General features: G+C 39.9%; 8 protein-coding genes across 12 annotated transcripts in view; 1 reads left to right on the top strand and 7 right to left on the bottom strand.

The window, feature by feature from the left end:
- Positions 1-17,580, bottom strand: part of arhgef19 (Rho guanine nucleotide exchange factor (GEF) 19) — a 25,205-nt gene extending 7,625 nt beyond the window's left edge. Inside the window, exons 1-3 of the mRNA XM_074682406.1 lie at positions 17,209-17,580; positions 1,250-1,961; positions 660-1,148 (exon numbers count right to left, since the gene is read on the bottom strand). Of these exons, the coding sequence (XP_074538507.1) occupies positions 660-1,148; positions 1,250-1,940 (1,180 nt within the window). The 5' untranslated portion in view covers positions 1,941-1,961; positions 17,209-17,580. The remainder of the gene's footprint in view (positions 1-659; positions 1,149-1,249; positions 1,962-17,208) is intronic.
- Positions 17,581-20,886: 3,306 nt separating this feature from the next.
- Positions 20,887-40,996, bottom strand: ano11 (anoctamin 11). Of its 3 annotated transcripts, XM_074681882.1 has the most exons (25): positions 40,860-40,996; positions 40,571-40,722; positions 39,989-40,112; positions 39,711-39,904; positions 39,503-39,610; positions 38,881-39,017; positions 38,738-38,795; positions 38,546-38,656; positions 38,287-38,452; positions 36,961-37,051; positions 35,775-35,871; positions 35,521-35,664; positions 34,790-34,927; positions 33,662-33,760; positions 33,392-33,494; positions 32,213-32,324; positions 32,053-32,107; positions 31,852-31,949; positions 29,089-29,225; positions 28,778-28,983; positions 28,545-28,681; positions 28,226-28,316; positions 27,760-27,943; positions 25,656-25,696; positions 20,887-24,561 (listed from the first exon to the last, which is right to left on the bottom strand). In XM_074681882.1, the coding sequence occupies exons 2-24, from the start codon at positions 40,700-40,702 to the stop codon at positions 25,680-25,682; spliced, it is 2,739 nt and encodes a 912-aa protein (XP_074537983.1). In that variant the 5' UTR covers positions 40,703-40,722; positions 40,860-40,996; the 3' UTR covers positions 20,887-24,561; positions 25,656-25,679. The 3 variants fall into 3 exon arrangements, with proteins under 3 accessions (XP_074537983.1, XP_074537984.1, XP_074537982.1); XM_074681883.1 differs by lacking the exon at positions 25,656-25,696 and having other exon boundaries at positions 20,888-24,561; positions 27,812-27,943; XM_074681881.1 differs by lacking the exon at positions 25,656-25,696 and having other exon boundaries at positions 20,889-24,561.
- Positions 40,997-45,796: 4,800 nt separating this feature from the next.
- plekhm2 (pleckstrin homology domain containing, family M (with RUN domain) member 2) lies at positions 45,797-65,003 on the bottom strand. 2 transcript variants are annotated; one of them, XM_074681401.1, is made up of 20 exons: positions 64,481-65,003; positions 61,113-61,219; positions 60,407-60,516; positions 60,208-60,307; positions 60,000-60,087; positions 59,736-59,910; positions 58,290-58,349; positions 56,210-56,504; positions 55,209-56,000; positions 55,055-55,124; positions 54,461-54,551; positions 53,889-53,953; positions 53,645-53,733; positions 53,353-53,485; positions 52,908-53,098; positions 51,715-51,780; positions 50,945-51,104; positions 50,123-50,302; positions 48,853-48,969; positions 45,797-48,502 (listed from the first exon to the last, which is right to left on the bottom strand). In XM_074681401.1, the coding sequence occupies exons 1-20, from the start codon at positions 64,538-64,540 to the stop codon at positions 48,365-48,367; spliced, it is 3,087 nt and encodes a 1,028-aa protein (XP_074537502.1). In that variant the 5' UTR covers positions 64,541-65,003; the 3' UTR covers positions 45,797-48,364. The 2 variants fall into 2 exon arrangements, with proteins under 2 accessions (XP_074537502.1, XP_074537503.1); XM_074681402.1 differs by lacking the exon at positions 58,290-58,349.
- A 511-nt stretch (positions 65,004-65,514) lies between these two features.
- Positions 65,515-70,545, bottom strand: ddost (dolichyl-diphosphooligosaccharide--protein glycosyltransferase subunit (non-catalytic)). Its single transcript, XM_074680584.1, has 11 exons — positions 70,281-70,545; positions 69,301-69,411; positions 69,124-69,210; positions 68,932-69,035; positions 68,751-68,845; positions 68,425-68,518; positions 67,924-68,072; positions 67,417-67,564; positions 67,191-67,311; positions 67,003-67,109; positions 65,515-66,699 (listed from the first exon to the last, which is right to left on the bottom strand). Exons 1-11 carry the CDS (start codon positions 70,513-70,515, stop codon positions 66,550-66,552), a joined length of 1,401 nt encoding a protein of 466 aa, XP_074536685.1. The 5' UTR covers positions 70,516-70,545; the 3' UTR covers positions 65,515-66,549.
- Positions 70,546-71,105: 560 nt separating this feature from the next.
- zbtb17 (zinc finger and BTB domain containing 17) lies at positions 71,106-78,497 on the bottom strand. 2 transcript variants are annotated; one of them, XM_074682313.1, is made up of 15 exons: positions 78,408-78,497; positions 76,696-76,959; positions 76,385-76,564; positions 75,894-76,229; positions 75,710-75,799; positions 75,198-75,475; positions 74,955-75,097; positions 74,564-74,864; positions 74,301-74,388; positions 73,932-74,048; positions 73,698-73,818; positions 73,314-73,444; positions 72,911-73,174; positions 72,706-72,795; positions 71,106-72,340 (listed from the first exon to the last, which is right to left on the bottom strand). In XM_074682313.1, the coding sequence occupies exons 2-15, from the start codon at positions 76,898-76,900 to the stop codon at positions 72,045-72,047; spliced, it is 2,640 nt and encodes an 879-aa protein (XP_074538414.1). In that variant the 5' UTR covers positions 76,901-76,959; positions 78,408-78,497; the 3' UTR covers positions 71,106-72,044. The 2 variants fall into 2 exon arrangements, with proteins under 2 accessions (XP_074538414.1, XP_074538413.1); XM_074682312.1 differs by having other exon boundaries at positions 78,336-78,496.
- Positions 78,498-80,318: 1,821 nt separating this feature from the next.
- hspb7 (heat shock protein family, member 7 (cardiovascular)) lies at positions 80,319-83,725 on the bottom strand. The gene is made up of 3 exons (XM_074682038.1): positions 83,390-83,725; positions 81,214-81,338; positions 80,319-80,890 (listed from the first exon to the last, which is right to left on the bottom strand). The coding sequence occupies exons 1-3, from the start codon at positions 83,559-83,561 to the stop codon at positions 80,711-80,713; spliced, it is 477 nt and encodes a 158-aa protein (XP_074538139.1). The 5' UTR covers positions 83,562-83,725; the 3' UTR covers positions 80,319-80,710.
- A 9,641-nt stretch (positions 83,726-93,366) lies between these two features.
- clcnk (chloride channel K) lies at positions 93,367-117,571 on the top strand. The gene is made up of 19 exons (XM_074680679.1): positions 93,367-93,529; positions 93,865-93,996; positions 94,089-94,217; positions 97,488-97,627; positions 97,721-97,801; positions 99,356-99,431; positions 99,814-99,939; positions 102,309-102,393; positions 102,675-102,776; positions 103,175-103,259; positions 105,722-105,868; positions 106,554-106,623; positions 106,782-106,892; positions 108,942-109,158; positions 112,727-112,860; positions 113,299-113,369; positions 113,785-113,865; positions 116,619-116,705; positions 116,920-117,571. Exons 1-19 carry the CDS (start codon positions 93,367-93,369, stop codon positions 116,956-116,958), a joined length of 2,076 nt encoding a protein of 691 aa, XP_074536780.1. The 3' UTR covers positions 116,959-117,571.
- Positions 117,572-120,470: 2,899 nt separating this feature from the next.
- fam131c (family with sequence similarity 131 member C) overlaps positions 120,471-142,071 on the bottom strand; it is a 25,492-nt gene continuing 3,891 nt past the window's right edge. The window contains exons 3-6 of the mRNA XM_074681950.1: positions 137,698-137,782; positions 128,197-128,424; positions 127,809-127,898; positions 120,471-121,090 (exon numbers count right to left, since the gene is read on the bottom strand). Of these exons, the coding sequence (XP_074538051.1) occupies positions 120,819-121,090; positions 127,809-127,898; positions 128,197-128,424; positions 137,698-137,782 (675 nt within the window). The 3' untranslated portion in view covers positions 120,471-120,818. The remainder of the gene's footprint in view (positions 121,091-127,808; positions 127,899-128,196; positions 128,425-137,697; positions 137,783-142,071) is intronic.

Below are 142,071 nucleotides of genomic sequence, written 5' to 3'. Positions count from 1 at the left end.
TATTTCTATTTCCTATAAATGATCCTTAAGCCAGGGGTACTGTTTTGTAATTACCTCCACCAAAGAGGTTATGTTTTTGGGAGAATTTGTGTGTTTGTCTGTGAAGAACATAACTCATAAAAGAACAAACAGATCTTGATGAAATTTTCAGGAAATGTTCAAAATGGGATAAGAAAGAACTGACTAAATTTTGGAGGTGATTCGGATCACCGTCTCGATCAAGGACCTTTTTAAAGGATTCTTTATCATTGTGAGATAGGGCCTTTTTCGCCATATGTGTATATAACTCTACAATAAATGGTTGGATTGCTTTGAAAAACAATACAAGACAAGGTCACCATAATTTCTGATAGATGTAAAAGTACGATCCAGATCCTGGAAATATTCTGGATACTAAGATCAGGAATATGAAATATGTTCTGGGTCATCATAAATTTCAATGCTGTCAGGAAACAAATTATCGTACAAACCTGCAACTAACACCAAATTGTGGCAGACAGTCTGCTGAAAGGGAGTATAACATTAAAGTAAGATATGCTTGGCAGAGGTCTGTGCTCTGAGTTGTTTTTAGGCTGTTGTGATTTGTTGTAACTTTGTAAGTTTCCTGAACTTTCTTCTCACTTCATGTCAACACAAAGTCGGTTCAACTGTTCACTCACAGTCCATGCTGGGGCTGAAGCAGGAGCTCTGCCTGTCCCGTGAGGCTACCCGAGCAGACAGCGACTTCCCCAGCTTTAAAGTGAAGGAGTTCTTCCTCTGAGAGAGCTGCAGTCTTGATATCAGTTCTGAAGCTGAGAAGCGTCGTCGTTCCTGATCCCCTTGGCGAGTGCGTGGTAGAAAGCTCCCCCCTGTGGCGCATAATGCCTCTACTGTCCCACTGTCTTCCCCAACACATGGAAGTGAGTCCTCTATAATCTGCAGGGGCTCCTCAGGTAGATTAAAAATATCATCATGACTGAGGTTTGAGAGATCTGTAACACCGTCTGTGGATGATGCACTGGACATGGCCTCTAGAGAAGATAATCCACTGAGGTCCTCCTCCAGGAAAGATGCAAAGGGTCCTGGGAAGATGTAGTCTGGGTCTAGGATTGGGCTGCTGAGAGATTCATCACTGAGGCTGTCTGGAGAGTAGACCTGCATCTTCCGCCCTGAAAAAAAAGAAAAACAGCTCTTTTAGATAAAAAAGGGTAACTCGAGCCAGATTTATTATATAACTATTATCATCACATGAGCGGAGCTCCTCACTTACGTATAGACTTCTCCTTCAGTGAACCCTGTGAGGTCCTCCTCTGAGGCTGGTAGGAGTCTGGGCTCTGACATCTTGGAGCTTCAGGAGAGGTCGGAGAACAAGGAACCTGAGAATCCCAGGAGTCTCTGTTTGTGTATAGAGAGGAGAGAGGGAACGACAGGGGGAGGCTAAGAGCTGAATGCAGGGGTCGACACACTGTTGTGACACATCGTGGCTTCTCACTTTGCTCCTGCAAAGAAGTCCTGATGCCATTATGAAATTCAAGCTCACTGTCACTCACAGGTGTATGAGAGTCCAAATTCAGAGTTGTTTCATGCTCATTGTCTGTCCTGTGACAGCTCCTCTGCATGTCATTCAGTTCATTTAGAGTGTGCCTAAATCCATTCAGAGGCCGGGATTGCGTCGTGCATTGTGCGTCTGGAATAACTGTTTGTCTTGAAGAGCCGAGTCTGTTTATTTTTGGTGTCACTGGTGGTTGTATCTCAATAAAAGCCAAAGTTTCCTGCTGGCACACAGCCACATGCTTATGGTGACAGGGGTGAATGAGAGGCCGGTCCTCCTGAGCCTCGCTCAGAGTCTGGGACTCTCCTGAGCCGGGGATCCACATGCTGGGACTCTCTCCTCTGCAGTGAAAAGCGTGACGGTGGGGTTGGAAATCAGGAAAAGGTGAGAATCCATAACCAGGGAGCATGGCTGGATGAACACATGAGCGCTGCAAAAGAGGAGAGGGAAAATGTCCATTTTTAAAATTCATGAAAAAAACTTTTGTCTGCTGTTTTTTTTTTAAGCAAATATTCTGACATCACAAGCAACAACAGACAATCGGGCAGAAGGTGAGGCTTACCCAAGTCCACAAAACCATTTGAATCACGAGACTCTCTCGAAAAAGATGAAAAAAAAAAAAAATTGTCACCCAGCTCCACTCAGATTCTCCCAGAATCCCTCACAGTCTCTGGCGCAGACTCTGGCTGCAAACTGCTACAATGGTGGCACCTGTGACGGGGGGAATTTTGGCTTCAAAACCGTATAGTGATAAATGGCGGAGCCACGCTGTCCACTCTATATACAGTCTGTGACTGCTACAGGTTTTTAGGTGATAGCTCAGTCCGTAAGAGACTTTGGTGAAGAACCAGACCCAGTTCAGCCCATGTCAAGTTTGGAAATTGGGCTGTAAGCTGGAAAGATGCCACTTCCTGAGTACCACCAAGGTGGCCTTTCCCTTGAGCACAGTACCAAGCGTTTGGGATACCTGACCTTTCGAAGCCCCTGTGCTCTGAATCTTTTTTAAATGCATGTTCAGAGGGTCCTTTGTGTGTGTGTGTGTATGCTATAGAATATGTGTTAGTCCCATGTTTAAACAAAGGGGCACAAGTTCTGTTCTGAAACCTCTGGGATTAATAACATGAGAATCATTTGATAATAATGCCACAGAACTATTTTAATAAACAATTTTTTCTTTCGTTTTCATCGCTTGGCTCACACATACTGACATATCAAGGCACTATGTCAATACCTGCTACACCTTGTCTGTGATGTGCAGCACATGGAGATAAAATATTGGAGCAAAGTCCCTCACCTCTGAACCTCTCTCTGAAGTAGTCACAGAGGTGAAATTAGAAAAAGACAGGTGTGATGTGTGTATGGGGAGGGCCTATGTGGTTATACAACTCAAAATCAAACACCTGGACATGAATATTACACCGTTACAGGGTTGATTGTGAAGGATAAAGGTGCAGTGACAGCAGGACTTTAATGTGTAAAGACAAGACTTTAAGGTGTCAAAAAGAAACCTGACAAAAAAGGCTTATCAGCAGGACTAATACACAAACAGACCACTTATCCTTCTACCAAATAAGGTTATGGTTGGCTGCTTGGCTTAGTGTCGCCTCAGGATTCCACAGACTCGACTGAGTGTTACATCGTCTGTTGAGTTACAGTGAGCAGAAAGCAGTGATGTTAAGGTTTCATACAGTGTTCAGTCTGTTGATGTGGAGTTTATGGAGCTACTTTCTGAAATGGGTCCTGTATGAATTCACACTGCCTTAATTAGGATGTACAACACACACATGGACACACACACATACACATTTGCGTTAAGCAGATACTCCTGGAATTAGCCCGATGGATGCTGAAACTACTGACGCGTGCAGGATGTTTCCCAGTCACACCTCAGACATACACATACACACACACACACACACACACACACACACACACACACACACACACACACACACACACACACACACACACACACACACACACACACACACTTAAGTCTAGGTTAGTGTGTCTCCTGAGCCGTGTCTTCCTGCGTTAATTAAAGACCTCTCTGCACGCAGCATTGAGCCCCTGTACTTAACATCTTTACACACACACACTCACCTACACACACACATATAACACAACACACCAGTTCCAGACAGGATACCACAGGAGACAGACAGACAGAGGAAGAGAGTCTCAGCACTCTCACCTTTCACCTGAGGTCTTTTCTCATCCATCATTCTGGCTCTTCGTCCCTGTCAGCTCGAGTTAGCTGAGGAACTTTTTCTGATCGACTATTAACAGTGAGTGCGGGTTAGAGCATCAGCCGTCTCTCTCTGCTGATGCTCTCTCGAGCTGAATGACAGGTGAGACAAAGAGCTATGTGTAGAGCAAGCAGAGGGACATTAGGCTGTAGATTCAGTTTGTTTTCTAACATCTTAAACTCACAGTTCTTCTCAAATTGTAAAAAGCAGAACCTCATTGCTAATGAAGTTACTGAAGACCTCCCAATGGTGGTTTGGAATGAAAAAACAAACAAACCAATATTTCAGATCGAAGCAAAAACTTCTTGTGCGTCTTCTACCAGGTCGTATCACTCTGACCTTTGTGGTTTGAAGCTGTTTACTGTAGCATTCAGCCCGTCAAATAGCTTTAGCAACAACCTGCAGACCATATCACTGGTGTTAATTTCAGCCATACTTAGGGATCTTACAGGGTGGGCCAGAAAGATTTACCCATCGTATATCTCTATTTTGTTTGCTTTGCTTTTGTCCTAGAAACTTAAAATTTTGGATAATTTCTCTTAAAAGGCATAGCTTTTGATGTACCTGAGTTCATTTGTTTACTCCTAATGACTGTCGAGTATGGCATCGAAGGGTAAGCGCGACCAGATTGTAGCCTTGAAGGAGGCTGGACTGACAACAATGCAAATCATGAAAAAGGTGAATGTTTGTCGTAAGACTGTCTACAATGTCATGAAAAAACAAGATACAAGACTGGCAATACCACCAGCAAACCAATCTCTGGAACAAAACGTTCGGTCCGCACCGAAAGGGTTGTTGAGACAGTGAGGAAGAGAATCCAAAGGAATCCTTGCAAGAGCATGAGGGCAACAGCAAAGGAAGTGAACATCTCAAGACCTTCGCTGAGAAGAATCGTCAAACAGGATCTCCAACTGAAAGCACTAAAAAAGACTGTAACTGTCCCCAAATTATAGCCAGTGGTTACCAGGTGGTTACCAGCGCAGCACCACGGTTGACTGGTTTTACTTCCCAGCTAGATTAAATTCTTGATTCTGATTGGGCAAAAACTTGTAACAATGGTGATTAATTCTTAAGTTAGGACTTAATTGCATTATACTTATTCATCATGCAGGAAGGAAACGGCACGTTCCACCTCTGCCTGTTGACACTGTGGCAAAAAGCATCAGCTTCTGTATCAGGATGCTCTTTGTCCCAAAGTGAAGACAGCTGGAACAGATGTGAGAGCAGCCTGTGAAGTTACTGAGCCCCAAACACCTCTGATAGGAAAAGTGCAGCCTCCCATCCATCCATCCAATTCCTGCAACGGCAGTAGAGCTGGTGAGAGCAGCTCTAAGTTGTCCCTGGCTACACATATCCCTGATTTAACACATATTAGCCTGCTTCACAGTATAATAACCCTTAAGTGCTCAACACACATCTCTTTGCACTTGACTTTACCTGATAAATATGACATTCTGTTGTTTTATTTGCTCACATTTATTGTGGCTACCCTAAATTTTCATTTTGTATTTAATGTTATTTTTTTTGTTACTACTTTCTTTTTTTTGGCTTTTATCAATAATGTGTTTGCTTGTTGCGGTTGTTTTTAAAATGTGCCACTAACTACAAATACACTCTGACTTGACTAAGAGTCTGCTAAGAGTTATATTTTAGTTCAAAATCGTATTTCCCTGAGCACTTCTGACTTCAGTTTGTTGGTTATTCTAACATTACCACCATGGTTTAGATACATTTTTTGTGACACTTCAACTCCTAACTCTGCTACTTCTGCTTTTTCTACTACTACTTCTATTACTTCTAACTTTTCTACCAATACCTCTGCCACTTCTTCTAGTACATCTACTACTTTTTTCTACACTTTCCAATTTTTTCAGCCTTGTTTCACTGCTTTTAGCAAAATTACTTCACATTTTCTCATTCCTGCCTTTGGTCTCTGCATTTGCTGTGTTGGTAAATCTAATTTTTATGTTTTTAATGAAACTAGACTTGGCCAGTGCTGCTGAATTTGAAACATTTTTCAGTTTGTGACTCCTCGGCTGCATACTCTGAAAACACACAGCACCTTATGGTGTATAATTTGGAGCATAGAAAAGGTCACATTCTGTGAATGTTAATTGTTAACTATCTTATCTCTTTTCTCTGTTTGTGAAAAAAAGAAAAAAAAAAGCACATCCAACCATTGGATAATGGTAAGTAAAAACATCCTCCAATAATGCATTGAGTGAGTTAATTATCACACTGTCACACTACATCCCTATGAGGTATGCATTTTTTAGATTGTAGTAAAATAGAGCATCAAATTAAACTGCACAGCTGTAATTTCCATGAGCAAAAGGGACTCTCTTAGAAAGAATTACAGTTTAAATTAATGCTTTTTCCTCAAGTATCATTTGTTTATAAAGATGTTTGTTTGCCCAGAGAACAACAGACCTGAGATCATAGTTTCCTGTATATTTTTCAGGTGTGCACATGTGCTGTGAATATGAAGCTGTTGAAAAGCCACACCTGTTCTTCAGGCAACGGTAGACGGCCGAGTCAATCCTCTCTCTCTCTGTTTCTCTTATACACACACTCACACTCACACACACACACGTAGACAAAAACACACTGAGTAATGCAGGCACAAATGGTTACCTGTTCCCTGGTGCAGACAAAGGAAGCCTTTATGTGTGTGCCTGGGCCAGGCTGCCCTGAGCACAGGACACCTGAGAGGGTGTGGGAACTGTTTATACTGATCAGCTCATATAGTGCAGCCACTGAGCCATATAAACACATCCAGAACACTTCTGCTTAATAACACCAGCTCTGCTGGTGTCTGCATGTGATTACTGTCTGGTTATAATGTAATCCTGCTGCAGATGTGCGGCATTAAACTAACTCTATCTGCTGTCTGTCATGTGTGATTAGAGATGAATTATTTCCTTTTACATTGTATAATTTAAGAACACTGTATTTTATGACCATATAATCCCAAAAGATAATCCAGATGATTGAAAGTTCACATAATCCTCAACAAACAGCCAAGTCTCCATAAATCAGCATACTCTTTGTTGAAAATTAGCTTTCTGCTGTTAGATAAGAAACCTCAGAGATCCCAAAAACTGAAGATAAGCCTCAGCGCCAAATTTATCAAAACATGAACGCATCCGATTACACGTACGGCACATTCCTCATACCGGGACAATTATATAACGCTATTGAAATTTCAATTCCAAAGACGTGTAATTTCCCTTGTCATAGCAGGGTGTTATTTGTGACTGTTATGGACTTTGCTGCCAGTTTTCTCCCCTGTAATTTCACTAGGCTGCTTTAAGACGCCATGTCTGCATACAGAACTTAATGAACAGCACAGTGGCATGCCTTTAATGCCAGCGGCCACAGACTTTTAATTGTGACATTTTTTTATCTTAAAGGTCTGAGAATAATCCTTTAATGGAGTGTATCACATAAACATGAACATAAATCCATAGCTGATTCAGCTTCGTTCAGAGCCAAATGTTGTGTAATCACATAATTAAAGTTAGTTTGATGTTTGCCCGGGGGAGACGAGGGTGTTAAACAAATGGATCCACTGTTTAAGCTGTTTGTGGTCACAAAGGTGAAGAAATACTTCTCCTCAAAACAGACTTTGATGATCTTAGAGGGGTTTTTATCATGCAGTCCAAGTTATAAAATATAATACCTTAGGATTAGGTTAGAGTTACACTGGACCTTTCTGGACCTAACTACTAGCCAGTAGTTAGTGGTGAATGACTTTGAAATGAGACATTTATATTCTGCACTGTTTACAGTCCATTTAGCAGCTATAGCCTCTGCATGCACACCAAAAGTCAAGCAAAATTCACACCTATAGATATGTTTACTAAATGAACACTAACATTTCATTATTCACCTCTCACAGGCTGGCAACCTGTCCGGAGGGTATCCTGCCTTTCATCCCATTTGTCTGTTTGGTGAGTCTCAGTTTTATAGTAAATCACAAATCACACTGAGACTACACTGGATTATTTCCATGGTATGATTCCCAAAAGGAAAAAAAAAAACTCAGCGACTCATTTGCAAGTCACTGGGTTGTGTCACAAACATGCAGATTTGTCAAAAGTGAAAGCTTTGTCAGGTCTGTCCTCGAGATAAGAAGTCAACTATCACGTGAAAGTTTGTTCTTCATTTCGTTCATTCCAGGAAGTTAGAATGACAGATCCCTTCATGACTTTAAAGCAGAGTATCAGATTAATGTAACGCTGAATTTCCAATTTCAGTTCTTGAAATTTTTTTATGAGCTGGCAAGTACTATCTTTTTTCAAGGTACTCGATACTCGCGCCAAGGCAAAGCAATATTTTATGTTGAGTTAGTCCTCCTCGCCAGTAGTTGCCGCCACTTTTTACAGTTTGACAGAATGACAAATACGCGTCAGGTCCTGTTCGGACAAAATGAACAAACCAGGAAGAGTTAACAGTTAAACTGTTTTATCTTGCGCTTCATTTCATTTTAAAAACGACTTTAACTCTGATGGTTATTAGTTTTCTTTTTTTTCTTTTTTTTAATTTATTTAAAAAAAAAGAACAAAGAAAAAAAATTAAACTCATAGAGAGCTGTCAGTGTTTTATTTTTACTTATTGGCGGACTGACTGTGCCGTCATTGATCAAAATTTGATCTGTCATTGTGAAGTTAAATTTCATGTATCACAAGTACTAGTAGTATTAATACTCGGTATCGATGAGTACCCAAGAGGGAGTACTTGTCCTGGTATTGGTCTGATTTTGGATTTTGGTTTGGAGCTGCTTTTTTTTCCCTTCCTTCTGCCAGTGTACGATGACTTGAAAAACACCCAAAGCCAACAATGAATGACAACAACTCTGAACACAGTAGCTTCGGAGTTGTTCAGCTCATTTTGGAGAAAATCTTCTTGATTCAAAGCCACTGTTCGTGTCTCAATCTGAAGCTAAAAAAGTCCCCTTGTAAAAAAGCTTATTTAACTGCTGTACTGATAACATTTACAAAGCTGTCCAGCTCCAAGATTATTTCATCTTTACCCAGTAAATTAAGAAACCTCAGAGTTTAGGGCTAAAAGTTACGGACTTAAAAGATAAGTCAGTAAGTTATGAGAGATAGTGAAGCAGCCTAACAACATTAGTATTGTAGAACCCATCATATTTTATGCTAATTTAATTCAATTTGATTAAAAAAGTTATTTGGAAATTTAAAAAATGATGCATGACCAGTAGAGGTTCTCTGTAGTATCACCATTTCTTTGAACATAATTCTATTTCATGTTATTCTATTTATTTGCCTATGATGATTTATTTTCAGGCATTTTATTCTTTTTTGTTTTTGTCTTTCATTATTTCATCCTTTTTTGGGCCTTGATTTTCTGTTTCACTGCTCTGTGTGAAGCACTCTGTACTGCATGCTTGCAAGTCTAAAAGGTGCTCTCTAAATAAAGTTGAGCTGAGTTCAGAGTTGAGTTGGTGTGCCCACTGGAAAACACTTTTTCTACAGAGTTTTAAAGGTACGTTGGTTTCTTTTGTAGGCACCCTGGCCTGCAGAGGAGTTGGATCCCTTGCAACAGAAAGGTAAGCATGTTAAAATACAAAGCACAGCTCTGTTAAAAATTGGCTAAATGTTATTTTGAGCTTTAAGTATGATATATATTAAAAATTTGTATTCACTTTCTTTGCATCTTGCTTTGTGGTCCACACTAAGAGATTATTTTACAGTTATTTTCACTGAGGAGAAAGATAATGAAACTGTTTGTATTTTTCAAATCTAACACCACACTCCCTCTGCCTGTCCCCTCCCCCTCACGGGTCTCTCCCTGAGCTTAAGTCCGCTGTGTTTGGTCAGACAGACTGAAGTGTCCTTACAGTGTGGTGTGAGCAGCTCATGTGTGTGTGTGAGATCGCAGTTTAACCTGGTCACATCAGACCACTAATTGCCAAGCAGTAGACTGAAGATCCCAGCACTGTCTGCCGAGACAAGACATGACATCATAGTGCGTCACTTTTAGGAAAACCAGCCTCCTGCTTTCTGTGTGTTTAGCAAAAACAGCTTTTAGAACATTTTCTGTTGATGCACTGCTGGTAAAGATGAGACTGTTAATTTGCAGACAAGAACCAAAAATTACTGAAACTATAATTGGAAAGATGCAACAGTGTTAAATCAAAGAAGGTGTCCATTTTACGTGTGTAAAGTGTAAATTGTAGAGAAAAAAACAACAACAACGACCTGATCACACAGCTTCCAATAGCCTCTGTAAACAACATTAACGCCACTGTGGATATTTTCAATCAACTGGACATACAAAACTTTAGATCAACAATTCATGGCTGACCAGTCACCAACAGAGAAGAGAAGAACAGAGAGAAAAACTTAACAACGCAAGACTTTGAGTGAAAGAAACATTGGTCAAATTTAAGAAAAAAACACAAAGCGACCACAAACGGAGAAATGGTGCGGGGACAGGCAGTGATACAGGACTGAATGAGTGAGAAGAGAGTGCAAACACAGGAGTTTTGGTGAGAAGATGTCAAATAGGGAATGATGTTTTCTGCTTTAGTCAAAAACCTGGGACAGCTTTTTGTCTCACTGTTGGGATTTTATTTTACACGTCTATCCACCTGCAATACATTACTTTTTTTTATTTGTATCCTGTTCTACTCTCTTGAATCTAAGAGCTGATGGAGCAGACAGTGTAGCTGAGTGAGTCTTAAACACATCTTCAGATTTTCTCAGGTTGACGTAAACAACAGAAACTGACACTTAAAAAAAAAAACAATTAGAAATGTAGTTGGAGGACCAGCCACTGGCAAGAAATGCTAGTTGGAGGTAGCATAACATCTCAAGTGTTTGTTCAAAGTAACTGGATGGCAAGCCAAGCAGCACCCTTTGGTATTTTAATGGTCTGTATCTGAATCTCTCTATCACCACAAACTGTTGAGCAAGACTCATATCCCAATCAGAAAAAACAAACCAGATGTCAAAGTGAAGCACTCAGTGCATTTTTTCGTAGGATCAGACACCTGAATGGTGTGCGAATGGTTGAGTGAATTCAGGTCAGGGAGTTTCTCGGTATTCATTCCTCTTCTAGCCTCCACCCACTGAGACAGGTGAGCACCCCAGAGGCTACAGGAGGCGGGGAGTCACCCAAATGTTTAAACATGGTGTGGGTCCTCCTAATCCTCCTCTGCAGCCTCAGGCAACTTACCCACGACCTCCGGAGACACTACGAAGATGCATACTGACAACCTGGCTTATAATCACACAGAGCTCTGTCAGACACAAGGCACACCTGAATGTGTGCGTGTGTTTGAGACGCAATCTGTCTTTGATTGAAAGTGACAAAACATGGAGAAGCTTCCCTGACCTTGTCTCACCCAGTGGGATCCCTGCTGACAGAGACAGACAAACAGTAATCACTCATTTGGAGGGCTGGGAAATGGCGACCATCTCACACGTCCACGTCAAAACTTTTGGACCTTTAGCCTTCTTTTCTCTGCCACCAGAACAAGTGTAGTCAACCGGGGATGCACAGTAAGGAGAGTACAGCACAAAGGAGCTATTGACAAACTTATGGAAATAACCTGCTCTAATTATGGTGCTTTGTCACGAGTCGCAAAAGCTACCGAGTGGATGGAGGGCCAGGGATCCAACACGCAGTAAACCCAGAAAATCTCTTAATCATTACCTTCTGACAGACAACAGTTATCTGTATGTGAGCCGAGACGCTAAGAAAAGGAGTGCTGATTTAGGATGTTTTGGCAGGTTACACGCTCATATGAAAGTGCAGTTCAGCACTTTAGGAATAAATCTGTCTTAATCAGTTTGCTCAGAAACTATTCTGAATCTACTGACAAAAAGCTTTTTATACAAACTGCTTAACTTTTAGTTTAAAAAGGTTTTCTGGTGAAAGCTGAGCCTTTATATGAAACATAGTTAGAACAAAATTGGTATAATAGCTCTTGTTTGTCAGTGTCATTGTTGAATACCTTAAGACATTATATTTTCAGTATTTTAATTCCCTGTATTTCTGTTACTTCTCTGTATCTCTATAACTTCTCTGTTTTTGCTGCTGACTGTCTTGGCAAGGTCTCTCTTTAACAAGGCATTTTCAATATCGGTGAGATCAGTCTGGTTCAATAATAAAAATGTTAAAGAGATACATAACTAAATAATTTGCAAATCTACTAAAAAGGGCGCTGGTTTGGTGTAGAAGTTTCAGTGTCTGTTTCCTTAAAGGTAGAGTCTGCAGGGTTTTCCAAAAAATAAAATGTCAACTTTTACAAAAATGTTCAGTCATTACTTCTGAGCCTCTATCCATGTGTGTCAGTGTCAGTGTCTGCCTCAACCCTCGGATGCATCAGGACATTTCTACCCAAGTGACTCTGCGTGTTGATTAGCGAGTGGAAGAAGCTATCCGGAATAGCTACAATAGTGGACATAGCACAGAACATGAAAAACACAAGCAAAGTGAAACGAAAAGCTTTTTCTTAAATAAGGGTGAAGCTTGGCTCAACTTACACTCGACTTTGGTAAATTGGGAGAGCAGCACAGGATTAAGAGCAACATGAGTTAGCTTTCTACTGAGCAGGTATGTGTCAAAGAACCTGGGATTAGCTTGTGCTAACACGCTAAGTCAGGTGCACGGCTCTTGAGTCTCTCCTATGTAGAAACGGGATGATGCAGGTGGTTGCTGGGCTAGTGAGTGTGTCACCTAGCCTCGGTTGGAGGCTGTGGGTGTGTGCTGCTGCTGGCACTGATCCAAAAAGGAGGAGCCCAGTTTAAATTTTTGTTTACTTACAAGTAATGAAAATTCCTGCAGACACTACCCTTAATTTTTTTTGCTTCTCTTTAGCTGTCCTCCCCAACAAAAGTGAAAAAGCTTGAAAATGAATTAAATGAATTAATAAATTAACAATATCTACAAAACAAAATGGATATTAAGTAATAAACTATTAACACTGACAGGAGAGGGATGAGCAAGTCAATCTTCTTTTTTCCCTCCTTCTCTTGTTGGGGAAAAAAAGGTATAGATCAGAATTATTTAACTCTCATTGGTAAACCACACTGCTGCACTGGGTGAAATGTGCCTCAATGATCATAACACACTTTTCCTGATAACTCATTGGAAAACCTACCATGTGTCACTCCACAGCTGGAAAAAAAAATCTCGAATAAAAAACTTTTTTTTGAGTCAGGTTTGTTAAAAATTAGTCTCAGATCTCATGTACTGATGATGCTTTGCGATGATTGCCCCCAGGTATGTTGTTCCAGCGCAATGACGCATTAGCATGAACGTCAAGACTTCTTATTTTTTGAGTGGCATTTATGTCTGCAAGGTAAATGCTGTCATTTCTTGGTCCATTACACCTACTGAAGAAGTGCCTGTCCGTGTGTTTTAAGTAGGTGTCAGTTAAACAGTTGACAGTAAGTTACACAAGAGCTCTACTTTGGGTTTCTTAAGCTGAATGAGACCAAATAGAAAATCTTTTTAATTGTAATCAACTCACAGTTTGAGGGTTTTAAGTTTGCACAGCAAAGGTTGGACAGATCATCACTGAAGAAATCCAAACTAGTTCTTGAAAAACAAAGCTAATTAGCTCTCCTAATGTGTCACCCAAACTTTGATCTGTAACAGGCTGTTAGCTCAACTTGCTGGAAGAAATACGTTTTATGGAGATAAATAAATCATAACCAGATCACAACCAATGGGAGCTGATGTTACGAGGCTGTGCATTCAGCCTGATTTTGCTCTCCATGGGCTGGTTTTATTCATCAAAGCCTGCTGATACATGAGTGCTTATAACTACTTCGTCCCTTGTTTACAGATTCAACTTTTCTATCAATAATAGAATATATTACTCCCATTATTGATGTTATTTGATATGTATTATATTAAAATAGAATATTATATTTTATATTAAAAAGCTTTCACAGGAATGTCTTCAGTGAAAAAAGTTGATACATGAAAGTGAATCCCGGTTGGATTCTTTCTTTTCATCAGTAATATTACGTTTCACTGACCTTATCCTTTAATGCCAATTAAAACATTCTGAGCCACATCTTTTGATTAACTTTCATGGTTACTGATGAGTACCCTGCTGCTGTTTACAACGCTAAAACAACGTTTGCCATTCATGACTCTGCTGCAGTTTCATTTCAGATTTTCCTTTTCATCTTTGAATTCACTGAAAGGAGAAGGCAGAGTTTTCTGTGCTCAAACTGTCAATCAGAGCTCTTTGATTCCAATCTCATCCTCTGCCACTGAGCTCTCAAGAGGCTGACCTACTTTACAACAAATTGCTGATGCATCTCCCCGCATTCATCTGCTGCTGTGTTTACTCATGCTCTCTTCATCTTTGTGTTTCGCAGCTCTCCTTCCTCAGCTGAGCACGAGCAGATACTCAAAGCCTCCCCTCCCCAGCCTGCTTCTCCCTCTATTATCTGGACAGGTATGGACAAGCCGTCCACCGGGGTGATGGTTGTTTTGAAACATGATCGTGTTAAAATGGGACACACATTTTAACAAGCTAACAATCCACAATTACACTTTAGCCAAAGAAATCTCATAACGTCAGCAGTTTTATAGGTGAAAGGGAAGGAAGTGTAATAAAGTGAGCTTTCCTGGAGCAGAAACTAGAATTGCTGATGAGCACAACAACTACTTTGTGATTTACTTTCTGTGAAGCAGAACCTTTTTCAGAAAGATAAGCATTAGCTTCTAAAACTGGAACAGATCATTTCGCTTCAGATACTTTACAAATATGAAACGCACCCGCATGCTATTAGCTGGGTCAAAATGTGAAATAACCTGAGGGCTACAGTGCTAGACAGGTGTGCCACATAGACAAACATGGCCTCTGGGCTCAAGTTTTAACCTTCATGCGTGAGCCAAGTTTTCTCCAACTCCCACATTAACTGAAGGACAGATTTTGTGCATTCCTGCAGGTTCGCAACAAGTCATAGCCGCTGCTGCTGCATTATAACTGTGTGAATGCGCAGGTAAATGACTCAGTAGGTGGTCCGCTTTATTGTCCAGGTTTGTCCAAGTTCATGGCCAACTTTGGAGGCACCCAGCCCCCCCAGATGAGACCCTTTGACACAAAGAGACACTTGCCCACATTCCCTGGATGACTCAGCAGGCTCATTCCTCTAAAATTGACCACTAAAGCACGGCAGGAGACAAACAAAGAAACTCAGCTATACACGTGAAGGAGAAAGCACTGTTATTATGGGCTATTAAGACTGCTGCTATGTAGGCCACGAGCCAGAAGGCAACAAAAAGTGACAGGCTCTCCTGAAAATATCACTGCACCTCATGTTTTTTGGTCTGGTCAGTCAATAATGTCTAATGACTTTAGCCTAGTTTCAAGAAAAACAGGTCAGTGTAAACAAAACAGAGGCGGTCACGTTCAGGTTAGCAGCCGAGTGCAAGTGTGCACGTGAGAGTAAATACCACAAGGAGCGCAGGTAACATTTGCATGCAAGATTGGGGAGCAGGAGGGTAAGGTGTGGCATCCTGGATCGCTTCCCCACACACACACACACACACACACACACACACACACACACACACATACACACACACGTTCAGACAGCCTCTGTCTGAGTGGCAGGTGATGGGGCAGGTGCTCTCCAGACAGACGCACGGTTGTTGAAGGGGAGGGGGGAAGTGAGGAAGAGGGAAGGGTGGGATGAGTTATAAATCAGTGTGTGATATGAGCAAGCACGCAGGGGAAAATTAGATTCAAAGTAAGGTGCTCAAAGGCAGAAATTCAATCACAGCTTAAATAAAATCCTGAATTCTAAATCTCCCTGATGTGATGGATTTTCATCAGAAGGCTATCAGAAGTTAGCCACCATGGCTGTGATCTCCAGCCTGTCATAAAACGCAGTAAAACAGTTCAAGGTCCGGCTTTACGCTTTGTGCAGAGTACAAATCCATCCAATGTGCAGGTGGTGCATTCAGGGCAGACATACTGTAGTAAATCAGATAATCCAGAAACACCCACAGCTATCTAATTGTGCTTCAGTCAAAATACGGACCTCTAGACTATCCACACACACAGAGACATGAGAATACACTTAGTCATCGAGAGACAGCAGACGGAAAAGGCATCACCCCAGGCCGACCTCTCACTGATGGTGTTTGATAAACACTCACAGAAGGCTGTCTCCATTTAGAGAGATTTTTTTAAAATCAGGCCTTCATTTTAAAGTAGTACAAAAAAAAACTGAGTTATTGTCATTTTTTGTCCCTGAAATTTATTTTCTTCCATTTTCCTGGTTGACTGACTTTTCTTTATTGAGTCCATGCAATTTGTTTGTGCAAACTCCAATTCTTGCTTTGCTGTCTGTGATCTTCAATGTTTCTGAATATTGCATGGCAAACAAGTTGAGTAGCTTCACACATACACAATAAGTTGAAAAAGGGAACAACAAGAATTTCATTCAAACTCCTGACCCTGCTGATTCATTCAGTCATTACAACGCTTGCTGATTATCCTTAATGAAGCAGAGTAAACAGCTCTGCCCAGTCCTAGGCTCCACATGAGTAAACAACAAACAAACAGTGAGAGAAAGGGACACTGAGCCAAAGCCTCATGTGTGCATGAATGCATGAACTTCAGTTCACACAGATCCATGCACACTGTGAACCCGAGGCTCTCACCCTGCAGACACCGAGCCTAGTTTTATGCTAAAATGTTCTGTGAAAGCCAAAAAGAGAAGTGTGTGTAGCGGCGCCAAGTTTCAGCCATGTACAGTTTTTAACAACCCCTCATCCAACATACTCAAGACATGCACTTACCTGCCCTGCTCTGCAACAACTCACTGCTGCACTGTAACCATCACATTCAAAGCTCACCTCGCTGAGCTCTGCCAGGGGAACAGCTAAAGACATTATAGATTCAAGCAGCGATGCCTTCAAAGAGAAGAAACAAGAAGTGAAAGCTAATGATCCTACTTGTAAGACTTCTCCATCATCTTGTGCTTGTGATTTGGCTTTCAGCAAGTGTCAGTTTATAACCCATGTACCAGTGCAGTGCATTCATGAAACGCTGATTTAAACAGCTGCTTTTGTCAGCAGAAGCACATCATCCAGGCAAACAAGAGTCCTGTGTTTGCCACCTGATACTTCATCACAGTCGTGTTGTTTCCCGAATCCCATATGAAGACAATGTCTGCCTTTGTTTTCAGAGTATATATACTGTCATATAAATGTAATGCACCTGACCAGCTGCACTATTTCCTCCAGCACACAAAGCAGAGTCTGCACTCTGAGGCAACAAACACAACTCAACTTTCTCTCCCAGAAGCTAAATTTACCAACTTGGCAAAAGTTGGCATGATACTGACAGGAATGTGAATGTTTTCTTCACTTTTCTGTGTGAAAGACTCCTTGTGTTTTTTTTTTTAAAAAGTACTTTACCTCATCTGTGTTAGCAGCCTAGTGTGTGTGCTGGACTGTGGCCAGCAGCAGTGTGTGAATCCAGGCCATCTCAGGGTCAGACTGAGCCACTCTGCTATCCATTGCTGCCTTGTGTTCCTCCCGGCTTCTTTTCCTCCTTCACCTCCTTCAGGTTCTTCTTCCCTTTATTTTAAATGTAGCTCTCGCATTCCAAATCTTTGCTCTTCTGCCTGCTTGTTCTCCTTCTTCTTCTTCTTTGTGTTCTCCGCCTCCTCTGGAAAACAAAAACAGGCTGAAAAACAGCCACCACTTGCTGCTCTCAGAGCTACTTACAATGCAGATCCCCTCTCTACGCTCCTCTGCTCTCCCTTCCCTCCCTGCTCCTTCCCCTCCCTCTTTCTCTCTCTTTCTGCTACTGTTGGGGAAAGCTCATTTTCTCTCATTCTCCTCCCCCTCTCTTGCCCTTCCTCTAACTCTAATAGTTTAGTGTCTCATTTCAGCACCTGCTTTGACACATAAACAGACGCAGAGAGGAGGAAGTGGAGGGACAAAGTGTTGCTCCTTGATAAGAGTGTGTGCGTAATAAAAAAGTGTGTCATTAAGGTGGTGGGGGTGCATGTTCCCAGTGAGTGTTTATTGTGTGATCTGAATTTGTTTTGTGTTCAGTAACACATTCAAATCCAAAACAAGCCCAACGACCTGCATGCTAAAGTGCACATTAAGTCTGGTCCTCATTCAGTGTGTCTGCAGATTCATGCTAGAACTGCCTGCGGGTGTGTTTTTGTGTGTGAGCCTGCGTGCAGCTTTCACTAAACGTCAAACTGGGAGTTGGTGACAGAGAGAAGCTGCTATGACATGCTTGAACTCACTCGTCTCCTTTCTCCGCGTGCTGCTGTATCAACTATGTTCACTAATCAAACATGAAAGGAATGGTGGTGGGTGGTGGGGGAAGGTTACCTCGGGACACTAGTTTACTCAGCAACACTGGGCGTCTAATTGTCCCTCATTTGAGTTAGTCTAAAATAGGTCAGTTAGGCCTGAGTCCTTGTGAGTTTACTTTTGTATCAGTTGTACTTAATAATAAACTGCAGAGGGAAACTGACAACTTTAAGCACTTTGGATGACTAAAGTTTAAGATGTGCAATAAAATTGTAATTTTGAATATAACTGAGTTTGTTAAATGAAGAAGAACTCTGAAAAAATGCAAAATTTAATGTTTTTGTTTTTAATGTTGTTGCTTTGTCAGCTTTCCTAAATTTTGGTGCAATCTTTATTTTTGAAAACAACAGGGAAATCAGGGTGCCACTTTGGTTTGGCAACAAGCGTTTACCATATACAGAGGCTAAAGTATTGTCGCAGTGGTGGCAAGCTCAACTCCCAGCTATGACCTTTTGGCTCTGCATCTTTCTCCATTCTCCATTCTCTACTCCCAATGTTTCCAGCCTCTCCTCAGCTGTGCAATCAAGTGAAGGCCAAAAAGCCCCCCAAAATTAACCTAAAAAACAAACAAAACAAAGCCTAATGTTGGAAAAACATTTCTTTACTTTTATTTATTTTTATTTATTTATTTATTTATTTATTTTTTATTATAATTTATTGTCACATGTTGTTCAGAGCATGCTAAACTTCCCCCAGAAGTATTTGTTCTCTTCAGAAATCCGGACATTACAACTGTAACTAGGGGTTTGACATTAACAATTTTTATGCTACTTTCAGTTTTATACAGTTACATTTTGTTTGCTGTTAAGTATTTCTCTTAATCTGCACTTCTGCTGGTATAAACTCATCAGTTGTAATGTCATTAATGATTAAAGTTAACATGTTATCTGTATGTCCTGCTTTTTTGTCCCTTACTACACTCGGTAGTCAAGCTGCTGCAGCATCTTCTTGCTTCCTGCTGTCACCATGACAGAAGGTAACCACAGTGTTGTGTTTTTGAATGATGCATTTCATTACAAAAATAACTCCCAGAGTCGTCAGTTGACAAATCAAATTCACACTTTGTGTCAAGTAGAATACACCGTCAGACAATTTTTTAAAGTTTGTGTTTCCACATGTTAAGTAAACACACAGGTGCTGCAAACAAGGTTATAATAGTTAACTAAAACAAATCTAAAAACAAAAACTAAAATATAAAATACATTGCAATTAACTCAAACTAATAAAAACTAAAAAAGAAAAAAACGATAAGTAAACTAAAATTGTATCTCGTGTTCACTAAACTAACTGAAACTAACTAAAATTAAAGACAAAATGTCCTTAGTTATAGTTTTTGACAACATTAATAGCCTTTAGGATTTAAATTAATCCAACACATTTTCCCAACCAATTTTACCACAGTTTTCAGTAGTTGTCAGGCGGCACCATCACAGCGACGTACTGGGATGCACTTGTTTACTGCATTGACTGGCTGTGCTCTGTGCTGCGACGAAACGTAGTGGAGCAATGAATCAAAGCATCTGTGATAGTTTAATTTCATGTGAGTCTGACTTTATTTGTTACAGAGTCCAAGTTTCTAATTATCAAAGCTCATATTATATTGTTTTATATAATGTATGTTTATACTATTTTTATGTAATTTATGTTGACATTATTTTTATTTCATTTATGTTTTTATATTTTTATGTTAAGTTTATATATTTTCTTGTGTTTAAGGCAGCAGCCAAAATTTCAGTATCAGCATTGACTGAGCAGTGAGCACTATGTTGGACTGGAAAATAAACAGTATTACAAAATATTTATTCTGACCTTTTTGAATCCTGCACCTGGTTTATAAAGTATGAAAAACTAAAACTAAACTGAAACTAAGTCTTATTGCAAAAATCAAAACTAAATAAAAACTAGAATGCCTGCTCTAAAACAAATCAAAACTAAACTGTAATGACAAATCCAAAACTATTATAACCTTGGCTGCAAATCAGGCTGCTTGCTCACCGTCACATGTAAATATGTACATATGGACTCATGTATCATACTCAGTCAGCTGAGACAACCTGGGTAAATATACAACAAATTATTTCAACATCTATCTTATTGAACAACTTTCAATGTAACGTCTATGCTTTAATTTTAAAATCTGTTTTACTAAATTTTAACTATTTTTTCCCTGAACTTAAATCTACTGCTTACATTGTCCTGCTTTAGGTCAACAATACTGATCCACAATTTGGAATTTAAGGAAATTAAATGAGTCTGAAGGGAAATTAAAGAATCGCACTGAATATTTTCACAACACTGGCAAGAATCATTTTGCATAGTTAAACTGGACTTCGAAGCTGTTTAAAACACTAAGTAAACAAAATTCTAAAGAAGTAATTAAGGATATAATTGAATATTGAAACTGAATAATTTATGTTAATGAAAAAGGAGACAGATTATGCCTACTGTATTTCTTTAGAGTTTACTTTGAAAGAACATAATGACGTTATAAAGAACGTTGTCATTAAATTTAAAATTTTTCTTATTATTTTATTCTTTATTTGATTAAAAACGTGCATAGGTACGTTTTAAAGATAATTCCTCATCATTACTCACCATGATTGTGCCCTGGTAAGATGATCATACTGCACAATAACAGTATGATTACAATTTATCTCATATTGTACACAGCATAGCAATTCTGAAAACATTCTTATTAATATCAATTCACCAGGAGTGTTAATGTCAATCACATCACATCAATCAGAAATAAATAAGTCGCACCCAAAATGTAAAACAAACATGTTTTGTCTCAAAGGTGTGTTATTATTTTGTTACCCAGATGAGTGTCTTTACCACATTGTGTTGCAGCATGTTGTTTGCATCGTTACCTTGTGGCTTATGTGGAGTGCATACTTCTCCTTTCCCACTCCAGTAGTGGTTGAGTGAGCCAGCCGGTGTCCACAGCGCATACCTGTGCTCGCTGACATGTACTAACTCACTCCTCCTGCAGGCCATGGCAGAGGAACGCACAGCAATCATAACAATCAGCAGATGAATGCAGCCAAGAGAGAGACGCGTGAGGGAGAGGAAGAGAGAGTGTATATTTAAAATAAGAATATTGAAGGTGAAATATGAGAAACAGAAGGGAGGAGAGCACTAAGAACTGTGAAGAATGAGTGAGGAGGAAGATTGGAAACTAAAACTTTAGTCAGGAGTAGCCCACGGCCACACAGTTTGTAAGGGGAGGAGGAGGAAGGAAAAAATCATCAGTGCACACCTGTCTGTTTCTGACTCCTAATAAATCAGCTTCTTCTGTACCTGTCTGAAGGTCCCTGCTGTTTGGAGAAGGTTACATCCTGAAGGGGGAGGGGAGAGAGAAGAAATGGGGAGGATAAATTGAACAACAAAAAAACAAAAACATAATGTCTAACTGTGCAACAAAGACGGAGTACAATTCCACAGGACACGTTATATCCCATGCCAGGGAGGCTTCTGCATTCATCAAACTAAATTTATTTTGCTCTAAAAGTCTAAAACAGCTCAAACACAAAATATATTCTATATTAGGACATTGTTTCACTTCTGTTGACATCACAGTACAGCAGAATTACATCACGTGAGTCTGCTGAGCATTTTAGTATAAAACACTGACATTCACATCTTTCATCAACACCAAACATAAACAGTATATATATATTTGTATTAACAGATAATACAGTGCAGACAGAAGTACATGTTTGAACGTATCCGTCAGCAAATCAAAACAATTCAAACACAAGGTTCAGTTGTTAGGTGGAGAAAATACTTCACAGCCTGAAACAGGCTGTTAAACGTCATCTGCTGCCTGAGCCTGAGAAAATGACCCTGATGATGATGACATCAGGCTGCGGATGCTTTAACAGAAAACTCTGGTTTGTAAATTTAAAGTGCACATGGGAACACAGAAACTTTCACTTCGTCCCAAAAATTTGCCAAATGGCTTTCCTCTCTCAATATCAAAATTTGTATTTCACATTTGTATATATTCCAAACTTTCATCAGCTTGAATACACATTACATTAAGAAGCTTCATCTTACATTATTTCACTTTAATTTCAATATGTCATCTAGCTGCCAAAGGAAGCACATTATTTTGGGATTAAGGGGAATTTCTTTAAAGATGCTCTGAGGAGGATCTGTTTTAAATGGACTGCCTTGCCACCTTCTGGCCCACACTATCGTAAATTTCTTTTAGCAAGGTGTGTGTTTGTTTTGGAAGTAAATGGAGATTAGATCACAACATTTTTTTTTTCTTTTTTTGTTCAAGACAACTTTTTACTGAATACAATGTGCCAGAGTAAGGTATTATTATCAGTACAGTTACATAGTGATACAGTTTGAAATGTGTCAACAAGCAAACATTGTAGTAGCCGGCTACATGTAGTGCTATCGGCAGTCCATGTCTGTAATGTCTAATGTTAGTAAATCCTGGTTATGTCCTGCCAGTCATCTACGAGGCAGAGCTAACGTAACTTCACTCTTCATTTTATTGATAGACTCTCAAGTTTGAACAGACCACTGCAGAATAACTGCTGACTGTGGGTTGGAATGAACATAATCACAAACAGTTTAGCCTGTGTTAACCTTTAGCTTGTGTCTTAGCCTTTAGCTTGTGCACTCATAACCCTTCCTTTAAGCTTTCTGCTGCTCTTCTGTCCTTTTTGCATTCGACAGTTACACTCCAGTGTCCACCATCACTACAAAAAGAATCACAGAAATCGTCTTCAGCAGAGAGAAACACAGATCTCTCTTCTCACTTCTAATCTTTGTCAGCTGGCATGGTGTTGTCATAGAGACCTGGACATGCCATAAATCAATACATATAATATAATTTAGTTATAAATATTGTGTGTGCTACACTCAAATTTACAATCTCTGCTTAATTTAACATCCGTAAGAATGCAAAAACAATCTATTTTTATGATTGTTAATCAATTCAGTGCAGAGGCAGTATTTTAGGGAAAACACTGATGTTACTCACAATTTTTTTACCGATGAGGTTTAATTTCCAGTCCTGGACACTATGAAGTACTTTCTCCACCTTTAAAGCTTTTAAACTACAGGATCAAGCATTAAGGTTCGACAATGGACTCATGTAAAGCACAACAGCTACCTCAAGTGAAGCCAGAACCTTTAGAGCTCCCCCTGGTGAATGGCTGCTGAATAAAAGCATATCTCTCCATTATAACAAATGTAACATGGGACAAACTAGAATATGAAGATGCTTGTCAAATGAATGCATCTCAAACATGCTTTCTGTTGTACCAGTAAGGCCGTATCATGCTGTTTTATGAGCAAGTGTTCAGTTTTCAAAGGAGCTGAGTTTTGACCAGTTATTTGATTTTAAAAAGAGGGGGTGTGACATCATGATTGACAGCTCTGACTCAGTAAAGCCACAAGTGTCGGCTTCAAACTATCATAGAATTATGTTTTGTTGTTGTTTGAAGAGTTAACCAATAGCAGACTAAATAACAGTATCATTTAGGGTTTCCCTCTTGCACCACACCTTCACCTGATGGGTGTGGTTGTGTGCTGTCAGAAGTGAACCCTGCGGTGAAAACACACCCAAAAAACACACTCACGGGATCCTGGAGTAAAACTGTATGCCGCATTAAAACGAGTACATGAAGACCTGTAGGGCTTTAAAACCGGACTCTTTTCAGGGATCAAGTTCCTCACCTGTGTCCTTAAAACAAACAACATTAATCTAACAGCACTGACTCTGTGTTCATATTAAATCAGATTTAGGCAGGTCAGACACACTGCTTCACACATCAGGTTTGTTATAATCTCCACCAAAACCAGTTAGCCTGTCCACTTTGTAGTATAGATGTGCTTTAATCTTTTTTTTATTGTGCTTTTTTGTTGCAGTTGGGCCAGTGCTTTTCAAAATTTTCCCTCAAATTTAATTTTCAACTGTAAAACGTTTGGAGCTGGGTGGTTTGATAGAGATGTCACCTACATGCAGACTTATGAAGCATACTTTTGGTGCTAGTTTGGCATTGATAAGTTCAAACTTAGGTCAAGCTGCTATTGTGTGCTAAACTTTCAGAGGTATGAAAATGTCCAAGTGCAAACTGAAGTCTCTGTCCTTTTAATGCATCAGCCTGCAGATACTCAGAAACCATGCGTTCCAGACAACAGAGTAGGTAGTTTTGAGAAGTTTTGTCTCCATCACACATTGTCTTTTAAATGTCTACTGCATATTTGTCCAAAAACACACAACAAAAAAACCTAAAACAAACAAAAAGAAAAAGAAAAAGAAAGGCTGCAGAGATGTATTCCTCAATGTTGAAAGTTCATTTTTCATATCACAGGTGTAAAGATGTCTCCTCGGTCCTCCTGTTCTCCTCTCAAACCCATCGCTTCCCATGCAGGAGTCTTAACTCATGTTTCTAAAGGACGCGTCGCTTGCTTCAGGGAAGGTAGCGCAGTTGAGTTTGAACATGGAAGGAATGAAGACGGAGCAGACAGACAGAGGAGAGAGTGAGTTCTGTCAGACTGATTACTATAAGAGATAAGGAGAGGGGAGAAAAGCTGACACACACAATCTTTGTTACAACATGCTACTGAATCACAGCTGGCTGCTACCGGATTACTTTTCTATGGCTTACACAGGTTTAAAAAGGCAGGCTGGCAACCAAACGTACTGTTCATGCAAATAACAGGTTGGAGGAACATGCTTGTTTACATACTATTAAGAGAATAAGAGTTAAAAATGGATGTTGAGTCATGTCTGACAGTCTGAAGCTGGAGTCGATTAGCCTAGCTTGGAGTAAAGCCTGGCTGGGTTTCTCCCTACCAAAGTCATTTACATTTGGAGCTTTACTGTGTAACTTCAAACATTAAATAAAACATCAGAGTCACAGCTTTATTGTTCAGGAGAAGTTATGTGCTACTAATCGTTCTGGATTAAAACAGAAACAGGATACAGCCTAACTGAATCTTGCAGATTTCTAATTTTAGCACTCCTGTAGCAAACCTGTAAAAACTGATCTTTTTATGCAAAGCAAGCGAACCGTGTCCCATATCCAGCTTCTTTGTCCAGCCACTAAATAATTGATCATGTTTGCAAAGCTGCAGTTTTATTTAAAACTTTGTTACTATTTCTGGTTTAAAGATGTTTAGAGGGATGAAAGGTAACTCAGTACTTTTTCCTCTCATGAGTGGCATCATACAATGATAACAAAAAAGTACACTGACAACAAACACTTCATACAAAAAAATTGTGAAAATAAATCTGTTTTCCATCAAAATTATCAATAGGCGACAACTGTGGGTTGTTTGACATGAAATAAAGGTAAAAAGAGTGACTTGGCCTTTTATAAATGTAGTTTTTAATGTTTGCTTTATTTGTCAAATATTCCTCATAATGTGAGTTTAATGTTACAAATATATTTTACAATATACATTGTTTATAAACTGAAGAACTGAATTCACTTATTCAGATCAAATGCCCCAGAATGATCTGAATACTGACATCCTTCTTGAGAATGTCACTGACTTACTTGTTGTGCTGAACTCATCTGCCCTCATCCAGCAACATCCACTACATGCGACACATGACAACAGCACGGGTCAGAGCACAGGGACACACACACACACACAAACGGGGATGAAAATACACTGTTAAGGACTATTTGTGCATTAATGTTAAAAAAAAACTTTGAATTTGAGTGAAACATCCAGATGTAATGGCGTTTCATTCCAGTGAGATCATCTCTGTCGTAACTTTAAGTGACACATCAACGGCAGTGCTGATGGAGGAAATGATAAAGTATGTCAAACACATCAGCCGACAACATCTATGGATGTAATCAGATGATCCTCAGACTGACATATTTGGCTCAGATCCCACACAGATTACCTGTAATGATCATGTTGCGTGCAGTGTAGCAAATTTACAACAGCAGATTGAGCCACAGGTGCTTTGAAAATGCTCAGTGGAGGTGTGCTCATGGGTGGGTGAACTTTTAAGAGCCTTTAAAAATCTGGAATTTTTTTATGGGCCTCAGCAGGCTCGATGACAGGTTTAACACAGTCTGCAACCTGCAAACACTGCTGCTGGATGGAAACAATTAAAGGACAACAAACTGTAGGGCCTCAAACATTTGGAGGGAAGGCTGTGAACGTGGAGCAAGCAGATTTTCTTTCTGTCTGTTGCTATCATTAAGAGCCTTGAGCAGCTTTTGTGTTAACCTCTTTTGTTTTATGGTTGCAACAATAACAACCTGAGCCTGAATGTGACAAAAACTAAGGAATAACCGTAATATCCTGAATACAAATTGCACCAGTTTATAAGACCCCATCAGCTTTTCGAGGTTGTTCTAGAGAGGAATACAGCTGAAAATGTCTTCCTTTGCCCTCAACAAAGGAATATTTATTTTCTGGACAGCTTTAAAGCTCTTTCTTTTACTGTTTGTCTCCATTATCCTGTAAGCTGGTAGTCAGGGTTAAATCAGTTGTAGTAGCATTTTTTTTTTTTTTTTGCAAGGTAATGGAAAAACTCATGGCTTGCAAATAATTTCCTGACTCTCAGATCAACCCCCTCTGCTGGTCTCCTCTTGACTGACTCACGTACTTTTCCGTCAAACCAGCACTCCACTAGATTTATTTACTTAAAACGTACACCAGTGGTTTATTTAAACAGATGAACATTACCTAATGAGGGAGAGAAGCTGTAATAACAGGCGCTGCTAGACTCATCTAAGTTTCATTTTCTGGGTGATAGACGATAGTGGACTGAAATTCTTCTCTCCTAATACTTGAATGTTGGTCTCAGCAATGTTTAACGCAGCTCACTTAACACATGATAGATAATATATTAAAAGCGCTGAATTTAATTGCAAAAACTACGTTAAGCAGGAACTGTTTTTGGCCCTAAACCAGAGTCATTCATGTAGAATACAGAGACAAGAGAAGAGTAGAGAGAAACAATATTCAGGCACAACTTCTGACTGAAATAAATTAAAAAATACACACTATACTATCTTAATGTCCCGAAACATTATATCTAACTTTTAACCAAAACAAACGTTATTTTTTTACTTTCAGGTTGACTAGATAATCTGTGAAGGACAAGCACAGTCTAAACAGTGATGTAAACGTCTGCACAAAGATTGTTGGACTTCAGGTAAAAGACTTGAGGTCCATCTGGAAGAAACATGTGGTCTATAGAGCCAAAGGAATTAAGTCAATCTGAAAATATTGTGACATCTTAATCCCCCGGAATGCTTTGGTTGAGGATATCTTTCCACTTCAAAGAGATCCACTTCTTCAGATATAAAGCTGCTAAATGCAGTTACTGATTCATAGGAAAATCTCTTCAATCTTGAATATACAGAAGTGCTTTTTTCTTCTAATTATTCATTTAGAGTCGTGCTTTGAAATTCTTTTAAGACATCGCTCCTTGCTCCTAACGTTGTCACTGAGATGCTTAAATGCAGTGGTAGGATTCAAGGCCTAAAACTTGTCATTTATACATTGAATATCTCACAGTAAGAGCCCTAAGTCACTGTCCTGCATACCTTTTTGCAGAATTCAAGAGTTTTTTTTGTTTTGTTTTTTTTCCTGGAAATGCACGTTTGTGTGTGTGTCCCATGTTCTACTGACCTGGACTGGAGCTGCCAGGTGAGGCACGAGTGGCACCCTGGCCTCGACTCACCAACAGAGCCTCCTGGTTTTCTGCCAGAGCCTGTTTGGCCAGGTAGCGCTCCCTCTTGATCTTTAGTTCCAGGGATTCTGGGACATCAGGGACGATCCAGTCAATGGCGCGCAGCACAAAGAAAACCACATGCTGGGAAAAAAAAAAATCAAGGTAGAGAAATTTAGGCTCCTCATTGGATCGAATAAAAACTGCTTCTCCTGTCAGAAAGTCTGGTTTGAAGTCAGAGTAGACAAAGAAGCGGAAGGTGAAAGAAAAAAGGCAGAAAGAAATAAGGAATATAAAATAAATTAACAGAGCAGAATGTTAAGGGTAGTGAGAATGGGTCAATAAGGGAAAGGTGTGGATTCAAAATAAAAATTAGTAAAATGTGGGCGTTACAATGAACACGAGAGACAGCAACTCACTTCATACCTCAAATGCAATGATAAAACCAAGTCTGACAGCAAGAAGCTCCCAGTAGAACAGTGTGTAGTTTCCATCGTTGTCTCTGTACGCTTTATATCTTCAGGGAAAGAAAACAAAACAGAGTTATTTCAGATCATGGTTGGAAACTTGATATGCAGCAGTAACACTTGAGAAATGAATAATGGGGAAACATTTGCATTGCTTCTCTCTGTTGATAAATCTGGGGTCTGAAGTCAGGGGACTGTGCCTAAAAATATTCAGCTCACAGGTTATGGAAATATGATCCTTCAACTGCAGGCGTAAAGACGATCAACACAGTCTGTACCTGCACAAAGGGAAGGCTGTGAAGTTAAGGGGAGCATAAGCCAGAGTAAAGTTGATGTATCCGTTAAGGTCGTTATCGAATTTGTACTGATAGAGCAGGCGAGGCAAAAAGTCTGACGTGAAGGCAATCAGGAAAGCCTGTGGAAAGCAAAAAGAGGAACAACAAAAGATGATATTTTACAAAAGAGGTTAATGTCCGATGTCTGGTGTGGGGGGATTTTTGAATCCACTCACGTTGGCGATGACGGACAGGTGCGACAGAGCCTCCAGAATGTTAAACCAGACCCCAATGTTCTGGGCACGCTCAGCCACTGGCCGGCGGTACTCACACACAAACTTGTGAGCATCCAGACGGATTTCTACCCAGTTGTTGAGGAGAGCGAAGAGCGGAGCAAGAGGAAATGCTGCCACAAAGATGGTGATAAACCCAAACTGAAGCACTGCAGAATGAAAAGAAAATTTAAACAAAAATATAGTTTTCTTCGTGCTCTAAAAGTTTTATTTCATCATAGCATTATTGATGAATTCAAAAGAAGGAAGCCTACCCATTTCCAGGTACTCTTCAAACAGGCCTTCACACTCTACTAGCTGGTAGTCCTCCTCCCAGCGTCTGGGCTCATGTGATGTTTTATTCCCCAAAACTTTGGCCAAACTTCTTTTCTGCTGCCAGGCCTTCACTTTCCTGTCAGGGCACAGAGACAGCTAGGGCTAAATATAAGAAAAAAAATTGGGTAAGAGTTATAAAAAGAAGTTTAAATTAGACACAGGAAGGTCAGAAATTAAGCTTTCTACAGGAAAAAAGGCCTTATAGCTGGAATTTTTGTTTTTTAAGGATCCATTGAAAAAAATAATGCATAGTTGTATCTTTTCAGTCAGAAGGGAGAAAAAAACACTGATGCAGATGAATAAATAATAACATTTCACCTTGTTCAAAAATGCAACCAACACTTGAGTTGCAACACAACAACCATCAATCTTTGTCATCTCAGCCTAAAGACAATCGAAGAAAGGAAAACACAACAGCACAACTGCTTTATATCGACTCATACACAGCACTGTAACAGGCAGAGCTGCTCAAAGTAGATCTTTCTATCAGATGTTAAAGCTAAAGCATCTCTAATGACCGCTGGTAGGGATCAGATTACAAGAGTTGGAGGTTTGATTGCTTTGAAACACTGTTGCATCACGCACATTACAGGAAATGTCACAGATATTCCCCTCCTTGGAGCACAAGCTGTGAGACATTAAAATAATGGTGCCGTACTTCGTACAGGATCCTGAAGAAGACTATCTGTGCCAGCGGAACCAACACCAACCACCTAATGTTATTTTGTAAATCTAATGTGCTCTTTCAAGGAAGTGGTGCAAAAAACAGGGACTGACATAAACCTGATCAAACGATGCTTTGTAGTGAGGCAAGAAAACTTTACAATGCAGGGGCGCAGACAGTATCTAAGACACAGTTCTGATTCCGAAGATGTAAACATGTTTGATATTTTCAAGACAGCCTGATGAGACCAAACTGACGGTTTGATGGTCTGAAGCTACTTCTTAGCTTCTTGATCAGGTCGCGCAGGTCTGGGTTGATCTAGGGCAGGTCTAAGTCTCTGAGAAGAGAGATCTGTGTTTTTCTCTGCTGAAAACGATTTCTGTGATTAATTTTATAGTGATGGTGGACACAGGAGCCTAACTGTTTGACAGAAAAAGGACAGAAGAGCAGAAGAAAGCTAAACAGGAGAATGATAGCACATGGGCTAAAGGCTAACACAGCGGCTAAGCTGTTTGTGGTAATGTTCATCCCAACCCACAGTTATACTGCACTAGTCTGTACAAACTTGAGTGTCTATCGATAAAATGAAGAGTGAGGTTATGTTAGCTCTGCTTGGTAGATGACTGGCAGGACATAGCTAACCAGGATTCACTAACGTTATACATTCTGGACATGTACCAGAGCACCGGGCTGCGAGCTACACTAAAAATAGACAGCCACTGACAACAACAACCACTAGAGTACTTACAAACTGCCAGAGTTTGCTTTATGTCACGTTATTTATCCCAAAGAGATACGTCAGAGCACTGGGCTGCCAATAGCGCTACATATAGCAGGCTACTACAACGTTTGCTTGAGGTTATGTTTCACACTGTAGCGCTACATAACTGTACTGACAAATACCTGACCCAGGCACATTGTATCCAATAAAAGGTTTTCTTGAACAAAGGAAACTTGTTTTGATCTGATCTCCATTTAATTCAAAAACAAACACACATCTCACTAAAGGAATTTAAACACTGTGTGTGAGATTTCGGGCCAGAAGGTGGCGAGGCAGTCCAATTTAAATAGATTCTGCTCATAGCATCTTAAACTACCAGCCTAAAAGTTAAACTAGATTACTTCCCTATTATCAAAAATGAATAGATCTTACCCAGCTGTGACAGCCATCTTTTCATATCCAACAAGAAAAGCACAACATCCACAGTTTTCTCAAAACCCAAAGGACACCTCGTCAATGCCAGAGTTAGAATAAGTTCGCCTGTGGGTAGTTTATTCACGTAGGACGCCTGTGGGACACCCTCAGGTGTAGGTTCTTTTGAGGTATTCATCAGAACCTGATTTCAGCTCTGCCAAGCTGAACAGCCTCATATAACTAACCCTCAAAGGTCCATTATTCCAGGACAGTCAGACTAAAAGTAAGTCTGAAATATGAAATATGACAAAGAATGCATCACAGTTCCACCAGCTGTTAAAACTCAGAGTCACTTGTAATTTTCCATAAAAGCTACCTGTCTGCATCACCCTGCTGCAGTCCAGACTCTGCCCTGTTGTCTGGAGACACACGCACACACACACGCATACACACACTTACTGACTGTGCCAGTGCTGCAGAGTTATAGTGATGAGCTTTACTGCACCAAACTAATGGAGCTGCAATCAGGTAGAAAGCAGTCTGATGCAACACTTTAGAAATCAACCAAAAAAAGTGACTATGCAATTATAGGGACTTTTTCTGATTTCCAATTTTTCCATAAATGACACATGCCTGTGTCATACCAGTTCTTCATTCTCATTCAGTAATATGTCTTTATCATAAAGCTGTTAAGCTGATGATTTGTTAAACAGATTCTGCTCCTGTCTGGTGAAACAATAGTCTCTTGATAAAGATGTTTTCAAACCCCCAGAGAAGAAGGATGGTTTGAGTATAGCCTCATACATTTGTCTTTTGTTGCATATGAAGAAAATACTGCACCGACATGAAAAGATGGCAGCATTAATGACTCTTAATTTCTCAAAGAAAACATGCAAGTCTCACGGGATAATGAATTCCTGAATGTTGTTGATGAGTTGCTTTCCCACCATGATGATGAAGAGTTGCTCTGCCAGTTCAATGAGGCAACCTCCAGGACCACACTGTGAAGAGTTTAAGATGCACATGATACAGAGGAGAGGAACAATTTACATGGAGGTGGATAAAAAATGTGACATGTTAAATTTTTTACAAAGTTAGACTCACATCTTCATTTCTCATTCCAAACAAAGTCCCATAGTTGGTGGGGTAACCAACAAACCTATTCACACAGAGAAATGAGAAACATGAAAAACAATAAGTGGTACAGAATCCTCTTTATTACTCATGAATTATGTGAGTCTTTGAGGACTGATTCAAGTCTCACCTTCCTTTAAAGAAAGCCACGTAGAAAGGAGACGAGTAGAAGTTGACAAACTGGAAGATGAATACCTTGAAGATGAAGGCGTTGTCATACTGAGTTTGTGTTCTGTGCATCTCTGGAACAGATAAAGCATTGACACAGTTTTCAACTTAAATGGATTACAGTCTTCCAGGTAAGTTAGCTGGTTATACACAAAGAATCATTAGATTACTTTTGAAGATAGGTCAATAAAAAAATTTGATTTCCCGCGTCTTTATACAGTTTCCTGTTTTTTATACCAGAAGTACGTCACTGATTCTAAGCAACTAAATAAAATTATACTTTGTTTTTGTTTGTGTATCTATTAACATGTCCACCTGTAGGGTTTGCAAAGGACATTCTTTGAAGACCCTCAGCTATAGAGGGATTATTTGTTTTTACACCATGGTCTGGGTGAATACTCGATTCTGATTGGCTGCAGGGTGTCCGTTTAAAGGTGATAATGGACACCTAGAAAACGATGTAGGATAAACTTACTTTCTTCAAAGCACATTTAATGATCGAAGTGAAAGGTGGACAAAATTTCTTGCAATAAAAACGATTTAGTAAACTATCTGTTGACTTTGATTCTTTGAAAAAAAAAAAAAAAAAATTGCATCATTCTCTGGATACACAAACGATAAATCAGAAACCCTCCCAGACCAAAAAAGCACTCAGACTGCTGAGTCTGAGACCTGGTTCATAATAAAAGAACCAGAAAACTACTTCCAGAGTTATTTTTTTATCTGCAGACGTCGCTGGTGTTTCAGTGTAAAGTGTGACCCTGTTAACTGGTGACTCTCGGCCGTTAATCACTGATACAGTCAGATGAGAGTCACCAGTTAACATGGTCGCTATTAACTCCAAAACATCGGTTGCTCTGTGACGGTCAAAACTTGATAGACGTTGCCTCTGTTGTATAGTATTGTTTCTAAAACAACTGTGCATTTTTATGTTTCTAACAGGTTGAATTTAGTGTTTAAAAAACGCTAACTCATACAAATGAATGGAGCTAAATGCTGCTTCTGCAGTGAAGATGCATGCGCCTCTTTATGATGACGTAGACTGATAATCCCTCTAATAGTTCATAAGGATCCTGGTCCAGGCAGATACCTGAATAACTTATTGAAGTTTGAGGTGTCAGGGAGCGGTATTGATCCTTACCCCATTTAGTGAGCTGCTCAGCTAATGCAGTATAGACCCGGCCCATCAAAAGAATGAGGCCCAGATTCACAATACTGCTGGAGATGTTTGCTATCGTCCCTGCCTGAGGAGAAAAAAATCAAATGCGTGTATGAAAGCAAGGCATGCGCACCGAACAGGGGAACAGGTATGTAAAAGAAGGTGATTTATAACCAAGGAGCATGTAGGAGTCATTCAAGGGGTGAATCATTAAGATGAAGATAAAATCTGCCCTGTGTAGCTTTGTTATACCTCAGTACGTAAGACGGGGCTCCCTGTATGGAACATCATTATGCTGATGATGCCACGGCACATGACCACCGTCACCAGGAAGATCATCACCACAGAAAGCTGAGAGGAAACACACGAGGATAGAGAGTGAGAACAAGTGAATTCCAGGGACCGAGTCATCAAATGTCTTGAAGCTGGTCTGAAAAGAGACTTTGTGGTTCATTAGTTTGGCATAGAGGTCTGGATCTGCAAATCCTGGTGTAGTGTTATTTGTATGAAAATGGGGTTATTGTCAAGTCTGCATTTGTCTTGAACAGTGTAAACGTGGTTCATGTTCACAAGGCAATAACCTGGATTGTCTGGGGTCTGATCGCTCCTGGGATGACATAATATTGAATTATGGGGGTGAATGATATTGTTGATGCTAACACTGATGAGTCTGTGCCATCAAACAGTTTTTGGCAGAAGAAAGTCAGGATCTAATGACATGGGGACTAAGAAGACTGAAGTCATTCTCTGCCAACTTGTCATCTAGGTCTCTACAGAGTTGTGCTCTGTCTGAAATCTGCCCCTCACTCTTTGTGGCATCGCTTCAGGGGCTGCAAAGTGACAGTATGAGAGGAGTGAGATTTTCTGATCCAGTCAGAATAAACGAGTTAGAAAATCAGCTCTGATCCAGGCCTGAATTCATTATTTGAGAAGGGATTAATTACCACAGTCTAAAGCATCAGAAAAGCAAAAAAAAAGGTAAAACTCACCTCCTCCTTTTCAGGATCACAAAAGTAAAAGTTTGAAAAATACAAATTTTGTTTACTTTAACTAAAAAGAAAGAAGTAAAGACTGTAAGAAGAAAAGTGGAATAAGTTTGTTCATATTGGTGTGGAATCTGACAAGATCATGGATTAAAATCAAAATATGTTTAAACATTCACATAAAATGAGAAGGCTTCACTAAAACATGATGAAATTAAATGCAAACTTAATTTTGTTAGAAGTCGATTGCTTTTTGTAAGGAAATAAAAATGCAAGTGTTATGTATTCTCAATGAAAACATACAAAGCAAGTATCATCTAATTTACGCTGGTTAATCTGGCAATAGGTCCATAATTCCCACACTGTCCTTTTAAAACACTTTAAGATGTTGTCTCACCATCATTATGATGACCATGGAGCCAGTGAACATGCGGGACAACCTGGTCTTCTCTGGAAAGTACGGCTCTTTGACCCCAGTCACTGGATTCTGCTCCATTGTTGGGGCCATTGCTGCAAACTCCGGCCGGGGACGCTCCTGAGGAAACACAGCCATGACATCAGTATCAGTGGACAAAGACAGCCCAGGTCTACAAAACAAAGGGTAAACAGTAGGTTCTTCACAATTCACCTGACTCATTTCCTGAATAGAACAATAAAAGTAATTCATGTTTTTCATTGAAGCTGGCTGAATTTTACAAAGTATAAAGTCTTAATGTTGTGTATCTTTGCCTGTGTTCAAAGATAAGAGGGGCTGTTACGCTCACAAACTGAGTAGGTCTCGTGTCCCTCACACATATTTCTCATAGGCCTTCCAGAGCTGGCTGCAGTATCATCCTGGGATTACTTCTACAATTGTCTATCTCAAAATCTAAAATTTTGCCCATGTTTGGCTTTGACGTCCATCATTTTCAGAAATATGTAAAAGTATATTACAACTTCTTAAAATTCTTTATCAAGCACTTGAGCCACTATTTCTTTCTTAAACTAATGTATTATTTAATGGTAAATTAGCATTTATTTACTTAACAAAGGCAGTAAAAAAAAATGTCTAGCCTTACTCGTAACATCTCAAACCAAGTTTAGTAAGTTCATTATTATACTTAAAGCAAACAAAAATGTTTGAGCAACCTCTTCTTCATGAAAGTCCATGCAGTCCCAGTGGTGGGCCAGGGTGGCCATTTTCCGCTTCCAGTACTCCAGGAAGGTTACGGCCCAGAAGGACATGAACACGCTGAAGAGGACAGTGCCTGGGTGGTCGAAGAGGTAACCCATCTGCAAACACAGAATGAACAGTAGATCATTATAAAGCAAACTAGCAAAGCTGAATATCTGCTGATAAAAACTTGGTTGTGCTCCTGTGAAATAACTTGACGTTGCATTACTTTGGCCATTGTGCAGATTTCAGACATGTTCCAAGCCTTGCATGTGTTACAGAGAGGACACATCTGGTACTCAGCTCCACTGTCACAGATTTCCTTCCTGTTGACAAACATAAACAGATCACATGATGCAGCTGAGAAAACAACATGCTTTAAAGCTTTCAAAGTAGGAAAATATTCTGATTTTGGTAGCGCAGCAGATCAACAAGAACAGACAAATGTGGCCTTGAATGTTTAAAAAATAGGTATAAAGTCAGAGTGTGTTAAATGAAGGACAAAGCAGATGGGATGTAAGGAGTTGAAAACATTCCTACAGCTTGTTGGAAGCACTTTCACATAGAAAGTGAGTTACTGAAACACAGGGGATCTGTTAGATAAACTTCCTTCTTTAACTGTATGATGTGCAGCTTACTTTGCACTAATTGTCTATAAACACACAAGGCTCCTGTAGTTTATTGTTGCTACAGACTGCTCTCCATCTATTCTCAAGCAATCAATGGCTTTAACCTAAAGTGTGAACTAATGAACATCATGAATCTCAGACAGTGGGCTGTTTCCCTTCCTGAGGTATTGACTTATCTTCCATTCTCTCTAACCTGGTGAGATAAATTGTCTGTCACTGGAAGCAGTAAGAAGCTATAAAGACAGAATACTAAATCCTAAACATTTAGAAAAGCAGTATTAGGGGACAAACACCTTGGGGCTTAAAAACCCTGAAAGAGAAGTGATTGCACAAAACTCTGTGGGTAGTGCAGAGCTCACTGTGGTGTTAAATAATTTAAAATAAACTGGGCACAGACAAGCCTGATGGGGTTTGTTTTTTATGCAGAACAGGCTTCTCTTTGATGTTTGGGCTTATTTGTTTTAGAAACAGTGCTTGCTTAGCATAGTTTGGGTAAAGGAGTGTGAAGGGACTCCTTATATCTAGGGCGTTCTGGTATCTCCTAAAGACACAGGGGAAGAACTTCTCACACTCTTCTCCTCTCAGCACTGCAACAGCACAGGCTTTTGGTGGGTTATGTAAACTATAGTCTTAAGTTCATTTCCTCAGTATGGTTTCCTTTTTTATTTTAATGCCTATCATAAAGTATACTTATATCACTGTTTCTTCTATTCTTGAGATGCTAGATTTCACCAGAAGCTTTATTTGCAAATCTGATCTCATTTTCAATGATGAGAGGGGACTCACGCTGGTGTGTTGGTTCCCATCGACATGACTCCAGACACAAAGACCAGAGTTCCCACCACTGCAGCTGGCAGCAGCCAGGTTGTGTAGAAACCTGCAGAGATAAAAGATCCATTAGGCTGCAGCTCCCAGCTGATGCAGGGGGGATGTGCAATAAGACTGCAGTAATGCTGTTTGATACGGGGGTGTCCTTGATAAAGAAGTCAGTTAAGCACTGAAGAGATGTTTATCTCATGCTGAGGAGGATGGTTTAGTTGTATGAGGGTTTTTTTCCTCCTCAATTCTTTTCTCACAATTTTGTATGTGTTGTACTATTCTCTTTGTTAAAATATGATGGTTCTACTTCCCATGCTTAATATCAATTTGAGTTGTTTATTTTAGAAAGTAAAACCTGGATCTCTCAGTGCCCAGGGAGAGCTGTCCCAGATAAAACCACCAGCCAGATGTTGAGAGCAGTAAAAGCTTTCCCATGCTGGAGTCTAAACTATTTTATATAGAATGCCACATGTATGACAAAATGGTGCATTATTAATTTATTGAAGCTCTTAAGAGGCACAACACTTTAACTTTCAAAGCACAAATAGAAAAATGGACACGTAGAGGAAAATACAACTCATCTCTTTCGAGTATAAAATTAGGATCCCAACACTGTCATAATAAAAAATGCTAAAGTGCTGACATAAAGCAGGTATGAGCAGATTAATTAAACATTCCGTACATCAGCATTCTGGATAGTCATCATGCAAAAGTTCACTTCCTGAGACAAGTAGCACTTAAGTAATTAAACTAGTTTAAAGGACTTAAAGAGGATTTAGACAGTATGGAATTGATCAAAATACCTTTCGAAATTTAATTTACTGCAGCAACAATTTACCTCAGCACTCATAAAGGGAAATGTACATCACAACCTCCTTTTAACTTTAATGTGTTTAAGCATTTGCTTCTAAATAGTTACAGAGAGAAACTCACAATAAGATTCTCAAATAGCAGTTTTTTTTTTTTTAAACAGTTGAAAATAACTCTTTATACTCACATCACATAACATTCCTGTTATTGCATTAATTCAAATCACTGTACATACTTGTTCAGGGATCTTAGGCCAAGCTTATGGGGATCCATTACTCACTAACAAGAGACAGCACCATTAAAGATTTAAGTGTATCACAATTGAGAAAAGGGGAATCCTATGAATCAATTGACTTTTTAATTGTTTTGTAATTTAAATTGATTTTTTTGTGTTTCTCAGTATCAGAAATGCCAAAAACAAGGAAGAAGCTGAGTTATTTAAAAGGCACAGCAATTAACATGTGATTCAGAACTAATATTTACCCAGCCAGGCAAAGTAAAATGCAATCTTCTCTCCAAAATACTCCCGGATGTGGTCCAGTGGCTGGTACTTGAACCACTTTAACCAGCGAGCCCAGTACTGGTAGAGAACCTGCCTCTGGTTCAGCTCTTCAGGACGCGTCTCAAACCTTGGGGGTTGAAAGGGGCCCTAAAAGCAAACACACTTACTTGTCTGTCTATTCCAAAGAGAAACCAGCAAAAGTTTTATGTCAGATTAAAAAGCAGATAAATAATATTTCACCTCATGCAGGGGGAAAGCTGCTGTGTACACTCCTTCATTCACAAGTCTGTCCACTCCCACCTCTGCCCTCTTCCTTTTGCCGTACACTGTCCTGCCAAGGATCTCATAAACCTGGAATAACATGCAAACTCTCACTGCATGATTCAACTTTTTGAGATTACCTGTGCTGTTGAGAAATTCCCTGTGACTCACAATTCGATGTCTCTGTGTATTAGTGAAGTAGTTTTCATGGTCGTTACAGTCAAGGAACCTGTGGAGAGGAAATATTCGATCATATAAAAACACTTTTTAATGCCATGAGACGGTATTAACTAAACCAATTTATCAGACCTCACCTGTTCATCTTTGACTTGCGAAAGGCACATGTGTAATAGTCCAGCGGCCTGTTTGGCACAGACTCCATCATGACGTTAGGTATGCATAGTCGACTTAGTACCCGAGCAGATGTGTTCAGGTCCAGATTTGGCTGTGCCTGAAGACACAAAATAATCCATTAAAAGGAAAATCCCTCATTTTCATCCCTCGCTTTAATATCTTAGTTACTGTAGCTTGTGTTGGTTGATAAAAGAAAAAAAATATATTTTGCCATCTACATAGGGCAATTTTGAATACTTTGTCAGTAATCCAACAGGAGAAAAGCAGTGTTTAAAACATTTTCATCAGAGCATTGTGCTTTGTAAAATTAAACCCCATTAACAGAGTTGTCTAAAAAATTCAACTCAGCAGCATTGTGAGCGTCAAACATAGTGGAAAAATTGATCTGGTAAAGGATGAAAAGTATTAATTAAGTTACTAGGACCATAAAAACCAGATTTGTTCAGAGGTTATTTTTCTCGTGGTCAAAACTTATTGGTGTTTATAAAGCCAAGTGAAAACAGGTTAACTTGTCTGAAAGCTGTGGATCTCTTAGATGCTTCCGATTTTTACTGACAGCACTTCATAAAGCATCATACTAACCTGCAGCGGAGCTCTCACGCAGAGTTCTTCAGCATAAAAAACCAAAACATCCCAAGGAGCGCTGAGTTTCAGAAAATGAATTGTTTTCTTTTCATTTGCTGTTTCCTCCTGTGGGGGACAAACAGAAGGTGGAGACAACTAAATCGTCAAAAAAAAAGCTGTGTTTTTGAACTTGTAAAGTCCATCAAGTCAAATATGATCTGCGTACCTTCTCCATGAGCAACCCTGCACTCTCCAGATTCTGCACAAACTTCTCCCTCCACTGAGCCAGCTGTGCTTTCCTTCGCTCAGACCTGCTGCTCTCCTCAGTGGGAGCAGCTTCCCCCTCCTCAGCAGTCGCATCCCGCTTCCCCTTCCCTCGCCTTTTCCTCCTGGAGCGGACTTCCCACACCAGCACAAAATCTACACCCAGATGGACCACAAGAGTCAGACCGTTGAAAGATACCCTGATTGATCATCAGCCAGTGAGCTGCTGATGCTGCTTACCGATTTTTGTTCTTCCATCCCTGAAGTAATTCCCCAACTGAGGGACTGGTGGGTTGCTTCTTGTATCACAGTGGACAAAAATGGGATCATCACCATCCATGTCCTCAGTGACTGCAGCTGAGAGCTAAAAGCATCAATACAGATAAGTTGTTATTATGAGCATCCGTTATTTAGAAGTACAGGAAAAACACTCCCCCTTTCTGTTGGCTCTCTGCTTTTTTTCGGTTAATTTCCTTTTAATGAGGTTTAACGGTAAAATCTAGTGCCATTACAAAGCATCATAAAAGCCTCCACTCTGCAATAATGGGTCCAGAGATCAGGGGAGAAGTGACCAGTGAGCTTCTTTCACAGACTGGCTGCGAGGGAGCATTCAGTGCAGGAAAGTCACGCTTAATTAAAAGACTCGTAGGATTGTGACAATGACACTTCTTCACTCACACTTCAATGTAGTGCCGTGGAACAGATTCACTGAGAGAAGTCAGTGCAGGAGAGCAAAGCTGCAGAGTTATTTATGTCACTGTGAGTTCTGTGTGAACGAGAGACATGCTGCAGCAGTGTATGATAAAGTGAAACAGTGCTTACGTATCTTGGCGGGATGAAGCTCCCATTCTGTAGACTCCCATAGCTGTCTGTGCTTTGTACTTCACCACCATAGTCCAGATCCAGGAGCACCTCTCTGTCCCCTTTCTGCAGCTCGAAGCCTTTCCTCAACATAATGAGGATGACAAATAGTCCTGTTAATAGACAAAAATACTGTCACATGAGTGCACTGCAGGAGAAAATCTGCACTGATCACCAAAGTAATTCATGGAGAAAAATATCAGACATGCTTCAATGAGAGAAAATGAAACAAAAACACTTCATGATGTACCTTTGCTGTGGTGAAAACAACCCAGCTGCTAAAGTCTGGATTTGCAGCATTCGGTGCCTCCCCTGTTCTCTCCCTCCTCCCTGCCTCTGTATCCGTCAAGCTCCTCTGCCCCACACCAGGATAGCTGTGGAATACCGTAATGGACCTAGCATGCAGGCAGCAGCTGCTGCTGCATTTCAGCTGAGGAAATATACCACGCTCAACCCTCCTTCATAAATTATGTAAGAGCAGAGAATAGGGGAGTGTGGTCGGAGCTCTCCGTCTCTCTGAAACGATCATTATAGGATATAACACTTGGGGGAAGAATCTCCTCTCTGTCATTATGGCATTCTCTTGTACATATGCACGGTCTCGCACATTCCTTTTAATAGGCTGTGAAACATAAACACGATTAACATGAATTATTGAGGATACTAGAAGATAATTTACAACACAAGCTTTATTTCCTGCTGTGCATCATTGCAGTTTCAAGAATTTTGTTGATTTTTAAAAGGATTTATTTCATAGATGACATCATTTCTTGTTTTATTAATGAATTAAAATGTGAATCCATTAAAAGCAGCTTTGATCAGTAATTTTAGTCTATTTTGGTGGCCACAGAGCACAAAACAGAGCAAGATATTTTGTTCCTGATCCTGTCCTGTGGTTGCATGCAGATTATTCCAGGGGAAATTCCGTCCTGATATCTGTTTGAAAACAACTTTAAGACATAGTTTTAGTCAATGTAAATAAGGGAAGTTACTGACATTTAAATAAATTAAATAATTTAATAATTTAAATAAAGTATTTTCTATTCTATTCTATTCTATTCTATTTAAAGTTACCACACAGGCAGTTCATCTTCCAGATGGTTATTTATTTTGCTCCTATAATTCAGACATTTCAAGGTAAAAATGAATGTAATTAGTGATGAACTTATTGCGTCAAAGGCTATAAGTACCAACACTTAAGGCTCATTAATTTAGCAATCACTACATTCATCCACAGCGAGTGGCCCTATCCTTATGCCCTACATCAACCCCAGTAATCAGATGATTTCAGATATGAAATAAAGAGGAGAGGAAAGCAAAGAGTAAGTCAATCAAAATGAGCCATTAAAGTGAAAGAGTGCAGAGTGAGAGCACAAGGGAAAACATTTCATGACTTAATCAGTGTTACTTAATAAGATAAAATGCTGTGTGCCTTGCAGGAAAACAACACCAAACTCATTACTTTCAGTCCACTTTAATTGTTATTTTCCTGGTCTATAAAACGGTATCTGAATCCAATACTCCCGAAGCTGACTGGACTATCTGACTGTATTTTTTTCATGTATCTCTGGGTCCTTATTTGATTTGTATGAGAACCCCCTCTGCAAATAAGGTTTTTATTCAAAGTTTTGAGATACAATGGAAAAAAGTTTTGGGACATCCCATGCATTTGTGAAATATTGCATGAAGGATCATGCTTGAATCTTCAAGTGCAATTTCTTTTCCAATAGTCACAGCCAAAATACTAAACAAATCCTAAAGAAGGCATTTAAAACTTCAAACTGACTAGTTCCATAAAATGACTTTAGAAATGTTGGGCATTTTGGTACCAGTGATCCATGAATGAAGGTTGTGCTTTTTATTTAAAGACACAATTTTTGTTGCCTAGCTACATATCTACATAAAGCCAGCACATTCAAATGACTAAAACAAAGAACCTAGCAAAGGAAGCACGCCTGAAGATACAGATTCTCAGGCAGGAAGGGTGCAGGTAGCCAGGAAGTGCAGATGCAGTCCTTCAGCAGTTGGATACACTCTATAGAAATACAAACTAACAGCTTGGAAGACGGACTGAGAACTGGCTTCTTCAGCAAACAACTGATCTGCATATTTATGGATAACCTCTAAATGACATCACAGGAGCTTCAGGTCTGAGGTTGTTGAAAATTTTAAGGGTGTCCAAAACCTTTTTTTCCACCACTATATATAGGAAGAGGGGTCTGCATACATTAAGATGCATCATGTATAGGAATGAATTTGGTGTATATAAAAGTCTTTTCTAATTTCTGTGAACGAGGGGGATTCAAAAGACCTTGTACTAAAATTGTTTGTTAACAAGACAAAGACTTAAACCCTAAAAGAAAAAAAAATACATTCAAAACAGCCACTGTTTTCCTTCCTCTTTGTTGGATTGATCTAACCAACAGAATGGTTCATCCTTCAGCTGCTCATTTTACTTTATTTGGGCCTAATCTTGTTTGCTTTAGACCTCACTAAGACACACCACCCACACTTATCTTTTTGTTCTGATCCGATTTGATTATTTCTTCCGTATGTTGAATCATTTAAGGTTGGTCCCACTGAAAGTTCAAGTCCTTTTTTCTTTCCCTCTCCTCTCCTGTAAAGCTTTTCAAACTCTCTGTAAACCACAGGCCCTTATTGCACCTCTTCTTCAAAGATGAAGACAACAAACACTGTCCTCTATTCCTTCGATCCTCTTCTGCATTGTTATGTGCAGAGACAACACACTGGGAAAAGATTTAATGGCTTTTTGAAACCATGGTAACAGCACACATACACCCAAGGTGACTGTATAACGCAGCTAAAATAATAAAAGTGCATCTGAGCAAGGCCAGCAGCATCGTGTTGCCTTAGCAACTATAAAAAGATAATCAATATTACCAGAAGCCGGGAACATTAGCCGCTCTGAGCTGGGTTGCATGTTGTCTTATCTGCTTCATACGATTATTTCTGCACAGCTACTACACAGCATGATTTTCTGTAAAGGCCATAAACTCAGTGCTCTGTAAGTTGATCTGCATTCTCCCCTTTTTCTGATAAGCTCCAACTATAAAGAGGCATCAGCCATCACACCTCGAATGTTCCCACTCCGGGGCATTTGCCTTTAACTCAGAGCTATGTTCAGACTGATGGAGCATGGATCTGGAATTAATCTGATTCTGCTTCATAAAGCAAAGCTATCGACTGCAGCTGCCAAAATACCTGCAGCACATTTCTGATCACAAAATGAAACAAGAATCAATTTTTTATGGTCTTAAAACGGTTTTTGACCTGGAAATCTGAGGTGGAGCTTTTCACTAGGGAACTGCAGAATTAGGAAGAGAGTGGTGCATCAAATGTGGAATATGGGTAACATAAAAAACAGACAAACAAGATGTTCATGAAGCTAAAAAGTCTGTCTACAGAGGAGACTTTTTTTTAATACAACAACAGAAAACCTTTCCTCAAGGAATCTTGGGCACTGCAGGTATTGTAATCTGGCTTCCAAGAATTAAACAGACTAGATGCCTTCCTTTTAATAACTTTCATGGACCAGCACTCAATAATTTATGATATTCATGATCTAAATTAGAGTATAAAAAACTTAGAAACATTAATTTTAAGAGGAAAACTGGTATTATTACTTAGTGAAAAAACATTAATACAGCAACAGAAGTATGTTTCAGCAAAAATTTGTTCAAAAGGATTCCAAAGCTCAGCAGTGGATTAGTGTGGAATAAAACTTGCACATATTTAAAGTTGCCTTCAGAGTTGTTGGCAAAATGAGTGTGAAATATCTCCAAACTGCTGAGCGACAGTAGATATCTTCCTTCAGAATATTTTAGCAATGCCACAAATCAATTATACACAAATCTACCAATCTTCATGATTATTGGACTCAATTTCTACCAAGCCTGCCTTGCCAATTGATGACAAATACTGCACAGTGCACCATTAAAAAAAAAAACAAAAAAAAAACAGAATAACCAAGAAAACTTTTTTTTTCTTCTTTTTCAATGGCTCTTCCTGGAAAGTATTTTTTTATTGTCAGTGTTACCAAATCTGTACATTTCCTATCACTTTAATTCAATGTACAGCATGTCTAAGTGATTCTCTGGTAAGGCACATCTAACGGTAAGAAGGGTAACTCCATTTACGCCTCCTAGTGGTGACTGTGAGTAAATGCATCTTGTCAGAGAAACTTCCACAAAGTCTCTGTAAACAGCTGCAAAATTAAGGTTGTTATCTTCATCGTTTCTCAGTCCTCACAGGCAAAAAAGCTCCCAGCATTATTAACTGTGTGATACTGCTGATATTGTCACCAACAGTATCAGGAATGTTATCTACTTTGTGGTTTGTGAGGGAAAAACAGAATAAAAATGAAACATAATTTCTGTTAATTTGTAACAAAGCATGGTTGACCTAACGTACAGCTGCTTTCTTACCTGTGAACACTCTGTCCCTGCTCTAACATGACTGCCCTGATGTTTTCCAAGACACCACTTCATTGCTTTGACCTACAAGAGATGTAGAGTAAAACACATGGATAAATATTCAATCAGCACATGCATCAGAACAGGAGCCAAGATTCCATATTTTTGTTTATTTCTGTTCGGTTACGCCGTCCAATCACCAAGGTCTTTTGTACATTCATTGACATTATGAACAGTATAAAACCTTCTGGACATGCATGTCTTATGTGAGTGTACAGTATGTTATACTGATTAGTGCTCTATTTACAATTCAATAAAACTGCTAAACAAAATACAAATATTACATGCAGTAAACATGACCAGAATCAAAAAGCGCTTTTACAACGTGTTTTTCAGAAGATGTCTTCCATCATTGGCCAGCAATGTCCCACAATCAAAACACTGCTCAAAACTCTCGAAATATACACTTCATAGGCCACATTTAAGATTTATCTTTTAAATGAATCATCCAACAAACAATTTCAAGTAAATCCAACTATTGCAACTTTACTCTCCATGGTCTAAAAGACCTGAAGTAATCCCCAGGGACAGAGGAGTAGCCAACCAATCCTATTTCGGGACTCAATAAATTATTTAAAGTTTTCCATAAACATTTTAAAGTACTTTGCAGCTGTCTCAGTGAGCGCAAAATAACTCTATAATGCTGCATTGAACAAAGGTGGAACCAAAATAGAAAAGAGGGATTTAAAAAAACAAATCAAGAAATACAAACAGCAGCAATTAAAAAATAAACTGGTGGTGAGTTTTAAGGTTTGTGATGTGAAGTACCTTTTTACACCTGAGTTTAGATTTCTATAAAGAGCAGAAGATGCGAGAGACCAAGTGGCACTTATAAAGGTTAAAGCACTCATTAATGCTGACATTTAAGCAACACAGTATGTATCTGGGGAACACAAACTTAGGCGAGGTGAAGAGCTGGAAATAATTTGAAGTTTTTCAGACTGGTGCAAGTTTAATTTTTTTTTTGGCAGAAACACCAGAACAGGATTTTTTACATTCATAATCTTTCCACTTAAGCCTGCACCAGAAGCCATGAACCAATCAGCCTTTTATCTGATCTGTAGTATTATGTCCCAATGTTTTGTCGTTCAGGAAATATCTTAGTATAACTTGTCTTTTTTAAACTTTTCTATAAAAACAAACCAGAACTTTCCTCTCCCCAAAGAATATGTCAGTGTGTCAAATAGTTTGTGCATTTTCTGTTTGAAGGGTGATTTCAGAACCTACCGGTTACCCCCTGAAGATGATTTAGCTTGGGGGGTAACGGCCTATTATAGCGCAAGATCATTATTTTTCCTCTTATGCAGATGTCTAAGATTACTGCTTTTCCGAATCATCATTCAATGATAGCTGATGTGTTCTGGGATTACCTTTAAGCCATATGGCCCGTTTTTTATACACCCAAAGCCCTTTCAAAAGTGATTGGTCAATGCTTCCTCCCACATCACAATCTTGTGCATTCATATGCAGAAATCTGTTCAGAGATTATCAAAAGGCGACATTGTCACTGCGAAACAAACTTCACACTTGTCTCGTCCTTAAAATGGGAGCTGTTACATACTGTTATTGACAGAGCAGCATCACTCTAAACAGTGTTAATGCTGAGGACAGGCTACAAACTACAAAAATTAGTTGTTTTTTTCTTTAGGAAAACTAAAAGAAAGTTTTCATGGTAAGTTACTTGTGTTGTCAAGATTGCATTGTAGTTGAAAGTAAAGGCTATTTCAAAGAGTAAATTTGCTGAAAGCGGATATGCTTTTTGTGGTTTATGAGCTCATACACATGGTCCTGAAACATGACACGACTGATGCAGATAGAGAAGTTATTATTTCACAAGCCTGTGGTGTGAAATTCTCGGTCAAAAACGGTTCTTTCCCAAACTCTTACACTTAATTGATACAACCCCATAACAAAGGGAAAGTGTGAATCTGCTAATGCAGAAACCACAGTCAATACCACTAAAATGTTACTACTTAGTTGTATATTTTAGTTACGACTGTTCCCATTTCCTCTAAAATGGAAATGAATAAGCATATGTTATAAAAACACAAAACCACAACTAGTACCGTTTAAATTAAAAAAAAAAAAACACTAACAATGTGCAATTCAGCATGGAAGGCCCCACTCATGTCTACAGAGTGGAGAAAAAAGGCAAGTCAGTTGCATTTCCTGATATTTTTATCTGAGTGAAAACTTTGAAATTGTTATAGCAAGATCTCAGATAGACAACACAGGTATAAGCATATAATGTAACAGTGCAAGTGTTAGATATCCACATTTCTTCAATCAGTGTAGAGGTATAAGCCATGAGAGAAACCAAAACTGAAAAGCAGACGAATACATGACAGTTAGTGATTATGTGTTGATACTGTACAGCTCTGTACATTCGCTTTATCAATGCATCTGGGTTAGGGTTCAGCAGAGCTTCAGCAATTGGCAAGCAAAGAGTGATTTGTATCTTGTTGAAGTTGTGCAGAAGAAAGTGCACGTTTCTGTGCAAGGCAAGGGACAGTGAAGTGAACAAGCAGTAAGCTCTCCCTTCATATATGGCTTTCTTAATGAATAAAACAAGCCTTCTTAATTCACTTTTCTGCACAGGGAAGCTACTGTAGATAACTCCTTATCTACGTCCCAACTTAGGTTCTTCAGTGCACTAAATACATCATATTTTGTGTCCTGTCTGACATAATGAATGCTTCTGTTATCAGTTGTCATTTTCTCCTATACAGAAAACTGCTGAACAATAACCTTTGAGAAGCAAAATTCCCAATTTAGCAGGATGTAGTGGATTTTTACTTCTACCATCGCACCACCATTGTCTGTGTGTCTCTTGTAAGGCTTTTATCTTTAAAAGCTCATTATATGATTTTCTTCTGCATTTCCAGTATTCCTAAAGAATCTCTTATGAAGGAGAGATGTAAATGTCTACAAGGGTCATACAACATCTGTGGCAACATTCAAGTGTATGCTCTCCAAATACACTCTCATTTCCTGTCATAATGCTCTGTGCCATTAGATAGCTGTGCCTCACTTTTTCTGCAGCTTCAAGATTTGAACAGCGAATCGGGGGTGCGTCATGCTGTAATATAACAACCAATGACCACTTGCGATTGGTTTACTTCAGTCAGAACTTCAGCTTAGAACTCTTAACAGTTTTTTCCATCTATACTGAAGCTATGTAAGGCTGTTTCACTATCAGTCTGTTTCAGTGGCTAACCAGCTGCAATAAGTGTGTGTGCACTAGTGTATGTGTGTGTATCCATCAGCACCAGGGTTCACGCTGGGCTCTGCCTCGAGCCAGACTGTCTGCTCTCTGCCAGGCACTGTTCATCAGAGCAAGAGCCTCACCACAACGCTTCTGCACGGATGGATCAAACACACCTCTGTGGGGAAGATCAACCTGAGGACAGAGAAAGTAAAAATATGACTGCTAAACCAAAGGATGCTTTAGATGAGGAAATATTTCACTATGTTTAGGCTGACTTGGATATTAACTCATGTGTATTTGAGAAAATGTACGGTCAAAGAAAGAAATTAGGGCCGGGCTAAGACTGAAGCTGCTCACATCCACTGCATTCTTCAAACGAAGGCCTCTAAGGGAAGGGGAAGTCAGCTTTCTTGGGCATAATATTATACAATATGGTATTAATCACTTCAGTGGACTACATTCACCATCAACACTGATGGGATGTTGAGTGTAACAGTGGTACAAGTTCTTTTGAAACCACCCACAACAGTTTATCTTCCTACCTGGTAAATAGCCTTCCATGTGCTATCTAACGCCCCCAGGAGTCGATCTCTCTCATTACAGCCACTGAAGTACAAGACCCATGGAGGAAGGTACTGGGTTCGATCTGCCGCAAACTCCTACACACAGAGAAAAATGGTTATAGGTCAAAAAGAAACCTAATCTTCAAACAGGTACCTTCAATAACCCTTAGAACTTTTAACCACATTTAGTGGGTGTACAGTCACTCACAAGGCAGCTTTTAGCAGTGCCTCATTTTGAAAGTTCTGAGTGACTTAAAACAACATGAAGTATACCACTGGATCTATTTAGTATGTTATATTGAGGTTTTTTAACCAGGGCATTGGACAAAGGGAGTAATATGCACAAGAATAAAATAACCTTATGAAGCACTAACAAAAACCCAACGGACGAGAATGAAGGCTTTACCTTACATGAGCTGTTAAGAAAGAAAACTTTGTAGGTTAAGAAAAGTCACTAAAACACACAAGATCAAAATTTGACAGACCAGTTGAAAAACTGTATGAATTTACATTTTGCACAGTTGGATCTTAAAAAGATTCTAAGTAGTGTTTTAAAACGCAAAAGAAGAAATCGGAGCAAGACAAAAAAAAAAGTAAGAAATTTACAACAACTAAACCAAAACAGGCTGTGAATGAGTAGATAAAAAGTTTAAGACCCCAGCTCACAAACACCCTCCTATCATAGAAATTTAGCTTCAAAATGCAGCGTGGAAAACCTCTTAAGTGGGATCTCCTCATCCTGCCAGTAACATTGGAAGCCACCAGGATGTTGAGGTTAAACTTTTTCTCCTAAGAGAGTTAAACTTTCTTTCACCTTTCTTTGTCCCATGTTTGGTGCTCTCTTGCAAAGTCAGGCTAACAGGCTTGAAGGCATTGAAGGAGACCAGGCCTTTGAAGTGTTTTTGTTCTTGAAGCGCTTCTCTTGCAGAGAACATCTGATAGTTACTGGGTGGCAGTCTGCACCGGAAAAAGCCTTAATTTGGGTCAAGGATCGTCCCGTGTCTTGACGGACATGTTTGTTGTCAATAAATTGCTTACTCATATTTTTTGTCTCACTCCCATTTTTTCGTTTTGTATTTTGAAACTTAAAATAGATCCAACAGTACAAAATGTAAATTTTGTGCAATTTTTTAGCTGATCTTAAAATTTTTTATCAGGTGTGTATCTGTAAAATGGAAGAAGGGGATAGTGCCTTTCAGATTCCTGACACATATGGTAAGAATTCAAATAATAACGGCCAAACACTCACAATGACACAGTACTCCTTGTCTGCCTCAAGGCTGACAGCCGTAACATCACAGATGTCAGCGCTGCCCAATGAACGGAAGAAGCTGGTCTGGCAGTCCTGATGGCAAGTTAGCAGCTTCCCGTCTGTAACCACCAGACAACACGGGATACACGGGGTGGGGGCCACACCTTGGGGTATAACCTGCAGATGGGTTGAATCATACATTTCTTATACATTCAGGGCTAAACTTATCTGTGCGTATATATTGCTGGAGAGAACTGGAAGGTCTTGTGCAAAATGACTGCAATAATTTCAATTTCTCAAAGAGAAAAATGGGCACAGTGCTTGCACAGTGCATGCTTTGGGAGATTATCCACTAAAGAAAAAGCCTTTCTGCTTGTTTGTTTCTAGTTCCAAGGTGTGAAGAAACGCAGTTCAACTAGTCTGATGAGTTTGTCTTCAGTTATCAGCAATGAGTTGGAAATCACATTGAATGCTTTATGTATTATATCAAGAAAATGAGCTACATTTGTATACACTGTACACCCTGATACATCCACATTTTTCAGTCTTGAAAAGTCAACCATTGACAGCTGAATACTGCTGTAAGCACCAGGTGTTAGGAAAAAGGGGTCATGTGTTTGGGTTTGTTCATGAGGGCTTGAGTTGTTTGTGTGTGCAGCTAATCTCTCATTCTGCAGGAAAAGGCACAGAACAATGCCATGTACACAATCATGCTACAATTTACTGCAACCTATTTCAGTTGTAGTGAAAAATCCATATCAGCAACATTGTTACTAATGTAATACAAATGTAGACAAAACTCACATTGTATTCACTTACCCCTTTTGAGACCGACTGACAGAGCAGCTGCATCCAATCGGCCATGTCCTGCTCATTGTTGGCACTGAGCTCCAGTGGAGGTCGCTCTGTGAGGATGACCTGAAAGGCATGAGGATGCTCTGTGCTGTTTGAACGCCGGCAACCTCCACAATGTTCTCCTCTGTGATATAATGAGGGAGGATAAACAGTTAGCCTCCAGGGGTTAGCCACTTCTATCCCATAGGGTCTTCAACGTAGTTGTCTTTATGTCTTCTATTCAGGCATTTCATATTTTGTTTCAGAATACAACTTTCTCTACCTACTTTACCATTTTAAAAAAGGATGTTCAGCTCTTACAAAGCTTATCTTATGCCTGAAGTAGGAATACAGCAATGTTCTCGAAAGTTTTAGCTTAATCATGTACTCAATATATATTCAGGATTTATTCCTCGGCATAGCTATTCTCTTTCTTGTTAGCTGTTAAAAATTGACCTAAAGATATCCTTTTACTGTAGTTCAAGAGGTCGCCAGTTAGGACGTATGCCTGTTAACATACAGCTTTTGAATTTTCATTTGTCTGCCCTTATTTCTAGAATTCTGTGGGTCAGAAAACTCAGAAAAGCCAGGTTTTCATAACACACAAGCCAACTCCATGTGGTGATGGGTACATGGGTACCCAGGCATTCTGCATATCGCATGCATGTGTTGAGCCATGATGAATAATTTTGGCAAACTAAATAATTTAAAGCATCAGTACTGACAGCAGGCTATCAACCAAATTCAAATCTTACCCCATAGTTACCGACATTACAGGTGTAACATCAGTTCTCTCTGAGTACAGGTACAGAATCCCATTGCTGCAAGAAAAGAGGACAAAAGTTTATATTCACCCCATCAGACAAAACAAAACTGAAGTCTAATAGCTACAATAGAAATTAAAGGGAAAAAATCCATATCAATGTCACATTTTCTTATTATGAGAATTTCAATCCACTGTTTGCACTAAATACTGAACTAGTTTTTAGGGCAACGATATCTTGGACTTAATTATTATGAAAATGTTAATAAATGCACAGGAAGTAACATGACATGACATGCTAGGCGCTACCCAAGTAGCTGCCTGTTGCAGCAGCTCTCTCGTCTTTGTCTGTTTCTTGTCATTTTTTTCGTCTCTTTTTCGTAATCTTTGTATTTGAAGTGGATCATCACTTTGTATGGTTCATTGTTGGTCACGGACACCAAACTTTTTGTGGCTTCTGCGATATTTTTGACTACTTTTCTCCTGTGTTTGTCTGGAGATCCTACATGTAACCATGGCTGCATTGTTTACATGCGAACTCAGCTGTTAGCAGCCTGTAGCATGCCAATGCTAACTAGTGTAGGGCTTGATGATTTCCCTCGAGCTGAGGAGGAGGAGGTGAGGACGACGTGCCGGTTCTCGGGTGTGAGCTGGGAGATGACAACGTGGACCTGTCCTTCCATCCATCGTTGTTGGGAACGTGGGATCCAGCCCCAGGGGATGGACGAGCTAGCCGTGCTAACCCAGCGGCATCATGCTGTTCACGGACGTGCCTGACGGAGCTGACATCGGACGCCGGCAACACATCGGAGGAGCTTCGCCTGCTGTGAGCAGACAGGATCCAGGAGACAGAGACTGAACAGACTGCGGGGAGGCTCAGTCCTGGACCCCGTGGAGGTGGAGACTGGCTGGGCTGGAGAGTGGTGGACGAGTGGTGGACGGGAAGTCGTCATCTATTTTCTTGTGGACCTTTTTGCACTTTCTATACTCTTTCTTACTTTTGTTTTCTTAAATGCTGCGGTGACTCCTGAATTTCCCCTCGGGGATAAATAAAGTATTTTCTATTCTATTCTATTCTATTCTATTAATGCTTTTACTGTATTTTTGAGGGAAAAAGACATTCTCACCCAAATGTATGTTAAAGAAGCATATTGAGCTGAAAGTACTGTTAAAGACCAGCCCTACCTGAGGACGAGGTAGCAGCTTTTCCATAGCTCTTTGCCCAGGTAGGTGGTTCCAGCCCGGTACTGCAGAGTTCCTTCCTTGGTACTGGATGGAATCCCTAACCTTGATGGGTCACCCTGGGGTGACATAACCATATCCATAGGATCCTCCCAATGAACCAGAGAATACAGTTGGATAGACACATCTGATACCTGGGGAAATAGGAAACCTCTTGTTTAATACAGCTTTGAAAATCAGACAAAGCCTTTTTGAATCACTAAAGTGTTACAGACTTTCTTATATATTTGTTTGGTTTCTTTTTGCAAGAGTTTCTTTTTAGTTTAGGGCAAAAAAAACATGAAGCTTGTCTGGTTTTTAAAAGCTTTTGTAATACCAAAGTTGATTGATTACATTTATGACCAGAAACTAAATAATTCTTTTCACGTGAAGTGGGACATGTCATTACCTCACATTGAGATTCCTGGGAGACAAACTTAGTGAGAGCCAGTTTTTCCATGGTAGCATCAGTCAAAACAGAGGGATAAGGAGGCTCACGGCAACCCTTCACCATGGCTGACTTCAGAACTGACAAGAACCAGCTGAAGGCAGAAAAGATTTATCAGATGAGTGAAAATATTTGGTATCTTGATAGCATGAAGTCAGAGAGCTCCATGACAAGTTCATATTTCAAGGGCTTCATGTGAAATTCAAAGAAACTTCAGGTATAGGTATAGGTATAGGTATAGGTATAGACTTACACAGTTAAAGAGGCGTCAGCTGTGTCCAACAGGAACTTTCTCCGTCTGTTGGTGCAAACCACCGTCACAGTCTGCTGGTCGAGGCCCACCTTGAGGAACACAGAATTGGAACAAATAAAGCAGACAGAAAATCTGACTTTGTGTTCCAGCTGTCATATCATACTGAGTCTAATGGATTATGTTTAATGCTTATATGAAATACTTAAAAGATCCTGTAAAAAGATAACATAAAAGTCTCACTTACTGAAAGATAGTCCAGCTCATTATAAGAAACAGCATCCTCCACTGTGTAGGGCTTTTCTGCTGCACCTGTGGATAAAACCAATAACAAAGCCCTACAGTTAGTTTCTGAGCGGTATTATCTGCAGACGGTTGACCTTATTAAGGATTATTACCCAGTTCCTGGAACGATAAATCTCTTGAAACAATTAAAATGGCAGAAACCCTCAGGCCTGCACGATTTTCAAGCGAACTGAGATCAGACTTAGTTCTTAAAATACGAAATAAGTCTCTTAGTTAACATGTTTGTGTGTCAACGAATTATGAAGCATTGGTAATTTTTACCTAGGGTGGGCTTTTCTGACACTATGCACGTTGGCTGGGTATTTTATATTTCCATTTGAAGAGAAGGGCAAGCAGTCAAGAATGGAAATGGGTATCTAAAAAGACTGCTAGGTAATTCAGTTTGTTGAAGCAGTAATCACAGTTATATTACAGGCACAGAAACACATCAATGCTTTTATCTCCGTGTAAGAAACAGTGTAATTCTCAATTTGGAGATCTGACAAGTTCATACATGCTGTTTTAGCATCTTACCCTTTCTAAGTAGGTAAATGTAACAGTCAGTCAGCAGCAGGTAGAGTGGCTGAAGATCCCCCTCCATATGGCCTGTGCTCATTCTCACCATCTGGAAAAGATCAATTCTGTCAATTGTTGGCCACCTTAGTTCTGTCTTTTTTTAGAACTCCCTGTTCAGTGGTTATGGTCCTGTATGCTGAATTCAGATTGAAGCACGGTGAGGACAAATATAACTCATATTACACTTTTTTTTTTTTATCGTGTCACATAGCTTTGCGTTAAATCCCGAAACTGATTTCAATTGGAATAAATGTAAAACTGCAAAGTCAGAAAGTATGAGCAGTTACAGAGGAAATTGGTACACTGTGCATTTCATCATTTCCACTACACAGTAGTCTCTGAACCACATGCCAAGTTATCTTTTACCTGCTTTTAGACATTCAAAGGAGGATAACTTCTCCAGATAAAGTCACTGAGTAGTTAAAGCACTAAAACATCTCTGTTCTTAAGAATTTACATCATCTCATTGTAACACTATAGTTCAGATCCAACAAAAACAGATAAGGGTCTAGCCCAAAGTTTCAAAAAGCCAAAACAAGTCCTTGTCTCTACCTTAAAGAGCTGCTCCTCATTCTCTCTGAAGACATGGATCATGAGGAGAAGCAGATGATTGTTATCCACCCTGAAATATGAGTATTGAAAAACATCAGTTTCGTCTTAAACAGCTTTGTAAACGACCCTGTGTCATTTTGAGAGGGCAGCTTACTTAAACTCTGCAGGATGAGAACTCTCAGAGGGACTCAGCTTCTCTTCCTGTAGTTCTTCTGAATCTGCTTCTTTTCCTTCTTCTGTGTCTTCTCCAGCCTTTAAGTCTGGTCTCGTTCCTGCTGACGCTTCTGCCTGTCCTTCATCATCAAGGCCACCTGAAAGAGTCTGCGACTGGCAATGCCCTGTAATGTCATAGTAGCCACCACCCGAGGGAGCAGAGTTTGGACTGTTGGGGGTAAAGCAGCATAAGTCTGAAGGTGCGGAGGAGCCCTGTAGGAAATTTGGGCTTGTGGCCATTGGAGAGAGGCATGTTTCTCCCTGGACTCGGTCAGGTGGCTCGCCCCCTGTATCCTCTCGAAAGGGCTGCTGTGGTGGGGATTCAGAGCCAGGGTCAAAGCGTCCATTGTTTTTCTCATCCACTTCCCCCTCTAGGTGCTCCCAGGGCTCCTCCTCCCTGTCCAGAGCCCCATTTAGTCGGTTCATGACATCATGGAGGGGTTGGCCCACTGTGTCCATGGAGGTGTCCTTCATCTGTGGGAGCCGCAGGAGGCCCTCCACTCCATCCTCATCCCCTTCCTCAACAACCTCTGACCCCACCCTGCTTCTCCTCACATCTCCTTCAGCTTCAAGTTGAAAAGTGGAGGAGTTTGAGGATTCCACATCCTCTGAGGCTAGGAGACTGCCCTCGATCTCCATGTGCTCAGAGGATACAGAGTTATGGATGCTGCTGCTAGAATCTGTGGAGCCCTTCCCTCGACGCTTCTTGGCTGGTTTCTTCCGTCTGGCCATCCTGAAAGAAATTTCTGTTCAGAAATATTCAACCTCATTTTATGCTAGAGCTATTGTGTAGCAGATTGGAAAAATGGTGGACCTGGGGATGGATTCTTGTTGACTATCAATTCAAACTGTGTCACAGATTTAAAGAAACATTAATCAGACACTGGCCGGAGTGCAGAAAGAGTATGAGCCTACAGACATCAAGACTGGAACAATCTTTACCTGATGACCTCCAGCTCATTGTTGGCGTTTTCTGTGTCATCTCCATTAGTGGGGGTGATAGTGTTATGACGGCTGGCCACGTGAACTGGCGTGATGTCAGCTGAGGTGTTGGTGGTGTTGGTGTCTGAGTCCTCATTGAAAGGGTTGTGTCTAAAAACAGGGCTGTGAGCAGAGGGATGATCTGCACCCTTCGCATGGACAGGGCCTGCAGGAAGGACCACCGTGTCGCTGATGACTGTCTGTGGATCAGAGCCACTAGATCTCGGGCAGCTGGCCTGGTCAGTCAGGTCTCCCTCTGTCATGAAAAGCACCAGGACACCAATTATGATCTCACTACAAAGCTCTAGTTGCCTACTTTTGGACATGTATACACAGAATTTTTGGTACCGTCTTGTTGTAACTTCAGTGATGATCAAAGAATTAATTCAGGGGAGATTTCTTTTCTTCGTTTTCTTTTCTTAAGCAAAGTCAACCAACAAGACAGTTCCACAAAAACTTTGTGTTTTTCTTCACCAGCATTACCAGCTTTGCTTTGCACACAAATAAATGTTAGAGGCTGCAATGTACTTTGTAGTTCTTTTGCAGAGAAAGAAAGGCACGAAATGCGATGCAGAGAACATCAAGTATGGACACAGGCTGCAGCTCCCTTTGCAGTGGATAAGACCTAGGTAAGGTTTTATGTCTGCAAGTGGAGACAATTAAATGTGTGGATCATGTGATCCACACATTTGTTTTGCTTGCAGAAATGAAAATTATTTGTAGTGATAACTTATCCATCATTTAAACTGGACCCAAAGTAGTTTAGCACATTCAACTTTGAGTCTAAATTGAACAGATATGTCTACATTCAATTTAGCAGCTTACAAAACATTAATGTTGGGGTAAGAAATTGCTTACTATGGATTTTATTGACTATTCTACCTCACTGCAAATGAGCTGAGCCCATGCCAGTGGCGCATTTCACACAGGAAGAGATATTTGTAAAAAATACAATACGCTGGACAAACAGTCAACACAATGTAATAGAGACAGACTGGACAAGGTAAGCGCCAGTTACACCAGGCATTTTCTTGCTGTAGTAAATAACAAAGCAAAGTGAGCATTAGATTCATTCCCATGAGTAACGCATGCAAACATGACAGCACCATGTACCCACCCATGACTGATTCTCCAGTGCACCAAAGACCTGTACACCTTCCCATATTTGAGTCTGTTGTAACACCTTTAGGCCCCAGAAATCAGACACCATTTCATTGTTTCTAGCCGACTAACTACATGTTAAAGTCAAACTATGTTTTCTTTTTCCCAGACCACTGGATTCAATAAGCTTTCAGTTTGATCTTAAGAATTCAGAGAAAAAGGCTGAGCCCAAGACCCATTAAAGGGTTCTTAAGAAGCACAGATTCTGTAGGATAGGTTTGTATTCAGTGATTTGGATCAACTAAATTATTTGTTTTTGAGAACACTGTTGCAGATAGTAACTCCTATTAGCCAAACTTTTGGGTTCTGACTTGATTCATCCTGAATAATAATTCAAATTGTTTACTTTTAGAGGGTCTCCCTGAGTTTATGTTCTTTTTTTGTGTAAATGTATAAAATCAAGAAGCTTAAGTTTGGTTATTTGCATAGTGCTACACCTGTGGCAAATTAAGGAATTCAGTCAGATTAATTCCTGTGTTTGAAGGTTAGGTTTATGAGTCTCTAAACTTTTACATTGTCTTATAATATCCCAAAAAGTTTGTTTGCGTCAACAACAATAATAAACTGAGCTGCAGGTTCGACACATATGACACTATCATGTGAAATAAAACAAAGTGCCCAAACACCAGCGTCTCTCAGCTGAACCCATTTCTAAAAACCAAAGCATTTTACTCATGTCCCTCTGATCATGCTTTAATAAATGTCTTCTTGTGAGAAGTATTCTGCAGCATTTTACTTTACCATAAAAAAAATGTGTCTATGCTATGGTTAAAATACTCAACATGCTTAAAGCAAAGACTGTGGGGAGCCATGCTAGATATGAGGGAGAGAAGGATAAGGCAGAGAATACAGGAAGGGGAGGGGTTGACCAATGTCCCACCTTCCCAGTCTGCACTTGGCAATGACTGCAACACAGGGAAGATGTCACCGAAATCATAATCTAAAAAAAGGAGGGATAACATTCAACATTAGAGTGAGGTGTTGTGGAGAAAGACAGAGACAATGGCAGAAACAGAAAAATAACATGATATGATTTATGGAGCAAAAGAACCAATGAGGAAGAACTGACTTGTGGTAACTAAAACAGGGAAACTGGTAGAGTACTTGATGGGGAGCTATGGGGAAACGTTCACTGACTGCTGCAATCAACCCAATGAGAACATTCTGTACCAGAGAGCCTCTGCACACCAACTGATTCATTTGATGCAATGCACTCTGTGGTCTGAGTCACAAAGGTTTGCACAGATCAAGACTAATTCTGCTTTAACATGCCACTGGCTTGGCATCACTGAATGAATGTGACAAAGCATATGAGTGTGTACTTGTACTGCAGCAGGGCCTGATGAAATCATAAACCCCAAAATAAAGACTCCCATTCAGCAAGAGAGTCACACATTCACATCTGAACTGACACTGGACATTTATTTGGCAACACTGATTGGCTGATGATGACTCAGACAGCACGGGCCCAAATGATCCTCAAACTAGTTAGAATAACCACGTGTCTATCTTCTATAATCAGACAATCACTGGTAAAAGTGGAGTGGAGTCAGATTAAAATCAAACCTAGTACTGGTTCACTTATGTGTCACTTGACCAACCCTAAAATCAAGTTTAGGCTGAAAGGGAAATTAATGTTGAATCTCTGTTATTTCAAAATTCTGCTTTTTTTAATGCAAATTTTATATCCATTTTAAAAACATTAACTTTATAAATCTTATGGATGTGCAAGCTCTTAAGCTCTAAAACCCTTCACAAAGAAATATAACAAAAAATAAGTAAATTTAAACTAATGAGTGCCTATCTTAACTCCCCAAAGACACAACTCTATTTTGTCATGCTACCTTAGGACTGAAGTAAAAGCGATCAAACCTACTTCATGAAGCATTTTTTTTCCTTTTAAAAGGTTTCTGTTGGAGCAAATCTGAGCTACATAACCATAACAAACTGTACATCTGCTCATGTTTTTGCATTGACTTTACACATCGTTGTGCTATCTCAAAAAGAATGCATCCCTTTTGACTTTAATCCACCAGCATCATATGTTATCATCTGAAATAATTTAGTAACTGTTCTAAAGCTGTGTCAGCCTGATCACTGGCTGACTGCATCAGATAGATTACTGGATTCATTCTTCCTGATATTCATTTATCAACATCACAGCTTTAGTTTTAAGTCAGGAGCTCTAGTATTCTAAGCAAAAAGCATGTGGATACAAAGAGGGTGCCAAATTTAGAAGACTTTATCTGTATTATATAAGGACTAGACTCCACACTAGATAATTATTCCAGGACTCAGATGGTATCAAAACATCCCCACAACTTACCTTCACTGGAAGGAGCTATTGCGCTGTCATCCCACTCAAGGTTAGTGGAGGTAAGAGAGGTGAAGGAGTGCAGGGACAAGCTGTCAGAGCTGGGCAACCTTTCCTCAAAGTCCAGCAGGTTCTGGGGTTTGTAGTATTCTGGCATGTATGGGGCCACATCCAGATAGGGAACATCCTGAAACCAGCAAAAACACTCAGATTCTTCATTGACAGGCTGGGTAGGAGATGGATTTTTGTTGACAGTGTGATAAAATATGTTCCCACCAGCTCCAGATCAAAGCGAATGAACTCCAGGCCGGACACCAGTGTGAGGAAGAGAGTAAGGTGGTCATGACTACAGACCAGTGCATTCCTACAAGAAGGAAACATTTAGCTAAACCTGAATCACACTTTCCAACAACAAAACTTCCACATTACTTAAATGTGTCCTAAAGCAAATTCTTCTAACATTTATGTGTCAGGAGCTACTCACTTGAAATAATACTTCTGCAGTAGCCCTTGGTTCTCCTGGAAGAGGCGTAGATAGCTCTCTAAAGAACTCTCACTCAGTGCCAGGTATAACCAAGCTCGACCTACACAGAGATTGAAAGAGTCCCATTTCATAAATACAGCTCTTTAAATGATGTCTGATGCTTCACTGATTTTACAAATGTGTTGGAGAGATGTCTTACTTCGTCCCAAGTTGGTTGCTATGTGCTGAAGCTCATCAATCTGTCGTACAGCCTCTCTCCTGGTGAAATGAAGGACCAGGACCCAGTAGCCTGAAGAAATATCCTGCAGCCTGCAATGTAAAAAATATTAATCATATTTAGGGATGGGTACTGAATAAGGTACTTTTACTGGTACCGACTGAATTCTGTCAAAAGTACCAGGTACCGATTCACAGAAAATTGAAAGGTACCATGTTTAGGTACCTAAAAGCATCCTTGTGACTGTGAGGGACTAGAAGAGTACGCAATTTTCCATACTGGACATGAACACAGCATTGCAAGGTTATATATTGAAAAATATATATTTTAAATGAAAGAATTTGGGATTTTATTACTATTAAGTTTTATTAAATTGATATTTTTTACCACATGAACAAAAAAAAAGTACCGGAAATTGGTATCGTTGAGTACCGAAACCGATTGCCAGGTACCGGGCATCGGTACCATATCATTTCAAATGTGAAAGGTACCCATCCCTAATCGTATTACATGTAAGAGACCAAAAGTGAATAAAGGGATTATGCAACAACTACATTTTTGACGAAATTGTCAACTAACTTCACCTGGATAAATACTCAAGAGTAGAACAGGTCTTATGATTGCTCAAAGGGCGTATGTTGCACCCTTCCTTTTTTTAGAAAGCATTTACATTCAGTAAACCTCTTACCCATATAGCAGAGCATGGTCAAGGTGTTCACAGAGGCGCTGAAGAACCCTGTCGTGGTTTCTGATTGCTGGGGTTTCATCTTCACAGGCTGCAAAGTAACTCTGTAACTGTAAAAAGACATTGTTATATTTGGTGTAAGAAGTGTCATTTTTACTTCAATTCCAGCCAGAAAGATATTTCTATACGAGACAATACCTTTCTATGTTTACAAGAATACTATAATGGCAAGATCTTTAAAACGGCATTGATGACACCCAAAGAGGATGATCAAGTCTCATTGTATCTGCTCTATCCAATTTCTACAATGTGTGCAAACACTTGTATTGAGGGGTGCTAAATAATGACTGCAGCTATATGACTGTGCAAAATGAACACAGTCAATGGAACCAGGGATTAGTGATGGTATTCTGACATAAATCCCATGAAGTATGTGTTTTACCGCTATGCTAGGAATTCTACTGCTCAAGTCCACACTGAAGACAAAGAAACCCATAAAGCACTGGGAAGTTGAGTTGGCTACCAAGCACGTCTGAAAGACTGTCAGGGAAGAAACCTCTTGCCTTGTTACCAGAGTATTTTGTGTCATTTTCACACATAGCAAAGCCACAGTCTGGTGTTCTTACTGCACTCAAGTTTAGATTTGTTTCATTTGGTAGTCTAGGAGAACCACAGGCTATTCGGCTTGCATACTCCACCTTCACTCATCTTGCTAACTAACTGCAATACCATGGAATCCAGACCCAAGCAGTTGAACAAGCTACGTCTTCCAACAGATCCAGTTAGCCAAGCTAAAATCCAGAGATAATGGTATTCCCAACTAAAACCGACAAGGATACTCTCTACAGTGTTTTGGCTAACCATGGTATTACCATCCAGTTGATCAACGACCATACAACTCCAGTATTTTTTGTAGCATTCCATGTTCTTTAAAACAATGCTGCTAGTCATTCTTGTAAAAGCACATAGCTAATGAAAAGCTGTAAAATGAGGCTCAGACAGTGGGGCAGTGCTGGTGTGGCTCAGTGAGTTGGAGAATGTGGCTTTATCGGGCAGTATAACACTAATCTGAGGAATTTATTGCTTCAAACTACTCCACACAATCACTTATGAGAGAACAACCACACAGAGTGAACAGAGTGAGCAGTGCAAGAGCAGTTCAAGTCAGACATAGGTTTTGGTCTGCAGGGAAAAAACACAAGTTTTCTCCTTTTTAAATGGGATCTGTTTAAGAGGCTACAAAACCCAAATTGATCATGTTGTGATAATGCCATTAATGATCAATTATACTTTTTTCCTTTTGCTGTCAGATCTTAAAGCAAAGTCTGACCCTATGAAAGTCTTGTTCTGTGGTTCAGTTTATGGGCTCCCTGACTGGTCTACAGTCAAATCCTTACATCCTGACACTTTTACTACCCTTCAATTCCTGCTTCCTCAATACTCATTATAAAGAGGCTGTGAGGAGTATCTGGCAGGTAGTGTTTCTCCACGATAAAGACTCTGTTTCCCATGCTCACTTGCAACCACTGTCATGACGATGTGACTCTTATCAAGGCGTATGTTTATTTTGAAGCAAATAAATGGAGAGCAGATACTTTTTTTTCAATTAACACTACTTTTCTTTGTTCAAGAAAACTTTATACAGGATTCAAAGCGACGAGGTAGGGCTACTGATTGAAATGTGACATCGAGCAAACTTGCAAACTTAGTTTGTACTATTAGCTGGAAATATTCAGTGTTAATCAGCCCGGTGTTCTGAGACATGTCCGTAACTTGTAATGTTAGTGAATCTGAGTTATCCACTACTGGTGCTCATCTACAAGCTCCTGGCAGAGGCTCCAACCCACTGCTGTATGTTGGTTGAAATGAACATTATTACAACAGCTTAACCCGTGTTATTTCTGACGGTACAACTCCTGTGTCCACAGTTACTCCAAAATTAATCCAAGAAATCGTTTTCAGCAGAGAGAAACACAGATCTCTCTTCTCACTGCTAAACTTTGCAGGCCAATGTCGTGTTGTCATAGAGACTAGTGCTATAAATCAATCCTGTCAAACCCGGCTCAGAAGCTGAGAAATAGCATTTAGTAAAAATAACAACTTTGCCGCTGATTATCTCATTTTATAATGTGGATTTAGATCAGGCATATATCTGGGAGTGAGGCTTTTTCATGATCACTACAAAAGTCTTCACAGCCTCTAATGACACCTGCTCTCATACACCCCACCCACTGATAGGTGATTGTTCAAAAAGATAATAAAGTCTATTCACTTAACCTGTTTGTGGTCAGAAGGTTAATGTAATGGCATTCATATTTAACAAAAACTAATTGACTGTTATATTTTGATAATTATTACACACCAATTTAAGCATACTCCATTTCTACCAAGTCTGTATTGCTTGGTTGACTTGAAGAATTCTCTTAAACTTCATCCAAATATTAAGAAAAAAGTAACCCTAATGCTTGAATAACACAAGTGGTGGATGGGGGGAGCTCTGAGGGATTGTGACCCTAAGAAAGAGATTTTGTATCCCATGACTTTCTTCACATGACTAAGCAATGTTTGTCAGAGGTAAACACTGTACTACTTGGAAGCATGAGGCATATCGTTTCACAACGACTTTCACATCCCTTATGAAGTCATTCAAAGACAAGACATAAGAAATTATCTATGATTAAAAAAAAAACTATGAATTTAACTGGAAAAAGTGTTGAGTTTCTAATTGAGATATACAGGGTTCACGTGAGGACATTTCTACCTGATACAACCATCTTATTAATGGACTAATGGATTCTTAATGGAAATAACAGGGACAGACAATGGGGAAACCTCTTTCTAACTGAACATCCAAATGCACCCGGATTCGGAAACTAAATGTACAAACGGGTAAATGGGGGGAACGATCCTATGTTGTCTTCTTGTGAGGGAGCTGGTTTTGTAGCCGGAGAAACAAAATGTGCAACGAAACAATTACTAAGATTTAGAGCTCGTTTCTATTGGCTAACTCTCATGTTTGAACTATGGATCCGCAGTATGGTTGCTTGTGTTTACAGCACATGCTGCAGTGAGCAAACACAGGGGCTTGGTGCCACCATTGTTCACCGTGGTTATAAAAAGAAACTAGAACATCGCATCCGAAAGTAGAGGTGTTAAAACACAAGTAATAGTAGTGAAATAGATGATGTAATGTATCTTATGTCAATAAGGACAGGGCCCTTCCTTAACAGCGTGCTTCAATGCCCCCCAGACTTAAAAGTTGCAACCCTTTTGGCAGACAAAAGATGGCCAAATGAGACCCTATGACTTAAACATGTTCAAATACCTGTTTATATGGTGTGACAAAAATTGACTGCGAAGGGAGCACTTACCTTCTTGACAGATAATGAGATATTTTCCAATATGCGATCCTTCACTTTCAGTTGATCCATCACTGATATGTTGGCAGCCTACAGCAGACTGTCAGCTGACTCCCGAGGCACAGCTCTTGTTTTGCTAAAGCTAACAACGCTTTAGCTAGCTAACATAAGAGTGTCTAGCAACACAGTACCAAAGCAACATTGCGTGTTGGCAGTCTAGTATACACATTGAGTATTAACGTGCTGCTAGTTCACAGCTGTCATGGTAAAGCCTTAGAGGCAGCGATACGAGTAACGTCTTCCAACGGTCATCCGGTTAGCCTAGCTACACATTAGCATACCGCTTGACTTTCTCTACACTGTCTCGGGGCGGCTTGCAAGTTTAAAATCCAACCATGAAGAACTTTGAGAAGCCGTTTTGTTTATTATACCACCCGTAAATGTAACTAACTCTGTTTAACTATTTTAATGCTGAACATTTTGTTTGGTGCCTTTGAAAAAGTAACGGCTGGTAAGGTTTGGGTTACTTTGCAAGCAGCTGACTGCTCTGAGTTTGGAGTCGGTGGATTACGTCATTAGAGCCTTAGCGCGTGTGGGAGGGGCACTGGGGCCAAACAGCGTTCAAATAATAGAAAATTAATACTGTTTTGTTATGTGATAATGGAGACAGCAATACATCGCGTTGTGCTCTCTTCATTTAAGGCATACAGTGCATTTAATTAAATCGGCGATCATGAAGGACTCGGTATTTTAAATTATTTTACATGAAGCTGCGTTTGTAATTGGTTCACATCTCGGAAGGACAAAAGTATAAAGGATATGCCTCAAAACTTCAGAGTAGCAAGTCTTATGCAGGATTTTCAATTCAAAAGCTTCACTTTTTAATGACTTCTTTAGACGAGTTGAGCCTTACCACACTGTTGCTGTCACAGGGCAGCAGCATTAGTATCGAACAATCTTTATTTGAATAGAACCAAAGCACAAGATGCTTTCCAAAAACGTTAACAGGCCCAGACCAGCTAGCTTAATAACAGAAAACCAACACCAAGACAAGAAGTCTTACCTTATCATAACCCACCATGAGTACAGCACTTCACAACATTTATAAAGTTACACTGAATGGAAAACTTGTCTTTAACAGGCAGAAACCAGATGCAGAACCAGATTTACGGTAGACAGCCATCTGCCTTGATTGTGTTGGGGTTTGAAAAAGGGCTCGTGAGAGGAAGTAAGAAACAGAGAGAAAGAGGCTGTGTAGTTTGGCATTGTAGCAATGATGCTGATATTAAGACTAGCAGCCATAGGAGTTGGAGTCTGGCAGGTCCATCTATTGATTAATGCCTTTAATGGGAAGTCTAAGTCTGAGCCTATAGCAGCACAGAGCTGGTCCAGAAGTGAGACAGTTTAGACTATAAGCTTTATCAGTAGCTTTAACAGGCACTCTGAGTCCTAAGGCATGCAACCTTGTTCATGATAAGTAAACACTCCTTATTAGGTCCCGGAGACAGACTTAGCTGCAGTGTTGGAATCATAGATTGTGATTATTTGACAATAAAAACAATAATTTTTATACAAGTGGAATGTCAGTATTTATTGTCAAACTGACTGTAATCTTTTCTGGAAACACAAAGTCTGATCAATGTCAAATAAACAGTTGGCCTTTCAGTGCATGTAATCACCACAATCGCTTTTCCTGACCAAGAAAATGTGCGTCAAATTTCAAAATAGATTCGAATTTTCAAAGGCAAGTGCCCCAGTTGAGAGAAAGTTTTATCAGATGTAAAACAACTTTATACAAATGTTGGCTGACTTCAGAACATTTACAGGCCTTTCAGTGATTTTAAAATACAAAAAAAAGAAAAGAAAAAAAACCACTGCATTGAGTTACAGTCATCAACCTTTTTGCCTTCAAAAAGCTGGTAACTTCAGCTCAAAAAACAAACATCGACTGTATTTTGAGGACTTGTGTCCAAATCCCAGCGTAAAGAATCAAGTTACCCAGACGTTTAAATTCTGCTCTTCACACCACAAGTTCAGTTCTTTTATCCTGGATTTGGATAAGCTCTTCTTTTACTTCTGCTTTAGTCTGACTTCTCCTTCTCTTTCATGTGGAGGAAGACAATGCTGAAAACAAAGAGTCCTGCCATCATGGAGAAGACACTGGCGTAGTATGGGTAGGCTGAAGGGATGAAGCGCTCGTACTGAGTGTGTTGCAGGGGGCGCACTGATACCTGTGATGTAGAAAACAAGAGCGGATGTTTGGAGGTGTCATACTTAATACAACTGCTGTCAAATGCATTGAAAGTGTCTAAGGCAACGCACTATGAAAGTAATCATTACAAATTACACCCCAAGGTTTTGAGTTGTCCTTGAAATCTGTCTGCATAAGACTGTCAATATTTTTTTTACATCTAATTGCGGTAACTAAGAAAGACCATGACCACTCCCCGAATACTCAGGTATTTGTCACTGCATTTGATTTTCTGCATCGAGATCTCTGTATATTAAGTACAACAAACCATGTGGTAACTCACCTGAGTGGAGGAGTAGAGGTGTGTGTAGCCCAGACGGTTGTAGTCCACCTTGAACTGGAAGACTCCATATACATCTGGCAGCTTGAACTGAACACTATATTTACCTCCTTGGAGACAGAAAACACAGATACATTTAGGATGTAAACATTACTTAGTAGTAAATAAACATGGTCTTGCTTATAACATACCATTTTTCTTAAGATAGGTCCTGACGAAGGGATCGATCCTCACAAACTCAAGCTGAATATCATCTCCATCGAAGGGAACCCAGCGGCCTTCTGACAGCATCTCAATGACAATGCTGTATTCCTGTAGCAAAAAGATATTCACCGATTTAGAAACACATTAACACAAACAGTCCTTTTTACAGGCTTAAGGGTGGAGACTGTTCAATCAGTGACATGTTTAGCTCACCACAAGGTCAGTGATTGTGTATGCTGCAGGGGGAGTTGTCTCCCCAACAGGGTGATGGGTGACAGCTCCCACTCTCAGGACTCCAGCCTCCTTGAAGACCCATCGAGAAAGAGCCTCAGCCAGCTCCATGTTTCCTGTCTGCTCATGCCTGGCCACGACAGAGACAAAAAGGAGTGCCAGTCAAACCAAATTTTCATAGCCAGAAAAAGCATGTTTTACTCTAGATTCACATTTAAAGTGATCAGTGTTTTATTCTCAGCAGGGAGATAAATTAACACAACACATGTTCTGAGGTGTTCAGTACTCTTACAAAAGATTTCCTCTTTATTTGTTTTTTTTTTTTTTTTTTCAGATAAAGACATCTACACTTTTAAATGCTCATCAACAACCATAGAGTCTGCACATTTACTTCATGCATGAACAGTTTGATGATGTTTTTTTTTCTGAATTGTAAGCTTGATGTCCATCAGGGGGAAATAAACAGATCAAACTAATTGTGAACCTTACCTCTCAGATCCAGGCCTGGCTTTCTGCACAGCAGAGTTGAAAAAGGCATCACTGAAGAAGTCCAGGGAGCCACTGAAAACCACTCTGGCATTGTTTCTGGCCTGCAGGCCGGCGATGAGCAGGGTGTTTTTTCCAACAGCATGAGGGTACTACAGAGGGTAGAAAAAAATGAATGATAGTCAGAACTGTGTGTAGTTTCACTGAATACCTGGGATTTAATGATTTCAGTGGCTTCTAATGCCACCAAGTTTTATGATACAAATGTATCAAATTCATCTTCTAACTAATAGTGAAGTGATAATACATTCCTATCTTCTTTTCATGGCTGTTTAGTCTGTACACAAAGTTTAACCATAACTAAACAGTTTTGTTCATTTAGTCCCTCTTATTAGCATTCTCCTTTTGGAGTTTGAAACGACAGTGTTGACTACAGTAGGATACAATTTATTCTAAATAAGCTGCATTTCAAATAAGGATCTGAAAAGTGTTGGTATTCCTCACCTGAGAGATGGGTCTGTCAGGGAAATAGGAGTAGGAGGTAGAGGAGCCAGTGAGGATGTCCAGGACAAGAGGGTTGTCTGGGTCTGCTACCATGCTGGAAAAGATGGGGAGAGATGCCATGATGGACTAATTTGAATGGCAGACAGTTTACCGAAAATAACAAAACTATGATACATAGAAATTTGAACATTGTATTTTTTTGAAAAGCTAAATCGTGGTCAGTGGTTTAAGATAAGTAAGCTCCTGCTTCTCATAGATTCAACGTGTACACTTATTAAATTTGCTTTGTTGTTGCTTTTAATTCTTGCTCTGTCTGTAATGCTTACCCAACACCCTTGAACATAACTGGCTTGTTGGTGGGTTTGCCGACAATGGTTGGAGCTTTCAACAGGTTCTCTGGATCAGCAACAATCAGGGTGTGCTGGAGACAAAAAGGATGGGCTCAGGTCAAGTCTTCAGAAATTGGAACAAACAGGTTACAACCGCTGTCTGAAGAAAACCGTTTACCTCTCCAGGGTCAGACACGTCATAGTTGTGATGGTCAATGACAGCAGTCTTTTCCTCGTCAAACTCGATGCCGCATTCACTTCCCAGCTCCCTCAGAGGATCCCCTGTGTAATAAGATAAGAACATTGGCATGGAAACATACCAAAAATTTTTTTACCATGAGAGCAAAAGCTTAAAGGAAAAAAAACTAACCGATATCTGAACTGGCAGCAACCAGGACATTGCCTCCACCATCGATGAAGGATGTTATGGTCTCTACATTTATGTTCCCTCCAAAGTCTGCAAATGAAAAAGATGGTATATGTCATACGCAACTGTGATATTTGATTATGTTGACTTTATTTAAAAGCTAAATGATAGGACATTTACCCTCAACTGATGGTGAAAAGATGATGAGGTGATCGTACAGGAACTGGCCATATTTGATCAGAGACAGGGAGGGATCATCAGCTGTCTTGAATGTGATGTCAAAGCCCCGATCTGAAAAAGAACAATGCATCAATAGATGCACAGAAAAATTATAACACTTGTTATTTGTGGGAATTTTAGGGAAACCTAAAGAGTACAGTTGTGCACTGCAGTGTGAGGACTTAGGTACCTTTCCAGCAACATAAGTATTATATTTTGATAATATATAAAGTTTGTGGAAACTGACAGAGACGACATTATAACAACACTTCGTTATTTATGAGTATGATGGGAAGTTTTCAGTAAAACACTTGTGGTTAGCAAAATATAAGTTTAATAAAAAACATTTGTTTGTAAAAAGAACAGTATTTGCAAACTATAACATCTTAGATTGGGAAAACATTTGCACTTTCCAAGTTGCATGTACTTGTAATCCTTAATGCAAAAAACTGGAGATGGACTGTTTAGCACAGTTATTTTACATCAATAAGCAAATTAGTGATTTGGGATAAAAGTGTAGCATCCACTGGAAAACTTCCAAAGCATGGGACATCGCTAAATATTTTGTCCAACACCACTCCTGAGTTATTCATGGTGTAAAAAGAAGCATTTGAAATTTACTTAAATAAAGTAGGCCGAATTAAAGCAGGGCCTTGTATCTATTCAGTCCAGAGTTCGTTAAAACTATCATGCTTGTAGTGTACATTATTTTGGTTAAAAGATTAAACACCCAGATGTGTGGATGATATTTGGTTACACGTAGTAAACGGGATGAAGCTAAGGTGACGTTAGCAGCCTTGATGTGCAGCTCGAAATTAACTTGAACAAGTTATAGTCTTTGAGGCTTCATAACTCCACCAAGAAACACTTTCTACCAAACAAGAAGGACGTTCAACCGCAAGAAAGAGTTTTTTTAACACATTACACGTTTCTCTACTGACCTGCTAGACTGCGGAAGAAGATTGAATGGGTGTCTCGGATGTTGAGGTTGTCCAGCAGAACCAGCGTCTTACCATCAGCCAAAGCACAATGTAACATGGAGGCTAAGGAAAGAAATAAGATGACTTTGTTTTCCAACAGGTTGCACTTCCTTTGGGACATCATTGCGGTCCGTTTTTTGGACGATGAAGACGAACCGGACCGGTGTGTCTGCACGGCTGCTGTCAATGACGCCATTTTGCTGCAGAAGTAGACGTCAGCGTTAGCAGACGGCTAACTTTGACCCTAAGATTTCAGCCAATCAGGGAGAAGAACGCGTCTTTCTGACTGCGCCTCCGCCAATGACAAGAAAGCTTTATTATGAGGAGGACAATCGCGGAACAACAATGGTAATAACACAAGTATGGGGCACCAGATAAATTAACACCTGATTGTTTCCCCAAATACAAGCTGACTTTACATCATGCTCTTATATATCCCCTTTTTGTGGCACCAAAGTAATGGCAGAAGACTCTAAAGTTAGGTTTTGGATTCCTTATTTCCTTTCTCACGATAGCATCATTTCCTTCTTTTTCTGTAACTAACTTGGTCATTACCATTTTAAGAATTCTGTCCTGTCAACAGTACATATTGTGGCATCATCTTGTAAAAACTCTTAACTATCTGGATAAAAGTGTTATTATCTGTTCAGTTTTCTCACTAAACGAACAATTTCTATTCCATTATCTGCTAAACCCTCACTACAAGAGTCACAGTTATCCAAGAATTTCAAAAACAATTCAAGCTTTACACTTTATTAAAATAGAAGAGCCAAGCCAAGTTGGGTAAGCGGTCTGGACTTAATTTATTTACCAGGTGACAGGAGCACACTGTACCAATATTCATGTTGCAGATGATAATATTATCGTGAAATATCATAACATGAAACAATAGTTGCCAGAGAACTATCAGTTTGACAAATTACCACAATTGGTGAAACAAAAGGCTGAGAGTTGTTAACTTTCTTGTCTTTACCACATAATTCATCTTGTATCAGAGGAGTTTAAGACCTTTTTAAGAGGAAATGTAGCAAATATACAAATATTACATGTGCACAGAATTAACAATGTCTGCAAGTTCACAACATCCCACTTCTGAAAAAGAAAAACAAGAAATTCACCAATCTTCTTACTATTCTTTAGTACTTCCAACTCTTCAAGTAAATATCTCTGTAAAATATTCTTTGCAAGGAAAATACTTCAATAAGTACAATAAAAATATTTAAATATTGGATGTTTAAGGAAATATACACATCTAATCTTTGTGACATGGAAAAAATAACACATAGTTCTTTCTTTGAGATTGATAAGGTAAGACAGAATTGAAGCCTAAACATTTTTTACAAAGTCATTGCATAACCCGCATTTCAGTCTAAAAATAACCAAACTATACAAAGTAGGACTACCATCTCCGAAATAATTCATAATCATGTATCCTGATTACTGGACACTCCCCTATCTCGTTATTTTAATGAAGGATAAAAAAACATGATCTGTCATCACACACCATTGGATGGACTTCTACAAGATACAGAAATACTTTTTTAACATTAACTCAAGTCTTTTCATCTCCCAGTTTTGTGATGATTTGTGTTGCAAGTTTTATTTCATACATTGGTCACACATCTGCCCTACTATGCCTGACCCTGACTTCCCATACCCTCTCCTTCCCAATATCATCTAAGTGTGGGTTTCCACCTCCAATCCCACACATGAATCCTCTTCTTGTCATTTCTTCTTGCCACTGTCCTCAACCTCTCCCTCTTCCCCTCCTTCTCCTTCCCCACCCTGGGCTTGTAGAACCAGCTCACCTCCCTGGATGACCTGTTCAGCTGTGGGTTGCCATGTTGTGGTTGAATCCCCTTCTGCAGTGCTGGCTGTGGTATATTGATAGAAGTCAGAGTCAGCCTGAAACATGACCAGTGCCTGAGCAGTGTGGATTCGTACATGCTGGGCAAGGGAGCTGGCGTCCAAGAACTTATCCCCACATGAATCACAAGCGTAAAGGATCTGGGTGTTTGGGTCTGGGAACACAAGAAGAGTCAACAGAGAAAGGTTTCCTTTTTAATATCTTTTTTTCAGCAGATATTGTTTTTCCTCAGATATCTGGTAAAGACAGGGAGCATAAACAGCAGCATATAATATCAGATGTAACGTTTACAACATTAAGCAAGATATCAGAGTATGTAATATCAACAAGGATAAAGAAAAATCCCTTCAGAGTTTGCAGTTATGCAATAATATCATTCCTAAAATTCTTCAGCCCTGCGCTACTTTCTCCTCCAAACCTGACATGTTTTACATTCATTCATTGTCTGTTTTTTTAAAAAGATATGTTCAATACAGATGTCTGGATTTGAATAGCAAGGTGAGCACCCTGGTGCTTTACCTGCTTCTTGCACTTTCTCCACAGCCTTGGTGATTTCAGCTTTTAAAGCCTCCGTCTCATCTGCAGACACTGAAGCAGCAACCGGCACGACTGTAAGCAAACACATGAAACAGGCAAGTCTTCAGTCATCCATTCCCCGAAATCTGAGGCAACATTTCTTGTACATTTTCGAGTTAGGGTTAGGGATTTGCGGGTGATGATTTACCTGTGAGCTGACCCACGGCACTGGCTGCCAGGGCCTCTGTTGCCAAGGGGAAAATGTCCTCTGTGGTGACGGTGACAATGTTGATCTCGCTTTCAGAGGTGGATGCTGCTGCGCACCCATCAACCCCTTCATCTGCATTGCCCTCAGTGAGCACGAGCCACTTCATTCCAGCCTTACCATGGTGGACTGTTTTAACGTGGGAGCGCAGGTTGTCTACTCGGTTGAACCCTCTGCCACATTTATCACACAGGAATGGTTTCTCTCCTGAGAGAAGGAGACAGAGACACAATAAAGACATCACGTAACATCTTTAAAGTTAGCTGCAGAATAAAAAAAAGCTCCATCTACACTTTTCTCAAACTCTATAAAGCTCTGTTTTAACTGACTCTTATTTTGTCCTTACCTGTGTGAATGATTATGTGCTTTGAGAGGTCTCCAACATTAACAAACGCCTTGTTGCACACGTGACACTTGTGCGGCCTGACATTGTCGTGATGGCGAATGTGATTGGCGAGCTGACTGGACTGCACAAACCTGTTCAGAGAGAGATGAAGACAATACGGAATGGCTTCGTTCATTTTCCACAAAACCAGACAAGTGGACTGTTGGTATTTTTTGTTTAAGATACTATTTATATGATATTTCCAGAATGTTTCAGGAAACCAGATTAGAAACAGTGGTTCAAAGTTTTCCCTTCAATCTGACTTAATAAACTTCCCAGCTCTTTGTGGAGATGCCTTTTTCTTGTTTTTCAGCAACAAGCAGACTGAACCCTGAGCATCCTCACCTTTTTCCACAGCGGTCACACACGTAGGGCTTCTCCCCGGTGTGCTGCCGAACATGAGCGATGAGGGAGCTGGCCTGGGTGAAGGCCTTGCCACAGATAGGACAGACGCAGGGTTTTTCTCCTGTTATGAATTAACGGCAAAATGTTGGTATTAATTCATTTCGTTGCATAATTAAAATCAAAAGCCAGCTACTTTTGCATCTTTCAGGTGTAGTCAGACGGTCATGTGAGTACCTGTGTGAATGCGTTCATGACGCTGCAGAGCTCCTGGGTCACTGAACGCTCTCTGACAGTGCAAACAGATGTATGGTTTTTCCCCACTGTGAACTCGGAGGTGTCTCTTCAGGTTTCCTGGAATCAAACACAACAGAGGTCCACTTCCTAAATACTGATACACACAAACACAAATCATCCCTTAACCAACCTTTGTTTTGTTTTTTTAAGCCAAGAACTTTGTCAAATTGTAATAAAACCATCTAATAGTACTCCTGAATACCTTCAGTCCTTTTTTATTTCAGTAAAAAAACTCCAAACTCAGCAAATTCCTTTCATCATAATAAGTCAATATGTCTGTGTAACAGCAGAACACACAAGTTAACTAACCTGAAGTAGTAAATTGTTTGCCACATTCCTTGCACTTCAGAGGCCCATCTGTGATGTGGATCTTTAAGTGAGCCCTCAGGTTCCCCAGCTAAACAATAGTCACACAACAGATAATGAGTAAATACACTTGGCCAAGATTTAGGCCAGCATTTCTAAACTACCAGTTAGGGAAAAGTTACAGAGAAGTCTTTTATAAAAACCTAGTTTGTGTTTACTACAGGACGTGTTTAGAAGTGATTCAGTCAGTGCAGGACATGACCCACCTGGTTGAATCTTTTGTCACAGTGAGGACACTTGTTCCCCTTCTCTGTGTCGTGCGTCTCTAGATGTCTCATCTTGGCGGTGGGGTCAGAAAAGGCCTTATCGCAGAAGTCGCACTGGTACGGCTTCTCGCCGCTGTGCACCAGCTGGTGGCGCTTCAGGTTACCTGACGTGGTGAATAACTTGCCACACATGTCACAGCTGTAGCGCGCCTCGCCTGTGTGGCGCTTGCGGTGCAGGTTGAGCAGGCTGATCTGCCGGTAGCTCTTCCCACAAGTCGAGCAGCAGTATGGCTTCAGAGGGCTACAGAGCAACAAGGTTTTAACTTCAATACACAAACCAGACCAAGCTCAGTAGGCAGAGTGCAGTGAAGCTGAGAGGAGTGTAACTAACCTGTGTGTTTTCTCGTGAGCTTTACAGGCTGCGGGGTCGGAGAAAGCTTTGTTACAATCCCGACAGCTGTATGGCTTCTCTCCAGTGTGGATGCGCATGTGTCTCTTGAAATTTCCAGTGTGGGTGAACTTTTTCCCACAATCCTGAAAGAAGAAGAAAAATGTGACACTAACATCGAAAAAAAGCAACAACAAAAATAAAAGCAGTTATCAACAGCATCTTTACTCTTGCCTTATTCCTCACCTCACATTTGTGCGTCACAGAGCTGTACGGCTTCGACTCTGATCGACTGCTTACAGACACTGACTGAGTTTGTCTGCTGTCTCCTTCACTGCTTGAATCAACTTCTCCTTCTTGGTGGCTCGCCTCGCCGTCTTCCTCTTCAGTTATCTCTTCATCATCATCAGCTTCTCCTTCAGCAGCCTCCACGGAGTTGTCCTCCCGTTCTCCTGTCACTTCTATTGGTTCTGCCGCCTTCTTCGGATTTTTTTTCTTTGGGCTGTCATCTTCAGCATCATTTTCTGCGCGAGAAACAACAAAGAACTCTTGAGAATTATACACTGAGCAGAATCCCAACTGGACATGTAAACTTTTGAAGTTCTTGGAGAAAAAAAGGAATGCTGTCTAAAGACAAAATACAATGTGGAGTATGAGAAACTGTCGGCTCACTGGCAAAATCCATAACCAGTTTTGGGTTTGTTTAAAAACAAGTGTTTGGGTTTATGAAACACAGCAAATCGGAGCAAAGTGCTCACCAGGTGGGAAGTTTCGCCGAGGAGGTTTTCTGATTCTTCTCCCACGAGAGCTCATGTAAGAGGAGCTGCCAGCAGCTTTCAGCTGTGGCTCTGAAAATAATGAAAACATACAGAAACATACAGTAAGTCAAACAAGAAATGATCTATATCTTTTACATCAAACATTTTGTAAATTAGCATTTACTTGGCGTGTAGTCTGTGTCAGATGGGTCGTCCTGAAATCCTGATGCCACCTCTGCAGCTCTGCCCTCCTCCGTCTTTACAGGAGTCTTCTTTTGCCCAGTAGGTAGGGCATTTTTGGACAGCCTGCCTCGGCCAGACACAGATCTGGTAGTGTTGCACTGAGTAGCAGTTTGTTGTGTTTCTTTGGATTTGTCTTCCTCTAAATATTGCTGATTCTGTGGTGGCTGTGTATTTTCTGTGGGAGTGTCAGAAGGAGCCTCCTCCTCTGCTTGTAAAGCAACTTCTGCCAAGTCACCCTCAAGCTTCTCTCCTTGCTCTTCCCTGATGGGTTTCTCATCTGGTTTAATGGAGATATGTTTCAAATATTAGATTAAATTAGGAAAACATCACCAGATTGCAGGCTCCACACATGATCATAAAAACATGATCAAATGTAAAACTTGAACACATAGGATGATTCATAGGCAAGTTGTATGTGCAGACTGAACTCACCAACAGCAAAATCCAGTGTAATGAGGGACGGAGCTTGAGTTGCCATCGACTGGTACGCTGAGCATGTGTTCACAATTTCTTGCATTTGTAGAAAGCTGGCAACAGTACGCACATCTTCTACATTCTGTGGACTTAAAGTCAGCTTAGCTGTGTACATAAACTCCAGGACCTGGCCCAAACCTTGAACAATAATCAAGAACACAACAGGTCAAGATGCAGAAGATATGTTAGATATAATTGTTATACATAACTAACACCAAAAAAGCATGTGAAGCTAAAAATGACTCAAATGAATAATGAAATGAACCTACCAGCTGCATTGCTGATGTCCAGGTGCACCACATCTTTCTGGTCCAGGAAGAGGGTGCGGAAGTAGGCACTGCAGGCTGCTAGCACAGCTTTGTGGGCCTTAAAGTCCACCCCATCCACAACAAAGGTGCAGTCACACAGCAGGCCCTGCTTTCGCTGCCGGTTCAACTGCTCCAGAACCTTCCCACTATGCCAGGGGAACTCCATGGTCCTGACTGAGGAGGCTGGTGGACTCTGGCAGGTGGGCACAAGCTCTGAAAGATGATCTGAAGTGAGATGGAGAAAAATTTAACTATTAAATGATTCATATTGAAGTGTGGGAAATGTAAATGTGGCAAACACAAAAATCCTTGATTCAGATACAGAAACTTGTACTCAAAACAAAGAAGGAATGACTGGTCGAAAAAAAAGTAGCTACTCACAAAGCATTTCAAAAGTTCTTTAAGTGCAGGGCTGAAAACATACTATGTCACACTATTGTATTGAATATAGTTTTGTATATTAACCACCACCATCAACCACTCTTTTAAATCTGAAGATTGCATTAGTTGGAATAAATTCAGAATATTTGGCTGCTCCTAATCTGTCTGGATGTTACTAGCACTGCTTTATTTTGATTCATGCTCCTGCAAGTTTCCTCTGTCTTATAGACAAATCACTTGATGTCCTTTCTATGAATTTATGCTCTGCCAATGCATTTCTAACATTGTTACAGTTCAACTTCTGTGTATGTTGCTTCCACATCTATATGTCTATCTATATGTAAATAACAGCTGATGTATAAAGGTGGTATGACAAAAGCAAAAGAGATTATTTCTATGAGATGCTCGATTATTTTATTATAAAAGGGCTAGAAATAAAATCATTTGTAGAAAATTTGATTAACTTTAAAATTAAACTTATGAGAATGAATGTCAATCCTGAATTGGGGGCATTTTTATGTAATTAAACCCTGTCTGCAATGTCTGGCAAGACAAACATTTTACATAGCGCAAAGTGATACTTTAACAATTTCTCACTACAGTTTCCCTTTTTTGAAGCTACTGAGTGAACTTTAACCATCTTACCACGTAGGAAAGGTTAAGTTTACTATTATATCATTATTAGTACAGCTCAAGAGAAATATACTCAACTTTGACTAATAATACAAAATAAAAAAAATGTTTTAAATGTGTGTTTGTATATCGTTATCACTGACGTCAGAGCTAGGGAGTTTCTCCTGCAGACAGAGTACACATGTAGGAGCTCACAGTTTTCAAAACAACAAACACAAAAAATGTAATTCATGATTTACCTGACTAATATGAGTCTAAACAAACCACGAAATGCTAAATTAGCAACACAATAATTGAGCAGCTAAGGACCAAGATTGATAAAACTGTAACTGGATAAAATCACATTTGACCAAACTCGTTTATCGTCTATCCAAAAGTTTGGACATCAGGCTCTAACAGCAGATCGATTACAATTCCTCCATCCTTGCAGCTTTGTTATCAGGGATTAATTTAGCGTGCCTTGACATGCATGTAGTGAAGGAGTAAGATGGCGGAGTGAAAAGCTCGTCTCTTTTTGTTTTCGCAGCTAGCTTGTTATTTTCGCTTTACGTAAGCGCCATCTTCATTTAAACTCAATTCTGAATTACCTCCTTATTGAAGCTTTTCAGGTCCGGGTTCAAATCTTAGGATCAGAGGGTGTTACGCAGTCCTTCACTTACTTCTGATAAACAAACCCAATCGAGTTTTTCGGTGATCGATCAAGCCTCGCTGACTCCAGCCACCGCCATCTTCCTCTCTCTGATCGATTGATAGGGACCGACCGGATGTACTACGGGAGCACGCGCAGTGTGGATGCTTTCTGTGCTAACTTTGACCACACGATGGCGCAATTAACCAAACCAAAGATAGCTTGCTTTTGATTCTTTAAATTTATTTATTTGTTTGAAACTTTATTGAACATTTTGCAAAAACACAGACTCTCAATGACAATAGTAAACACAGATGGTGATGAATTACAGTGCAAGGAACAGCAACCAAAGTGGATTCATGTGAGCAATAAAATATAGTAAAATAACAAATAAGGTGCAGCAGGGCTATGTAGTGAGTCAGGCCATTACAAACAATGTAAGTACAGAAAAAGAGGAAATCAGGGTTCACCATAGCATGAAGGTAATTGTTTAGTATGTAGCCTATATAGAAAATAGTTTGGGTGGGATCGGGGGCTTAGTATTGAAGACAGGTGCATTTGTCATCTTAATCCTGGGATGGTCACTTGTACATAATTCACTATTAACTTTGTCAGTGTTCCCCAGTGACATTAGTGCCAGCCAAAATGTTTTGTCATCTCATTCCAGTTCAATCCCATCATTGAAGAAAACGCTGAAACAGCAGCATCTAGCTTTGTTTTTATTGTTATACAAAGAGTAATGTTAAAGATAGTAACACTTTCACAACATACGGACAACACCCATAATTAGGCACTTATCAAAATGTATTACATTTTATTAGATAGAATGTGCAAGTGCAATAATGCCTTATGGGAATGTTAGTAGAGTAGTGAAGCAGTTTAAGGTGGAGGGACTGAGGAAGCTCAGGTAAAATTTTAAACTGGTTGGTAAAATATGTAGTATCCCATCACTACTTTTTTAAACAAACTACCAACAAGGAAGAGGCAGGTGGAGCTTCAGGGTGTGAAGTAAGTTTAAATTCCACCATTCATTTCATTCATTCTACTATTTGGAAAAAATAGAAGAGAGGGGTCTGGCCATAGCTTTAGAGCTGTGCTGGGCTGGGAGCACCACATGTCTTTCACAGGCAGAGTGTAGCAGGCGAGGAGTGGAAGACCTGGACCTGGATGGAAAAGGTGGGCAGGTGTCGTTCTCGTCACTATTTTGTAAGCCAGAAGAAGAGCTTTGAATTTGATTGGAGCTGTCACTGGAAGCCGGTGAAGAGAGTGTTACAGTGGGGTGATGTACTGTTTTGGGCTGGATAAGACCAGATGTGCGACTGCATTCTGGTTCATCTGCAGAGGTAAAAAAGTAGGAGGGAGGGAGAAGGGAGGCCTGCTCTTGCTAGATCATGTTACCCTGTTATTTTAAAGTCATATTGTTCAACAAAATACAGAGTAATATCAAACTGATCAAAACAGCATGATGTCCACGTCATCTATAATAAAGAGAGAGTAAATGTGTCTTCATAATAGTCTGAAAAAGTACATTTCAAAGATGAATAACCTACAATAATACATTATTGAATGTGCAGTTGGATGATTCTGAAGGCCTCCAGAAACACGTCTCAAAGAAGAGAAAGTATTGAACTCAGTACAGGAGATGCTAAATCATTTAGCTTGAATGGTGCCCTCTAATTTTTTTTTTCTCATCAGTCATTGGGAGATGCGTCATTGATGCCATGAAAGAAGAATCTTAGTCATAGTGACTGAACTATTCTGCATTATATTTGTATCTAGCAGACAGCAGACAGTATTGAGGAGGTCACTGCTAAATTGCATTTCACTTTTTAACTATCTTAATCATCTGACTATTGATATGTGGTGTAGAGACGATGATGTCAAGTTTAGAACTTTCATTTTAAGGAAATCAAAAGACATAAAAATTGCATTTTGTTTGTCATCAAAGCTGGAAAATTTTATTCAAACAAAAAGGAATATACAATAAATTATATGGCAACTATTTTCAGAGTGAGGAGTGTCAGCTTTAAGAGTGTGTGAGGAGAAAAGACTTGGCTAAAGTTGTTATATGTTGATGAAAGATACATCATGTCAAAGCTCCTGTGAGGGGGAAAATATGTTTGTGATTGCTCTGCAACTGTCATTAATTCAAATTGAAAATTATATCCTTAGTGCAGAGACAAAGCAGAGCCCCTTGAGGGGGTGCCAGGTGTGTTTTTTGGAGCAAATTGCTAACTTTAGGTGTTTGATGTACAATGGTTGAAGTGTTGATACAGAAGGGAGCATTAAAAACACAATAACAGACAGGTGTATGAGTTGGTGTGAGGTCCCTCTTCAGATCTTGATCTCTGTGCGGAAGGTCTGTACGAGCTCATGTTTAGCCGGGTGTCGACGGGCCTTAACTGTTAGGGTCCCCTCTGCGCCCAGTGATGACGTCACTGAGGTGGGGTCTACGTCATCAGGTAGTTGGCACTTGTGAGTGAAAGTGTTCATCACCGAACCATCCGTGGCCAACTGTTGGAAACAGAGTATTTGTGATTACTTGGTCTGTACAAAAGAGATTCATCAGTTCCTCTTTTAACAATTGAGTTGGCAAGCCGAACCAAAAAGAGCACATAGTCTCCAGCAACACCACTGAAATACTAACATGTTTTATGGGTGGAAGAACTGTATGAGTTGTGCCTCAAAATGATGTCATGTTCTGGTTCTCCAGCTGGTTTCATAGTAAATTAGATCCTCAGCTGGTAGTAAATTTACTGAAATACAAACCACACTGTCCCTGTAACCTTTCAATGACTTATGTAACCTCTGTGAACTAAAAAAAGATGACTGCTCACCTTCTCTGCATGGACCTCGATCTGGTTGTTGGAGGTGGTGACAATGACATCTTCTGGGGAGAAGTCTCGCACATCAACTGTGAACTGGTAAGAATCCCCAAGAGTCTTGATATTTCCAGCTCCACCTGCACCCACATTAACATAAGAAAGGCTGTTAGATCACAGTACGACAGCAGAATGAATCACTGTATCTCTTTTTTCGAATTGTTTCTGTTTACTTCTGCTGCTTGACTATTGTGTAATGCATTATATGGCAATGATCAGACAGAGATGTACCACAGGCTGTCACTGGCCTTGATAATTAGATTTCATCATGGTCACCCTTGTTCCATGCCAACATTTTAACAACATGCTGTCATGATTTGGTGTTTCACTTAAATACAAGCCTCAAAATACAGTACATGGTCTTCAAATTAATGTTTGTTTTTTTAATTAATTAGTGCCTGTTTACACCACAAAGCAGAGCAAAACTAAAAAAACATGTTTTGTTCCAATTGATTCCTAAACAGGATCACTTAGGAAACTTGTCTATAAGATCAGGCATTTAATGATAAACATTTAAAAAGTACAAAGCATCAATCCACCTTTTAGGACGCTTGAATAAAAAATCAAGATATTGAGAAATGCTTTGTAATTTAAAGTACTTACAACTTATCCCTACATATGGCCGAAGGCCGATTCTTTTTCATCTACTTTCTTTATCTATTAAGAGTTTTTTTTTTAATTTCACCATTTTACGAAATACAGTAGAACAATGACAGAAAAATTGCACATTACATACAATTATAATACTAAAAAAAAAAAAACTATATATATACATATATATATATATATATATATATATATATATATATATATATATATATATATATATATATATATATATATATATATACAAAAAAAGGTAAAGCAAAAAAGGTTTAACAGGCTTGGGAAAACCAAGAGGAACTGCATAGCTTAGTGTTAAACCTTTTGCTGATTTTAATTTTGTATATTGATGTTATAAATGTTTAATTCCAATGTAGAAGAAAACTGATAAGTGCAGCTATAATCATCTTTAAAATTGGCTTCATGCCTGCAGTTAACAGTAAAAGGATTAAAGTCTGATGTTCTTTCCACTCAGTGACGACTGTGCGTCTGCAGTGACTCTGAGCTCAGTGACAAACTAACACATGACCTCACACTCGTCTCTAGACTCAAAATAATATCCCAAGTGTGCATAGATAAAGTAAGGTACATGTGTCTGTTTGTGTGTGTGTGAGTGTGTGTGTGTGTGTGTGTGTGTGTGTGTGTGTGTGTGTGTGAGCACAACATGCAATTTAGTTAGATTGCGTAACGTCATTCCATGAGGGAATGTGTGTGTGTGTGTTTTGTATGCACATCGGTCACCAGGAAACCATCTGGTCATTCCTCATGCAGGCGTCATACCAGATACTCTGTGTGTGAAGTCACACTGCTGGCAGTCAGGGCCAGCTAGCCCTGCTTTGTTGTGTGCATGTGTGTTTGCGTGCGCCTCTGTTCCTTTCTTTTCTCATAGCCCACCCTCAGGATCCTGTGATACACCCATAGTTCAAAAACAATTCTTCTTTGGCCCTGACACACGCATGACATTGACACTGAGCCCATTTAAAGTTCAGGTGTCACACATTCACACGTCTGCTGGAGCCAGCAGTGAATTGATACCCAACAATTCACACCATCGTCAGACATTACCGGGCCAGAGGACAAACCAGGCACTTAAGAGTGAAAATTCTCCTCCGGGACACAAAGTTATGAAAAACTTGGGAGACAAGCTGAAAGTAAGATATCGTGATTTCAGAAGGTGTCTCATTTTGCTCTGTATCTTTTCTTTAAAATTGATTTTTTCATCAAACCCCACCATGGCTGTAATCTGTCTTGGAAACACACATTTGTCCAAACACATCAACCACACCACAGCCTTTTCCCTTTGCAAACTGAGCCCTCCAATCTTTCTCTCTCCTCTGACCTGCCTCAGACATGTTTTATCATCACTCCATGAAGAAAACCACCACACTTTCAACAAATCTCTTCCAATCACAGACATAAATCCAGGTTGCAGTCAAGGCTGTCACTTTAACCTTCAGTTGCTCTTCTCCTGAAACCACTTTTGTTTACAAAACGAGATACAAAGTCTTTGTATTGTCTTCCAACTTACTGGAAAACCCCAAGGCGTCGCTTCCAGGCCCCATGAAGGAGCCAAAGTCTTCGGCGAACAGTCCTCTGCTTTTCTCCATGTATGGGTTACCAGAGGACGAGGATGATGATGATGATGAGGTCTGGTGGAAACTACGCTCCGATCGATAGGCAGAGGAGTTGGTCACACTCATGGATGACTGAGAGCTCTGGGTGAGGCAGACGAGGAGAGTGAGGAGAGGTGGAGAAAGTTTCTTCTTCTTGTAGCTGCTCCAAGACTTTCAGTGGTTTAAATGTTCTTAATAATACACACAGCCCCCGTCTTCTCTTTCTGTTTTTCTCCTTTGTCTTATGTAATATCACTTATCCCCTCTCTGTCCTGCAGCCTCTCACACTTATATACACCCTTTATTCCCCCGTGTGGGTGGGCGGTGTGCACGTGTGTCTCAGCTCATTGGGACAGGCTAACAGTGTGCTATATTTGTCGGGAGCCGCACAAAGTGATGGAGACAAGGATCTGTGGTTGGAAAAAGTTCTGGGCATTGGAGGACCTCGTGAAAAGAGGGAAGGAAAGAAGGCGCTTGGTTTGATAGAGAGGTAGGGACAGACCGGGGGAGAGGGTGGCAGTTGTCACACAGCAGACAGATGATCCCTTAAATAGCTCCTCTCTTTAGTTATATCAACACTTTACCCTGTTTCCTCTGCTGTCCTATAAATACTGGAGACTCAACTTTAATTAGTAAAACAGCAAAGAATTAAAGCTCAAAACATACAAAAAAGTGGTGAGATTTAACCTCTTTGTTTCTATCTGCGTGGTATGTCAAGTTCTGGTTCATGATTTAAAGACAAGAAAGTTTGTTAGTCACAATCAGCATAGCACTGCTTTAAATGGCTGAGTAGTGTTAGCTAGTGCTCTATCATTACAAAGTTCATTCACTATTATTCAAAAACAAAAAGAACTTTAAAAGAAAAAGAAAGTGGTCTAAGAAAGGTCTAAAACCTTTAGGGGTGACTGGCTGAAGTTTGGGTCTTAAAGATAGAGTCTGCAGGATTTTCCTAAACAAAGTAAGATGTCAACTTTTACAGGAATAATCCTGCTTAATCATCACTTTTGGGCCTCAATACAGGTCTGTCAGTGTCGTGTCTACCTCAACCCCACTCCTCTGCCTTTATATCGATGTTTGGGTTGTATGGAGACATTTCTGGGCGGAGATTAGCCGTGGCTACCTCAGCCAATCACAGCGTTTCCAGTGCCCAAGTGATTTAGCGGGTTGATAATGGTGAAGAGAGACACTACCTCAAGCAGCTATGATAGTGGACTTAGCGTGGAGGAAGAAAAGCAACTAAAATTAAACAAAACGCCATAATGCTCTTTCATTCTTTCTTTGCCCCCATTTTTCCAGAACGGAGAGCAGCATGTGACGAAGAGTGATGCTAGGTGGCTGCCTGCTAACTAGGTGTGTGTCAAATACCACTGATTAGCTCGTGTTGACATGCAACGTCAGGGGCATTACTCCCACGTTGAAACACGGTGCTACAGGTGGTTGCTGGGCTACTGAGTATGTTCACGTAGCTTTGGTCGGAGGTAGTAGGTGTGCGCTGCCGCTGGCACTGAGCCAAGGAGGAGGAGCCTAGTTTGAATGTTGTGTTTACTAACAAGAAACTCTACAGACCCTACATTTATAGACTGCCTTCTACACTTTACCGAATATAAAAAGCATATCTGGTAAATAAGAAGGAGCAACACTTTTTAGAGATTTGAAAAGCCACAAGATAACTTCTTAATCACTTAGATTCTTAAAGCATTTCTAAATAGGGTTAGGAAAATTGCTTTAATATAGTAATTAGCTATTGTTACTCTTTAGTTTCCCAAAGTAGTAACTGAATTAGCAATGCAATTACTCCTTCATAAAAGTGAATAGTTGTTCGGGGAAATTGTGTAACTTTTTCTTCAAATATTTATAGTTAGAATTTAAGTTTTTTGAGTGGGTTTTGCTCTGGGAAACAGTGTTTACTATGAAAGCATGGTAATGTGCAACATTTCACAGTCTGAAATGGTAAGGGCATTGTAACGTTTGAAAAAGCAATTAAATAGAAAAAATAATGGCGTTAGTGATGCCATTATTTTTTAATGCTGTTATTCCAGGCACTGATTCTAAAAAATACTGGTCGCCAATTCTTTAAAAATCCTACAACATGATATTCCTGGATTTTTTTTTTCTCATTTTGTCCCCTCATAGTTGAAGTGTACGTCTGATGAAAATTACAGACCTTTCTCATCTTTCTAAATAGGAGAACTTGCAAAATCAGTGGCTGACTAAATGCTTTTTTGCCCCACTATGTGAACCTGCCCCTGTTATCTCTGCTCACAGGTCTTTCTGAGGCCTGCTCCTCCTTACAGTTATAGGGCTTACCTGTCTCACAGGCCTGAATTCTGCTCCAACTCTGTTCTCATCCCTCCATCCCTTGACATCTGACCTCAGCCTGTTTTGACCCCTCAACCCCGTGGATCTGGTAGAATTGGGGTCGTTTTGACAATACCATTCCCTGAATTTGTGGTTATGAAGTTACGGTTGTTTCGGTTTCTCAAAACTTTAATTCTAAGTGCCATGTTGTCCTGAAATTGTATCCTCACATGGTTCTGACGGTAAACAACACACCGGCTGATGTTTTCACAGCATGCTTTCACCTCATTAGAGAGATTTCTGTGTTTTAGGTTTAAGCTGAATCTCACATCTGTTTATTAAATGAATATAATGGGCTCCCTGAGCACATTTAGGCCAAATGATTCTCTGGAAAATACAGCTCTCTCCTGCTGAGCAGAGTGGAGCAGGGGACATGAAATAACGGGAGAGAATGAGCTGCAGAAGGGGGGCTGCTCCTTATCTCATAGGATAAGTTGAGAGCAAAACAAAGATGGAAAGAATGTGCTCCAAAACAAAGCCGTCAGCGGGTGCAGGGCTTTAGTAGTGACATTGCTTTGTAGCTATAAATATCTGTACAGAGAGTACAACACATACAGCCCACTCACTGTGCCCCTTTACAGTCACTGCTGACAGCTCATCCATTAACCTTCATTTACTGGCTCATCAACATCATATTTGACTCCTGCTGTGACTTTTCACTGACAAGTAAGATACATGTAATTTCTATGTGACCCACACAGGGCACATAGCATATTAACTTATAGTTTAAGCACTCTGATTCTGATATTGCACTCATCCCGAAAATTGAAATTCAAGGTGGTTTGCTGTTGAACGCACAAAGGTTGTGGTCTATTGTTTTGAAATTGTATTTGAAAGGTTACACAGCTTTCCAAGTGACATCACGTAGGATCCCCTGTGCTCAGTCTTATCAGTTTATTGAGCTGATCCCCCTGCTGGAGGTCTAAATCCAGCCCAGCAGCTCAGGCCCCACCATCACAGGCAGCAGCAACCCCCAGCAGTAATAACTTTGTGTGTGCGTGTGTGTGTGTGTGTGTGTGTGTGTGTGTGTGTGTGTGTGTGTGTGTGTGTGTGTGTGTGTGTGTGTGTGTGTGTGTGTGTGTGTGTGTGTCTTACTTGGCTTTACATTCAAAATAACACATGAACCAGACAGTATCTTGAAACTAGAGCTCATATACGGACCACAGTCTTTGCCAAACCCCTCATCACAGATGGGGGACTTAAATGTAGTCTGGTCCTATACGTCAACAGAAGAAACAATGAACATACTTTCGCAGTCAAACACACAAATGATAGACACTTAAACATCACACACATTTTGGGCTACTTCATCTTACCTCTGCATGGATCTAATGCTTTAAAAAGGACTGTTGTGCACAGGGCTTCGCTGATGATGTTAAATTGCCTCTACACTCAAATAAAAAAAAAAAAAAAAAAAAACAACTTGCTATCAGAAAGATATTTGGGCTACACTCAATATTTATATGTGTGTAATAAGTCAATAACTGTTTTTGTCCAAGGACTAATTTGGGTTGACCATATCCTGTAAATCATAAAAAGGGTGCCCTACCTGGCCTCTTGGAGATACTGCAAAAACACCCAAAGATACTCAAAGAGGACAAAGCAGCTTTATAAACCATACATTTATTTAAAACATTCATTTTCTGTATGAATTGATTATCCATAATGTAAACATCACATAAAACCTCACAACATGCTTAAATAAAAATAAAAAGAGAGGTAGCCTATTGCTCAAAAATATATTTGTCATGTGCAAAAGAGATAATACCATGTTTTTCATTCAAAGGCTGCATCTTACTGTCAAGATGGATTAAATTGAATAATTTTTCATCTCCTGGCCTGATCCAACCCAAACCGCATAGCCATAATCATTACTTGTGTCACAAAACAAGGGTGTCTGGGATACAGCCCCAGAGTCTGCCCTGACACTGCAGCTCTCAGCCTCGGCTGATGGATGACATCGTGGGGAGGGGACAACATTTGGACCTCAATGATGTCATTTTGAGCTGTAATAGATGGGAGACAGTGAGATAATGGAAAGATAAATAAACAGAAAGGATAGGGGGGGTTGGAGGGAGCCAATAGGAATGGTGATCATGTTCAGGACACCCTGACAAACAGATTTTTCAGTGTACAAGCTTTGATAATCCAAAATGACAGAGCTGCATTCTCAGAGCCTAAATGAAGATAGAGCGTTATAAAATTAAACAAATGAAAAATAAACTGTAAATTCTGCACATAAAGTAAGCAGTTTTCCCATTGTGTTGATTCTGAAAGGTAACAACATTAAAACTTTAACCAATCATATCCTTAGCTTACAAAAGGTGACCACACACACTGAAACCCATCCCAGCCCTGGCATCATGATGTGTGCCTAGCAGGGGCGGCGTTATGGGTGGGCTTAAAGGTCCCAGGCCCACTCTGAACATTCCTTTGAAAAAAAATACTTAACAGAGTTTTGAAACATTCAGCTTCACGGTACACCTAAAAATTTCATAAAAGGACTCATAATGAGAAGCTTTACCATTCTTGTTGATCACTCAAATCAAATTTGTTTTGGCATGCTTGATTTCTTCAAGTGGTGCAGATGGCTTCACAGAGGTCATCAACTGTCTGGAACTGATGCCCATTTCTGTAAACTTCCCACGCCATCCATCCCCAAATGTTCTCACTGTGATTTATATTAAGGGAGCACACAGCATGGTCCCAAAGAGTGAGGTTATTCCTCTGGAAGAAGTCCTTTGTCAGCCACACATTGTGACCTGCAGCGTTGTTCTGTTGAATAACTCAGTCATTACCACACAGACCAGGGCCCTCAGTCATGAAGGCAACCCCCTGGAACATCTCCACAGAGCCAGCCACCATATAATGCCCTCACCAACCTCAATCAGATCCTTCTTTTTCATGATGGAATGAAAAAAAAAACCCTTCAGAATTCTTTCTTAAATAAAGGCCGTAGAATTAACAATAGTGTTACACAACGCTTAATGTTTCAGTCAAACATTGACTCTGAAACCATCGTTTCAAAGCACTGAGGTAAGGGAGCATCCTGTCAACATTTTAAGGTCTATACTGTGTGACACAGACGTCATCACAACACCCACCAGCAGGCAGACAATGTGTGTGTGATTCTAGGTCAGGTCCCTGAACCATCAGGGAAATTTGAAAACCAACAAGAACATGAAATATGCATCGTTTTCTGTGCAGACATTTCATCCACAGCACTTGAACAAATACCCCTGTCACTCATATATATGAAAATACAAAAAGAAGGAGCTCATACTCTGGAGCAGCAGCAGGTTCAGTCCTGACGCTGTGATTAAATCCGCTGTTTTGGTTGGCCATGTCCTGATAATTCAAATAAATAAGTGAGTGTTGCGTAAACGGAAAACTATTTTCCTCTTTCACTTTGTCAAACTAAAAAATGATTACATATTTACTGCCCTGCGAGGAGAAACAGCCTGTCCCTTTGGATAAATAAGGAAGATGAAGTTTTGCCTTTGCGCTTATCTTTCTTATTATGAATGTATTAATGTTTACTTTGGGGATTTGAAAACTGTTACATAATTTTAATTTGCCTTTTTTCTTATCTTGGAAGTTTCTCTGCAGGCTACTCCGACTGTTTTTGAGAGTACGAGGTAACGTAACCTCCTGTCTGGCCTCGCTGTGCTGTTCCCATGGAAACAATCTTTTATACTTGTGTGTGTGTGTGTGTGTGTGTGTGTGTGTGTGTGTGTGTGTGTGTGTGTGTGTGTGTGTGTGTGTGTGTGTGTGTGTGTGTGTGTGTGTGTGTGTGTGTGTGTTGTTTGTACATTTCACAGTGTATATGTGTGAGTTGCTGGCATTAACAGCATACTGATTTTTGAAACCTTTGTAGTAACTGGCTGCAACAAAAAGTCTGGAGGGCCAAGGAAAGAGGAGAAAATACACATTAACAAAGCACTAAATTCAAACTCTCCTCCTCTCTCTGTAAAAGTGACAGAGAGTGGGAGAGGGTTGGTTTGCAAGTGTAGTTCAGGGGTTGATTAATGATTACCTTGACCTTGAGGGGAAGCAGCTTGGACAAAAAAAATAATTATGCAAATCTCATTCTTTAATATAACTCTGAACATCTGATTGATTCAATCTGCAGCACAGAATAATTGCCATGGTAAAAACGACATTTTTTCCACCTCAGCATATTTCACTGCTTTTTCCTTTTCAGATTTTCTAATTAGGTACCAATGAGCTGCAGTTCTAGGTATATGTCATATTCTTTAACTTATGCTGTTGTTCTGTGTTGCATGGTCAGTGCTGTTCAATCAAGCAGAAGTAAGAAGCACATGTGAAAACAGATCACCAAGCATCCACTAGGGGCTATCAGAAAAAAAAAAATCCACTGAAAATCACAGATTAAACCTCAAAAAGCTAATATTAGCAGAAAAGATAAACTTGTATCCTGTTAAAAAAACAAACAAAAAACAAAACAAAAACAAAGTTGAGTCTGAATGGCTCATTATATGGAAGCCTTTCTGCCTTTTTTTTGTTTCAAGAAAATTCTGTTACAGTTATCTAGTCTACTGAAGGTAAAGGCATGGACCAGTTTTTCCACGTCCCACTGATGCGGTCACGTTTTATTCCTTGACACATTCTTTGATTTATGGTAGTAGGTGTAATAGTAAATTTATTGTCTTTGTTTTCACTGCTTGAGATGCCCCATATCCTGCTTCCTTGAGACACCCCATCTCCTGATTCTTCAATAAGCATCCAGACCCTTTTGTCTTGTGTCTAGACTTCTAACACCTTCAGCCCAACTTCTAGGCCTCTGATCTCAATGTGATTTCCTGTAGCAGACAGAGGGGTGTGAACAGTACCTTTTGGGGCGTTTCTCTCAAGCATAAATGTTGAGCTGGTACTAGGTTCGGGGTCTTTTCTTCACTTTGACCGCTCGCGTGTTGACTGACCTTTTTCTTTGCAAAGGAAAATAAAACCTTGCTGGCCGGCAGAAGTCTCTATTTCATTCTTCACCAGAAACAGGAAAATTTCCACAACATAGGCCAACTTTGTAACTGTCTGAATGTGTCTGTTGTAACTCAGGCCTGAGTCTGTGGTCAATGGTTTTAACTTTAAGGGCCCTAATTTTGTAGACCAGGCGCAAGTGCAGGCGCACCTGCCTTGCGCCGGCCTTCGCTGCGTGGACAGGGAGTGACCAGCACACTTTGCAAGTTTCCTGCAGTGCCAAGAGAGGTGCAGTCAAGGCACAGAGGAGCGCGTCCACGCCTCCCTCTGCGCAAATGGCAGAGAGGGAGGAGGACAGCCGCAAGTGGGTTTAACACAGCCGAGCGCTGTTTTCACCAATCAAATGAGCGCCTCTCCTCACCTTTAAATGTGCTGCAGCCGAGGCGCAGCGTCTGATTGGTCTGACTGATCCCCAGCACCGCGGAAAGTGTGCTGGAAAGACCTGGTAGTGGAGACAGTCAGAGCCGCTGTCCCTGCAGCAAAAGAATAGACAGGGGGGTGCGTCACCTTGTGGGCCAGCTCCCGGGACAGATGTGATCTGTTCCTTTGTCATTAATAGAAGTACAAAATTAAGAGACAGTTACACAGCTGACTTATCCATTCAGAATACTTTTGATCCACCTGCACTCCTGGTTTGTCATCGCCAAATAGCAGAACCTTTGGTGATATACTGTATACTCTCATCCTCATCCTCCTTACAATAATGTATTTCATCTTTTTAGATCACGTTAAAATAAAGACTAAAACAGAGAAATATGCGAAATCATGGGTAAATCCTGAGTGACAAACATTTATTTTGTCTCATTTTACTTTGTCTTTTCTCTCCCTCTTTTCTTTGAATTAAATTAAATGAGAGAAGCCAGATATATTCTCAGTATCAGATGTTAAGGTTGTTTATTGTTTAATTGTAAGATGTGCATCAAACTTCCAGCTGCCGTCAGGTTAACTTTCCATTATGACAAACGGCTTTAATCTGACATCAGATGTGACGGGACAATTATATAGATCAAATGCATATGCTGGTTCATTCGGTTCATATGCCTCTGAGGCTTTGTTGACATGTGCGCACATGTGCGCCTGTCACCAAATTACAGCTGCGGAGGGTGCACTCCACTTTGCACCGAAAATAGACCAGGTTGGAGCTGGCGAGCTTTCAGCGCACTTTCTGCACTGTTTTTGGCACAAAATTGTCACTGCGCCAACATGAATCTGCTGACACCTCCCCCTGGCGCTCCGTCACACCCATCTCTGTGCAGACGGAAAATTGTCAAATTGGCAGCGCACGGCGGTGCGCCACACGAAATGAACAATGGGTGGGGTGCGCCAGGCTTGCGCCCCCTGCACTGCGCCACGAAATTAGAGCCCAAAGTCTGAAGCTGCTCACAGACTTTTGGTGTCTCTGCTTTGGCTCCAAAAAAACATTGAACTAAGTTTGATCTTTTCACAAGCTGGAAAAAATTTAGGCTTATCCACTCATTGATTTGTTCCGTACAGTCACCCAGACCCCGGCTGTGATAGCCTGGAGACAGACTATACACACAGTTTAACTATGTGTCATCTGCATAATGATGGTAACTGGCTTTGATTTTTTTTTTTTTCTATCATCTGAGCCACTGGGAGCATACAGATGTCGAACAGAAGAAGCCCCACGATAGAGCCTTGGGGAACTCTTTATGCTATCTCTGTCTGCTCAGATGTACAGTTAACCTCAGTAGGGCAAAATTATGAGGTAAAAAGTAAAAACTATGAGGTACTCAGTTGAATATTGTGATACCTAGTAGTAATTATGGGGCACTAACTTGAAATTATTGGATACAAAGTTAAAATCATTTGATGAAAAGTTGAAATTATGAGAGACGCTATTGAAATTTTGAGGTACTTTATGGAAATTGCAAAGGTATTAAGTCAAATTATCCACCAAATCAGTCTGTGGGTTAAATGCATTTTTCCTGAAAATGATAAAGCTTTTTACAAGTTACAACCTTTATAAAAGTGTGCTCTTTTGCAGCCTTGATAGAAAACTCATTTCTCAGCTAAGGAAAATGAGGAAATGAAAAATAAGTGAGTCATTTCAGCAATGCAGCATCATGGTCAGATAAAAATCCCCCTGGGTCAAAGTACATCACATTTTCACAGAAAAAAGAAAAACAGAATCAAATGTAGCACCAGTTGTCTCCATTATAAATCTAAATTAGAACGGAATAGGAATTATGGGATTAATTATTTTCAGCAGCAGGATTGATAATATCAACACAAATCTGTTAAAAAGCTGAGGAGCATGAAATTAAATCTTTAAACTGTTATTCTGCTGCAAGGACAAATAAAGGACACCTTCCAGCGTCGTTCCAGAGAGTTAATATTAGCCTTCTTTCACTCATGACTGAATTGGTAATATGCTAATACCTAAACAGAGATCAGTCATGGTGCAAACACACCTGAGCACTCTAGCATTCAGGCAGGCTGAAGGTGAGTCTGTCTGTTTGTATGCTGTAGCTAACTCGTTGACTTATTGATCAAATGATGTATTAATCCAATCATGACAAACGCTGAGGACCAGATGAAGAGCCTGGATGAGGCTCCTGGGAGTGAGACTGGACAAAGAAGAAACAACTGGGAGGAAAATAATCGATCCCATAATACGATTCTGCTCCTTCCTGATCGATGGAAACCATGCCAACGAACCCGAGCGACTGTCAAAGGTTGGACTTGCATTAAAAACTAATCAAATGTGATCAACACTGAAATAATCATAACTTTTGAGAGGAGGTATTTAGAAGTCAGTCTGCACTTTGGAGACCATACCATACGAGAACCTGAGCTTTGTGTAACCTTCATCTCATGCTATGTTTGAGTTCAAGGACAACAATCGTTGTGATCATGTGTGTTTGTACTGACACAGAGGAACTTTTTTCTAAATGCAGCACGGTTTTCTGCCTCACATGTCTTTCTAGAATAAAAGAAGCGTTAATTAGCTCTGCAACTTTTAACTGTTTGTGAACTCAAACAGAGCTAACCCACATTTCTCCATCCACAGGGTGTGTGTTAAAGCTGAGCTGCTGTCTAGGGTCAGTGTGTGGGCTGGAGTGGTACGGCTTCGCTGTTTTAGGCATTTTTACGGCCACTTTCAGCTTCTTCGTGGACCTCAGTGTGACAAAGCTGCTCAAAAGTACAGATGCACACACCCGTTTGAACTCCTGAAATATATTCCTGGTGCATAGAGAACACAGACTGACACCGTTTCTTTCTTTGTATTTGCAGCACACCAGTGGCTTTACATGAAGCTGGATGGCCACAGTCTGCTGCAGTTTCTTTGCTGGACTCTTTACCCAGCATGCCTCTGTTCTCTTGCAGCATCGTTCTCACACAACATCTGTCCCTTTTCTACAGGTCAGTCCAACAAGAAACATCTAATTAAATTTGCTAATATGGAGGTATGAAGAGGGTTGTGGAGGTGACTGAAGATTATTCACAGTTACTAGTTACTGCTATCAAAAACATACCATAATAACATACCTCTTGCCTTACTTTTTCCGTTCTTTTTTTCCTGATTTTTGGGCTTTACTTGGAGAAGATAGGAAACAGAGCAGGACATTGGAAGAGAGCGGGAGAATGACATGCAGTAAAGAGGCCTCAGACCTGAAGTGAACCTGGACTGTTTGGCCTGGACTTAACAGTCCGATCTGTTGAAGGTAGCAATGACTGGGTTAGATAATGTTGCATCGTTAGTCCACATTATCATAAAGATGCGCAGGCATTTTGACTGCAGAAGTACTTCTTGCTCCATTCATTCAGATGTTATCGTTTGTGAAACACTTTCACACATTCAAGCTATGAGCAGCATAAAAATGTCTAGTTGTTCTGTGGTCAGATGTCAGAAACAACACTATACCATGGAGTCAACTTCTGTGAAGTTACAGAGCAAGCGGTGTTTTGGAGTTAATAGTGACCATGCTAGCTGGCAACTCTGGCATGTAGAGACACCACTTCACAGGGTCACAGTTTACACTGAAACACCAGCGACTACAGCTGTTTTTGCATGTGTCTTCTTTGTCTAACCTTTGGTAGCAAGTTTTGACTGCAAATAAGAAATTTTAACCGCTGATACTTTAAATCCAGTTTTTACTTCACTTATTAAATGAAAAAGTTGGCCACCAGCTGCCTGCTGGTTTCAGTCACCCTGAAACACACAGCCATCATAACATTCTGATATATTTGGTGCAGTTCTCTGGACGCAGTTTTCTGGTTAGTTTATTATGAACCGAGTCTCAGACTCAGCAGTCTGTGTGCTCTTTTTGGTTTGGAATGGTTTCTGGTTTCTTGACACATGTTTGAGTGTCGATGGATAATGCAGTCATGGGCATTGAATGACAGTTGTTTGTTTAAATTCCTCTCTGGGTTAACACTAGATTTCTCCACAAAAAATATCTGTCCACTTGCCATACTTGCCAAACTTGAGACCTCAGAATTAGGGAGATTTTCAAAGGGGTGGGGGGTGGGGGTCATATACAAATGCTGGGCTGGGACCGGTACTGCGTTGCCGCAGCCTTGTGCTTCTACGACCCTTGATGTGTTGTGATATCCGTTTGGCCACCGTGTTCAATCGAAAAGTCAGATCTACAAAATGTGCACGTAGCATATCCCGTCCCCTTCGCGCTGTCCTGGATAAACAGGAATTCTTTTTTCCACTCATTCTGGAATTTACATGAGTTCTTTCTCTTCTTACTCATTTCTTCATCTGCCTCTTCTTCTTCTGTTCTGTTTGCCGTGCTTGACTTCGAGCCGAGGTGTAACCGTTATTAATGTCCAGCCGTAAACGGCGCCCAGTCAGAAGAGAAGGATGGTGTGGCAATATCGTTATCCGGATGGAAATCGGGAGAAATTCCTGAGAATTGTGGGCCCGGGAGATTTTCGGGAGGGGCACTGAAATTCGGGACTCTCCCTCAAAAATCGGGAGGGTTGGCAACCTTGCCACTTGCTGTTCTCTTCCATCCACTCACTGCTTTTTCACAAAGCTGGGAGCCATTTACCATCTGTCAAAGGGATGATATTAACTTAAAAAGATGTGTATTTTGGTGGTCAACTCCCTCATGTCACTTTGTAAACCATTATCCTTTGCAGTACTTTTCCAGTCAAACATTCCCCCATCCCTCATTGTTGATAAACAAAGAATCCTTTTTTACATAGTGTCAGTGTTGTCACCAAATAAATCACATCCGTTGAACGTGGCAGTGGTGACTGGGTTGGGTTGTTACTGTGGATGTTGTGCCGATGGATAACTGAAGCCTCTCCGAGGTGTCATGGGCCTAACTTAATGAAACACCAGTGAAAGGAGGTGCCCACTTGATCGCAGTGATATCCTGGTTCTTGCTGCTCATCTGTCTTCAGGCTTTGATTTTAGGACTTGAGGCCCTGGGCAGTGTTGTGATGGGTTTCTTGACTGAGCACTCATCTTTTTAAAGTATGTTAGCCCCAAAGTAAGCTAAGGCTGCACCCCCATCATAGTTCATCAAAACAGCAGACTCCACAGACGATATGTGAACGTAGCAATACTTATAAATGTACATTCAACTGATGATCACCATCTATCAGCTCCAACTTCGCTCTGATAATACGCCCTGAGTTGCCATAGTCCCCCTGTGCACAAACAAGCAGAGAATTGCAGAGGACATAAAACTGTGGATATGACTTCCCCACCCAGAATTATGTAGTGCTCACAGCGTGGAGTTAAAATATAAGGGATAAACCGTCATTTTTCAAGTTTCTGACATTAAAAACATAAAGCATTACAAAGTCTTTCTGCACAACACTCACTCTCCTTCTTTTATCTTTGGCTTCAAACCACTGCACACGTTCTTTTTTGGTCTGTTCTTTGCAATGGTAGAAGGATGGCTGTGAAAAATGGCAGCCTGTGAAGAAGGAAGCTGTTTCTTCTGTAGATTTGAAAGAATTTTACCTTGTTAATACAAACTAAATGTTTTTCATATTTTTGTATATTATAGCCAACTCTACATTATTCAAACATACTTAAACTTGTAATCTATATTCCATTTTCACAGACTAGTCTTGTAGTGCTGCTAAATACCACACACTGTACCTTTAAGCAAACTAGATGGCACTGAGAAAAGTCATGTAAGATGTTATCTCTTAAATCCAGTGAGAGGCTCAGTGAGGCGTGTAGTATTAAAAGTCAGCTCTGATTTTATCTCTCTGGTGGAAAGTCTTTAAAGTTTAGGATATCAATGAGGAGAGCTTTGATCTTCTTTCTGAGATGACCCTAACCTCTCTCTACTCACTGACTGTGAAGAAGTAAGACTTCCAGGTAAAACCTCAAAGAAATTCCTGCTTCCTTTCTAAAAGACACACACAGTAATAACGCTGAAATTTGCCAGGACGTTATTGGTTTTGCCTGACACTGTCTGAAGTGGTAAAAGCCATTAAAATGACAACAAACAAATCCTAAATCCCCGTGCTGATACTCTCATTTGCTTCTGTAGGTCAAACAGATGCATCAGTGCTCATTACAACTCAACACCCCAGGGTAGATTTATAGAGTGTGACAAAGTTTGCCAAAGCAGCATCATCAGGCATGAAAACAGGGTAAACATTTATAAAGACTAAAAAACCTCTAACCTTTATGTCGTGTTATATTCTCCTCAGGCTCAGGGTTACCTGAGGTGAGAACAATGCTGTCTGGCGTTGAGATGCCTCATTTCTTGTCCCTCACAAACATGTTCACTAAATTCCTCGGCCTAATCTGCACTCTGTCAGCCGGCAGCACTGTGTTTCTTGGCAAAGTGGTGAGACAGTTTTTCCTTTCTCTCATTCAAATACTCAAAAGTCTGCTTGTCATGAGTTATTAACAGCTTTATTTATTTGTCTCTGGGCGTCAGGGTCCCTTTGTGCATCTCTCCACCATGCTCGGAGCTTACCTGAGCAACCTCTTCTCCCCCACACATGCTAGTAAGAAGGAGGTAATACCATTAAAACTGATTTTAGATGAAGAGGAAGGTTTTCCAAAGTTAACCAAGTTTCATAATGTGAAAATCATTTTTAGCTAACTCTATGCAGCCTCCAGTTTCTTATAGCACACATTTTTCGAATAACAGCTTCAAGAAAAACTTCTGTGTTAATGACAACATGGGCCAATTAGCAAACAACAGGCGGATTATAGCACAACACTGAACAGATAACCAGTGAAAACCAAGACAGGGATGAGACAGTGAATCACTAACTCCAAATAAACACACAAAACTCAGTTTTCACCTTTAAACTACTTTATTTTAACCTATCACATTGAACTGCACAACAAAATCTCAAACTGGCATGTGTATTTCTCACGTTTGTCCAAAAATCTCACAAAAAAATCTAACACAATCAAAATTAATGAAACAAGCAAAGAAATTACTCTTATTTCAGTATTTTACTTTCTGAAAATCAGGCCTCAAGGTAAGATCATTTGCTGATGAGGTGAGCAAACTTTACTTGACAGTTTCCTTGAAAGAACTTCAACAAAGACACCTGTAAGTACCATTACATGAGGAGTGTTGTGTTTCAAAACAACATTTTCAGATCTAAAAGTTAACTTCACTAAGAAATAGAAAAGGCCAAATTTTTAATTAAGGTATTTTTGAGACTTTGTCTGTAATTGATATTAGGATACAGAGTGACAGAAAATCTTTAGACGAGGTAGTGTGGGCTGAGTGAGGATTGTCACTCATTATGAGGATTTTGCCTCTGTATGTGAAGCATACAGAATAAGCCCTGCAGAATGAAGGGTTTTCTTTTTCTGAGACTTGGTAACCACAGCTTGTAGGAGGATGATCCTCCTAAATAAATCCCCTAAAATAAAACATACATTTTTGCAATCATACCTGTTGATACAAAATGCCTTAGCCTCCATCTGCTGGTGAAGACTGAAACTTGTGATAAAAAGGCAGCAGGTAGACTTTTGGTGACGACTGCTTTTAGAGAAGTTGCATGTTAACACTCATCAGTGGTTGCAGGACCAAATGTGTAATACTAATATTTGGGGTCCTCCCACTAAGGGAGAGAACACTCTTGTATTATTCACGCTATTTCCCAGAAATTAGAGTAATATACAGCAAAATATACAGCAATTGTGCCAAATCAAATTGTCATGTGACAGTATGTCAGATGCCTGTGATTGGCCAAATATGAGTAAATAAACTGTTGCAGGTTTGGAGAATAAGCAAAGATTTTTATGTTTTTAAAAACTCAGCTCAATTGTGTCATTATCTTAATAATTAGAAAAAAAGAGACTAATTAAGTTTAAAATACAGGCAAATGTCTCTGTGGAATAATTCAGTGATGTAAAAAAAATATGTTAAAATCATAAAGCAGTTTTTTATCCTTATAGTAAAACTAACTGGTGTAAAAAAGGCTCCCAGAAATGTTGGTGAAGGATTTTTTCTCTGTATCCTCAGATGTGGAGAAATGGGAAAGAAAAACAATGAATGGTGTTTTAACTTCAAGTGGATGTTCCTTACAGCATATTTCTCTTATAGGTAAAACCTGTTAGAGAAATGATGGTTGTAGCGTCTGCAGTCGGAGTAGCAAGCTGTTTCAGTGCTCCCATCAGTGGTAAGAGAGAGCCACAACACATCCATGTTCTCGACATATCTGCTGGAGCGACATCTATTTTCTGACATTTATCTGCTCGATGCATTCCCTCCTTTGAATCCTCAGTCAAATATTTGTTCTTTCTGTTATCCCTCCTCACATTTCCATCATATTTCTCTTCTTGCCTCAATCCCTCTCCAACTCAAACTGGTCCACATCCCACTGTTTATCTCTGTCTTTCAGAGTGGTAGGATTAGAGCCTGAGGTTGGAGCTCAGATTTACTCATATAAAAAAGCCATTGTTGTGAAACAACCCTTTGGAATATGTTTTACATTTATTCATTTAAATGATGTTCCCCTGACACGTGGATGAGTCACTATTGTGTATATCTCTCTCCTTTAGGAGTTTTGTTCAGTGTGGAAGTGATGAGTTCTCACTTTGCACTGAGGCATTACTTCCCATGTTTCTTCTCAGCCGTCTGTGGGGCCCTGACTTTTCGTCTCTTCTTCGTGTGGAGTGGAGATTTAGGTAATGGAGACACTAATCAGATCATCTCAAAACCATTAACATATTAAAAATAATAATAAGAGCCTCTTCAAGAACCTAAGGGCATGACTTGTGGAAGCAACAGAAATTGTCTTTACAACTCTTTGAAGTAAAAGTAAGACAACAAATCACAGAAACTCTAGTCAAAAGGATACCAACAAAAAACCTCATCAGTGCTGAAAAACTTAAGGCTACAGAAAACAAACTGACTCAAACTAACTTGGACTGTGTAGGATTTAAAGTGAAGCTTCAGAAAAACACCCCCTACAAGACAAACAGACAGGAGACTATGGCAGTTTTCTAAACCGACTACTACATACTACATGTCAATGTAGTATGTAGCTGGCACTACATACTACCTACTGCTTTTGCATGTAGTCTGTAGTATGACTTTTCTGTTGGGTCTGTTTTGTAGTATACTACTCTGGTTTTAAATCTCGGGAGGCGGAGCTACAGATGATGTTGGGGTTTTTGCCTTTAATATAATTATACAAAACAAACTATGGGCAGATCTGGGCATTTAGTTATTTTGTTAATCATATCACAGCAGAATCATCATTCTTGATTTCTAATCTTACACCAAAAGTTATATCGTTGACTGAAAATAAATCTGGATTTTTATTTTTACAGCTGATGAAAAAAACACTTCTATATAATCCATGTATGCTTAAAAGGGGTAATTAGTCTTTTCTATGGGCTTTAATAAATTTGTAGAAGTAAACACCTCGTTTACAACCAACCGCATCACTTCACTTCTGTCTCGCGGACCGTATAACGGTAATGTTGTTGTATTGTAATTATAATGCTAAATCATTCCAACAGACGGCGGAAATTCACCAAAACCTGCCACCTGCATTGACAAACAGCGTCAGCGCTGTGCATTGTGGGATACAGTATGTCAGGTAGACTGGTCTGTTGCATACTGAGAAATTTTCCTGGATCAATAGGACATCAGGGGAATTTTGGCATACTGCAGATTTTGCAAGTTTTCGCATACTGACTACTACATACTAAATTTTGGTAAAAAATAGTAGGCACTACTAGTGTAGCAGGCGATTTGGAAAACAGCCTATGAGGTGATGGGGCACAGGTAGAAACAATGAGGGCGGGGACAACAATCACAAACAGGGAACGGGAGAGAATTTAACCAAAACAAGAGGAGAGACATTGCTACAAAGTAAAACAGGACAGAACAACTGAAGGCCACACTGAACCTTTTGGAGTTTAAGGTAAATGACGAGACATGACACAAGTGTAAGTTAAATGTTTAATTTGTATAATGTCTCAACATATACATCTTGTCTGACAATGTTTGACCATTTTGACCATGTTATCTATGTTGTTTTAGCAAATGTCAATTTAAAGAATGGTATTCTGCTTTCCTAAATGTATGTGAGGTAATGCTGCTGGTTATCCATACAAAATGTGTAGCTTTTCAAACCACTTCAATTTTTATCTTGTAGAAATCCCTGAATCTTTCTGTAAACTGCTCAAAATGGTCTGTTCTACAGCACAGCACTAGATCCTCACAGGATGAGGTTATCACATAAGAATCTTCTAACTGGTTCATGACATGTTAGCGGTGGGCCTCAAACACCAAGGTCTACCTGCAGCTCTGACCTCAACAGGCCTCCAGAGGCTTGGCCAATCAGAGTGAAGAGGATTTTAGGAGCAGGGAGCCTGAAATAGGCAGCAGCTAACAAGAAGCATTTCAGATAAAGGCTGAAATTAGGTTTTTCTAAACACCAGAGTGAGAGAAATCAGGATTATTTTTGAGCAGTCATGGAAAACTATAAAGGGAGGGACAAAATGAAGCCTAAAGAATGTGCAATTTCCCATCTTCACGTGCTGTGGTCTACATAACCCAGATTGATTTGAGACTAACCAATCAGAACTAAGTGTTGAACACAGCTGGGTAATCAAGGCAACAAATTAACAAAAGTGAGAGTAAATATACAGAGTGTGGTCAGACAACTTAAATCAGACACCCTGAACATAACTTCTTCCAGATCAGCTTGGATTTGCAGTAAATTACAACCATCCATCTTATGAGTCCGTTAACATGATACTCTTTCTCCAAAGCACATCCCTCAAGTCTAGACTGTAATTTTTGATGGTAATGTCATTTACAGAGCGCCAGCAATGACTCATGTAATAATATGCTCATGTAAGCTTGTTAGTAGTGTTGACAGCTCTCTATTACCTGATACAACAACACCCGGAAACATTAGCACAGGCAAAATGAGCAGCAGCTGAAAGATAGTAAGTTTCAATTAATGCTCTGAGTAATTTAATGAGGGAAAGAAAAAAAGGAACTGAGGGGATGACTTTGATTTGTTTTGTGCCCACAGAGACGCTTCAGGCCATGTTCAAAATTAATTTCCCAGAATCGTCATCTTTCTACCCACTGGAGATCCCATTGTTTGCTCTCCTCGGGTAAGAGAGGATGTCTGACCTCATCTGCATGGTTCAGATACTAATGTTTTTGTTTTAAGTCTCACACTCATCTCTATTATAAAGTCCTCATTGTAATATTATTCTTTCAGTTGTTCTGTTGGGTCTCCTTCCTCCTCTCATCAGCAATCAGGGTTCTTTTTTGTGTCCCAACAATCACGCACTGGTCTCCTCCTCACCTCGTCATCCCTCCCCCGTGTGTAATGACTTCCGATTGTCTGATGCTGATTAAAATAACCCCTTTGTCTTTTGAGTGGTTTTAGGCTGCTGTGTGGAGCTGTGAGCTGCTGTTTCCTCTTCCTCCACCGGTGGATCCTGAAGCTCTCCAAAACAAACTCGATCTTGATCAAGATGCTGACGACAGAGTGAGAGCCTCTTACAAAGTGAAAGTCAGGCTGTGATGCAGGGATGAGTCATCTGCTGTGTGAGACAGACTCATGGGATGAACAGAGCGTGTCTCTCAAAAGGATTATCTATTTAATGCACTCATGTTATGCAACCCAATAGACAACTTTAAAAATAGATTATGCATAGCATAAATTTGGATTAATGGCTTCAAAGCCACACCAAGTGATCTTATCTCTTATTTTGTTAAATTTCTTTGTTCAAGCACAATCAGATTAACAACATTGCAAGGAAGCTGAATCTTTTGTGCTTCAGTTTGCTCACCAAGATGAAAAAAAAAAGTAATGCATTTGAGATTTAAGTTTAACTCATAGGTACCAAAAATATGCAGCTCATGTTTTTGATTCTCTCTCTGCAGGAAGAGTCTTTACTCAGGCTTGGTGGTCTTCCTGCTGGCATCTGTGACCTTTCCTTATTCTGCTGGTCAATATATGGCTTCTACGGTAAGAATGAGCGCATTTGTAACTTATTGATTACAGCTGTCTTTAAGCGTACATAAATGCAAGAAAATAGGAGAGAAAAACATGCAGGGGTTTATGTATAGTGAGTGGGTGGTTCTGCAAATTAGAACCACAACAGGGTGAGTAAGACACTGATGTTCAAACTTGCAGGAGATTTCAGGATTTTAGAAAGCCTCAGGGGAACATCATTGCAGTTTCTTGAGCTTCAAGAACAGCTTGAGATTTTTTTAAAAAAAAAGAGAAACACATTTGCAACAGTGACCACAGGCAGAGATCAAATGTTCTGGAGGCCTTTACACGGATTGATTTGATATGTGTGTGACCAGGTTCTCCCTGGCTTTGTTACTAAGTCCTTTCTCCTTGTTCCTGTTGTTGCTGATGGAAAACATGTCCCACTCCCTTCAGAAAACTTTTTACCATTATGCTGTGTCTCATATGTACATTTTTTAAATAAGTTACTGTTACTTTATTATTCTATAATATGGAACAGACAGAGCTTTCTCTGTCGCCACCCCTACTCTCTGGAATGCTTTACCACTACGCATCCTTAACTGTCCCAACCTCCCCACTTTTAAAACAATAACCAAAACCCACCTTTTTAAAAATGCTTTTAGAATAGAAAATACTTTATTTTATTTATCTATTTATCCCCGAGGGGAAATTCAGGAGTCACCGCAGCATTTAAGAAAACAAAAGTAAGAAAGAGTATAGAAAGTGCAAAAATGTCCATAAGAAATTAGATGACGACATCCCGTCCACCACTCGTCCACCACTCTCCAGCCCAGCCAGTCTCCACCTCCACAGGGTCCAGGACTGAGCCTCCCCAGCAGTCTGTTCAGTCTCTGTCTCCTGGATCCTGTCTGCTCACAGCAGGCGAAGCTCCTCCGATGTGTCGCGGCGTCCGGTGTCAGCTCCGTCAGCCACGTCCGTGAACAGCACGATGCCGCTGGGTTAGCACAGCTAGCTCATCCATCCCCCGGAGCGAGATCCCATGTTCCCAACAACGATGGATGGAAGGACAGGTCCACGTCGTCACCTCCCAGCTCACATCCGAGAACCAGCACGTCGTCCTCACCTCCTCCTCCTCAGCTCGAGGGAAATCATCAAGCCCTACACTAGTTAGCATTGACATGCTACAGGCTGCTAACAGCTAATTTCGCATGTAAACAATGCAGCCATGGTTACATGTAGGATCTCCAGACAAACACAGGAGAAAAGTAGTAAAAAATACAGCCGAAGCCACAAAAAGTTTGGTGTCCATGACCAACAATGAACCATACAAAGTGATGATCCACTCCAAATACAAAGATTACGAAAAAGAGACGAAGAAATTACAAGAAACGGACAAAGACGAGAGAGCTGCTGCAACAGGCAGCTACTTGGGTAGCGCCAGTTAATGTAATTGTTAATGTAATGTTAAGTTAATGTAATGTAATTTAATGTGTGATTGTCTTTGAATGCACTTTGTTTTTCTGTTCTGTTTCTTTTCATTCATGTTTTGTCACTCTGTGTTGTTTTATATGCTGTTTTTATCCATTGTTAAGTGTCTTTGAGTGTCTGGAAAAGCGCTTTATAAATAACATTTGTCATTATTATTAATATAATTATTATTAATATATTCTTGTTGTAATGTTTTTAGATATAAATGTGTATCTTATCTTATCTTATCTTATCTTAAAGACCCATCACTCATGCGCCAGTGTAGCCTACTGGTCTTGGTTATGCACCTCATCAGGTTAGCCCTGGAGCAGGCACCCAGATCCAACCTGCGTTACCCTTCCATCATGTCACTCCACTCTCACCCTGTTTTCTGTGTCTTGTCCTAAAGACATACAAAGGCCAATAAAAAAAAGAAAAAAAACAACTAGGCACTTATAAATTAAAATATATCGATTAATAAATTAAGGAGTTTGGCCTGTTGACAATGTGGCAAACATGTAGATTATTATGTTCAAAGGCTTGTGAACTGCAAAGCTCAGAGAAGGAGCTAAATGTAGACAGAGATGTCAATGCCATTAATCCTGTTCACCTGTCTAAATGGAAACGTTCATTCTTGACTCATGAATCAAAATGTTATAATGAATGCTCAGTGTGTTTACGTGAATCATTTAAAACACATAGAATAATTTTGCAGCCAGTAGTATCAGTCATTCACTGGAAGATTTCGCTAACGAGTGAGATAATGTGTCATAAACAGGCTGTGACGCGATGTACAAATACACCTTCATGGCAGGACAAGTCTCCTTTGCTTCATGTTGTTGGGATTCTAGTTTACACAACATTCTCCTCCAGCACGTCATCCCTCACATGTTTCTATGTCCGTATTACATGTACTGCTTCTGTTTGTATCTCAAATTGATCTGTTGACAAGATGTAAATGTTAGAAATGACAGCCTTTCCTTGTTTTCTGACAGAACTCTGATCGGCTGTAATCTCTTTCACAGCTCTCCATGAAACAGCTCCTCACCTCCTTACTGGATAGCAGGCAGTGGATCTCACAATCCCACAATGCATCTGTTCAGCCTTTGTGTGAGTGGAGCTCATCAGGGAGTCCTGTCTACCTGTCTCTGGCTGTCTTTCTGCTCATGAAGGTACACACAATGGAAGCAGCTAATTAAGGACTCCTTTATCTCTGCACTGATAACCAGCCTGAAGGGTAACAAGACACAGAGCCCAGCCTCACTCTCCTCTTGTTCTTTGGCGTCACAGTGGACCATAATTGACATCCAGTAATTGACATTTTCATTGTAGAGTAAGAGAGCTAAAGACTGCTTAACCTTTGAGGCTAAAATGTCTTGTGTTACCTGATTCTCTCTTACAGCAGCACAGTAGATAGAAGTCATTTGTATTCCTCAGGAACCTATCCTACCTCCTATAAATCCAATATTTCAGTTTCTTTTCCAATTGCAAAACAAAAACAAAAAACAAAAGAATAAAAAAGAAGAAAGAAAGAAAAAAACAGCATGAGGAACAGAGTCTTTTAGTATCTGCAACCTAATGGGCTCTGTAAGAAACTGTCACTCAGTGAGATTGACTGATTATGGCATTGTTTTGTCTCCACTTACTGCATGCAAATGGAAAATGGAAATTGGCATGATTCAATATTTATTTGTGCAAAATTGATTTGAAAGCAGTGCAAATACTTTCTGTGCACAGGCTGGCTGTGACTCATTCTGTGCTGCATGCACTGTTAATGCTGTTTTGGCTGAGGTTTTACAGTGTGTGTGTGTGTGTGTGTGTGTGTGTGTGTGTGTGTGTGTGTGTGTCATTTCCTAGATGTGGATGTTGGTCCTGGCCTGCACTCTGCCTCTGCCAGCTGGATACTTCATGCCAGTGTTTATCTACGGTGGGTGGAGGGAAATGATTATATTTCTCTGAACACCTGGGTGGCACATGATTGAATTCATTTTGAGGAATAGCTCTTGATGCATATTCTCACTTGAAACTGATGATCTGGGTGGACTGATTTTTTTTTTTTTTTTTTTACCATTATCTGTTTTTCAGGTGCAGCTTTGGGACGTTTGCTTGGAGAAGGAGCAGCTTATGTGTCTTTGACTGGAGCTACTTTCAGCCAGCCTTGGGCCTCAATAAATCCTGGGGCTTATGCACTTGCTGGTAGAAAAACAGATCAATAAGTCTTTACAGTTGATATCATGATGTCTTGCTTGTTTACCTGTAGTTTTTGTTTGCTGCTTACAATTTCTGTATGTTGCACTTACTTTTCCCATAAATCTCCTGTTCTTAAAGCAAATCTGCCTAAGGATTCAACCTTGTAGAAATATCAACCAATGTCTAATTATTTCACAGTTTTTCGAAGGAAATCTGAAGTGTTGCATCTTCATATGGATCTGTATAGAAATCAGTCTGTAAAAACCTCATTTAAGTAGTTTGGATTTCAAACTTCACCACTACAAAACATCATGGTAGTGATTAGATCTTCCAACGGATGTAACAGATCAAAGTGAATCTCATCAGAGGTGGACCAAAGTGAAGGGCCTTTCCTCTAATCAAATACTGTTGAGTCACCAAACCTCGAGGTCAGGTTGACTCCGAGTCAGTGACCAAGGGTTTATAAAGATCCTGTTTGGATCTATACAACCTCTGAAGCAGTACTGACTGTTTTGAACCGTCTGAATATTAAGATGATGCGTAATTAACTAAAATTAGATTCTTAACAGGTTTTTTTTGGTGTGTGTGCAAATTTAGGTGATTGATGAAGTTTCAGTGCCTGCATCGTATGTAAATACCCATTCCATCAGTCTTAATGAGGGGATACGCTCATCGATTTTACTGCTGTGAGATCACTGCAGGTGGCTCATACTCTCAAGAGCCCCTGCAGCCGACCTGCCAACAAACCAATTAACTCAGACCCTCAGTGTTAGCGAGCTAACTCATTGTTTGTGGAGTCTCTATTTGCATTTTAAACTATTTCAGAATGAGATGATACCAAATGAATTATTAGTGCCAGATTTTCATCCACATAAAAGCTTTCATGTGTAATAAGATCTGAATCCCTTTGTCCATCTGCCGTATCCAAATTTAAAACCTGTGTTTGTGCTCAAAAATGAGTCCTGCTTCATTATAAAATATCAGTGCTGAAAATCTAGGCTGTAGTTAGACTTAAAGGAGAAGTTCGGTTTGTAGAGTTTTTACATTGTTTATAGAATGAAGTAGAACAAAATACTCACCCAGAAGGCTTTCCTGATCCAAGCAGTGCTTCGGGAGATATTTAGATCCAAAATCGTGCAGCGGACGTCCGTATAATGGTATCCATCGGGGCATAGACAGCGCCGCTCCTAAAACTGCATTAATCGTCCAAAAACTCGTGTTTTTCACCAATATTCCATCATGGTCCGCTCCGGGTTGCAGTCTGTGTCACTCCATACAGCGCTGTGTGGCTATACTGACCTCTGAACTGACGAAGGCTTTGTTTACGTTTAGATCCAAGTACTCTCTAGTACTCTCCAGTACTCTCTCTGGAGAGCTGACTCCTTTCTTTGAGGCACAAACATAAACAAAGTCTTTGTCAGTTCAGAGGTCAGTATAGCCACACAGCGCTGTCTGGAGTGACACAGACTGCAGCAGAGGACTAACTCTGAGCGGACCATGATGGAATATTGGTGAAAAACACAAGTTTTTGGACGATTAATGCTGTTTTAGGAGTGGCGCTGTCTATGCCCCGATGGATCCCATTATACGGACGTCCGCTGCACGATTTTGGATCTAAATATCTCCCGAAGCACTGCTTGGATCAGGAAAACCTTCTTGGTGAGTATTTTGTTCTACTTCATTCTATAAACAATTTAAAAGCTGTATAAACCAAAATTATCCTTTAAGTCTGACTTCTGAACTACAACACTGCCTGTTAAGTACAATGTTTGATAAGCATAGACTACTCTACATCTCAGTGTTCAGAGTCCTAACAGTGCATTATGTAACCACAATAATAGTACCCAGGGGCACAGATATGACTTATGGTTTAGTCCCCCAAGAGGTCAGTCAGCCTGCTGCTTCTTTTCTGTTGTCACTCCCCAATCTCACCCTGTCTCCTACTTTATCTATTGTCCAGACTTTTGTTTAAATATATGAAAAGCCTAAAATAATAAATAAATAAATAAATAAATAAATAAATAAAATAACCTTGCTACTGTTTTTGTCCTGTAGGTGCAGCAGCTCTCTCTGGAGCCGTCACACACACTCTGTCTCCAGCTCTCCTGGCCGTAGAGTTAACGGGTCAGTTCAGTCACGTTGTTCCCATCCTTCTCACCACTCTGCTGGCCAACGCCCTGGCTCGCTCTGGACGTCGCCCATCCTTCTATGATGCAATCTCCATCAGCAAAAAGCTTCCTCATCTTCCCTCTCTGAAGAAGGCGTGCCCACGGTGAGTACAGAAGAGTCAGACTGATGACATGAATGAGACAGTTAATAACAAGAACAGGGACAGATTAGTTTCAGTCTGTTGATCTGGACTGGCTGTCTGGTGAAGTGATAAACTTGGAAAAACAGCTTGGACACATTTTCTCAATGACTACTCCCATAATTGACACATTCAACTGTGAAGACATCAGGAAGAGATTTTGCATTAAATACATTTAAAGGACTAATTCAGCAAAGATATAAGAGACACCACACACAGTGGTACCTTTTCCTACGAGTGACTTGTGAGTTTTTCACACAGAAGCGGTCTCTTTTTTTGCTTTGAGTTGAGAGATAAAATTTGAGTTACAAGCCAGTTTCAGCAACCTCCTTGGCCTGTGACATCACTATTTAATGACACTTTCCTAATTCATTTCAGAAACATTCTGAAATGGAGGATGAAACAGAGCTCACTGGACAGGTTTTCATTGAAAAGACCTGTGGATAAAAGCAAGGCAAGCGTGGCGAAGAGGTCAAATAATCAGCGAATAAGATCCAGCGATTTAGTTCAGCTTTACCCCCATGTCAGCATCTTCAAGTCGTCTGACGCAGTATGAATGCTCTATATATAACATTTTATAAATCCTGTTTAGTGCAGTACATTCAATTGTTTGTATTTTTATACTATGTTTGTTATTAAAACATTTTTCTAATTTAAAAACATGTTGAAAATAAAGTAAAAAGAAAAACTGCAGTGGTTTTTGGGGGTCCGGAACAGATAAATGGCATTTCAATTCATTTCAATGGGGAAACTCGATTTTAATATACATGCAATCTAAGTTTTGAGCTCCATCATGGAAGAAATTAGACTTGTAAGTCAACTGTATTTCCAAGTCAGCAAACTTTTCCTTGGAGATTTACAATCAATAGTTATATGATGATAGTAAAATATCCACGGAATATAAAAAGTCTTAAGAGATCATGTAAAAATGAAAACTGCCTGAAGAGGATATACCTATGTAGAGTCTGTGATGGTTAGGTTATCTGTACTTCTTATGGCTCTATCGAGAAGCTACAGCATACTAACTAGGTTGATGCTTTCTTGGGACTTTCCTGTCTTTATCCAGGTAACTTCAGCATCCAGTTGAGTAGTTTTCCATCGAATACTTTGTTCACAGTCTTTCTATGAGCTGTGTACATTCTGGGCTCTTGTCCTGAATTCTGACAGATCGACTTGAATGCCCGCTGCTGGTGTGTATTCACATAATCACTGCAATGTACCTGAGCATCGCTCACAGCAGGTGAAAGTATGGATTTTATGATTGTGAACAGCTTGACATCTCAGCAGCCGGCCCAGAAATGGCTGAGTCTGTGGTATCGATCAAAAGCCCCAGCAACCTCTAAATGCTTTCTGCATTAAAAATAGATAGATGGAGAAAACTAAACGTCTCAAACACACACATCTTTTTAACATCAGGTTGATTTCTGCACCTGATGCATGCATCTTGGTTATGTATATTCAGTAATGCAATAATTCTCATTTCTCACCAGGCAGCTGCTATGATTAGCCAAATGCTTGGTTTTTATCTGTTTCTGCACTTAAGTTTGAGTTTTGTTAGTGATGGGAGATCAGTAAGATTTCTGTACATTTAGCATTTATATTTATGTTTACACAGTGTTTCTTTTTCATTTTATAAAGAAGTGCATTCCACATGTTGACATATTTTAGTGGTTGAGCCAGAGATTTGATCTTATTTACATTTCTGCCCTTTACTTTGTGTGAGATTCATAAAAGAGAGGATTCATATCTATTTTTCATATTATTGTTCATACCAGGCCTGTCATTCTGCAGGGCTTCGTTTCTCCCTCTGATTTGTCTAAGATAATTAACAGTAACTATATTACACATCTACAAGGCTTGAAGTTGAATGAGTCAATATTCTGCTGTGATTGTAATAGTTAAATAAAGACATGTTACACGTATCAGTACATGCATCAATTCATCTCATTTCATCATAAAATGTAGGCTTACCTAGAGAAAATAATTGTTTAGATGTTAACAGTATTAAACAAAAGACCCCCCCCCCAAAAAAATAAATAAATAAATAAAATAAAATAAAATAAATAAATAAATAAATAAATAAATAAATTAATAAAATAAAAAATAAATAAATAAATATATAAAATATGGCATGCTAAATTGCTATCACAATCACATTATTGGTCAAAAAAATAAAACAATTACATCATTTTTTCCAAAATCGTTCAGCCCTACTATGTAGATAGGGGTGTGTATGCAGTCTGCTGAAAAATTGAAGATAAAATATGCAGGCTCAATTTTTTTTCTTCCCTATCTGTTACTGATTGGGACGGAATCTCATCTTCCTTTGATGTGTTGAAAGGAATAATTTTTCATCATTTCCCACTGCTCCTTGGTGAGTCAGGCCGACAGCTTCTAGTGTTACTTTAACGGACTCCTTGAGAATCTTCTTCTTGTTCTTTGACCATCTTGAGCTACTTTGAAATGCTTTTATCCAGAATCTCTTTTTAAGAACAGAATGTCTGTTCTTGAAATGACTAAAGTTTGGCTCCCGGCTCAAACATGTTAGATGCCATTGTTTCAGCTGTACCTTGTAAATACATTATGTTACCATTCCTAACTTGGTGGGAAAAGTTTCTAAAATGCATAGCTCTTAAAAAGTGTGTTATTACCAAAGGGTCTCAAATAAAATTTAATCTGCTACCCAACAATTGATCCAATGCTTACTTTGTTTCCTGGAGTAAGTTGACATACACTCAACAAAAATATAAATGCAACGCTTTTGTTTTTGCTCCCATTTTTCATGAGATGGACTCAAAGATCTAAAATTCATTCCAGATAAACAATATTACCATTTCTTTCACATGTTGTTCACAAATCTGTCTAAATGTGTGATAGTGAGCACTTCTGCTTTGCTGAGATAATCCATCCCACCTCACAGGTGTGACACATCAAGATGCTCATCAGACACCATGATTAGTGCACAGGTGTGCCTTAGACGGTCCACAATAAAAGGCCACCCTAAAATGTGCAGTTTTGTCTCACAACAAAATGCCACAGATGTCGCAAGCATTGAGGGAGCGTGCAATCGGCATGCTGACAGCAGGAATGTCAACGAGATCTGTTGCTCGTGCATTGAATGTTCATTTCTCCACCATAAGCCATCTCAAAAGGTGTTTCAGAGAATATGGTATAAGTATATTTTTGTTGAGTGTATATTCCATATTCCAGGGTTAAAGTTAAAAAGGAGAAAAGCAACAGCGGTCAAATAACAACAACGCCAGGATGAAAAAATAAAACAGGATGAGATCACAAAACACTGAACATTATCCAACAAATTCAAGCTGTCATACCTCAGTTTAAACAAAAGCTGATCTGAGTGCCCTTAGTGGGATTCAGAGTAAGCAAGATCAGTTTGTCGTTAAGAAGAGAGCTTTTATTGCTTTAGAACTGGATTAACACAGTATCGTAACCTGTTAAAATTATTAACAGCAATTTGAACTACAGCTGCTTCTGTCTGCACTCCATGTGACATGATTTGTCTTTGTTGCAGGCTTCCCTTCACACCAATCGGACAGGTTTTAGGTGAAAAATCTGTACAGCTTCAAAAGGCAGCTGAGCTGGAGGAGGTGCAGCGTGCTGTCAACACCAACACTGACACACAAATCCCTGTGGTGGACTCTCACGGTATGCATACAGATATTACTTTGTATTTCAGCCCATTCTCCTGGTTCCTGAGGAGACATATTTTGTCTCTGAAACAGAAATGTGAGAGTGTGTGTGAGAGAGTGTGGAATATTGACTGAAATTTAGCAGGGATCCTTGACACACTGTCAGACACATGCTGGTTCAAACACACGATAATGTCACAGCAAGGCCTGAGGTAAGAAAGGGAACGTTAAGAGAAAAATGCAGCAGTTCATCTATATGAAAATGCCACGATCAGGAGCTAAGAAGCAGGAGAACAAACAGAAACAAAAAACAACTCAGCCAGCAGAGTTTTCAGGAACCACATGGATAAATAACAGGAGATTCACAGCCCACTAGAGAGAGCTACACATGATCTTACTGTAGCTCCAACTGTGGCAAAGGAAATTGAGATTCCTCTCTTCTCTTCTGTTGAAGAATCACAGATTCTGCTGGGGTTCGTGTTTCGATCAGAGCTGCTGATGTTCCTGCGTCACTGGAGGACTGAGGTAAAAGCCAGAGCCAGACAGGTAGCTCCAGGGTTCAGAGAAAAGTGGAGTAGAGAACTGCTGACTGCTTTTTGAAAAAACGGTCATGTTTGTACAATCCATTCGACACGGACAGAATTTTAAACAGTTGGAAGTAAAAAGAGGTCAGGAGCAGGATGTTCGGACAAAATGCTGACTGACGTAAGAGCTTATTTAATGAAGAATGAAAAATAGAGATGATTATCAAAAATGGGTTTTTAAAACAGTATAAAGCAATTCATGCAATGTCCAAGGTTACGATGGAGGAATGATGAGCATTTTCCCAGCTCACATGAACTTAGGTAGACAAAAGACTATGATTTTGTTCTCTTTATGCTACATCACAAAATGCTTTCAAACAGCTATAATGAACTTATTTTGATCCTGTTCCATTCAGACACCAGAGAAACACCTGGATGAGATCTGCTGCATTCATCCAGCCACTGTCCTGATGTCACCTCATGACACCGTGCAGGAGGTGAGAGCCTTTAGGAATTGTGAGTAGAATAGATTGATTTTTAAGTATATTTTAAATATTTATGGAAAGTTTCCAAACCTCATCCTGAAGACTTTCACGTTCCTGTGTAGAGGGGTAGTTCAGTGGTTTGAAGTAGGGTCATCCCTATGTCCCCAAACTTCTAGGGCATTTTCGAAAGTAGGTCTTGTGTTTCTTTTCTTTCAATCTAAGCCCTCTTCCCCATTTTTTAGGCACTTTATAGCAAATGAATAAATGAGTAATAGTATTTTCATCATCATCATCATCAGAAATCCTTTCAATCATTCCAAGAAAGAACTAAATAGGCTGAACGAAAAGGGTTTCATCTGAATCAGAGCTTCTAGATGCTGAACCCTTGATTTCATTTCCTTAAAGGCAGGGTCTGCAGGAATTTTCATTTCTTTTTAGTAAACACAAATTCAAACTGGGCTGCTCCTTCTTGGCTCAGTGCCAGCTGCAGCACACACCTACAGCCACTAACCAAGGCCAGGTGAATGCACTCACTAGCCCTGCAACCACCTGCAGCATCATGTATCTACGTAGGACAGATTCGACAGCCATGCACCCAACTTAGCATGTTAGCACAAGCTAATCCCTGGATTGTTTGGCACATACCTGGTTAGCAGAAAGCCAACTCACGTCACTCTTGGTCCCAAGCTACTCTCAAAGTTCCCAAAAGCAAGTGAAAGTTGAGCTAAGCTTCACCCTTGTTTAGTAAAAAGCTTTATTTGTGTGGTGTTTTGTTTCACTTAGGTTGTGTTTTTCTTTCTCTGTGCTATGCCTACTATCATAGCCGCTCAGGATAGCTTCTCCCTTTCACTAATCAACATGCAAAGCCACTTGCGCACTGGGCCCGCTGTCATTGGCTGATGTAACCATACTTACTTTCCGACCAGAAACGTACAAATACAAGCAAAACATCCATATACAGGCTGAGAAGAGGGTCAAGGCAGACACTGACACTGACACACATGTTAAGACGCCCAAGGGAGACGAGGGAGCAGGATTTCTTCCTGTAACAGTTGACATTTTATTTCTTAGGATATTCTGAACACTCTGTCTTAAAGTCCGTTAAACAAAAACAGAATCTTAGAAATATGGGAACATATTGGGAGCTGTGGGAACATAGGCACGCCCCTGTTTGAAGTAGCATGGTAAGAGATATATGTCAATTGCAAGTGTATTACACAGAACTGACAAATAGGCTCAGCCATCAACCTCTGCAGGCAAGATCAGCCTGCTTCCAAATGGTGAGAGCTGAAAACTTACCTTGATGACAAATGTCCTCTTGGCTTTTCTGTTTTTCTGGTTTAATCCATGACAAGTGAGGAGGTTAGGGTCCATGGTGGGTTGTGTCTCGCTTCTGTTCTGCTTCTCTTGTTTCTCAGAGCTGAGATGACTGAGATGCCCTGTGGATAACACACCTACTACTGGAATAAAAATTTCTATTTCATTGATTAGTCTTATATAGCCTATTCTAGATACTCAAATATGCTCGACATAATGTGCAAAACAGGCAACAGAGGGAGTCAAACTCATGTTGTAGGCTTTTTGGAAAAGTCATGTTTGTTAAGCCAGGATGTTTTGGAGGAGAAAGCTCCAGAGAATTGCAGCTGCAGTGGCAAAGCTCTGTCCCCCAAGGTGCGGTACTTGTTCTTGGAGATGGGGGTGAAGAGGTTGGCATCTGATGATGAAAGGTGATGTGATGAGGAGTGCTAAATGGGGAGCCAGTGAATGTGCTGAAGGATGGGTGTGATGTGAACTCTTGAGCAGGAGTGGATGAGCACCTGGGCCACTGAGTTTTGCTCATATCATATTTCTTAGAGGTTCAGGAAAAGAAAGGCTGCAAAGCATAGGTGGGTAGTTAATTTTTACAAGGGGCCACATGAGAAACCTGAATTGCATCAGAGGATCATATCAGTAACACAAACTTAATTCTGCTCAATATGAAATTTTTCCATTGAAAAATGCACTTACTCATATTTTTATTAGCTGAATCTAGTGACCAGAAGGATAAGTATATTCTATGAATATGTGTGTTAATTTATTGAAGTTGTGGTGTTGGTCGAATAGGAAATTACTCTTACAGAATTAATAATCAGTAAAGAAAGTTGATCATCAGTGATGTGTTTACATTTTTTGAACTTAATCACATGTTTCTGTTCTGTTTTTCCATATGGAAATCATGCAAACTCAATGCTTTTCACATTAGAAGCAAAACAGTTGTATGGCCTGTGTAGCATACCTTTTTCTCATTTATGCTCCAATTTGTGATTGACCACGTGGGGGCCAGAAAGGGACACCCAAAGGGTCAGATGTGGTCTGGGGGCCACAATTTTCCCATTTCTGGTGTAAAGGATGCTGTTGCAGTAGCCCAGTCTGGAGCTTATGAAGACGTGGATGGGTGTTACAAGAGCAGAGGCAGAGACAGTTCGGAGGTAAAAGGAGGATGTTTTGGTCAGGTGTCTGATGTGCGGTTTGAAGTAGAGCTTGTGAGTAACTAACCAAACCTAAACACACACCCCAGCTATGCATAAAGAAGTGGGGGGAAACATGCAGCCTAATTCTCTTTCAAAACTTTACTTCAGCTGGCATCACCTTTGGTTTGGAGCTTTGTTTAGCTATACAAGTCACACTATATGCTGAGCAGAAAACAACAAACAGGCACAGTGTTAATCACCTAAAATACTGGAAAAACAGTTCCTTCTGATCTGGTTTCTTTTGTGTCCACACAGGCCCACAGCATCCTGAGTCTGCTTGGAGCTCAGACCTTGTTTGTCACAGACGCTGGTCGACTGGTTGGGATCATTACATGGCCTGAGGTAACTAATATCTGTCTGCCTCTAATGTGTGGATTAACTCTCATCAACACAAATGGACTCTGCTGTTTCCCTCTCTGGGCCTCAGTGCTGTATGGATTTGTGAACAGTGTGCAGAATGTGGGAGGCAAAAGCTCTACTTACAGATTCAAAGCAGTCTCTCTTTTTCTCTCCACCCCTCCCCTCTTCTTCTATCTTTATTCATCTCCTCCTCCAGATGACAAGAATATTGGAGGACTTGGCAAAAGAAATCTAAGCAGAGATGCACAGGATGTAAGCCCATGCCTTGACCTTTTGAAGCAGCTGTGGATCCATCTCTGTCGGATTAGCGTGTATCTAATAATGATTTGACTTCTTCACTGCCCGAGCATAATCATATTTCAACGTAAACAAAACTCTTATTAGCCTGAGAATACTACGGTCAACATTTATCAGTGCCTGTTGTCCCGTTGTAATTATCGGCCAGGAGATTACGATTATCATTATTAATATTATAGATTATTCACTGGTCTAGATACACAGAAGTTTTAAATTCCTGTCTTCAAAGATTCATTCAGACAGGATGGAAACAATAGCGTGTGTTGTGTTCGTCTTAGACTGTTTGAAGTTAAATTTAAGCATCCATGTTTCTTTTTTACATTAAGTTTGAAGATTTTAGAGCTTTGGGGTGGTTAGATGGCTCACTCAGCTTTTGTCTTCTCTTGGGACTAAAGACTCTGACTGTGTCTGGATGAACACAGTGTCCAGGACATTACCCTTTGGTTTCTGGACTCTTGTCATGGTGCCCACCTACAGTGAATGCTTAACCCCTTACTGTCTGAATTAATCAACAATTATAAAAATAGATTGTTTTGATGAGTTTTTGCATTCTTACAGGTCTTAAATTAAGTGGAGATTGTAAATTTGATTATATTACACGCAAGTTATAACCAAGTTATATTATATATAAAGACATGATAAGTTCATCCCCTGAGCAATATATTGTGACATAGTGGATCTGATACCATCTTTTGTTTGTGTAGAATATAAATTAATAGGTAATATTTGAGATACAAAAGTTATTTCAGCTGCATCAAGACCTGACAGGGTATGTCACAAATTTGTGACAACAAGCATCAAGGGGCTAGCTAAACAAACTCTTGAATGTTGTAGTCTCTGGCCAGTGGGGAAGGCACTGCAACACAGCTGTTCTCATTAAAATGCAAATATGTATGATCAGATATTTGCTTCATTATCTTTAGATGAGCTGTACAGATTATCGCCTGCACTTTAGTGTGAACAAATCATAAATGAGCTGCACACAGAATTCTGTTTGTGGAACCAAGCTCTATTCCTATTTTCCTCTGCTTTTAGCCATGTGGTCTCTTGGGGAACTGTGGCTTTATCTTGCTTGTGAAAAAAAAAAATTTGAAGTTGTAGCTGTATTCAAAAAATTGGTTCCTATACTAGCAGCTTAGACTGATTTAACCAAATCTAGTACCTAATATGTGAAAAAGAGCAAAATCTGAAGTATGTCAAAAATAACTCAGTGTCTGCCCGCCTGTGGCAGTAATGCTGTTGTTCTTTTGTGTTCATTCACAGCAGCTGGTACTCTGCCACTGACAGCAATGAGTAACCGTAGCCACTACATCGCTAACATTTAACAGTCTGTTACTTTTTTAGTAAAGTAATGGGGAAATAATGCACGTGAATCTTGACACTTCAAGTTGATTTTCCATCTGCAGCCCATCTTTACTGTAGGTAACTGTTCATTTCTATCAAAACGAAGAAATTTAATGTCAATTCAAAACTTATATGGTGTCATAAAGTTGGTGCTGAGGAAGCAGCTGAGGAAGCAGCTGAGGAAGCAGCTGAGGAAGCAGCGTAGACAGATAAAACAGAACACTCATACTACATACACTGCCTTTCTAAAAAGAAGCCATCTCCTGGATTCCCCCAAACAAATAGGTAAGAGCCTCCCATTGGATAATTACTGCATAGGTGATTCTGTATCAGCTGGCAACAAGTCATTAACCCTAAGTGAAGCAATGGGAAGCTTCTCATTTCTTAAACAACTATGTCAAAAGACACATTCTGTGGTTGTGGGAAAGATGTTAATCAGCTTTAGAATTTTCAAATTGTTGGTATAGATCAGGCAAAAACACAAAACAAAACAAAACAACAACAAAAAAAAAACCTGAAACGTGGTCAGAAAAGAAAAAAAAAATGATCGTGATCTATAATCCTAAAAAAAGCAAACAGTAAAACTTGGGGCAGTGTTCAACATTTGAAGTAGGAGCATTTCCACACACACACAATGTAAAGGGAACTCAAAGGTTAGAGACTAAACAGCTGTTTAACTGTAAGAAAGCCTAATCATCAGAAAGCCTACTTGGAAAAAAAGGCACAGTTTGCTAAGGAGCATAAAGATTTGACTCTGAAGCAATGAAAGAAGGTCATGTGGTCTGATGAGTCCAGATTTACTCTGTTTCAGAGTGATGGGTGTATCAGAGTGAGGAAAGAGGCAGATGAAGGGATGCACCTTTCATGCCTAGTGCTTACTGCACAAGCCTTTGGGGTCTGGTCTATCGCTGCATGAAAAGTGGAATCTCCAGCAGTAACTGTCCCTGAGAATTGCCATAGAACTCCAGATCCCAGTAAATTAACAGTCAGTGAAACTAAAGGCATGAAACTGCTAGGAACTAACGCAAACAGGATCAGGCTTTACCGATCCAACCTGTACTAAACCATACCGATCCAAACTGGAGTGCCTTGTGGAAATATGTCTTTACTCCGATAATAATGCAGTGCATTTCAGTATCAACATTCACCTGAATCACCTGAGCGTTTTTTCTTTTTTTTTTAGGCTGAAATTAGCATCACGTTGGTGTTCCAACATGACAACAGCAGGAACTTTTAAGAAGTTGCACTGCCTGCACCATGATGTGCCAGAGGGGGCCAAATTGTACAAATTAGAATAATAATAATAATAATAATAATAATAATAATAATAATTATTATTATTATTATTATTATTATTATTATTATTATTATTATTATTATTATTATTATTATTATTATTATTATTATAGCATGTAAATTTCAGATCTTAATCACAGTGTGTTTGATGCCCTGGTGCTGATAAATAGCCCTACTTTTAACTTCAAGATGTTTCACTATGACTTTATAAAAGTGAGACTGTTTAATTTCAAGCTGAGAAAAAAGTCTCTCAGCTGCTGTTACACTTCAGAAATAATTAAAGCTCAATTCAGCTGATTGTCCTGCTCGAGTGTTTTGTTTTGGGCTCCGTCTTTTGCTGAGTTTTTTTACGCTGACTGAACACTCTCCAGAGTGGCACCAAGATAACAAAAGAAAACAGCTCTGACACATCACGCAGCACAGCTCCAAACCTCTGCTTCTCCAAAATGCACAAACACTTCATTCTCTCACACAGGCATGCCAACACACACGCAGAAATAGATACAAGACCACCCCTTCCCACTCCTTTTTTTTTTTTTTCAACACTCGTCTTGTCACAGAACCCCTCCCTTCACTGTCACACTCTGAAAAGTGTGAATAAAAGCTAATCATAGATTGGGCTCAGGCAGATAATTGGCTGCGTGCTCTCCTCACACCAGACTTCTTCTTTTCTTTGGATTCAGAATGAAAATCTGAAAAAAAAGACACATTTTCAATTCACTTTGTCAGGTTTTCTCTGCCTTTGTGCTATTCTCAAGTTCTTCTCAGTGAAAGAAAAAAAAGACCAGAAACAGACCCTTATTCAGCACAAATATTAAAATTTAAGTTTAATAACAAGATATTTTACAACAGTCTTGTTAGGAACTTCACAGTCTTCGAGTGTATGTACACTGAATAGAAATGTAATGAGGGAGTGATGTACATTCACAAAGGCATTTTCTCAGCCAGAGAAAACACAGTTAGAGTCTTTGTATCTGAAGACCAGGGGTTCAGACCTGTCCAGACCAGCCATTTGACAAATTGCTCCTTGAGATATTCCACATAAGTCTGCCTTTCCATTCTGTGTCTGTGATTGCTGGTGGCCCCGGGTAATGTCCTCTGGGTCATTCTCATTTTAGAGATTGCCATCATGATTGGTGGCTTGTGTTCCATTTGAGTCTAGTTATAAAAAACATCATCCTCTGATAGTGAGCTGCTGTCCACGTGTCTGACAGCAGCCTCTACGGTCCCAGGGCTTCTGTCCTCCAGGGTTTGGTCTCTGTCCAGCTGAGAGTTGGACGTTGGGGAAATCGAGTCGGCCATCGGCACGGGGATCAGGTGGGACGTCCTGTTTTCATCAAAAGTCTGGGGGTGGATGCTGTACAGGTGAGGAGGAACGCTGATGCTTCCACCATCCAGCAGGAACTGGGACAGGTAGTGACTCTGAGCAGCTGTGGACGGACAGAAAACAGCATCAGACAGATGTTAGAGGTTTTAAAGGCTGCAGCTTGACATCGGACACCATGGATGCATTTTAAACTGAAAAAAGAGCCTGAACAAGCTGCTGTAAGACTCATTGCTTCTATTATTAATTGCCTATCATATTCATAGACTATAAAAAACATACAGGCTCAGTTAATTCACCCATTGGTTTCTGTGGAGGCATGGTAAAGACTATTTAGGACAGCAATGAAAAAACTAGACACAACCATCTGATCTGTGTGCCAGTGTTGAAAACATCTCAAATGGATCTCCTTGTCATGTAACGTTGAAGCCATCTGGACCGTCAAGGTTCAGTTTTTTCACATCAGGTAAGAAAACTTTCTTTCACGTTTCAATGTCCCATGTTTGGCGCTCTCTTGCAAAGTCCAAACGGTTAGATTTGTGGCCTTGAAGGAGACGAGGACTTTGAAGACATTTTTTTGTTCTTAAAGCTCTTCTCTCATAGATGCTGCCTTATGATTGGCCAATCAAATTAAATTTTGGGGGGTCTAGTGCTTGACTTTTTTGTCCCATAGCCCTTAGGATCTTTAAAGAAATTCAAAATGACTGTCTTACTGCGCCTGACCTCAGCCTCAACAATCCAACAACGTTAAAAGAGAAAACGATTTTTAGCCTTTGCTATCAGGAGGTCACGACAGTGTAAATACCTGACAGAAAATGACACTGAATGCACATTTTTGTGCAGATTTTGGATTTTAGAGGCTGCTGTCTTAAACTTTGATCTGTTGATGTACAGACTATTTACCTTTATTTGTTGTTGTAAATAAACCGCTTACTATCTTCTTCTTCTTTTTTTAATCCCTCTCCCATTTATTCTTTTTGCTCCTATAAACTCTACCTTCTTATGATCCAACAGTGCAAAATGTTAATGCTTGCAATTTTTCAACTGGTCTTAAGATTTTGATCAACAAATCATAGAAAAGGTCTTCCTCATTGCCTAAACTACTGCTGTATGTACAGTGAATGACAAAGAAAGAGTTGATCTGGTGTGGATTTAAGTGTGTATTGCTTGCAAAGCCATGTCTTGCAATAGAGTGCTAATGCAGAGCTGATCAAAATCTTAAGACCAGTTGGACGCAGTATCATTCTAAAGTTTTTTGAAAGATCCTGAGCATTATGTAACAAAACAGTCAAGTGGTAGACCCAAAAAAATTACACCTGTGCTGAGCCGGAGGATCTGATTTTTTTTTTTTTTTTTTTTTTTTTTTGAATTTATTTATTTAATAGGGACGATGCAGTTTAACATAGTTCCATCACTAAGTATGAATCTGATGTGCTGCACAGAGAGTTTATAGCAAATGCTAATTTCCAACTCTTGTCCCTAGTTGGGCCTTTAAAAGTCATAAAATGTACAATATTTAACAGCATAAAATAATTTAAAAAGTTTACAAAACAACAATAAAATACATGTTCACATCAGAACAAGTAATTATACAACCCAGTTCAAAATGAATAAATACAAAAAAATGTTTTTGACAAACTAAGAATGATCACAGTTCTGATTTGATTTTAGCCAACACTTGACCTTTGTAGAAAAGAGTTTTAAGTCTGTGATTAATTTGATTTCGGTTGGTAATGAATTCCAGAGTTTCGAGCCTCTAAAAGAAAAAGCTGATTGTCCAAATGTTGACTTACATTTTTGTATGCTACAGTTTCCATTCACCCTGCTTCTTGTAACTCTGCTGCTGTTCTGCCTTTGGATAAATTTGGATAAGGGTTCAGGGGCAAGATCATTGATACATTTGAAAACTAATTTAAGGAATGAAAACTGCATGAAGCTTTCAAAGCTCAATAGATTGTATTTTCTCAAAATGTGGCAGTGGTGCCAACGGATAGGTTTTTTGTCCATTACTTTGAGGGTTTTATTATATAAGGATGATAGACTTTTGATTGTTGAGGGTGAACCCTGAGCCCAAACTGTCATGCAGTATGAGAAGTGAGAAAAGATCATTGAGTGCATGAATATCTGAGCTGCCTGAATTGGTATGTACTGCCTTATTAATTTGAAACAGTTTAAATTGCTTTTTACTGATTTAGCTATTTTCTTCACGTGTTTATCAAACCTGAGCTGTGGATCTAAAATGACTCCCAAGAATTTGAATTCATTGACTTCTTGTATTTCTTGAGCCTTTATCTTCACACAGAATCTTTCAAGTTGGCACCGTTTCCTCTTGGAGAAGCACATCGACACTGTCTTGTTTAGGTTTAAAACGAGATGATTGCGCTCCAGCCACTGCTGGACTCCATACATATGGTCAGTCAAGATTTCTGCTGCCTTGCTAGGGGACTTAGCAGGAGCATAAACGACTGCATCATCAGCATAAAGCTGGATGCCAATGTCTGGGCATATTTTGGGCATATCATTTATAAAAAGACTAAAAAGCAGAGGGCCAAGAATTGACCCTTGGGGGATTCCCATTGTGTTTTTTAAAAAGGATGATGTTTGTCCGTCAACTTTTACACACTGTTCTCTATTTAGAAGGTAAGACTTGAACCAATTAACTGAGTTATTAGAGAAGTTAAAAGATGAAAGCTTGGAAAGTAGAATGTTGTGGTTGACAGTGTCAAATGCCTTTTTTAGGTCGAGAAACACTGCCCCCACAACATTACCACAGTCAAGAGACTGTTTTATGTTTTCAACAAAAAAAGTATTTGCAGTTTCTGTTGAATACTTTGGTCTAAAACCAAACTGTTTAGGGTGAAGAAGTTGATTGGTCTCTACAAACTCTACAACCTGCTCTGTCACAACTTTCTCAAGTACCTTAGACAATACAGGGAGAATAGAGATAGGGCGGTAATTGCTGACCAAATCATAGTCACCCATTTTTAAGATTGGTGTAATGACAGCTTTTTTCCAGTTAATTGGAAATGTATTTTCTCTAATTGACAAATTAATAATGTGAGTTAGGGGAGCAACCAATATGGAGCTGTACTTTTTCATGAATTGTGCATCCAAGTTATAAATGTCTTTTGCCTTAGAGTTTGACAACTTTTTGATTATTTCTGAAACTTTTGCTTCATTTACCTCTGTGATGTTAAACTGGTTGCCTTGTTCTGTAGCTTCCACATGGTTTGTCGTTAAACCATCAAAGTTATGTGTTAACTCTTCAACTGATTGAACAAAATACATATTAAATTCATTAGCCATAGCAGTCTTATCAGTGGGGACTTTATCATTTGATCTCAGCTCTTTGATTTCTTTTTGACCATGTGGTTTGTTGATTAAACTGTTTAAATGCTTCCAAATAAAAGCACTGTGACCATTGGCGTTTTCTATCATTCGAGTGTAATATGATGATTTTGCTTTGCGTAATTCCAAGACAACCTTGTTCCTCAAACTTTTGTACAGAAGATGGTCTGTGTTAAGTTTAGAGGATAGTGATGTTTTTAATGCTAAATCTCGTCTTTTCATTAATTTATATATTTCACTGTTCAGCCATGGTGGGGTGTTCTTCTTTTGTTTACATTTAAGATTTTTTGAGTATTTTTCTAAAAGTGCGGTGAGATCTTTTGTTAAGGACCCACAGCACAAGTCCACATTGTCTGAATCCAGTATCTTATCCCAGCTAATACTCTTAAGGTCTTTTTCAAATAGTGCAGTTTTAGACTTGGGCATGATCAGTTTCACTGAGTCAGTATTATCATTTCCAAAATACTGAAGACGGCTTTTTGTTAGCTTCCTCACAGAGAGAATCATATTATGATCAGACAATCCAGTAACTAAGTTGTATGTTTTGGTTATCCGCTCTGGTTTATTGCTTAATATCAAATCAATCAAAGTGCTTGTGTTTCTAGTGATCCTTGTGGGTCCCTTAATCATCTGTTTTAAGTTAAACTTTGACATAATTTGTTTCAATTTAGTCTTATTATTTTGATCTAACCAGTTAATGTTGAAGTCCCCATAAAATATAGTTTCTACATGAGTATCAAATCCCTTTAACAAAGCTAGTAATTCATCATAAAAAGAAACACCAGATGATGGGGGGTTATACAAGACAGCTATATTAAAGTTCATTTGCTGTGAGAGAACGACATTGAGAGCTAAACATTCAAGACCAGAGTGTAATTGTATTTCCCTACATTTAAATATGTCCTTGATAAAGATTAAAACGCCACCTCCTCTCCCTATAGGTCTATCCTTCCTATAACATACATAACCAGGCACATCTATCATGTGTGTAGGTATGCTTTTGTGCAGCCAAGTTTCAGACACACAGAGATAGTCCAGATTTGACTCCGATAGTAAAGAGTGGATCTGATCTTTCTTCGCTATTAAACTTCGGACATTTAGGTGCCCGCCAAGAATGCCTCTAGGTTTTGATCTTAAATCCCATAGCACTCTGGCATGATTTACTGTCTGAAAAAACAGGAGCTGTTTTTGCTTCTGCACGGCGCGGCACACAGACCTCCCCGAGCCTGTGTGCTGACGCGCTGCAGCAGCGCACTCCGGTACAGCGTGCTCCGTTACAGCCCCGTGTTTTAGATCCAAGAGTTTGTGTTCCCCTCTGTGTTGTCCTAACGTGTTTTCGAGGTCTATTCCAGCCTTTACCGACAGCTCTGACAGTTTGTGAGAGTCTAGTGGATGCATTGTAGCAGGAGCCACATCCGTCCGCATTTTGGGCACCGATAGTTTGTGTTCGTGTGCGCCATCAGTGGCATTTTTGATGTCGGTCTCTGCATGTGTGTGTTTGTCGAGTTGAGCAGACTCACCAGCTAGGTGGCACTTGGCTAATGTTTTGCAGTAAGATCCAAAACTCTGCCCTTGTTCTTCACCAAGCAGAGTCTCATTAAAGTGGCGCAGGTCTTGCTTCATTACCAGCAGCTGTTGCGGCACGTCTACAAACACACCTTGCGCCGTCTCCACCGTTGACTTTCCCAAAAAATCATGCCCACCATGCACGATCTGGCCTTCTGTTGGTCTCGTGAAAGGCACATCTGATGTTACAGAATTAAATAATTGATCCAAATGTGGGCCAGGATTAAGGTGAATATCACCTGCCAGGAGTAGCAGTACCAGAATGAAGCTTGGCACACGCCCCTTCCTTTGTTGCGTTGTATATTGAGAGTCACTTTTAACTTTTTCATATTTAACTTCTCCTTTTGTCAAGCAAGCTGTGTATAAAGTGAGCTGACCATGTCCAAAAAAGTGAAGTCTTGTTTGATTGGTATCAATAACTGACCACTTTGAGCTTGGTTTTAAGTTACTCTCCAATTCCAGGCAGCGTCCAATTGGAATCAGCAGGATCAGACAGCAGAGGAACAACAAGCAAACTTTTGTCCCATTAAACGTCTTCCATTTGAAAATTTTTACAGCCTTTGAATGATCCTTTGAGGTCAATGATTTCTGATAAAAAAGTTTGAAGGAAAAATGCAGTAAAAACGACAGAAATTTAACAATGAGTAGGACTGAGGTGGAGCCCAACAAACCACCTGTGTCCTCTTCAGCAGCCGTCTTGGATCCCAAGATCGGTCCAAGATTGGCTGTCTGTCAAGACACAGGGTGGTCCTCCACCCAAATTAAGGCCCTTACTGATGCTGACTGCAGCACAATAACCATCAGACGGCGGGAAAAGGGTTTCAAAAACAAAAACAAATTCAAAGACCTTGTCTCTTTCAACGCCACAAATCTGCCTGTTTATGGGGCATTAAAAGGTGGGAAAAAGTTTGATTTTTGATGATTATGGCTTCCAACATTATTGTCATGACAAGGAGATCCCACCTGAGATGTTTTCTACCCGGCACAGTGGAGGGGGGTCCATCATGATCTGCGGTTTTTTCATTCAGTGAACACTGGAGCTTCAGGTGGAGCAGGGTGGTCAAACGGCGGCTGGTTACGTGCAGATGTTGCAGCAGGCATCCTTCATGACTGAGGGCCCTGGTCTGTGAGGTAACAGTTGAGTTTTTCAACAGGACAACGCTGCAGGTCACAATGTTGGCTTGATGAAGGACTTCTTCAAGGAGAATAACATCACTCTTTGGACCATCCCTCATGGTCCCCTGATTTTAATCTAATAGAGAACATTTGGGGACGGATGGCAAGGGCAGTTTATAAAAATGGGCAACAGTTCCAGACAGTTGATGCCCCTCGTAAAGCCATCTTCACCACTTAAAGCAATGATCCCAAAAGCTTCTTTGAAACACTTGCTTCAAGCATGCCCAAACAAGTTTTTGAAGTGGTAAACAAGAACGGTGGAGCTATTCATTACTGAGTCCTACTGAGAAAAACTTTTGTTCTGGTTTGGAGAGATATTTGTCATTTTTTTGATGGATGGTCTTAAGCTTGTGATCAGCTGATAAACAGCCTATTTCAGTTTACTTGTTGTTTTTAATTGTTGCTTTTTGTTACACTCCCACTTCTTGGTTTTGAATATTGTAGCTCTACTTAAAACCTCATTAAGATCCAAATGTGCAAAATGTAAATTCTAGCAATTTTTCAACTGGTCTAAAGATTTTGATTAGGTCTGTGTACTATGATAGGGCTCTGCTCAAAGTGAGGTTTAGGTTGTTTGGACTGCGACTGAAATGGATTCAGTCGTCTTTATTTTAGATCAAAAGACAGTAATCTCCCAGTGAGCTTGATGTGTTAAAGAATGGATCTTCAAAGTTTTCACAACACCTAAGAGAAACTTTCTACGAACACACATGTGATGCGTGCACATGACCCACCTTGTAAGCTTGTGGAGGGCTGCTCTAAGCCGTCATTCAGGGACCAAACATTCATAGACGCCTCAGCCAGAGCGAACTGCTCTGCCACCCCTACGAAACAAAACACAAAGACTCATTTTGTGCTGCTCTTAGCTGGAATAAAATCCTCTGGTTCTTTTTCCACCTTCATGTCTTCCACCATCACAAATAGAGGGGAATCCAATAAATGTACTAGGTTCAAGTCACTGTCAAAGGTTTTCATAAAAGCCCATTGATTTCTGCAGAAACTGTCTTGACACAGGCCAATTGAGTGGAAACAACACCCAGAGGGATCTGAGCATCTCTTCATCGTTTCATCTACTCCCACCACTTCTTCTTTTCCTGTGTTAGATTCCTCTGACTGCCTCACCTGCAGCAAAGCGAGCCTCTTTGATCTCATCCGTCATTTGGGAGTAGAATTGTTCATCTTCATGCATCCAGCCTCCGCCTCCTTTACCCCAGGCCCCGCTCCAGCCGCCCCCACCTGTGCCGGCCTCACCGCCTCCGCCCCAGCCCTTCCACTCAATCAGGTGAGCCACCCGGCCCTGGGCCATCGCCGTCGGCTTAGTGATGTGTTCCTTTATCGTGGCCACCAGACCTAGATGATGAAGAGAGAGGAGGAATACATCTTGATAAAGTGTATTAAATAAAAGGTAACCAGGCTGAAATGATGGGGTGTACAGTATGTGTTGGCAGAGGATAAAGTGATAGAGCGTATGAAATGATCTACAGAGGATGATAAATAGAGGAGGGCCAATAAATGACGCTGTAATGGGAAAGAAATATAGAGATGGAGGGAGTTGAATCATGAGATGAATTTACCTGGAAAGAAATATTATATTTAAAGCTTCATTTAGACTTTGAGTTTCCATGTATACTCCTGATTTGCATAACCTGAGCCATGAAATAAGCAGATCTGCTGCTGCCTTCTGAGATAGAAAAAAAATGGAAAAACTGAAAATAGTGGTGTGACTGCACCAGGGGGATCTGCAGAGGATTATTCATTCACCGGACTATTACTGACAGAACTCCTTCAGCTCAGTGTGAAACTCAGCTGCATATAAAAACCATTGAAAATGAACTGATTGAAGGCACATGATGAGGAAAAAGAATCGTAATTGATGTCTTCTGGTCATTTCATTTCCTGGTTACTCGTAACTCAAAGCCTGTTTTAAACTTTCTTTCCCTTCTGTTTCTTTTTTTTTTTTAAACTGTTGTAAGACAATCTGAAACTCCATCCTTGAAGCACATATGGTGTAATTTCCCCCTTATCTTTGTGTAAACTTGCTGTTTTCTGTCACCAGCATCTACTCCAGATAGCTCCTCAAGTTTATCAGCTGAGCAGACTTTCCACTCAATCAGAAGTTGAAGTAGTTTTATGATCTGATAAGGTGTATGTGTGGAAATGGCAAGAAGGGGGCAACTCAACTGATTTGACAAAGATTATGTAGATGCAGTGGCGGGTTAAGGAGGTGGAGCTAGGTGGCCCAAAATCCTAGTCTTCGATTGGCTTGTTGCTTTACCAGAAGCGGGACTCATGTTAAACTCAGCTATAAGAGCTGTGTGGTAACAGGCTGCTCAGAGCTTGATTTAAATTGAAAATAATTCCTTTCATATTTTAAATTGTGACTTTGGAAAAACATGTTTTTTTTTTCAGTCCATCAAGATTTAGGGCCATAATAGGGTCATTGTTGTACTTGTTACAATGACAATAAAGTTCCATCCTATTCTATTCTATTCTATTCTATTCTATTCTATTTTATTCTATTCTATTCTATAAGATTAAAATACTGAGAGCCTGTTGTGAAGTTTTCTTCAGGCAAAAAGAAGTGGATTTCTCTTTACGAGTTTCTTTACAGCTAATGCTACGTGCTGTAAAAACTATACTGTATAATACTGTATATTGTGCGAAAATCAAGCATGTGGTAATAACGTTTCATTACTGGTTCAGTAATGGCAGCAGTAGTGGTTTTTTACACTGGTTGTCACCCGCCATAAAACAAAAGGAGAAGATGCAGCAGGCGCGGAAGAGAAAGATGACTCTACCCACACCCTGAAACAGTTTTTTCACCTGTTTGGAAATTTTCTTAAAAACATTTTTCCTAAAAATGACAGGGTGTTAGTGGACACTCCTGTCTGTGGGAAATGCGCAACAACTGTGACTGCATAAGAGGGTAGCTCCACCAGTTAGTCACCTAGCTATGCAATTTTTACAGTTTCACTTAGCAAATGCGTTTTGTCCAAAGCCACATCCAACAGTGAGCAGTTGGGGGGGGGGGGGGGGGGGGGGGGGGGGGGGGCTCAAGGGCACCTTAGCAGTGCTCATGAAAGTATGCCAACACTTCTCTAACTATCAGCCCAATTCACAATCTTGGTCCATGCCGAATCTTGAACCTGTAACCCTCCTGCTACAAACCCAAGTCCCTTTGGGCTGAGCCACTGCCGACCATCATGCAGCCATCATCTGGACAGGAAACATAACACTGAGCCCCTTAAGTCATTTATTGTATGGTTAAAGTTCAGCTATGATGATTCTTGATTTGACAGCAGTGTCTAAGAAGCGTGAGTGAGCCAGAGATTTATGCCAGCTAACTCTGTTTGAGTGGATGGAGAAAATAATTTTTTAGAGAACTTAAATTCTTTTTTTTTTTTCGGTTATAAATATTGATGAAGTTAGGTGATATTATTGTTACTGAGAATGTTTTTTGTCCATGATAATCGTGAGGTGAGGGCAGCCCTATTTGTAAGAATGCCTTTGAAGCACAGGCATGTAAGAACCATAGACTGTAAAAAATTAAAAAATGGACGTCATCTTGCTCAAAGTGAGGCCGCCACAAAAACTGCTCCCCCTGGTGGCTGGCTGCAGTAAAGGTAAAAAAAAAAATCCAACTCTCCACTCATTCCAGATGGGCTGTGGTCAGACTTTAAAAAATTAACACACCTTGTAGAAATGTTTCTCACATCTGATTGTTGTGGTGATTTGAAGATATTATTTGGTTGTCTTGTATTCAAGTCCTCTTTTTTCTGAAAAGTTTCATTTTCGTTAGTTATTAGAGGTTAGAAATGAGGTTTTACATCACGTTATGAGGATTGACAGCTGCTGCTCTTTTGTATTTTTTTTGCAAGGATAGTAAAATATGTTGGGAGGGAGAGCCAAGAAGAGAATAGACTCTGAAAAGAAAAAAAATTATTATTATTTTTGTCAACAACATTTAATCATCCCAGAATCCCTCACAGTCTCAACTGCGCAGACTCTGGCTGCACAAGTGCTACAATGGCTACGCCTGTGACGGGGGAATTTTGGCTTCAAAACAGTACAATGACAAATGGAAGAGCCACGTTGTACCATTGCTTCAAAGTAAAGTGCCATCATCTCTGGAAAATAACATGTGCTCCTTCTTAAAATTATGTAACATCACAATGTTGTCAAAGAAAGGACTTTAAAATACTAGTCAGGAAAAAAATGAGTGACAACACATCTTACAGAATATCACACAGGTTTCCCAGTTTTACTGTCATCTCCTTAATCACTGTGACATTATTGAGCCACCTTTAAGGAGGCATACAATACATACACATTTTGGATCACAGCTGGGTCTGCTGAGCAGTTCCACGAGGTCAAAACCTGAGTCATAAATCCTTTTTCTCTTCTTTCAAGCTGACTCAAGTGTGTAGGAGTTTAAGTAAGTTTCTCCTCAGAGCTCCGAAGTCAAAGTCATAACTTCATCCTTTTTTTTTTGTGACTAATCTAAATCTGTTCTTTTCATTAACACACTGATAGACACTGTGTCCCCACATCTATCGGTTAATATGTTCTCCACAACCCGTAAAATCCCAGCACAAATCTAACAAAGCCATAGCTTATTTTAACCACCAGAGGAAATGGTGGGGATGTCAAGGGATGTGGGGAGCTGAGGTAAGCTGAGGTCATAATACAGGACAGGTCAATTATTTAAGGTTTGAAAATGGCAGAGATGGATAAAAGGAAAGGGTAAGAGAAAAGAGCAAACCCAAAGAGGCAGAAAATGACCAGACCAAGAGGAAAGGAGGAGAGAGCAACAGCGTCAGGGATGAGAAAAACAAGGAGCAGTAATGGAAACTGTTAAATAAAAGAAGGAGCCGAGAGAGCTGTGCTAATTGAAACTGAGAAAAACATCACGATGTGTTATTTTCATCTGAGCTCAACACCTAGAGACTGTTCAGTGTGTTTTGTTCTGCGCTGTGACACCCACTGCTCCCTCGCCCTGCGTTCACACAGTGATGACTCTGTTTTGGCCGACTGTCGATGGGGAGGAAGCCACGGCTGCATCTATTACAGAAATTTAGAAGCAGCAGGAAAATCCCATTAGTTTTTAAAAATTGGATATTTTGGACTTTGTTCCTCCCCTGGAGTGTGAAATGGATCAGGTCGTATCAGGTTTATCCAGAGCCCCACAGAGTAATCCTGTGTTTACTGGGTCCCTGTGAATGCTGTGGCTAGCATCGAGCCAGCAGCGGCTCCTGTGTTGATTTATGGTTCAGTGCAGAGAATAATGACAAGCAGAGACACTGACAGCTCTCAGGGAGGCTCAATACACTTTAAAGGCTACTGTCTTGTTTATTTTTCTAAATTTTAGCTCATTTATCGAACGAACCGCAAATGAAACTTTCCATCTTAACGGCCAATGATGTGGATTTGTTTTTTATTTAACCTTTTTTAAAACAGGAAAAGGCTCACTGAAATTGTAAGAGTGTCCTGGCCAAGATAGTCAGCAGCACAGCTACATAGTTACAAAAGACACAAATACAAATATCACACTCAAAACAATAAGTGTACATTATAACTACCTCCAGGTTTCAAAAAATCATACATGAAAAAAACATCCGCAGACAGATGCATCTGTCTCTGAATCATACAGTATCCATTTAAAAGTGTCCAATGAGCCTAGTTTAAAAAACAACCTGTCTTTCTGTAGGTCATTCCAGCTAGAGGGAGCAGCAAACGTGAAAGCTTTTAACCCAAGTTGAGTTCTGATCCTCGAAACTGACAGCAATGTAAAGGAGCTGTGAGGAGCTTCTAAGGGATCTTGAAAAAGTCTCCCTTCTAGATAAATGTCTGATTATAATCTGCACTTTAAAATGACATTATCAGCGCCAATATTACAGGTTACAGGTTATTTTAAATTGCTACTTCTTAGCTTCCCAATCGAGCAGGACCAGATTTATCTACAGCACGTCTAGATCTCTATGGCAACACCATGCTGGCTGATGAAGTTAAGTAGGGAGCGGAGGATTGTTATGGCTAATTTTGTAGTGATGGTGGACACAGGAGCCTAACTGTCAGACAGAAAAAAGACAGAAGAGCAGGAGAAGTGATAATGTTCATTTCAACTCACAGTCAGCAGTTATTCTGCAGTGGTCTGTTCAAACTTGAGAGTCTATCAATAAAATGAAGAGTGTTACGTTAGCTCTTTTTGGCAGATAACTGGCAGTAGCTAACCAGGGTTCACCAACGTTACACATTACAGACACTAAGGCTAAATATAGACAGCTACTTAACTACAAATTAACTACAAATAAACTGACAGTGTTACTTGTCATGTTAGCCTACAGATATGTCGGGCTGACGATAGCGGTGCATATAGCCGGCTGCTACGACGTTTTCTTGATGTCACATTTCAAAACGTAGCACTAAGTATCTGTACTGATAAATACCTTAACTCTGCACGTTGTATCCAGTAAAGAGTTGCCTTGAACAAAGAAAATTTTCTACAACCAGATCTCCATTTAATTCCAAAAAAAACACACGCCTCATTAAACTTGATTTACAACAGTGTGCAGAGACTCCAGGCCAGAAGGTGGTGAGGGAGTCCAATCAAAACAGATCCTCCTGATAGCATCTTTAAGATCTCATGAATGAAGATTATGAGCCCATGTATTTTTCTGAATAATGTAGGTTAGGAGATGAGAGAGAAGCCGACCAAAGATACAAATGTTTGAGTTTGTGTGATGACCTGGAAGACCACCCTTCATAAGAGTAAAACAAGCAGTGATGAGTGATTGCCTTAAAACTAGTGATGAACCTGAAAGCTCCATGATACACAGTATCCAGAGCATTTTAGCAGAGGGGTGCATCTATAAAACATCGTAGTAGTTACAGAAAGCACAGAAAGAAAAGTAGAAGCAACAAGTTTGGCTTCAAGGGGAGGAAAGGACCTGATTCTGAAATAAAGCCCAACTATAGCTTCAAGATTTTTACAAGTTGCTTAATGTGAGTAGATGCTCTTTGAATAGTAACCTGATGCCTAACATCCACTGTCACTGTGAACAAAAGTAAATTAATAAATAATGCTGAGTTGTACATTTTCTTTTGTTTTGAGAGATCTGTTTCTATGCTCAGCAGATGCATAAAGATTATAATTACTACTCAAAGCGATGTTTCTGACAACCTCAATAAAGTAAATGCTTTGAAACTTTTGTAGAAACCATAGTAATAAAATAAAAAAAGAAAATATGTAGTTATAGAGGGAAGCTTTGAGGGCTGCCTTCAGGCACATCTGCTGAAATAAAGTTTTGAGTCGACGCCTTTAATCAACAAGAGACAAACAACGACTAGATTCAACTCTGACTCTGCCTTTGAACCATCACTGGATCAGGTGTTAAAAGATCAGCAGGAACTCTCCAGTCTTCAGGAGCATTTACTCAGAGTCTACCAGGTGTCCTCTTACACTTTGTCTGAGGACAAATCTCATTTTAAAGGATGCTGACAAACACGTGTGAGCTCACCTCTTTCTCCACAGAGCTGAGTTTCTTTGGTACTGTTGCAAAAGATCTGATAGCTCTGACATGCAATCATGTTGTTACAGTAAACATAAAAGTTATGAGTTTAATAAAATAACCAGAGTCTGTCAGAAATAATATGATTTAAAGATATGATCTATTTCTACAGAAATTGAATTAAGTGAAGCATGACCGCCTGCTGTACGATGTGAGAAAACAGACCTGGATAGACAAACACGTAATGTTTCAAACCCAGAAAGCTTTGTTTATCCTCCAGCCAACATGGGGATTATTCTATAAAACATCACGCTTTAGGGAACACATTGATATGTACTCCACTCTTCCAGATGGTTTTTTACTGTTGTTGATATTGAACAGCAGTGGGCCAAAACAATAAAAACACCGAAAGCAATCAAAGCTGGAACACAGTGTGGAAATGTAGAGGAACAACAAAAAAGCAATTAAAATTCCAACATTGAGTGATTTTTACCTCTGCTAACCCCTAAATGATACCAGTGCAATGTTTGTGCACACTTGATTCTTATTTGACCTTTAGAAATATTAGCTTTCCTCCTTACAAAAACAGCTTCATGCCATCATTTACACAGAATAAAGAGAGTAACAAAAGGGTCGACTCAAGCAGCTTATCAACGCCTTTAAAAACAGAAGGTCCAAGGTGATGTTTGAAGATGCTCTGAGGAGGATCTCTTTAAGTGGACGGCCTCACCACTTTCTGGCACAGAGTCTCACACACACCGTCATAAAAATGTGACTTTTAACCAGGTGTGTATGTTTTGGATCAATTTTTTTTTTGTACAAGACAACTTTTTGCCAGCTACAACATGATAAGGTATTTTTCAGTACAGTTCCTTAGTGTTGTTTGAAACTTGACAAGCAAACGTAAGTTTGTATCGCACATCAGTAGTTGGCTTTATGTAGCGCTATACCAGCAGCCTGGTGCTACAACATATCCATAGGCTAACATGACAACAAGACAAAATACTGTCAGTCCTGTCTCCACCATCACTATAAAATTAAAGACAGAAATAGTTTTCAGCAGAAAAAAAAAACCAGATCTCTCTTTCCTCAACTAAACTTTGTCAGCCAGTGTGGTGTTGACATAGAGACTTTGATAAATCAATCCAATGTTGCTCAAACCAGATCGGGAAGTTAAGAAGCTACGAAGTAGCATTTCAAAATAACCTACAGTGGCACTGATTATCTCACTTTAAAGTGTGGATTATGATTGGGCATATATCTAGAAGGGAGACTTTTTCAACATCACTTTCATACTCCTAAAAGCCCCTTTAAGTTCTTCACATACCTGATAGAGAAGAATCTAAAGTCATTCTCAGTGTTTTGTTGTAAATAAAATAAATAGAGAGGTCATCCACTCTTGTTCTATTATGGGCTGATTTAAAATTATAAATAATGGATCAAAATTAAAAAGAGAGAGGAGTGGCCTGGATATTTCGCTTCATGACACATGCTGTGTATATGCTCATCATTTTGACATGTAGGTACATCAGAATAATACCAGTGGCCCAGCACAGTGTTTTATTATAAATATTTGTGGTCTATAGGACAAGCTAACAAAACCTCAACATTTACACTAAACATAACACTAATCAACAAGCCAACAAACCACAATTATTTGCTGCAACAGTATACTTCAAACTTCCACAACAGTAGTAGTGCTAAAAAATAATCACAAGAGCTGAGTCTTAGACTTACTGACTCATTCTACCCCTGAGGACAAAGAGGAGAAGGGTCAAATTAAGTGCCTAAGTGTTCCCTGACCAGATGAGTTTTTAGACATGTCTTAAAAGTAGAAAGCGACTCTGTGGATTGTATAGAGTTAGGTAATTCATTCCACCATTTGGGCACAACAGAGAAGAGTCTGGCTAGAGATTTGGAGCCGCGCTGGGCTGGGAGCACCAGGCGTCTTTCACAAGCAGAGCATAGTGGGCGAGGATGAGTGTAGACCTGGATGAGGGACCCCAGGTAGGCAGGAGCCATTCCTGTCAATGTTTTGTAAGCCAGAAGAAGAGCTTTGAATTTGATTCAAGCTGCTACTGGAAGCCAGTGAAGCGAGATTAACAGCTGGGTGACATGTGCGGTTTTGGGCTGGTTAAAGACCAGACGTGCTGCTGCATTCTGGGTAATCTGCAGAGGTTTAAATGCAGCAGAAGAATCATATGTCTAACATCTAGTAACAGTTTTATGATTTAAATATTAACTGTTTTGAGTTAGCTTAAATGCTGGGACACCTGGGAGTGCTAGAGCCCTTTGGCATGAGTTTAATGAGACACCAGATGATACTGCAGGCCAGTTTGGAAACAACTGTGATAAGCATTTTTAAAAGTCAGGGTTCATTTTCTTTGTTGGTTTGAATTTCTTGTGTTTCACAGCCTACAAAAAACCTCTTTATTTATCTGTGGCTGATGTCCCTCACTTTATCTCTGTCTGCGTTCTTGGGCTGCTAAACTCCAGGACTTCTTTGCCACTTGATGGAGCTTAATGATGACTGACAGGTGATTAAGTCTGAGTGAATATTAAGAAGCTCTTTTATTTTCAGATGGACTGATTTTGTTGCTCCCAAAGCAGGTGTCAGCAGCTCAGCCTTCTGCCTGAATGTCTGTATTTGTCAAACAAACTCATAATTACACTGTCAGGGTTATAAAGGCCCTTTCACAGGGAAAAGTTCAGCAAGGCATAACACATTAACTCCAATAATTAACCTCCCACAGAGCGAGAGGAGCGGTGAGGATGAGGGAGGCAGACTCAGGAGAAGGCAGAGACGCAGGGAGGAAGAGGCAGACTCAGAAATGGAGCAGAAATGAAAAGGAGGATGGAAATGCTTTCATGTATAAGTTGTTTACTCATGCCAGTCTGCTTTTTAACTGATGCCATGTGTTACAGAAAAAATGGCACCAAGAAGGAGAGAAATTACATTACCAACCTCCCATGGTTACTAATTCAATTCTCAGCTTGTGTTATTTCCAAGTCTTACATGTTGGATTTATAAGAAACTCAACGTGAGCTACACCTGTTTATTTTTTTCTGTGTGTGTGTGTCTAAGTGTGTGTGCATGTGTGTGTGTGTGACTCACCAATCAAAGAGGAGGTTGCAAGCTCGCCTATGTCGTAGCGGCTGCTTTTATCTGCCACGCTGCCGTTGGAGGGATTCTGCTCATCCTGCGTGATATGATCCACATAAAAAGAGAGAATATCTCATCTTCATCACTAATATAGACGTGTATTTCCGCAGATAACCAAGAAAATAGCGTCGGTGTAGCATGTCATTGCTGGATTAGTAGGAAGTGCCTGTGGGTTTGAATTGTTTTTTTTGTTTTTTTTTATGCCAAAGCTTTATTTTTCATCTGGCTGTGAATAAACCCAACAATCACACATCCTCACTGAAACATATAATCACATTTGCATGCATCCTTCTCTGGCAATCATGTTGCATGTGTGATTATTCAATTCACACATTTCCCACTTACTTTCTCTTTCAGAGAAAGATGGTGACAATGATGACAACAGACTGTGTTAATGAAAACCTGGCAGTGTTCACACTCTGGATGAATGAACTGTGATCTAAAAGGTATTTTAACCCTAAGCCCACATGTTATTCACTCTAACACCTGTGAGCAACATGAAAAGAAAAACTGCACTTATTTCCTGTGCTTTAGATAAAAAGTGCACACAGTCTTACACATTATCTCTGGTTTGAGGGTCTAACTGAAACGTAAAACCATCTCAAAACTAATGTCTGACAAGAAAAGAGGAACAACAAGGTTTTATTTAGATAAGTAATAGCAGTATCCGTCCTAACATCAGCCGACTGCTGCTTCTTTTCTAGATGTGTTGTGACTACAGGAGGAGACAGACATTTATGTTTTTCTAATTGAGAAAGCTTCAGATCTAAACCTTACAGATCGCAAAACTTTTAACCAACTGCAGTAAACCTAATCATTGATGGATATATGAGAAATAATTACCTGCAAATGTTTGGCCATTTCACACCTAACTTTATCAGCAATGCAGAGAAAAGTAGCTCACAGCTGTATCCTGACTCAAGAGCAGCATCCTTGACCCAGGACTGCTCAGTGCCTGAAATTACCTCAGACTCTGCCTTACAGGGTCAACGGAGAAGTATGAACACAACCGCCAATCAATCAAATTATCAATCAATCAATCAATCAATCAATCTCTATTTATATTGCACCAAATCACAACAAGCGTTATCTCAAGACACTTTCCCAAAACAGTAACAGGTCTAGACCCGTTAATGTTAATAAAATTTTTATTAGCAGAAACCCAACATCAAGACAAGATGAGGAGTCTTATCTCATCTTAATCCACCATGAGTACAGGACTTCGCAGCATTTAGCAAGTTACAATGGTAAGGAAAAACTTCCCTTTAACGGGCAGAAACCTCGGACAGAACCAGACTCATGTTAGACAGACATCTGAGGAGACTGTGGTGGTGTTAAAAAGAGAAATAGGAGAGGGGACACACACAGACACAGTCTGTTGATCAGCGTTGTGGGGTGGTAAAGGTGAAACTTTGGGTCCACGGCGGTGGGCCATTTCCACTAGGAGAACTAAGCTTTGGAAGAGCACATTTCAGGACCACAGACAGCTCAACAGCAAACTAGGGTGAAGCCAATCCTTCAAGAGCTCCCTCTGGTGAGTGGCTTCAGTATAAGCCTGACTCCCCCATTATCACAGATAGAACATGGGTTAAACTAGAAATTTTTACAAAGAAAAAAAAAATGCAATAAACCTTTAAAAATCTACCATTCTTTATTTTCATGCTGGTTTATGTTAAATTGTTTAGATTTGTTACTTGATGTTAAAAAGATTTTAAAGTGACAGCTCTGCTGGTGAATGCAGGCTCCAGTAGCATTATTTACTGGATTATCAGAGCAGAAGATAAATGGTAAGAGAAAACAAAACAAAACAAAACAAAAACCAAAACAAGAGTCCATGAACTTTTTAATAACCTTTAGTTTCTCCTTTAAACCAGCACTAGACTCTGTTCTGCTGTGGACTAAATCCACCAGAGGAATCTTTGACATTTCATCTGGAGTTAAATCTGTGCTTTAGTAGAAGCAGTGTGACATTGGCCCTGCAGCCCCACTGGCCAAATTGCTTCTGTGCACGCCTTAGGTCCACCAGCACAAGATGTCAGCGCCCAATGAGGTGATATTTTGTCCTCGAGTAACATACAGCCAGTGTTCCAGACCAGCTGCATCACAGCGGCATGACAAGGCTAGAAATGAGTTTTCCTTCTGTGTGTTTTCTTCATAGCCCAGCCTATCTGATCCACTAAGTACCACTACAAACACAATGGCAACATTTAAAGCAGCCAAGAAGACTCTCAAAGGTAAAATTCTGGTTTCAATACAAGTAAATGCAGCATAGCTGGGGGATACCAATGTTTAAAAACCAAGGAAAGGTTAGGTGACATGATCTTTGTTAAATAAGCTAGTTAGCCAGCAAGCTACCCACTGCATGGTAAACTAAGCAGCCATTTGAGACTCAAGGAGCACTGAATCACACGGTGACAAACAGCAAATCCTCTGTCGCCTAAACAGTCTAATTTTAGTTTGCCTAAATCATGATAAATGTTTGTTTACAAGAAGTGTGGTCTCACCACAGTCAAAAAAATGAAGACCACAGAGCACACAGCTTCAAGTTTAGTTATTTTCTGGCTTATATTTGGTCGTTTTGGTCTGACACAATGCTCTCTGACACCCCCACCATTCTTTAAATGATTGTCGAGTGATTATATGTCATGGATTATACCTGATGCCCTCACTGAAGCATACTTATCTGAAGTGTGCAAAGCCAAGAAACTGAACCGTGCCTGAGCGCGGTACACTTGCAGCCACACTAGCTAAATAAACTCAACTTTGAGTCAAAGCATGTTTGGGTCCCTAAGACAATTTAACCAAACTAAACTGAACCAAACTAAGTGCTTGAAGGGAGTAGCAGGGAGCCAAACAGTGGTGTTTGTTATGCTTTACTGTTGTTGACAGAACTGAAGGTGTTAAATTGCTCAAATCATGGAGGCATGTTAAAAAATGTTTGCATAAGTCTTTTGTTTCTAATGTTACAAAATTGGCGGACCTGTTTTCATAAGATTGTTGAGTAAAAGATTAAAAAGTATCATACACTCAACATGTGGCTCGGTTTTTTATAGGTTCTGAAAATTTGAAAAAATGACTTTGATGGTTAATTTAAGATGATGACGATATACAGGCTAATGGAGACCAATCATTTCCAGCTCAAAGGAGCATAAGAGGATAAAGTCTGTCGTTAGTGTTACAAAGGCGGTCCCTTAGCTAAGCTTTAGCAAATGGTGTCATGAGCTGCTGTTAGCTATCTGCTTGATAAAATATGAGCAAAACAATAACTTTGTCATCCTCAGTAACTTCAAGTTTTTTTTCTACCATGGAGAGAAAGTTATTTAAAGAATCATCAAGTCTGATCTGATTTTATTAGCATATTTTCTCATCAAAGTTAATTAATTGGAAGAAAATAATAAATGTCTTCAATTATCTTAATAAAACTAGGAAATGTCATTAACAAAGTTTGAGGGGAAACTGTTTATGATATGTGTGAAAGATAATGAGCAATAAATGGAGCCCGTCTTCCCACTCATGGCTACAGTGATCTCACTGAGATATAAATATCACATTATATGAAGATAATGAAAGCACAAGCTAAATCTGAGCCGTGCTATTAGTGTTCAAATAAATCCACACTGTGAGGAGAGGCAGTAAAGTGGATTTTTTAAACCTCAGATAAGATATTTCAGGCTATTAAACTTTAATTTCAAAAGTTGAACTTTCGAGTTTTATCTTGTGATAAAACATGGAAATTAAAACAGATGCTTCTGTGTGATCAAGGAAAGAAAGGATAGGATACAAAAAGTGATGAGACTGATTATTTCTCGGATGCCGTAATTTGTTTTTGAAACTGTCTAAAGTGCTAGAAATCCATGAACATTTCCTGCATCACAAATCTGCAAACAAGTACTTTTTTATCCACAGGGGGCGCCAAAGTCAACACAGACAGACAGGTGCATCACTGTAGCTTCTAGTGGTAATTTCATCCAAACTTAAGATTTCAATGAACTTTCTGACCCATAACCTGGATGTGTTGGATGCAAAAGTAACACTACTTATTCAGCACATCAAATAAATGGTTTTCCTTTTTTGATTAATATATATTAATTGATTGATCATTTTAATTGTAACATGGAAATATTAATTCAAATCAAGTTATCATCTTTAACTTATTTTTTCCGGCAACTTGCAGAGGCCAAATGAAAAACAATATTATGTGTAATAAAAAAAAGTGGTTTATGCAGATTGCAGTTCCTTTAAATCAAGACAAGAGATACTAATTTTTATCAGGATCATAATTTGCATAACTACCCCTTAAACATGTTATAGCCATAGTAGCCACAG

This window comes from Halichoeres trimaculatus, unplaced genomic scaffold (genome assembly GCF_033239565.1).
Source record: "Halichoeres trimaculatus isolate MK-OKI-2021-1 unplaced genomic scaffold, fHalTri1.1 fHalTri1_scaffold_11, whole genome shotgun sequence".
Taxonomy (NCBI): domain Eukaryota; kingdom Metazoa; phylum Chordata; class Actinopteri; order Labriformes; family Labridae; genus Halichoeres; species Halichoeres trimaculatus.
Note: the sequence above shows the minus strand (reverse complement) of the source record. Positions and strands in the feature narration are given on the sequence as shown.

What these genes read in the sequence shown, in the direction of transcription:
- zbtb17 (XM_074682313.1), bottom strand. Translation starts at nt 76,900, where the DNA reads ATGGAGTTCCCCTGGCATAGTGGGAAGGTTCTGGAGCAGTTGAACCGG. An exon ending in TACACTGGATTTTGCTGTTG is followed by an intron (nt 76,230 to 76,384) that starts GTGAGTTCAGTC and finishes CCATTAAACCAG; the next exon opens with ATGAGAAACCCATCAGGGAA. An exon ending in GCTCACGAGAAAACACACAG is followed by an intron (nt 74,865 to 74,954) that starts GTTAGTTACACT and finishes GTTGCTCTGTAG; the next exon opens with CCCTCTGAAGCCATACTGCT.
- ddost (XM_074680584.1), bottom strand. Translation starts at nt 70,515, where the DNA reads ATGGCGTCATTGACAGCAGCCGTGCAGACACACCGGTCCGGTTCGTCT. An exon ending in CTGACAGACCCATCTCTCAG is followed by an intron (nt 68,073 to 68,424) that starts GTGAGGAATACC and finishes TACCCTCTGTAG; the next exon opens with TACCCTCATGCTGTTGGAAA. An exon ending in GACCTATCTTAAGAAAAATG is followed by an intron (nt 67,110 to 67,190) that starts GTATGTTATAAG and finishes TCTGTCTCCAAG; the next exon opens with GAGGTAAATATAGTGTTCAG.
- clcnk (XM_074680679.1), top strand. Translation starts at nt 93,367, where the DNA reads ATGACAAACGCTGAGGACCAGATGAAGAGCCTGGATGAGGCTCCTGGG. An exon ending in CCATTGTTTGCTCTCCTCGG is followed by an intron (nt 102,394 to 102,674) that starts GTAAGAGAGGAT and finishes GAGTGGTTTTAG; the next exon opens with GCTGCTGTGTGGAGCTGTGA. An exon ending in CTGTCTTTCTGCTCATGAAG is followed by an intron (nt 105,869 to 106,553) that starts GTACACACAATG and finishes GTCATTTCCTAG; the next exon opens with ATGTGGATGTTGGTCCTGGC.
- ano11 (XM_074681881.1), bottom strand. Translation starts at nt 40,702, where the DNA reads ATGTTGAGGAAAGGCTTCGAGCTGCAGAAAGGGGACAGAGAGGTGCTC. An exon ending in ATTCAGGAATTCATTATCCC is followed by an intron (nt 29,226 to 31,851) that starts GTGAGACTTGCA and finishes GTGCCCTGACAG; the next exon opens with GAAAGTGAAGGCCTGGCAGC. An exon ending in ACCTGTCCGTCATCGCCAAC is followed by an intron (nt 28,682 to 28,777) that starts GTGAGTGGATTC and finishes TGCTTTCCACAG; the next exon opens with GCTTTCCTGATTGCCTTCAC.
- plekhm2 (XM_074681401.1), bottom strand. Translation starts at nt 64,540, where the DNA reads ATGGATCAACTGAAAGTGAAGGATCGCATATTGGAAAATATCTCATTA. An exon ending in TCTCATTATCTGTCAAGAAG is followed by an intron (nt 61,220 to 64,480) that starts GTAAGTGCTCCC and finishes GTCTTTTTACAG; the next exon opens with TTACAGAGTTACTTTGCAGC. An exon ending in CATGGAAGGCTATTTACCAG is followed by an intron (nt 48,503 to 48,852) that starts GTAGGAAGATAA and finishes CTCTGTCCTCAG; the next exon opens with GTTGATCTTCCCCACAGAGG.
- hspb7 (XM_074682038.1), bottom strand. Translation starts at nt 83,561, where the DNA reads ATGAGTGTGACCAACTCCTCTGCCTATCGATCGGAGCGTAGTTTCCAC. An exon ending in CGACGCCTTGGGGTTTTCCA is followed by an intron (nt 81,339 to 83,389) that starts GTAAGTTGGAAG and finishes ATGTGGGTGCAG; the next exon opens with GTGGAGCTGGAAATATCAAG. An exon ending in TCGAGGTCCATGCAGAGAAG is followed by an intron (nt 80,891 to 81,213) that starts GTGAGCAGTCAT and finishes TGTTTCCAACAG; the next exon opens with TTGGCCACGGATGGTTCGGT.